Source organism: Perca fluviatilis, chromosome 11 (genome assembly GCF_010015445.1).
Source record: "Perca fluviatilis chromosome 11, GENO_Pfluv_1.0, whole genome shotgun sequence".
Taxonomy (NCBI): Eukaryota; Metazoa; Chordata; class Actinopteri; order Perciformes; family Percidae; genus Perca; species Perca fluviatilis.
The window spans coordinates 3,648,146-3,792,324 of record NC_053122.1 but is presented as its reverse complement, the minus strand read 5'-3'; the positions used below and the strand labels follow the sequence as shown (position 1 = coordinate 3,792,324).

The following is a 144,179-nucleotide window of genomic DNA, read 5'->3' as shown; positions in this document are numbered from 1 at the left end:
ACTCTTGAAAGAAAAAGCTGAGGAAATTGAGACGCTAAAGCGAGGCCTGCAGCAACAGCTCTTAGCTAAATTGGAGGCCGCAAAATTCTACAGGGCACAGATTGTGACCACACACTGTCCCCACACAACATGACACCATTCAGTTTCACCACTTTTACAGTACAAAAAAAATATTTTTTTAATTGATATTTTCTTTCTGCTTGTTACTTATTGATTGCTCTACAGTTTAATGTGCATACTTGGTTGGTTTATCTGTTTGGTGTTAGATGAGTAGTTTGGACTAAGTGATTCATGCTGATAGCGATTTTAATTTAATAAACCTTGAAAACCTTACGCTGACTCCTCGTCTTAACTCTCTGCATTTTGGGGTCCAAGCCTCCACAAATCCTGACACTCCACATGTTCCCCTAACAGTACAATATTGTTTTTTAAGAGGCCAGGGGTCTCATTTATAAACGTGGCGTACGCACAAAACGGGGCTGAAAATGTGCGTACGCCACTTCCCACGCAAAGGTCTTGATTTATAAAAAACAAACTTGACGGGAGAATGTGCGGTCCTCCACGCAAACTCTGATCCATGCATACGTATTTTGGAGACAAAATAGGAATTGGCGACGCAGATGTTGAGGTGGTGAACTGAAGTCAGACTGCAGAAAGTAAATTTTTAAGTATTTTTAAGATTACTCGTAATATTTTCTAGTATTGATGCCTCACGCTCATTCTTTCACTCCACATCATCCACGTTACCATGAAGATGAAATCCAGCAGTGTTATTTGCGCTTGTACTGAGTGATAACTGTTCCATAAACACCTTCAACTCAAATCTTAAATAAAAATGTGTTCTTAATATTTAATCGGTGCTGTCTCGCCGTCACATTGTCCACTACGGAGCGCAGGAGGAGGAGATGGCCCGACTGCATAGAATACAGGATAGCATCAAATACCTTACCATTAGATAATGGCAGAACACAGTGTAAATAACTAAGTATCTGTCTTTAATACTGTGCATATATCATCAAATGTCAAAGTCTGAAAATACAGCCGTTAAGCTCTCGATCAATCGTTACACTTAATGTCCTCATTATCTGTCTGAACTTTAATACTGTTTTTTGACAAAACCTGCATGAAGAAAAGTGTGTTTGCCTAAAACACTTTATTTTGTCTTCAAATTGTATCTCGGGGTGGGGAATACTTTCTTTTTAGCTGTGATGGCAAGGTGTTAACAATCACAAATTGCTGTAAACATATAAATACTGCGGTGAGCCCGTGCATAATGCTGCATGATGGCCCTGCTGGCCCTGCAGGAGGACTACGCTAATGGAACAATCAGGAGAAAAAGAGACTTCAGAGACTATGATTTAGATTTTCTAAAGCTGAGCTCTTGGATCTATGCACTGAATTGGGTCCAGTAGAGAGGGCAACGCACCGGAACCGTGCAATCCGGTCCATCCCGGTCCAAATACAGGTCCTCGCCACTCTGGGGGCAACCGGCTGTTTCCTGACGGAAATGTCAGACAGATAAGTGTTTGTTTTTTAAAATAAATATTATATATAATCTTCAACTTTATCACTAAGGCTTGTTTGGATATAATATATAGTTCTCTTAAATCTTATCATATACGTCTGATATATCGAAGCTGTCCCCGAGTGCCGTAATGCCTGCCATTTTGGACATATTAATATATGTAGTCTATAGATCAGGGTTCCATACACTGTGCAAGAACAGGCCGAAATAATAATTCAATTTGCAGAAATTCCTGAACGTCTGAGAAGTTTTTTGCTTTTTTCTCTGCGAGTCATCATGATTCGGTGTAACAACTGCCAGTGTCATTCATACACTGATCAGCATTCACAAGGTGCTTTGCATTGAGTATTTATGGTTAAAAATGGGTGTACACAGGGCGGGATAAGAGGCTGATCCACGTACGCATGCTTGTAGGTAATCTCTGATTTATAAAGGGAACATTGCTTACAGGTGTGCGTACACACGGTTTTATAAATCTGACTTTTTTTTGGGGGCTTTTGAGGCGTACGTAGACTTATAGTAAGGATCCTACGCACAGTTTTATAAATGAGACCCCAGAACTGTACCCTTTCACAAATTTAAGGGTACAGCATGAAAGAACACATTTGTACCATTTGAACACCAAAGGTAAAAATATGAAAAATGCACTCAAACATTTATTTCATATTCTTGATGTCTTGTCAGTCTTTGTCAGCACAAGTTAGACATCTCGTCGCACTAGTTGAACAACACCTCTCACTATTTACTCTTTATCATCATCTAGTTAACTAGCGGGGCTCAAAATGTCCAATAGTGTGTGTGTGTGTGTGTGTCTGCCTGTCTGTCTGTCAGGTATACAAGAAACAACAAAAAAGAGACGAGAAAAACACAAATAAAGAAACACAAGATGTGTAGTTTGAAGCAGTGAGTCTCTGCAGCCACCAGAGGGCAGCAGTGTCAAAGTAACAACAGGAGGAGCACAGAGGTGATCATCATTTTTTATTTTTTTATTTCATCTTAATTTTTTTAGGCAAGTCATTAAGAACAGGTTCTTATTTACAAAGGTGGCCTGACAAGTGGCTAAACCCAGACAGCAGTAAACACGTACACAGAGAGGAACACACAGGTACATGGGTGAGTATATCAAGGAAAGAACCCCCAAAAATAATCTGAAAAACTAAATTACATTACACAACATAACACAGGGGTTAAGAGTTAACATAGGTAGCTCACAAAGATGAACAAATATTTATTACAACAAAATAAAATAAGAAAAGAAAAATATGGCAAATGTATTCAAAATTACATGAGGAAAATCTAAAATGTGTTAACATGTCTTCTTTCAGATTAGTGGAAAGATAACATTTATTTTACTACACTTTGTTTATATGTGTCTGTAGATTTCTCCTAAATCTACCAAAAGATATTTCTGAAATTTCAGAAAACGTGTAATACAAAATCAAATTCAAGTTCATGGTGATATCTATTAGTTACATTTTCTCCCCTTAAGGCCATTTTCCAACAAACGGCAACATTCTAACAGCTGGAAATGCTGTCTCTAAATTGGGTGTTTTTTCCGGCAATTAGTGGAGTAACCATAGTGAGTAATTCCTCAAAACCTTGAGGAGCAAAACAGGCAAAATTCGCAAAAACTGGAGTATCTTCTGAGTGAAGTTCTTGACACAAGTTAGGATAGACACCCTGTTTTGTATGTCACAATATCCAATGGGAAAACTCGACCCCCTACCTGGTGGGGGCCTAAATATATTTTCATCTTTCTAAAACTGCTTTTCCATGTCTCCCCTCCATAAATTATTGTATAAACACAGACATTTGGGCAATTACTTAAAATACATGGAGTTACAGCCAGGTCGGGGACAGTTGAAACAGCTGTTTCAACCGTCCCAACATCGACATATGCCATTATCACCTGTTTTGCTTTCCATGTAAACAAGCATGCAATATGAAAGTCTGGGATTGTGGAGAACACTAAATGGTCTACTGAATAAGCACGTAGTCAAACCTTTAAATGAAAAACACTCATTAATAATCGAAAAAATTACTTTCGACCATCAAAACTCGTTTATCGCCTGTAACTCCGTGATAAAAGGAAATAACAGGAAGATATTTGGCTGATAGTAGGACGTTAACATGCTCTATGTTTTGACCTAAGGAAGTCTGTCTGTCATCATTGCACTCGGAGAAAACTGGAATGTTTCATCCGTCCCGCGTTTCAATCGTCCCGGCTCTCCCCTATTAAGTATTTTAAACTTCATCATCTGTTAAAAACATCATAGAAAGTCTTTCACGTTGAGTTAGGAACTCACATACATGGGACTATTGAAGAGTGGGCACAAACAACCAATGCTGGTGTATCTCTGGTTAGGACAGTGTCATTGAATCATTAAAATATCTGTATTTAACCCTAATTTAAATGCTGATTTATTATATGGAGATCACCTGATACAAACTGTTCAGGAAAACATATGAAAAAGGTCAGTCCTATGGTTGTATATCTATGGGTCAGTCAATGTAAGTTGAATGTAAACATTTAAAGAACAGCGGAAGTCTGGAACATGAGTTAGAGAGAATGGAACTGTTTCCAGAATGTCCTTTAAGTTATGACATCACTTTTATGATGTTATCATAAAGGTTCCAATTGGCCTTTGTATCTTTAGTCAGTGCAAAGCAACCTTTCAATAGAGAGAGAGAGAGATTGTGAGAAACAACTGTTCATCATTGACAGCATCTACAAGAAACTTTGAAAATCTACCAGCTAAAAATGGATCAGGAGTGGAACAGCAGGAGGCCAAGGGACTCCGTCAGCCTGCATGACCAAGTAGAGCAGCTGACTGCTCTTTTGAAGCATGAGCGTACCAGAAACCGCTGGCAGTATAATGCGAGGCTGGAACTCAGTAAAGACCTGAACGAGACTAAACAACAGCTGGCTCGTCAGAAGAGCCTAAAAGAAATGTTCATTAAGAGAGGAAAGGACACACGCAATGAACTGGAGAGGCTGAAGAGGCTCAGTGACCCAGAGACCATGGACACCATGAGGATTGCCACTGAGGTTCGAAATACCATCAAACTAAAGAGGAAGAAGGTGCTTCAGCAAGCATTTGAGGACCTCAAAGTGGCTTACATTATCAGCCAAGAAAAGTTCTCAGCAGAGCTCCAGGTTGAAAAAACTAAAAATGGAGCTCTTCAGCAAGAACTTGAGCAGCTGAGAGCTTCACATCAGATCAACCCGAGCTTTAAAACTGAGCTGAAAGGTGAGAAGGAAAAGGGCGACAGCCATCAGAAACACCTGGAGAAAGAGATTCACTCCCAAGCTGAAAATGTGTCAGAGTACCTGGAGGCCTTAAAGCAGCAGATGGTTGAAAAGGATGCTCTGGTTCATCAGATGGAGGAGGAGATCCAGACCCTGAAAAAGGACGCATCTGAGCAAGAGATGTTTTTCAAAAAGCAGGAGGACGTGATGTCTGTAAAGGATGCTTTGGTCCATCAGATGGAGGAAGAAATTCAGAACTTGAAGAAAGACGTCTCTGAGAGAGAGAAGTCCTTTGTCAAAGAGTTGGAGGACCTGAAGTCTGTGAAGGACACTCTGGTTCATCAGATGGAGGAGGAGATCCTGACCCTAAAGGAAAATGCATCTGAGAAAGATAAGTCCTTTGTCAAAGAGTTGAAGGACCTGAAGTCTGTGAAGGACACTCTGGTTCACCAGGTGGAGGAGCTGATCCAGACCCTGAAAAAGGACGCATCTGAGCAAGAGATGTTTTTCAAAAAGCAGGAGGACGTGGTGTCTGTAAAGGATGCTTTGGTCCATCAGATGGAGGAAGAAATTCAGAACTTGAAGAAAGACGCCTCTGAGAGAGAGAAGTCCTTTGTCAAAGAGTTGGAGGACCTAAAAGAAGAACAGTCCTCAACCAAACAGGATCTGATCAATAAGCTCCAGACTGAGCGGGAGATCAATCAGACCCTCCGAACTGAACTTTCCAAGCTGGAAGAAGAAAAGGACAAGACCAGGCAGCGGAGCAAGGACTCCCCCCATCATGTACTAGATGTTGAGCTACTGGAAGAGATCGGCCACTCTGAGGAACAGCTTGAGGAGAAAAAAAAGAAACCTTCAGCCTGGAAAAGATTTAGACACCACATTGGTCTGAGGAAAATGAAGAAGAAGGAGGAGAAGCGGTCCTCCATCTGACGGACCGAAGCAGGAAGACCTGATGTCTGTGAAGGACACTGTGGTTCGTCAGATGGAGAAGATTCAGACCCTGAAGGAAAACGCCTCTGTGAGTGAGACGTTTTTGTCAAAGAGTTGGAGGAGCTGGAGTCTGTGACAGACACTCTGGTCCATCAGATGGAGGAAAAGATTCAGTGCCTGAAAAAAGACGTCTCTGAGCAAGAGAGGTTTTTCAAAGAGCAGCAAGACCTGATGTAGTTGAAGGACACTTTGGTTCGTCAGATGAAGGAGGAGATTCAGACCCTCAAGGAAAACGCCTCTGTGAGAGAGACGTTTTTTTGTCAAAGAGTTGGAGGAGCTGAAGTCTGTGACAGACACTCTGGTCCATCAGATGGAGGAAAAGATTCAGAGCCTTTCTGGTTGTAATCGGAGTGACGCTGTGGTAAAGAAAACCTTATAGTCGCTGCAAGGCTTCCTGCCAAACGTGAACACATTAACTCTGGTGAGAGATGTATGCGTTTTACACAAGACGGCTCCTTTATAAAAGAGCATAAAGATGGAGGAGGACCCAGAGGAACATTTGTGCAAGGCTTCTCACTAAATTGTCTGACTCACTGAATAAAAACATCTTTAACAATTTCATATGTGCTAGTGATTATTTAAAGATAAGGTAGATTTTGTGATTTGAAATTAACACTAAATCAACATGTTAAATTCAGTTTTACACAGAGTATGTCATCTAGGAATCTCAGTGGTGTACTGAGAATCATTTCCTCTTAATGTTACTTATTCTTACACAGTTATTAGCTGTTGGCAAATAGGCTACTATCTGCCTTAGTCTGTATGTTATACTAACTGTGTAGAATGTGCCGATACATGTTTCATGGTGTTGTAAAGACACATAGTGGTGGAAAAAGTAGTCAGCTCCTTTACTTAAGTTAAAGTTGTCAGGGATCTGAGACAAGGGAACCCAAAAGCACAACTCATGAGGCAAAAAGGTGGAAACAAAATGTCTTTTCCTTGATGCAAAACTCCAGGCAGGCAAAAGTAGAGAAAGGGTAAGGCTGAGACAAAACTGAAAATTATAAACTATGTACAGATCAACAAACAGGATGCTGAAAGCTAGGGCAAAAGCACTCAGACAATCTGGCAGAGGGCTAGAGGAAATGTCTTGTTGATATACTAGGGAGCTAATGAGTGCATGGGGAACAGAGTGGAGAGGATGAGCAGGTGAAGTGAATTAAGTGATGGGAGGGCAGGCAGGTGGAAGTGATAAAGTCTGAAATGACAGCAGAGTTAAGCCCCGTTTACACGAAAGGAAGACGCAGATATTTTCCTGCGGTTTGGCCTCTCATTTACACGAAAATCCTGTTTTTATCACAGAAAACGATTATTTTTAAAAACTCCGGCCAAAGTGGAGATTTTTGAAATCTCTGTTTGCACGTTTGCATGTAAACTGAGACAAACGGAGGTTTAGGCAGCCGAGAGAGAGAAAGAGGACGTGAAAAGATTCAGTGCCTGAAAAAAGACGTCTCTGAGCAAGAGAGGTTTTTCAAAGAGCAGCAAGACCTGATGTCTGTGAAGGACACTGTGGTTCGTCAGATGAAGGAGGAGATCCAGACCGTGGTTGCTGTTGTTGCTATTGTCGGGATTCTGATTGGCTAACGTGGGCTTGAGCTTCTCGTTACACTGCCACCTACAGGTCTGGCGTGCTCTTGGCTGCATTGACGGCATATATACACGGGTACATATAAACAAACACTTTCCTGAAAACCGAGAGGTTGAAATGTCTGTTTATGAAAATAGCCGGCCACGTGTAAACGTAGCATTAGACACAGGTATAATAAAGCAAACAGGAGGACTACAAAATCAAAACCATGATCAAAAGTACTAAATACTACACTGTAAAATACTCTGTTTCAAGTAAAAGTCCTGCATTGAAAATGTTCCATAAGTAAAGGTATGTGAGTATCAACAGGAAAATGTACTTAAAGGTCCAATATGTAATATTTGTATTCGTAATAAATCCAAAAATGACACCAATGCCCCACAACCTTGGCTGTCTGGCCTCCTGTTTGTCAGTTTTGGACATTTTGGATGTTCTCTCATGCTTGACCAATTTGCATTTGAAATCATGAAATTAGCATCAGAGGGTTTTTATCTTAAGGATAGACAGAAGGAACAGAGTGGAAATGAAGAAAGAGGAATATGTCTGTCCTTTTGCAAAGCTCATGCAGGTGATACCCCCACCCCCTTGACTCAATCTAGTGACGTCCTGGAATCGGCTAGCATTGAAACCCGCTTCAGAGCAGCAGATGTTATTGCGGCATAGGGGCTGGAGCTGACTCTCAGGCCTGGACGCTGGACTTGGTGTCGTTTCACCCTGGGACAGAATGGACAATCCATGGTTCTGTGTGTCTCCCCTGGTTTTTAGGAGTTGCATGATTTGTCAGTTTTAAGCTTTAACTGCAAAATATTAAATGGCTGGAGTCTAAATCTTAATTTATTTAAAATTAGCTTAGACTTCAATCCGTTACTCTAGCGTTGTGGATGCGTTGGTTCAGGCGTTCATGTTTATCGAGGTGTGAATACTGGCTTTGATAAGTTTTATCCAGTAACATCATCAGCTCACATTTTTATATTTAGTCCATTACTATAATTTTACATGTGTTTTGTGTGTGTTGCAGTGTAGTTACGCACTGACAACACATAACCTTCAGGAGGCCTCTCATCACCTGCTTCCCACAACCAAAGGTATTCACCAAATCAGAACCACTCTAGAGATCCTACACACCCATTATTGACCGTTTCCAGCCGAGCCCAAACAAAACGAGCTTTTACGGCTTGATAATGAAGTCAACATGTCGAATAACACCAAACCTGCAGTTGTTGAGGTGAATTGCGTATTCACACATTAACTATTATTGAATTAAACCAATACTAGGGAGTCTGGAGGGGCCTGGCCAAATAGAACAAGAGGGAAGAGCCTAAGGCAACCCACCAAGGGCTGTCGGACCAGAGCCCCACCCAAACTAAAAAAGTAGTAGCTAGCTAACAGAAGCAAAGCCATGAAAACTAGACCTACCAGGAGGGGTCCAGGAAGGAGGTTTAACAAACTCTGAAGGTGTAACCCTGATCTCTGAGTTGATTTACCCTAGAGATGGAAGCTACTGAGGTTTTAGGTTCCAGAACAACTGATTTGAGGTTGGTTCAATCAACTTCGGGTAGAGGTTGACTCAGGGTTAGGCGGTGCACATAAGGCAGCATGAATGGAGCCGTGATTCTACGATTCACCATGGTAACAACCACAAACAAACAGGGTGGGTTGAAGATACTCATGGGAACATACAGCAAGTTTGAAACCATAGACAATATATTATTAATATTAAGGAGTCTATGGTTTGAACATGCATTCGTTAAAACAGCAAGACAGCGCTGCTGCTGCAAAGAGAGATGGTGAAGTATTGGGAGAGAAATTGCTACTCGAGGTCCTACGTGCAGCATTAACAGTTAGTATTAATTTCATATTTAATCAGTTAACTTATAATATTAGGCTACTGGTAGAAAGCTGGGAATTTTAGGCTACACCTATAATTTTTATTCAGGTTACCGCAATCCCTGCGGTGAAAAAGTAAACTATACTATATTCCCATTCTAGGGGCTTGCAGCACCATTACCATTAACAGAGATTATAAGTATAATCATGTATTTCTTTATATGGCTCTCACTTTGGTTTGTGTACAGGAAGGGCGGTTACGTTTGAAGGCGTTACCTTTCTGACAGCTCTACATACAGTGGCTTTACTATTACAGTATGATCCGCTGCTGTTAGAAAGAAAGCGTGTCGACACAAAGAATCTGCTTGGATGTTAAAAGCTGTCCACGATGTTGAACTATTGGAAGGATAAGGTATCTACATATCCTAATAGACTGATAAAAATACCTCTCAAATCCGGTTATGTGGTGTAAAGAAGAAACATCTAGTGGGACTCAATATCATCTCGAGGGAGGTAAACTCTCTTAATTAGCTGAACAGCTTTTTTCATCCAAGCGATGCATCGACAAAAGGACAATGACATGTTTGAGAAAAACATTTTATAGTCTGCCTAACCATAACGCCAATACGTTTTTCTTATTCATGCAGATAACAAACTGCATTAAAATCGCCTAATACAGACTGAATGAATAGAGACCTTCATTCTCAAAGCAAAGAAACCAAAGAAAGAAGAGAAACCAACGGTGATCAGCTGCTTCAGTCTCAGAGACAGATTTCTGTCCCCCAGCCTCTCTTATATCCACGAGGGGCCCCCTCAATCAGAAATCAGGAACACCTAGGATGAACAGAGGAAAAGAGAGCAGGGAGGGACTAACATCCATTACTATACATTTATAATGTCTGTGTGTGTTGTAATGTAGTCTTGTTGTTTATCTGAAAGTAGAAGAGTTGTGATCCTCCTACTTTTTATATAATAGCTGAACTTAAGGTCAGAAATATTCAAAGCTAGAAATTAATGTTATTGGATGAAAAGGTTTGTTTAGAATTTAATCATTAATTCAAAGTGATTTCAGTGTTTGGATGGATAGATAGATATATATTTTATATATATATTATATATATATATATATATATATATATATATATATATATATATATAGGGTTTGACATTAATATAATTATTGTTTTAAAAACCTTAAAATATCTTCAATCCATATTCTATCACATGTCAGACATTTCTCTGTTGATTAACGGTTTATAAAGAGATCTTAAAATGTGTATAAATATTAGGATTTATTACAGACTTTATTATTATTCCTACAGCAGGTAAATCAGAGAGTTTAATCTTTAAATGTGTTGAAGAGCTGGTTTTGTTTCATATTTTGCTAATTTTTCTCTCAAATGATTGTTAATCAGGAACTGCACTTTTTATTTTTATTTTTTAAATCACATGTGTTACGACCACAGTGTCAAGGGGTTAAAAGCGGATGCAACATAACAGGTTACCCCACTCCCAAACAGGACCAAGAATTCAAAGTAGCAGTTTCCTATTATTTATTTTGGAGATGAGGCCCCAACACACAAACAAAACAATTCTAAAGGCAAACTAAACCCAAAACAAGTAAAGAAAAGCTCTAACCTAAGCTTCTGTCCTGCAAAACAGGAGAAGAAAAAAAAGGACTTTCTCACTCCTACCAGACTGCTACTAGCAACATAAGACATTGAAAAATGTCTTCACAGCTAAAACTAACCTAAAAGTGGCTGAAGGATAACAAATCCAAGAACTCAAGGAAACAGAGGGCTGTTAACACAACTCACAACCACTTGGACCACAAGACTCAGGTTACACAGGCACATGTTGGGAATGTGAGGCCGAAGAGAGGGGACAGGTCCTGTCTGATGAGGGCTTAAGATGGCTGCTGTCCTCCCGTGACCAATCAGGAGACAGCTATGCAGCTCTGCTGGACCAATCCAGTGGTCACACCTGTTCTTCGTTACCTGTCTACCCTCAGGAGAACAACTGATAGTGCAGGGCCAAACAAATTACAAAATATGACCTCAGGGTCATAACACATGTACATACATTTGTATGTTTTGTATGTTCATTGTATTATTAATGTAATTATTTGAATAGTTTTCAGTTTCAGATCTTTTATTATTGTTTCTCTGTGTTGTTAAGAAAAGAAACTTCAGCTCCAGTTCAGTGTGTTTTGCGTGACCAGTGTTAGACAACTTACTCAGGAAGTGGAATCAGTTACTTATTTGAGTTGTTACTGCTTAAAAAAATATTACCTTACATATTACATATCAAAACTAATTAGTTATTGTACTTGTTATATTACTATATTACTTTATACTGGATTAATAACTAATATAATTACTGTTTTGGAAGTGTAATCCCTTACACTACTCCTTACTGGGGGAAAGTATCCTAATAATATAACAGTAATAGATTACTTAGTAATGTGTTACTGCCCAACACTATTAGTGACTCTGGCTGAGATGGAGGTGAAATATGTGAACCTGGAGCTGTGGTTTTACTGATCTCTTCCTGTCACAAACACTGTTTGACATCTGTTCATCTAAGGAGGTTTTTGTTCAGGCTGCAGGGAGGCATTTCTCATTGTGGGGATCATCTTTACCAGCAGAAGCAGTAGTAGGTGGCTGAATGATTCGAGGTTTAACCTTCTGGATCTGCAACTCACGGCCGTCCTCTTCATTTCACAGCTGAGAAATCATCTTTCCCAGGGATGGTTGTATCTCTCCTTCTCTATGACACCATTATCCCTCTATATACAGAATCCTTGTGAATGTTTCTGTGTCTTTCTTCTGGTACCAAGAATACATAAGGGTAGGTCACACTGCTCAGTGCCTCGACAGTTGAAGGGAGGCATTATCCACCAACTCTCCTGGTCAATGTTAAATCATCCTGAATCAGCTGTGTTGCCATGGCAGCCAAGCTGTAGGAGGAACAGACAGGTAGATGAAAGATGAGTGTGAGCCAGTGTTTGTTAAAGGTGGAGTTTGTTGGCTCCTGATTGGCTGGAAACACTCACCTGAACACAGACAGCACAGAGCAGCAGCTGGGAGGGAAAAGCATTTAGTTCAGTGGGTGTTTCCTCCTGGGTGAACCTGGGAGAAGTGGCGCTCTGATGCAGCTGAGGCCAAACAAGGACGAACTGTGAGATCAGACGAGGGCCACGTGGTTTCTAACAGCTCCTCACACATCTCCCATCAGCCCCTGCAGCAGACAGATAAGGCTGCTGTCTGACAACAGAGCCTTTTTTCACTGCGAGATGTTTTGACTTCATTTTGCCACTGAGAGGGAAAAAGCACAAGTGTAAGATGAACGATGGCTCTGTTCTGTTCAAGTGTTCCCGTAAACCATGATGGTGAGACAGCCAACAGGAACAATACAGGACCCTCTCAAACTGAAGCAGCTAAATGGAATTCCAGCAATTTATTATTCACAGTTGTAACATGTCAAAATGTGTTATGTATAATAATAACAATAATAAGAAGGTTGGACAAAGACAAAAAAATGCACAAAAGGTTAAAACAATAAAATAAATTATTAAAATAAAAGAGCAATATAAAATAAATATATATATAACATGAGAGAATGTGAGATTAAAGTTAGTCTCACATTTTGTGTTTTTAAGAAGGGATTTAAAAAAGTTTACTGATTCTTGAGAGCTTTGTCTCCTTAAGGCTGATTTATGCTTTTATCGGCCGAACCTCCACGAACCCCTCTACGGTAGGCAGACTAAGGGACTGTGTTGACCAACTGGTCCTGTGTGTTGATGGTCAATTATTTCAAGCAGCCTACTGTGGGGGAGTAGCAACATGCTAGTTCCCTGGCGTAGTACTACAAATGAACTAGATATATTTTCTGGTTTACAGTAACTAGGTCAATGAGATTTTGTACTGTGTCTATTTCACGATTACTTTTACAAATTCTAAGCAAGAAAGGCCAAACAAATAAGATTAATATTTTAGCTACAACAGTCCATGGGGTTTACCATTCTGAGTCCGTTTCATTGGTGAAGCGACACAGACACAGGCGACATGCCACACACCTCACCTAAACGTTATGGCGGTAAAATGCACCGTGATGCAAAGCAACCCCGAGCGAGAACTCTAGAAAGGTCACAAGCGCCCTACGAGGAGACCCTAGGAAGGCGGCAGTAGCTTCTGGTAGTATTAGGTTGATGCAGAAGCATAATACAGCCTTTAGGCGGGTGGATTTGAAAGTAGGGGAGCGACCTGAAGGTCCAAAGGTCAACGTTTAGATTCAAGCCACCGAATTTGGAGGCGACTGCAAGAGGGGCGACCCTGAGGATCTCAGACTGCAAACTGGCTCTTATAGGGTCCAACATCTCCCGCTGTATAGCTTGGAGCCAGACCGACGAGCTTTAAAATGATCAGTTAAATGCTTCAAATCAATTCCCTAAATCAAAGGGGGAGCAGGATTTTAGTGATGTGTTGTCTGTAAAGGTGCGTTTTGTCACATTCCGCATTGAGTGAAATTCATTCTCAGCATTTAACACCACATCCCTCAAGGGGGCAGTGGGCTGCCAATCACAGTGCCCGGGGACCAACTGCAGATCCTGAGCCAGTTGCCTTAATCAAGGGGCACTGAATGGAGGGAAACCTAATTATATGTTTTGATGGTGGGGAAACCCGGGCACCAGGAGGAAACCACTACAAACATGGGGGAGAACATGCAAACTCCACACAGAAGGGTTTGTGGATTCAAACCTAGAACCTTCTTGCTGTGAGGGGGCCACAGTGCTAACCATGTGGGCTACCACTGCCCTTATTTATAACCAGTAGCTTTGATTGTGTAATAAAAATGTCTTTCTATAGTCCTGACCTATAATATTAGTATATTCTTGGTATAATTAATGGCTTTAAAACAGTTTAAAGCTGGTTTACAATTTCAAATTTTAACTGAAGTTGTTTTTAACTTCCCTTTGATACATCCACAGCTTTTACACAATTAATAAAATATATTATGAAAATTACCATCTCCCCAACAAACCTCAACTTCTTTGCTTATTTAAGTACTTTCAGAAATGTTTACTCCTTTAAATTCCCTTTAAATAGAATAACTGGTCAGGCAAAGCAGAAGATATTAGATTTACTATAGAAGCTTAAAAGTGGACTTGGTTATAACGTTGACAATGGTTTTTGTGGGATGTTTGTGCTGTTTATCTGTTATAACTCTGAACAGTTTGATCGGTATTGTCCATGAAGGAGACTGTTTTGGAAGGAATGACATCATATTGCTTCTTATCCAGCAGACAAACAGTCCATGCAGCATGCTCTTCTGCTCTTAGACCGCTGTCACAACAACCATCAGCTCTTTAACCCCTTTGTGGGGTTACATTTCAAACTAAACTTTATCTCACGTGGGTTTCTGTGTTTGCTGTCGGTGGCTGACAGTAACCACCAAAGAGAAAGAGTGTGTCACCCTACGGTTAGTCAAGAAGTGCAGGGGGTATCCAAGGAGATGCTGATGATGATGGTCGCATAGTGACGGCATTGGTATGCTCTTACCTCTTGTTTTACTTTTTGCTTTTAGGCAGAGAAAATCAGTGACACTCGTGGATAAAGAAACACACAACAGTCAATGACAAAGTATTACTGGTATAATTGTTGTTCTATTAGTTAGATTCAAAGTACTTTATTTCTACTGCAGCGATGATACAATACGGAATTTTTTATTACAAGTATTACCCGAGACATTGTACTGGCTCTGATAGAGTAAGGTGGTAGAGTTTCTCAGAGAGACTGAACTCTTTGTCTGCACTTATCAATCTAGGGGAGAGACCAGAGACTGGAATGATTAATGAAAGGTTTTATTGTGACGTTAGCTAAGGACAGGTTTGAAACGAGTGTGTTGTTGTAGAGACACTAGAGGCAGCAGTGTGAAGGGTTTATTCTTCAGAGCAGCAGCACAGGAATGGACCTTTTTCACAGCAGACATGTTGACTTGTCATAGTGGGAAAAACACAGCTGAAATTGATAACCTTAACAATGGTTCAATTCCATCCAAGTGTCCCAGTAAAGATATTTTCAGTGGAGTCAGCATGACACAATACCAGGACCTCTCCTAAGGGTGGAATGCAAGCCATCATTAATAGTTTGAATACACCTGTGCTTTTCCTACTATGACACGTCAACATGTATGCTGTGAAAGTTTATGTCTATTGTTGTACTTTTGCATAGGTTATGTGAAAGATATATATCTACACAAGCACTGAAATATATACTGTAGTATGGGGTGATATCTACAGATTCAAAGGGTCACGGGCTTCAGGGTAAAAGACACAGGAACAACACTTAAGAAGAGATGGTGTAGAAATTAATTAATTCTTCCAAAGAAGTGTCAAATATTTCTCAACCATGACAATAAATTCCCATTAACCTAACCAAAGAACTTGTTTGAACCCAAAGCCGGGATCTTACCTGAGAACTAGCAAGTCTTGTTGGTGCCCAACCAAAGCCTGAACCATAGTGGTCTCATCGCACAACGAGATTCATTCTTCACAGACAAATGATGTTTAACATCCAGATCATAAAAAACACTTCTGTGTCATTTTAAAGGTCAGTTACAGAACACATATTCTACCATTTCCAATTTGCTTGAAGGACTTGTTGGCCCCCCTCCTCTGTCTGAATACCACCAGTTTCCAGATACAAGGAGGGTTTTACGAGCAAGCACACAGCTGTGTTGGTTTGTCAGTGTCTCATTTTGTGGCCGACCTCAACATGGAGGAAGTTAAAGGTAAAGTCAGGAGTCAGAAACCATGTGGCCCTCGTCTGATCTCACAGCTCTCGTCCTTGTTGGCCTCAGCTGCATCAGGCGCCACTTCTCCCCAGGTTCACCAGAGGAAACACCACTGAACTAAATGCTTTTCCTCCCAGCTGCTGCTCTGTGCTGTCTGTGATCAGGTGAGTGTTTCCAGCCAATCAAGGGAACCAACAAACTCCACCTTTAACAAACACTGGCTCACACTCACCTTCATCTACCTGTCTGTTGTTCCTCTACAGCTGGCTGGTAGCACCACAGCTGATTCAGGATGATTGTAACATTGTCAGGAGGGAGTTGGTGGATGACGTCTCCTTCAACTGTCGAGGGCACTGAGCAGTGTGACCTACCTTATGTATTCTGGTACCAGAAGAGAGACACAGAAACATTCACACTGATTCTGTATATTTAGGAGAGGATACTGGTGTCATAGAAGGGGAAGATACAATCTATCCTCAGAAAGATGATTTCTCAGCTGTGAATATACAGAGCGGCTGTAAGTTGCAGATCCAGAAGGTTAAGCTTCGATCATTCCAGCCACCTCCACTACTGCTCTGTTATAAGGATGTTTCCCCACAGTGAGAAATGCTCCCTGCAGCCTGAACAAAAACCTCCAGATGAACAGATGTCAAACAGTGTTTGTGACAGGGAAGAGATCAGTAGAGCACAGCCCAGGTTTCACATATTTCACCTCCCTTCTCAGCCAGAGTCACTAACAGTGTTGGGCAGTAGCAGCATTACTAAGTAATCTATTACTGTTATATTATTAGGATACTTTCCACAGTAATGAGTAGTGTAAGGGATTACAATTTCCAAACAGTAATTTTATATACTTATTAATCCAGGAAGAAGTAATATATTAATATACACAAGTACAATAACTAATTGGTTTTGATACTAATTAAAATGTTAGGTAATATTACTTTTTAAATATTAATAACTAACAAGTAACTTCTTCCACTTCCTGAGTAAGTTGTCTAAGACTGGTCACAAACACACTGAACTGGAGCTGAAGTTTCTTTTCTGAACAACACAGAGAAACAATAATAAAAGATCTGAAACAAGAAAACTATACAAATAATTAAATCAAGGCAGAAAATGCATTTCCTGCAGAAAATGCGTGTGAATGCTGAATAGCTAAATTGCTAAAGAAGCTAAGCTGGATTAATGTCTTAAATCCAAGAAGAAAGTGAAGTAGTAGTGAGGATAGTTGGAAAGTATGAATGGTTTTTAATTACATCATTAAAAGGTTGAATAACAGCACCTAATGTTTAAAGACGTGGAATATTTAAAGGTGTTTTGAAAAGCTGAAGCTAAACTGAATTGTTGGCTTTAAAAGTTCAAACGATGCCAAGCTCGATGTAGAACATTGTGAGGTCTGAATTTATTTTATAACTGAAATTATGAATTAGTATGGAAGAAAAAACATTGAACTGCATTACCTTAATAAGCTAACAGCTGAAATACATAGATAGATAGATAGATGAAAAGCTGGAAGCTAATCTACAATACTGATCAAAGTGGAAGTTCAAATAAATTGACTAAAAAGGCTGAAAGTATAAATACTTTGTATTATTTTTCAGATATATCCATGTTGCATAGAACAAAAAGCATGACCCTAACAGGCTGAGAGGTGAATATATTACTTAGAAGCGGGCTATATGCATGGATGAAATCACAAAATTAACCTATATGTGTGTTTGTGTGTGTGTGGTGTTTGTGTGTGTGTGTGTGAGACAAAAGTGTCTATGACAACATTATCGATCTCTGAGTTTGACTTTTGTCCAAGAGACAGCGGTGTAGAGACAGGAACGCACACTTCGAGAAAAATGGGTTCAGGATGTCTGTTGTTGGAGTGGCTACAGAAACCATAGGCTCCTGTTATATAAAGGGTTTTGTCAGTGCCATGGCTCAATATTCAAAAGATTTCCACAATGTGGATGAGGTTGTTATAATTGGATGGCCCCTGTATTAATTTTGAACCAGAGTAGGTTCTCTATGGATGAAGAATATGCTACAGATGAAGAGCAGACGAGGGAGAGAGGGGGCTGCGCTGCTCAGTGTTTCGTGCGGTCATTAGGCTATAATACATCCATGGTTTTGTGTTGTGTAAAAATATTTTCAATAAAACAATCGTTCTTATTTGCTCATGTCTCACAGCCCTGTGATAAGAGGAGGGAAATCCTCTGACGTGGTAACACAGCATTGTGTTCGAGGTATATCACTGGACACATCCAGACCACAGATATCTGGCAGCACAGTCGACGTCCCCTGAAAACATATTCTTTGGGCATATAGGGGCACAGCACTTACGGGCCCTCCAGCCGCTTGCTTCACCCTTCTCTCCTCTCTCTCTCTCTTTGTCCATAACGTTGTCCTCTGGCTCAAGTGAATACAGGCGGCCATCAATTATAACGACCTCATCCTTAATTGTGGTTAGATAACAGGAGCCTATGATTTCTGTAGCCTACTCTGAAACAACAGACATCCTGAACACCTTTTTCTCGAGTTGCGTTCCACTCTCCACACCGCTGTTTTCAGACAAAAAGTAACGTCCTGAGATCGAGTATATTGTCAGATACTTTCATTAACAATCTGAGTCTGTCATTAGCAAAAAAATCACTTTTAGTGCATAAAAAGCAAGACAGCACAATTGCCCCATTAGGTTACATTGAAGCTTGGTTCTCGCCGGCCCGTCATTGGGATCTCGATCAATACCGGACCAAATTCAAAGATGTTTGGTCACGTCAGTCTATTAGCAATGCATGGGGAAATGGGGTCCAGATGGGAGAAAAAAGGTAGTTACCTTTAAATATGTAAGAAGAATTGCAATATATATTAAGCAATTTAAGAAGTTAAAATGGGAGTTTTACAGCAAGGACTTAAATGAGCTTGAGTGTACTCAAAAGATGTCAAGGTTTCCTTAAAGTGTCTTTGTTGGAATAAGGATAAAAGATGATGTCTAAAGCCTGAGGAGTTGATCTATAATAACTTTTATTTAGGGTTAGCCCTTTGTGTGTGTCTGTGTGTGTGTGTGTGTGTGTGTGTGTGTGTGTGTGTGTGTGTGTGTGTGTGTGTGTGTGTGTGTGTGTGATGTTCTGTTAATGTTCATATTACTGTCTGTAGTTGCAATTCTACTGTCTGGCAAAAATGCTGCGTCATGCTTACTAATCAGTGGCCATGATTGTAAAGACCGCAGAGACCCCTTTGATCTCTGTAATCAGCTAACGACCGTATTACCTGCTGTTAGACTGCTCCCATTAACGGACACTGAGAGCGACCTGTGAAAAGAAGGCTCAGACAGCCTAAACTATAGGTGGCATCAGTGAAATGATCTCATCGTGAACACCACAAGGCCTTTGCAAACGTATTGGTATATAATTTGTGTAGATAAAAATTAAACATGAGTCGGAAATCACAGTTTCAAAATACTCTTCGTTTGCGTTTTGGCTCAAGAGAGAATGAGGATGAATAACATTATGGTCAATGAGAGAATTACCGACCGTCTGGCTGGGGGCTGACTGTGGATGTGTCTGTTGTCAGCTCCTATCCCAACTGAAGCCTTGCAGCGCCCGGAGAGTGAAGCAGACCAACCTGGTCTCCCCGGGCAGTTGCTGTAAATGTCCACGTTTTTCTTAATCTATTGATACGTGTTCCACGGAGATGTTTTTCGTTTTTTACGTGTAACTGTCACGTTATTTTTACGTGTAACTGTCACGTTATTTTTTCCGCTGTAAATGTCACATTATTTTCCGGGGAAAGGACGGAGGCGCCAAAAAGCGACGCTCCATAAGCCGGAGGCCCGAGACGCAAGGCCCCCGCTGGGGACGCCCCACAATAACGGGGATGGCGGAGGTTGGGTTTAGGAAAAAACTTACGGGGAAAGGGCCTTAAACACCGGAGAGAAAAGCGCCTTAAAGCGCCGGAGAAAGGGCGCTTTAAACGCCCGGGAAAGGGCTACTTTAAACGCCGGAGACGCCGCCACAGTAACACGCGGACAAAAACGCCACACGCAGGGACGCCATCCCGGAAACAAAGCGCCATAACGGTACGGCCCATCCGCTCGCCCGGTGAAAGTCCTGTGTTGTTTGACCCATCCACCACCCGACCAACCTCCCTACGCCGGATTTTCGGCTTTTTATATTACTCCCTACAATTTTGTTCTGTAGCCACCGAAATATGCTTCCCATTGAAATACGCTACTTACGCGTTATACGTGTTGTCCACCACGTAAAAACAACAAAACGGTCTCCGGGAACACGTATCAATAGATTCAAATAACGTCACATTTACACGAACTTCCATGAGACCGGGCTGAGCAGACAGAGACAGGTGTGCGCTAGCTGGCTAAATTGCCATTAGATTAGTTGTCTATCTATACAGTTAACATTACTGATGAATTTGTGGGTTAGCCCAGAGTTAACCGTGGTCAAAACAATCATACTAAAAATAACTGAGTGTGTTGAACGATGTTGTAATCTTGTGTTACCCACCAAGAATTAGCTAATGTTATAGACCAAGCATTAGCATTAGCTACTTGTCAACAGCACCTTTACTGTAGGCACCAAAGCACTTTTCCTCTTCGGTCCCCCTACAGGTTGGATACCATTATTCTTATGTCTCATTCGAACGAGTTAATGAACCACTGAAAACTGTTTTGGAAACATTATTTTAAGGTAGAAAAGAATCTTTAGTGTTGGATCAATCGATATTAAAATCAATCAATATCAATAAATAAGGTCTCTCTTGTATTACTGTGTTGGAAAGTGGCATGTAATCAATGACCAAAACGGTCAAAAAAAAAAAGTTGTATTATGTTTATAACTCTCCTCAACACAACAGTCATGTTAACATGAACATTAAAGAAACACATCATGGAGCTGGAATATGATACTGGTTAATAATTTGGACTGGTTCACCTCAGCAGACACATTCAACAGCAGTAAGGGTTTTTGTATCACTCAGTTTCACTGTGAGGGTACGGATGGTACTACATCTTTGGCTCTGGAACTACAGTGATTGTCACAGGTAAGAATAAACAGAGTTGAAAATGTGTTTTAATGAGGTTCTGCTGCTTCAGGCTTCACATGTTAGTTTTTTCATCATTAGAAGAGAATTCTTGCAGCCATGTAGATTGTTACATAAAAAGGTTCATAGTTCCTGAAAACATGTTTAAATCTCACTGCACAACCCCAGTTATTCTTTATTTCTGCAGGAGATTAATCTGATTTAAAAAAGTTTGAAGAAAGAAATGTTACCGTATTTAATCCCTTTCAGTTAATCAGCAATAAGATAATATATGATGTTAAACATAATCTGATGTGATTTACTGATGTGTCAGTAAATGTATTTTGTAAAGAGTATAGCTTCAGTTATATTGTTTAGGACAATTAATAAATCATTTTTAAATGCAATTGTATTTTAGATGATGGTACATTTGTCTTTCAGAGGAAGATATATTCATACATGAAGACACACAGATACTGAATATATTACAGTAAACATAACTTATGCATAATAATTTATAATTAACTGCACAAACATATTTTATGTATCTCAGCGTACATTTAATATAAATAGTATTTGATAAAAATCTGAACATTTTATTATTAAGGTGAAACTGTTGTGAAAAAAAACTGAAATTACTGATATATTGATTTATCATAAAAATCATTCACAGTTTAATGGTAAGATTTATTTGACGTTAAAATGATTTTGACAATCTTTATTGGCTCCTACACGAATAGTTTTTCATTAGTGGTTATCAAATAAGGACTAAGACTCAAATAAATTGTTATTTTTGTTATTTATAAAAAATGTATGAACACATCATTAACAGAGTCATAGATGAGTTAAAGTTCATACTGAAAATGGAGGCTGTTATAATTACAATTACATTGATTTCTATCTGTTTTTGACCGCATACATTTAAAAAATAAATTATTAAAAACTTTTTTGTTGTTATATTTACTTGCCCAACGTGGCGTTTTGCTTGCCCTGGGCCTTCAATATATATTAAAATATGTTATATTCATTGTAATATTTCAAAATTGCAAAAGTATTAAATGTGAAAGTAATTGTTATGTATTGTAATATAGAAAGAAATTGTCCATTCTATGAAGGAAAATGTCATCACTTTATTATGTTAGTAATAATAGTTATAGTGAATAGACTTTGTGCATTAGTCCATAATTGTCTTTAGTCCCCATTTAACCCGTGCTGACATGAGATGATGTGTGTGTTCCATATGAAGGTGAATCCAGTATATGTAGTGAACTTTGTGCTGTATTGATGAGTAGTTTAGTGATCAGAGTCCATGTAGTTTCCAGGATCAGACTGAATGCAGTGCTGGAAGCTGCTGGTGACTGTGTGAATGTGTGTCTGTGCTGCTTGTTGCTGCTGTCAAACTTCAGATGAGCCGGTAGTGAAGCCCGTGGTGAGCGTGTACCCAGCAGCATCCAGAGCCCACCTGGAGGGGAAGAGCCCTGCTGTGTCTGGCCTCAGCCATGTTTCCTCCTCTGGTCCAGTTCTCCTGGAAAAGACAAAAGGAGAATGGCCCTTTCGGAGGAGGCGCCGCCCCTGTTGAGGGACAGCAGCTGGAGATCAGAAAGTCGGGATGCACCGCCTCCATCTTGTTGATCCACCAGCAAGAGAAGAGCAAATATAAATACCGCTGCAACGTCCGCACGAGGGGGGACAGTGGAGGCCGAAACAGAACAAGGTAATGAAGGCTCGGTGATTGTGTTCAGCACTGACTACGTTTAAGTGCACTTAATATTCCGGTATAATCTCTTAAGCTAAATAATGAAACAGAATATTCCAGTAATATTATGGTTACATGGAGCCGGCAAAATAGGATATTTTCAATGTTTTTCGCGGTGGACTTGTTGGACAGTGCGAACACAGCCTCTAACTTTCCTTCCTTCCTCCATCTCTACCGCTGCCTTGCAAACTATTGCTTTTGTACACCAATCATAGCAATAGTAGAATTTTTGTCATGAGTGAAGCAGGCATCTCGCCGGGCAGCATTTTTCATGACACATGGGGGCGGCAAAAAGCACTCTGCTGCGTGAAGCAGTTTTCTATTATCTATAATTTCAACTCAACACTACTCACTGCTTTTCTGTTTCAGAGGTTTCTATTCTTCCACCATCACCAACATCTCTTCCACCAGCAACTTCTGTCCCGTCTCAGTACCTTAGTACAGTGGAGGCCCAAACAGTGGAGGCCCAAACAGAACAAGGTAATGAAGGCTTGGTGACGTGTTCAGCAGTGATTTAGTTTCATGTAGAGATGGTGTCAAAGAGACCAGAGGACTAACATTTCTGACTGCAACTCCAAACTTTTCACTTCTTTTCTGTTTCAGAGGTTTCTACTCTTCCACCATCACCACCATCACTTCCACCAGCAGCTTCTGTCCCGTCTCAGTACCAAGTGAAGTTGTTCTGTCTGCTGTACACCCAGCTGATAGTGAAGAGTCTGGTGTACTGCTGTGGACTCTCTCTGCTGATGAGCCTCAGAAACAAGGGACCGGCCCAACTCGAACACATGCTGACTGACTGTTTTCTGCTCGACTTTTCTCACCAACAAATCTCATAAATTCATCTAATTTATTACTTTGATCAGTAATAACAATAACATCAATTATGACGTGTTGTAGTTGTCATCCTAAACATACTTATATATATATATATATATATATATATATATATATATATATTTTATATTTTCTTTAAATTGTGACTTGTATATTGATAGAAAATGTATGTGAATTATCAGCTGTCTGGTAGATATTTTATAGTGTACAGTATTTTCTTTTGTTCTTGTTTCTTTTTAATACATTATGCACATCTTTGTCAAATTCTTTCATTGTTACTTTCTCAATAAACTGAAAAATCTAAAGTTTCTATCTTTTATAAGAACCCTCAATTTTATGAATTTGATTTCAATGATCAGAAACAGAAACAACGTCATTGGCCGTATATGTTGACACCTACAAGTGATTTGGAAGATATGAATATAAGCAAACAGCTAAACAAAGATAAAACATATATACACACAGCTGTTATATATAAGTCAGTAGTCAATATTATCCTTTCCCACACATTCCCAATATGTGGTATAGTGTTGATGAAGTATTTTCGGCTTGACATGGGGCAAAAGGAATAGAACCCAGGACTCTTGAAACAGCCGCACTTTACAACTGAGCTATCCAGGCGCCCAAGATGTCCTGAACACACGCTGACTGTTTTCTGCTCACCTTTTCTCACCTTCAAATCTTATAAATTAATCTAATTTATCACTTTGATCAGTATTAACAGATATCAATTATGACTTGTTGTAGTTGTCAACCTAAACATAAATATATCAGCTGTCTGGTAGATATTTTATATTTTTATGAATTTGATTTAAATGATCAGAAAAAGAAACAACGTCATTGGCCGTGTATGTTGACACCTACAAGTGATTTGGAAGATATGAATATAATCAAACAGCTAAACAAAGATAAAACATATATACACATATATGAATCAGTAGTAATATTATCCTTTCCCACACATTCCCAATATGTGGTATTGTGTTGTTGAAGTATTTTCTGCTTCATTAGATATCAATAGAGAGAAACAGGAAATGCAGGGTAGAGAGGGGATGACATGCAGCAAAAGGAATGGAACCCAGGACTCTTGATACATGGTGCCGCACTTCACAAGGAGAGCTACCGGGACCCCCCCATTAGTTGTATCATGTTAACATGATAACATGGACGCTCTGGTTGGGCTTGAAGATGAGATGCAGATGTTTTTTGAGGTGGTGAAACAACAAGATGACTTCTTTGTCTTTGTGGTTTTTGTTTTGTCACTCTGATCAATGATAACGGATGTACCGCTTATTGTTGTAAATACTGCTCTCAAGTTAAATACTGTAGAATCATAAAGTATTATAATAAACAATAATGATACATTACTACACATTCTTATACATAATTTCAACTGTTTTGTGAATTTGGCTTTAGTAGTAAATTAATAATGATTCATGATTTAAGTCGAAAATATGAGAAAACACTGGCAAATACATACGTCCTTTTCATTTTTGCTGAAAAATAAACATGAATTTGCTTTAATCTTAAAAATAAGCAGAACTATATTTTTTAAACATTGGATTTTTATTCTGTTTGTCAATAGGCCTGCAGCACATGGTCGTTTATATATATTTTTTATTTACTAAATATTTTTGAATATGAGTTATTATATGAGACATTTTTCTGAATACTGAGCGCTGAAATCAAACTCCAGTTCCTGGAATGATCCTTTAACCAGAGTGGATGGTTGTAACTGTCATTGTGTTGTTAATGTGAGAAAGGCTGCAGAGCAGAAACCCACACAGCCCGTCTGCTGCAGGAAAGGAAGTGGTGATTCACTGTCAACAGTTTTTTATGATTTCTAATAACCACTGAGAACAGATTCATATCTGCTGCTGCTGTAAACACTCAGGAACTCCTCTTCCTCTTTGCAGCTGTGTGTCTTTTCTCTTGTGGTCTGGAAGCCTTTTTTTCCACTGAGCCCTCTACCCACACACAGTTTAACTGAGCCCAGAGAGCAACAATGATGACCCACCTGGAGGTCACGTCCATGGACTTTATTTATGGGGATTTTAGCCATCAAAGGTGAACTTTACAGTTTACACTTGGATTTGATGAAAGTCCTCATACAAACATGACAAACAACTCCAAAACAACACATTGATTGTTTTCAGATCTGATGTCTCAGTGGTTAATGTCTGCACTGCAAATAAGGCATCTTCTTATTAATTATGTGCTTTTTTGCATACATACAATGTTGTAAAAGTCAGACTCTGAATGATATCTGAACAAAGATACTCTGAACAAAAACTTCAGGATATAGATAGGAATGAAAGTGTAAAGATTGGTTTATGTAAGTGCTACAGAAGTGGAGATTTCTGGCTCAAAGTATTAGAAAAAAAACCTTTAAAGATAAGGATTCAAAAATGTTGACATTTTGATTACAGGGTTATTATATTTTTTTAAGAATTTTTTTTAGGCACTTTTAGGCCTTTACTTCCACAGGACAGATGAAGACATGAAAAGGGAGAGAGAGGGCGAATGACATGCAACAAAGGTCAGAGCCGAACCCGCGGCCGCTGCGACGAGGAGCAAACCCCTACATATATGTGCACCTCCACCAACCGAGCCAACCCGGCCACACAGGGTTAATATTTTAACTAATAGATATCACCATGAAACTCCCCAATTGATTACCCACATTAAGACAATTAGTTTTTGTATTACGAGTTTTCTGAAATTTAGTGTTTAATAATGTTAATGTATGAGTAATAATTGTGAGGTCTGGACTGTTGGTTAGACAGAACAAACATTGTGAAGAAGTCACTTTGGGCTCTGGGTAATTTGTGGTGAACTTTTCTCACTATTTTTACAAACCAATTAATCAATTAATGAAGATAATAATCAGCAGATGAATCCAGAATGAAAATAATCATCAGTTAAAAGTTCAGAATGAGCTCCAGCTCAACCAACTCCAACAGTAAAATCCTGCTGTTACATTAATGCTGAGTATTAATAATCTAATATATAATATTAAAACAGTCACAGGGGACATTTTATCTTTCAAAACTACATTTCACTGATGATACTTACAGACTTTCACTGAAGGAACATTTTCAATGCAGGACTTTTACTATAACAGAGTATTTGTGCTGTGTGGTATCAGTACTTTTACTGCAGTAAAGTATCTGAATGAAACTACTGTTGTTACTAAGTAGAACATTTCCTTCACACTGCTGCCCCCTAGTGTCTGCAACAACAAACTGATTCACACACACAGCCTTTACTGTAAGGGTGAATCCCAAGTCTCTTATTTGATATCTCCTCGGTCCTCGCTGGAACCAGAAGTTGTTCTGGCTCTCCTTCATGAAGGCCGTCTCAAAGCTCTTATTCCTGCCCAGAGGAGCGAGGATGGAGGAGGGATCATCGTGGAGCTATGAGCGAGGATACAGAGAGCAGCCTTCCTGGAAGCCGTGCAGCTGAAAGCCGCTGCTAACTCCGCCCAAACAGCTGACAAATTCACGTTACGCTTTAGAGGAAAGGACGTCTCATCCTTCTAAAACACATTTCCTTGTTTCCTCTCTCCTCACATCTCTCCCATGCTTCCTCTGTGGGATGGGAAGGAAGGAAACAAGTGAAGGAAACGTGGATACAATTTAACAACCTGAGACCTATCCCAAATACTACTATTACCAGGCAATACTACTACTACTGTGGCTGCTGCTGCTCCTAATACTGATAGTTATTTCTACTTATGGGCTGACACTCACTGACTTAATGTTATATATAGCTATATGTACGTTTTATTTGTTTCTGTATTTATAGTTTGTTTATTTCATCCTAGCAGAACACTTATTGAAGTATGAATAAACGTAGTTGTAACATTTATACAGATAATGGGGTAGTAGAACCTGTGACTTATGTTCTGGGCTACACACATCACTTCAACAAGTCCGAAAAGTAGAAAGAAAAGAGAAAGAAAAGTCCGTTTCACAGCCGCTGTGGTCTGTGCCCCTCTCCTGCCTGAGCGCGAGTGATTGGCAGGAGATCAAAGCGATGACTCTCGTCACCGATTGGTTGATCATCTCAAGGGGGAGAGCGAGTGTTGCTATGGTCTTTTTTACAATTTGAATATGTTTTACTGTACGCACCATCAACCAAAACAAATTCCTAGTAAGTGCTACTTACCTGGCAATAAATCTCCTTCTGATTCTGATTCTTATCTTCATCTCTTCCCATTCAATTATTTTATAGGATGCAAGAATGCAGCAAAATAAATCTAAACTAGATTCAGTTTACCATCAGCAGACCCAAACACAATCTGGGGATTTTTGAGTTTTGTTTTTACTGTTTGTTCTGCTTGCGTTGGAGATGTGATAACATTCTGAGATTTATTTTATTAAATGTGTTTAAAATCTGTGAAAAAGCAGCTGAACTCTGCGTCTGCAGATTCAGCGTGGCCCTGACGATCACTTGTGACAAAGCAAAGATTACTTTTCTTTATCAAGTCATCTGCTGATTTGGTCTATAAACCATCAGTAAAAAGAGAAAGATAGTAGCAGATTGATTTTCTATCGATTGACGAGTCAATTAATGGACCAAATATTGCTGCTGCTGCTGCTATCAGGAATCAAACTTTGACTCTGACTTTGTAAAACACACAACTGCTTCAAACTAGTGAAGTCATAGTTGTGTTTCTTCCTGTTTTATTTTGTCAGTTCATTCCCTGTGTTCCTGTTTCCTTGTTATTTCTTCATGGTTATGTTTTCCCCGTGTTCTTTCTGTGTTCTCTGTTTTGTTTTCCTACTTCCATCCTTGTGTAGGTTTTCATGCTTCAGTTGTGCGGAGGCTCCACGAAGAGCTCTCTCCGTAGCCTACATAAGTGGCCTGATGTTTATACTTGTGCGCTGGTGTGTGCGTCGAACCCCATGTGTGTGTGGGGGGGGAGTGTGTGGTAGAGGGAGAAGTGAGAGAGTGCCGGCGATTAGCTTCGGAGCGAGTAGCAACTCTAGAGTCATAGTGAGAGAAACAAAGTGTCTCCTCTTTGTTTTCTGACCACGTTGGGAAATCTGTAGCAGGAGAAGTTAACCCTCACGTTGTTTATGGAGAAGGAGAACCAGGAAATGAGTCGGGGGAAATGCAACGCTACCAAGCCACGTGTAGTCACATTTTTCGAGAGGTGCACGTCAGGCTACGGACCCTGCGCCGTCAATTCGACGCACAACTATATAAAGGCCTTTACTTCCTGCCTTGTGTGTTTTACCTCCTTTGTGATTGTCTGTTCATGAGCCCTCATGTCACCTGTACCTCGTTACTACCCTCGTTATCTTGTGTATTTAGTCTCTGTGCTTTTGTTATATTAATACGACTCCAAACACATTTTTCTCAAGTGTCCAACCCTTCTTTGGATCTGTGGCCCAGTCGGAGGTCAGCGGGCCGAAACCAAACCGGACTCCACAGGAGCACAAACCTGGCGACAGCAGAGTGTCCTCACATGATACACAGGCCTAGATTTATCAAGCCGTTTGCGCCTGTTTCCAGGCGCTAATTGGTCGCAAAGACGGACGTAACCGATGCGGGCTATTTACAAACAGGGCGCACTTGGGTAAAATCGCAGATTGTCTGCCACATGAGCGAGAAGAGACAAGTTGCGCTTTCAATATGCGTTCGTGGGAGGGTCGTGGGGAAAGTGGGAGTTCCACCCAAAAAGGTGGGAGGATAAGCGCAAAGTGCCCCTAATTATATATTCCGTGGTATTTACAAAGACTGTCAGTAAGAGCGCGCCTCTATTCTGCGAGGGAAATTCTCCGCCTCTTAAAAGCAGGTCTAAACCAGCCGCAGTCGAGTTTCCTCGTAGACCTTTATATGCTGCTGGTGAAATGGCAACAGCAATTTGAGCAAGACGAAGACATAGGCGAGGCTGAAAATAATTTTAACACAAGAATCACACTTTGTCAGTGAACACAACATCATTTAGCGTTACAGATCAAGCAGCCGTGCAATATTAGAGTTACTGGAAGAAATCAAAGATGACATTGAATCTCCCACTCAGCGTTCACATCCCATTCCAGCAGTTGTTAAACTCCTCGCTACATTACAAATATTGGCATCAGGATCATTTCAAACAGTCCTAGTATCAGCAGTGTGAATATCGCAGTCTGCACTCAGCCATATCATAGCACAAGTACCGCTTCGCTACAGTGCAATTTACCGTCTAGTGGGTGGAGAAAGACGCTGATTGGCTGATGGGTGTCAGCGTTGATAAATACTATGCAAACTGTGGAAGCATAGCGTGCGCTATTACCGAACTCGCATAAACAGACGCAGCGCAAACTGCGCTAGTGTTAGTAAATCAGGCGCACGGTGTGCTAAACAGCCTGTTAGTGAAGCTGGTTCCAGCCTCCAGAGTGTTCAAGTGGCCACAGACGCCTCTGGGTTCTGGCCTTGTGTTGTGGTACAGATGGAAAGAACTCCTGCTGTTGTTGATGGCGCTGACACAGAAAGAAGATCTGCTCATTTTTGTCAAACGATACAGTAAACATGACGAAATGACACATCAGAGTCCTGACTGCCCGCTCTCTGTTCACCATACATCGCACTGTAGCACAAACAATGTCATACATGTTTAAGATCTTTGGCCTGTAGAGGAAATAAAGTTGTCACTGACCTTTACCTGGTTGACGTAATACAGGGGTGTCAAACTCAACTTCACAAAGGGCCACACTGGAAAATGAGAATCACATTAAGGGCCAAACATGTTTGACATGCTTTTTTTCAACCGAAAAGTTGAATAACACCTTTGACTGTATTATTTGTGTCTCATATAGCTTTCTCACTAACAGTTTGGTCGACATAAACCCCTAAAAAGTCAGCAAAAAAGATCCTTAGCCATCATAGAGTTTAGCAACAACAACCTGTTTCACAGCCTGAATATATAAACTCTCTTCTATGGGAATTCCTGAGCCTCAAAGTCAGCAAATCTGCCATATTCTGCTTTAAGTGTCACACAACTGCAGTCTGTAAAATAGTTTCCCATCTTTTTGGTTTGGCTCACATCTAGGCGGGCCAAAATCTATTGTGAACATAAATTGATATGCGGGCCGGATCAAAATTTAAAGCGCCGGATTTGGCCCGCGGGCCTTGAGTTTGACACATGTGACGTAATGTTTTAGTGTTTGAGCATCATTAAGTTCTGGTAGGATTCACATATTTCCATGAAGTTATTTTCTTACCGTAGTGACACAGAAGTCACATCGGCCATGAACTCTGCACTTATTTTCATCTAAAGATACAGGACAATGACAACATGTGTGTTATATCAAGTACAATGGCTTCCGATCGGCTCTTGCATCGGATACAAAATGTATGTCTTGATGTACGACAAATAGGCAAATGGAAATAGTTTTCATGTCAAGTTGAATGTGAGATAATATCAGAAGAAAAAAGAAAAAATCGTAGCCCTAGCACCATTTAAACATGACAGGATAAGCTTCTGTTTTTAAGCCATTTTAGGCCTATCTTTGACAGGACAGCTGAAGTCATAAAAGGGGAGATAGATGGGGAATGAAATGCAGCAAAGGGCCGCAGATCGGAGTCAGACCTGAACCTGAACCTGAAACAGATTCACAACAGCAACCTTGTTAAGAAAGAAGTAGCAGCACGGTGGTTCAGTGGTTAGCACTTCTGCCTCACAGCAAGAAGGTTCTGGGTTCGATCCCAGGTCGTCCCAGGCCTTTCTGTGTGGAGTTTGCATGTTCTCCCCGTGCTTGCGTGGGTTTCCTCCGGGTGCTCCGGTTTCTTCCCACCATAAAGACATGCATGCAACTAGGACTACAGTTGAAAATTAGCCGACTGGCTAACACTGGAGCATTTACAGAAATGTTGATTAATGTGCATTGTCCTAATATAAATAAACATATCTTCTTCTATCCAAATAAAGGCCTAAAAATTCCCAAAAAAGAATCATAAAAAAGAGCTCCCAGATACAGACAGGCATGTCACAAACTTTCAGTTAGATTACACCATTTCCCTTTTCCCCTACTTCATGCTCTGTGTGTGTGTGTCAGCAGCTTTTTACTTTAACTTCCTCCCGTGTTGTGATGCAGATATGTTTCCTCCAGGTTAAAATTTTGGTGAGTAACACTTTTTAGATCAGTTCCATTACACTGTAGAAAATGTGTTTATGTTGAAGAGTTAAGCTCTGTGCTAACAGTTAGCTGTTCGTGACTGTGTTCAGGATCACCAGCTGCTTTAACAATGGGAGCTAACCATGCTAACCATTATGGAGCTTATTCAAAATTAATATTTAACTCAAATGTAGCTTTGCTGACAAAGTGAGACATGACTGAAGGTAATCTGTTAGTGTGAGGACAATAAATGACTTATCACTTATTATTTATATTCCAAACAAACAACTCATGAATGAATCTGGGGTCTCCAATGATTATTCTGTACTGCAGTAAAAGTACCAAAACACACTGTCAAAGTACTGTATTAGTACAAGTAAGTGTGTTAGTGCTATTAACCTCCTTCAATTTATAATACCATTCAAAACAGATGCAAGTCTTTGTTCAGTTTGTTACAGAATGTAACAGATTCACAACAGCAACCTTGTTAAGAAAAATGTTATAAAATAAAGTTTATTATTATTCTAACAGGTGCACCTTTTAACAGCAGACACATGGAACTAGTTTTTATCACATTTTAAAAGAAGAGTTCCCAGATACAGACAGATATGTCACAAACTTACAGTTAGATTACACCCTTCCCCTTTCCCCTACTTCCTGCTCTGTGTGTGTGTGTGTGTGTGTGTGTGTGTGTATGTGTGTGTTCATGGGTGTGTGTGTGTGGGTTTGTGTTTGTGTGTGTGTGTGTGTGTGTGCGTGTGTGTTCATCTGTGTGTGTGTGTGGTTTGTGTTTTGTGTGTGTGTGTGTGTGTGTGTTTGTGCGTGTGTGTGTTCATGGGTGTGTGTGTGGGTTTGTGTGTGTGTGTATGTTAATGTGTGTATATCTGTGTGTGTATGTGTGTGTGTGTGTCTGTGTGTGTGTGTTTGTGTTTGTGTGTGTGTGTCTGTGTCTGTGTGTGTGTTAATGTGTGTATATGTGTGTGTATGTTTGTGTGTGTGTGTGTGTGTGTGTCCATGTGTCTGTGTGTGTATGTGTGTGTGTCTGTGTGTGTGTGTGTGTGTGTGTGTGTGTGTGTGTCAGCAGCTTTTTACTTTAACTTCCTCCCGTGTTGTGATGCAGATATGTTTCCTCCAGGTTAAACTTTTGGTAAGTGACACTTTTCAGGTGATTTCTGATCAGTTCCAGCACACTGTGAAAATGGGTTTGTGTTGAAGAGTTTAGCTCTGTGCTAACAGTTAGCTGTTAGCCACCATGTTCAGGTGATCTGTTAGTGTAAGGAACATTACCGACACTCACTTATTATTATTCATATCCCAAACACACAACTCATGAAATAATCTGAAGCCTCTAATTTTCATCCTGTACTGCAGTAAAAGTACCAAAACATACTGTCAAAGTACTGTTAGTACAAATTAAAGTTCTGTTTTGAAAATGTTACTGAGGTAAAAGTACACAATTATTATCAGCTAAATGCAATGGTGGCAAGTAACTAAGTACATTTACTCCAGTACTGTACTTCAGTCCAAATGTTGAGGTACTTGTACTTTACTTGAGTCTTTTCTTTTCATGCCACTTTCTACTTCTACTCCGCTACATTTCAGAGAGAAATATTTTACTTTACTAGCTTTAGTTACTAGTTAGTTTACACATTAAGATTTCTGCACAAAAAACACATGTAGTTTATAAAATCTGATGTTTTATTATAAATTAAACTAGCTAACAATAACGGCCTACAAGTCCAACTGAAATGATTAGTTGATTACACCCGTGATTGTTCCTAAAATGTAAGGATTTTTCTGCATTGAGTACTTTTACTTTCAACAAAGTATTTTCATATTGTTGTATTAGTACTTTTACTTAATTAATGGATCTAAATATTTCTTCCACCACTGGCTAAATGTACTTAAAGTTTCAAAGTAAAAGTACTTGAGTATTATCAGTTCTCCTGTGCTGGTTTCTGAAATGAAATATAATAAAATATGTCTCCAGTTTGTACTCTACTATTGTTGGAGTCTTGTCAAGTTACTGCTGATGACACCCCAACATTTCCTGATTTTGCAGCTTCACAATAAAAGCTTTTAAATAGCAAAATAACGAGGGCTTTTTATTTTGAAGGATTCATTGGAAACCAAATGTGTATATCATAGGAGCGGCTGGTGTTCAATAAAAACAAGAGCCAAAGGCGCATATGAAGAGGGGTGATGCTGGGGTGATTGTTTCGACTTGAGGGGGCATTCACACATTTTCCCAGTTGACATCACATGAATAGAGGTCTGACTTTATGATGCGTTCAGATGGCGTTTCTTTGGTGATGGTTGTGGCTAGAAGTGGTAGCGTGGAAAGAGCCTAAAAAACAAAAAGGCTGGTAAACGAAACTAGCTAGTTAGCTGATAAGTGGGGATAATTTTAAAGGCCTTCTATTTTGGTCTTTTCCCACCAACTCTCTCTCCCCTTTTCTGCCCCTTTTCTGAAACTGATGTCTCAGATGAACTAGGAGCAACATCTTCCCCCATGAACTCCCCAAGAGTCTCTCCCATATTAGTCCTGCAGAGTTGCTACACCCCCTTCTTTCCTCGTCCCTGAGGAAGAGTAAAGTCTTGAACGTGACCCAGCAGTTGCTGTTACCTGTGTTCTAACTCCATGATCCACCAGAGAAGCTCTCTGAGTGGTAGAGGAATTCCTCTGCACTTTAGCACCTAGCAGTGCCACCACTTCTCCTTGAAGAATATCCTGCTGCTACACTGGTGAGCCTTTTCGGCAGCAACGTGACCTCTCGAGCTGTAGGCCGTCTACAGTCTGTCATGCTAATGTCTGACATATTCAGGCGTAGCCATGACAATGGGTGCAATTGGGATGTCGTCCATAGGCAAGGTCCAGTGCTAGTTAATGCAGATTAGCACATATTGGTTCCCTGTGCTGGTACTGGACCCATCACATTAATTGCCACCTGGTCCATGGGTGACCCTACACTGTACTGAAATAACACAGGACTAACTTTTGGGGGGCCTTTGCAGGCCATACAGGACTGTCTTTCTCTCAACTCTGGGGGTTCTTTGATGCACCTCAAGATCTTCCCTGTTGAGTTCTGTGGGTACAACCACTTGCCATCTTTGCTCTCCGGTGGCTGGCTCACGCCAGCTCACCTCAGTTCCCAACCCTCCCTAGTAATCCAATTGGGGTCAAGTGCTTCGCACCACCACAGCATGGCAAATTTTCCCATGGTGACTGCGATGACTAAGCCTGAGTCGAGCGGTGCGAGTAAAATGAGACCTTTTAAAGGGCTTGGTCAAAAGTTTGGTGTCAGCATTTGGACCACTTTCAAGTAATTCCGGGAAGTCTTACTAAGGCAGAGCAAAAGAGAATTGCAGTAGTTAAAACAGGAGGAAATAAACACATCAATTATTATTTTCAGGTTTTTATGTTGCACCATAGAGTAGCACACAATTTTGTTCTATCTACTTACAATGACACTAAAGTCAATTCTGATTCTGTGGAGATAACTTTTAAATTACTTATTATTTAACCAAGAGAAACCAGAGCTGAATGTATAAAGCAAACCGCAAACAGCACAATCCTGTATGAAAGGTAAGAAGAAAACCACTCCAGAGGTGATCCAAACATTTCCATCCACTGCTTGAGCCTCTCAAGTTCGAGAGTGATCCAATGTATCAGATAAAACACTGAAGTCTAATAGAATTACTGCAGAATCTTTACTTTTTGTTTATTAATTACCATTATATAATGATCCATGAATAAATCTTAAATTATTTGTTTACACAAATGTCATCATAACATAATCTACAAAACTGGTCTGTTTTGATGATACGTAATAATTTTTAAACTCCCACAAAAATGTCTGTTAAGTGACAATGTTCTTTTCGGTATCTTTTGGATTTTTGCAGGGATTAAAGATGGAGACGCCTCAAGAAGTCGTCTTGGGAATTTTAGATAATTTGGGAACCGACGACTTTGAAAAATTTAAGTGGTACCTGCAGGGAGTCCTAAAAGACTTCCCAGCAATCCCAAAGAGTAAACTGGAGAATGTAAACAGGGTGAACACAGTGGATACGATGTTCCAGACCTACAGTATAAACACTATTAAAGTGACCAGAATAGTTTTAGTTAAGATTAATCAAAATGATCTAGTGGAGAATTTATCAAACATCATCTCAGAACCTGCAGGTAAGTCATAATCATTATAAAAAAAAAAAAATGATGTAACAAAGATCATACTTATATATCACAGTCTTAGACAAACATTAGCTTTGTTACCACTGTCTCCCTCTTATCTACAAAGATACATATATTGTGTTGACAACAACAGAACAAGCTACCAAACATCCACAAGAGAAACAAAATTTTAAATGTCTCCAAGAACAAAAAATTATTAAACAAAGTCAGACTGTTTTTGTTTCCTCTGCTGGTTAAAATTTGCACACACTGATGTCAATGTAAGATACTGCTTGGGCAATATTAATTACCTCTGTAATTAAGTCATATACCTTCTGGTTTATTTGGACAATGAAGAGTTCATAGATGTATGATTGAAACCCCCATCATATCAGTTGTTTTTGAGGAATACTAAGTAATTTTACAATAGTTAACATGTTCAGGACCTCGTCGTCAAATGGGCTGAACAGATTTCATGAATACAGAAATGTGCACACTCACATTCACCAGAACAAACCTTCATTGATTTCATTGTTTTATTCATTCAGAGATTCTTACTGCATGCCAGCGAAAAGTCAAATCCAACTTACATAAGACTTTCCAGTGTGTGTTTGAGGGAATTGCTAAAGCAGGAAACCCAACCCTTCTGAATCGGATGTTCACAGAGATCTACATCACAAAGGGAGGGACTGCAGGGGTCAATAATGAACATGAGGTCAGACAGATTGAAACAGCATCCTGGAAACAAGACAGACCAGAAACAACAATAACATGTGAAGACATCTTTAAAACCCCACCTGGAAGAGAAGAACCAATCAGAACAGTGATGACAAAGGGAGTGGCTGGCATCGGGAAAACAGTCTTAACACAGAAGTTCACTCTGGACTGGGCTGAAGACAAAGCCAACCAAGACATCCAGTTCACATTTCCATTCACCTTTAGAGAGCTGAATGTGCTGAAAGAGAAAAAGTGCAGCTTGGTGGAACTTGTTCATCACTTCTTTAGTGAAATCAAAAAAGCAGGAATCTGCAGGTTTGAAGACTTCCCGGTTGTGTTCATCTTTGACGGTCTGGATGAGTGTCGACTTCCTCTGGACTTCCTCAACACTGAGATCCTGACTGATGTTACAGAGTCCACCTCAGTGGGTGTGCTGCTGACAAATCTCATTAGGGGGAAACTGCTTCCCTCTGCTCGCCTCTGGATAACCACACGACCTACAGCAGCCGATCAGATCCCTCCTGAGTGTGTTGACATGGTGACAGAGGTAAGAGGGTTCACTGACTCACAGAAGGAGGAGTACTTCAGGAAGAGATTCACAGATGAGGAGCAGGCCTACATAATCATCTCCCATATCAAGACATCACGAAGCCTCTACATCATGTGCCACATCCCAATCTTTTGCTGGATCACTGCTGCAGTTCTAAAGAAGGTGTTAAAGACCATAGAGGGAGGGGAACTGCCCAAAACTCTGACTGAGGTGTATATCCACTTCCTGGTGGTTCAGTCCAAACGGAAGAACGTCAAGTTTCATGACAAACCTGAAACAGATCCACCCTGGAGTCCAGACACCAGGAAGATGATTGAGTCTCTGGCAAAACTGGCTTTTGAGCAGCTGCAGAAAGGCAACCTGATCTTCTATGAATCAGACCTGAGAGAGTGTGGCATCGATATCAGAGCAGCCTCAGTGTACTCAGGAGTGTTCACACAGATCTTTAAAGAGGAGAGTGGAATGTACCAGGACAAGGTGTTCAGCTTCATCCATCTGAGTGTTCAGGAGTTTCTGGCTGCTCTTCATGTCCATCTGACATTCACCAACTCTGGAGTCAACCTGCTGTCAGAAGAACAAACACCATCATGGCTGCCTAAAGTCTTCAGAGAAAAACCTAAACTAACACAGTTCTACCAGAGTGCTGTGGACAAGGCCTTACAGAGTCGGAATGGACACCTTGACTTGTTCCTCCGCTTCCTCCTGGGTCTTTCTCTAGAATCCAATCAGAATCTTCTACGAGGCCTGTTGACACAGACAGGAAGTAGCTCACAGACAAACGAGAAAACAGTCAAGTACATCAAGAAGAAGATGAACAGGGATATGTCTGCTGAGAGAAGCATCAATCTGTTCCACTGTCTGAATGAACTGAATGATAGTTCTTTAGTGGTGGAGATCCAACAGTACCTGAGATCAAGACGTCTCTCCACAGATAAACTGTCTCCTGCTCAGTGGTCAGCTCTGGTCTTCATCTTACTGTCATCAGAAGAAGATCTGGACGTGTTTGACCTGAAAGAATACCGTGCTTCAGAGGAAGCTCTTCTGAGGCTGCTGCCAGTGGTCAAAGCCTCCAAAAAAGCTCTGTAAGTACAGTGATATTTGGACTCATATATCATAAGTTAAATACTCTGCTGTCTTTTCAACTTCTTGATTCTTTGTTCTTCATCGTTGTCTCTCCAGACTGATTGGCTGTAACCTGTCAGAGAGAAGCTGTGAAGCTCTGTCCTCAGTTCTCAGCTCTGAGTCCTCTAGTCTGAGAGAGCTGGACCTGAGTAACAACAACCTGAAGGATTCAGGAGGGAAGCTGCTGTCAGCTGGACTTCAGAGTCCACACTGTAAACTGGAGAATCTCAGGTCAGGATTCAACAACCTGTTTAACTAATGGTCACCTAAATCTTGATTTACATTAATGGATCAACTCGTAATGTGCCTAAGATTGTCTCTGCTTGAATGATTTCAAACAGTTGTGTTAATTTAGTTTAAATCTCTTCCCATGAACATGTTTTAAGTTTTTTTCATCTCACTCTGTGGTTGGTACTTGAAATATCAGACAGGAATCAAAGAGCTACCAGTAATGTTAATTTGTTGATTGACAGTATGTGTTGGATTGTGTGTTGTTCTGTGTGTTTGCAGTCTGTCAGGCTGTCTGATCTCAGAGGAAGGCTGTTCTTCTCTGGTCTCAGCTCTGACCGCCAACCCCTCCCATCTGAGAGTGCTGGACCTGAGATACAATCACCCAGGAGACTCAGGAGTGAAGCTGCTTTCGGATGGACTTAAGGATCCACTTTGGAGACTGGACACTCTCAGGTATACACACTGGATGAACATAAAAGAAGAACAAAAAATAAGATATTTGTGTAGGAGGTGTCCAAAGAGAACATCTCAAACAACTAAAATGATAATTCCCTGTTGTTAGAGATCGCCAGGTTGGACAGATATCTGCCATTTAAAGAAACTGCCTTTCATTTTGAGAAATATAGAAATATTTATAATATTTCATGACCAGTGTTGGTAGAAACGCATTACAAAAGTAACCCAATTACCATAATGTATTCCTTTTGGCTGTAACGCAGTAATATAACACATTACTAATAAAATGTTGGTAATATTATACCCGTTACAATCTCCGTAATATGAGTTACAATGCATTTCAACCCAACATTTAGTGGTGTTTTGTTTTTTGAAGAACCACAAAACATTTGGTCACAGAAAGAAGGTCTGTGAGTGTTATTTCCTGTTGCTGGAGTCGATGGTTGAGATGACTGCAGAGACGGATATTAGTTTCAGGAGTTTTTTACACTGCGTTGAAGTGAGTCACTGTTGCCGTGCTCAGAGCCAGAACCAGAGACGGTACGGTCAACATTTGTGTCCCAACAGGTAATGGTATGGACAGGGGCGTCGGACTGGGGGGGGGGAAGGGGACTGAGTAGCCAGGGCCCTCATGTGAGTAGGGTCCAAAAAGATGCTAGAATGAATAGCTGTTGATGCGGGGAGGGGCCCATAGAAAATGTCTGTCTACAGGGCCCAGAATTTTGTGCTACGCCCCTGGGTACGGACAACATCTGTATCCCAACAGGTAACAGTACATCAGCGCGGACAGCTGTGAGTCTGAGCAGCTGAAAGATTAAAACAAATATGTCTGTAATGTTTAGGCTTGTTACACGTTATATTAGCATTACATTTTATCAGCTGTGGAAAGTAACTATAACATACTTCATGACAATTGTAAGGTACTTTTAATTGAGTATTTTCATTTTCTCCATTATACTTCTACTCCACCACAATTCAAAGTTAAGTAGGCCTATTGTGCATAAGTGAATGTCATGAGGACAAAAGCGTCTGGACTATTTAGAAAATAATTATATATTTTGTCAACTGTATAGGTTATAATGTTTATTTCTTCACAGTTTGACTTTGACAAGACATATGACATTGGCTTAGCTTGTATTGCTCTGTGTGTCATATCAGTACATATCTGTGAGATCTATGTTCATTTTTATTTATTTATTTGTCTTTAAGGTCCTACAAACTTTTTTTACATTCAAGTGACCTCAGTGCAGCACAAATATTCTAATAGCCCAGTTTTTCCTGAAAAAAATAATGTTTATAGATAAACTGTGGACAACAGGCCTGATGTTTAACAAGCTTTTTTAATCTCTACAGAGAAAGGTCCATGTACATTAAAACTAAACCTTGAACCTACTGACCCCAGGACAGGTCTTTTGAGATGTATTTCTCCAGCTTTCAGACTGTTCCTTTATCAGTGTATAATAATGTGTGAGAGTGATGTAATGTCCCCCACTCCTCCTTTCAGGGTGGAGCCTGCTGGAGTCAGATGGTTGACACCAGGTCTGAGGAAGTGTAAGTGTGTTTTTCATTTCATTCATGGGACTGTGACATCACTCATTCAACCCTCTGATGCCTCTAGCTGTCCACTGGGGGCGCTTCATAGTGTGCGACCCAGTAGTCTCCCAGTCGTTTTGTTTGTTTTTATCGTGTCTTAAATTGTTTTAAACCTTGTTTTTAACTGTGGCGTGGGTGCGTATGAAAGAAATTACTTGTCAGTGTTTCAGCAATGCAGATTATGGGATTACTCGTGGAGCTTTTTGCAATTTTTTGCGTGTCAATGCTTCTTCTGGGATTTGCCAGTCACGCCGTAGGACATGGTGTATACGGGAAAGTAAGCCGTGAGCTTCTCCTGTCCTTACGGACTTCTACAGTGGGAACTGTATCACCGGGCATACCGATGGAACTTTGTAGGCCGTCTAAGTCGTCAGGCCATCGGAAACGAGGAAAAAGAGGTGGTTTGCGTCGGAGACTTAAGACTCTTCGGCTTGAAAACCTCCGCAAATTACAACCACTTCCTTCGGTCCTGTTGTCAAATGTACAGTTTATCAGAAACAAGATAAATGAGCTGGAAACATATGCCAAGTTTAAACGGGAAGTTCAAAACACTTGTCTCCTTGCCTTTACTGAAACATGGCTCGGTGATGCAAACCCGGACTCGGATCTTATCTTAACTGGGTTTGGAAGCCCAATTCGTATGGATCGGTCATCGAAGATCACCGGCAAGAATCGAGGAGGAGGCGTGTGCTTCTATGTGAACGAAAGGTACTGTAACACTGTCGTGATCAGAGAGAAGATATGTACCCCATATGTGGAATTGTTGACTATTTCTCTCCGTCCCTTTTATTTGCCGCGTGAGTTTCAACAGCTCTTTTACACAGTAGTGTACATTCATCCACGGGCCAATGCCTCAGTTGCTGCCCAGCTGATTGCTGACGTCACGCATAAACTGGACTCTATCTGCCCCGAGGCACCCAAGTTTATCCTTGGAGATTTTAATCATTGCAATTTAAAAAATACGTTGAGGACGTATGAACAGTATGTGACTTGTTCTACCACACAGAAGAACACTATGCTAGATTTATGCTATGGCTCAGTAAGCGGGGCTTATAAATCTCTGCCTATGCCTTCTTTTGGTGATTCTTACCATGGCAGTGTCTATCTTATGCCGGTATACAAACCATTTTTCAGGCGCCTAGAGCGGGAACAAAGGACAGTGAAAATCTGGTCAGAGGCCAGTAACTCCTCCATCCAGGCTTGCTTTGAGTGTACAGACTGGCAATGTTTTTATGAGGGTTGTGATGATAATAATGAACTTACAGACACTGTTTCATCATATATTACATTCTGTGTGGATTCAGTAATTCCTTCTAAAAAAGTGGTTATTTTCCCAAATAATAAACCTTGGGTGACCAAAGAACTTAAATCAGCCATTAACAAAAAGAAAAGAATATTTTATTCAGGAAACCCCCAGGAGAAAAAAGCGGCTTCCAGAGAAGTTAAGGTCGAAATAAGGAAGGCCAAATGGAATTATAGAAATAAAATTGAAAGTCTGTATTGTAGAGGGGACCTCAGGGCAGCCTGGACAGGTATAAAATCCATGGCATCAATTAATCAATCTTCCTGTAGGATCAAGCAGGTCATTCATGTAAATGGTGTGGAAAATGCAGACTTGGCAAATGGTTTTAATTCTTTCTTTTCTCGTTTTGAAAGGTCTGATTTTGTGAATGATATCCCTAAAATGCGGGAATCTTTGGTTCCAGAGAATGGTCTAGTGATAACACAAAGTAATGTCACAAATCTTTTCAAGAAAGTAAACATACGTAAAGCTGCTGGCCCTGACTCCATCTGTGGACGCGTTTTGCGTTATTGTGCGGACCAGCTCTGTGAGGTGTTTACAACTCTTTTTCAGATGTGTATCGAGTGTGGTCAGATTCCTGCCATATGGAAAACATCAATTATAATACCTGTCCCTAAATCTAATAATCCAAGAGAAATGAATGAATTCAGACCTGTGGCACTAACATCACTAGTGATGAAAACTTTTGAGAAAATACTGAAAGATGAAATTGTCTCCTTAATCGATGGAAAATTAGATCCACTACAATTTGCCTATCAAGCTGGGAAAGGTGTGGATGACGCTAAGATTTTCATTTTAGATAGATTATATAAGCACCTCGAAAAACCTAAGTCACATGCAAGACTTTTATTTGCTGATTTCTCTTCAGCTTTTAATAAGATGCAGCCTCATATTCTAATAGAGCGACTGGCCTCTTATTTTAATCTACCTGATCAGATTTTATTGCTGCTCTTAAATTTCTTAACAGACAGACTCTTTATGGATTGTCTGTGCGGGACAAGAATAGACTAAGCAGTATTGTCAAAATCTGCTCCAAGATCATTGGTGTTCAGTTGACAGACCTGAGCTCCCTTTGGAAAAAAAGGGTGCTCCAGAAGGCTAGACAGGTCATGAGTTATCCTGGCCATGTTCTTAGTCAGGAATTCTGCCTAATGCCCTCAGGACAACGCTACCTTGCCCCCCCAAGGAAAACTAACAGATATGCAAATTATTTTATTCCCTCTGCCATTAGATTCTTAAATATTGTTGACAGCGGCAACTAAATAAGCGCCAGGCATTCCAAACCTTTGTATCATTAGTTATTTAGTATTTACTTAGTATTACTATTATTTATTTAATATGCTACTATCTTGAGAGTTGGTTGCTGCTTAGTCAGTATCATGGCCTGTGTATGTGTATTTCTTGATTGGTTTTGATGCCCATTTATGCAATATGATGTCACTGACAGTGTTTCTCTGCTTGTCTGTATGCCTGGTTAAGTGTTGTCTTGTCTTGTTGATACGACTGGTAGGCTAAAAACAGAATTGCCCTACGGGGATAAATAAAGTTGTTTGAATTGAATTGAATTGATGTCATCATCAAAGTGCTGATAGGTTAATAACTGCAGCTGTGTCGTGTCTCGTTCTCTCCGTCAGATTCCTGTGAACTCACACTCGACACAAACACGGCGAACAGAAAACTCAAACTGTCTGAAAACAACAGGAAGGTGACATTTGTGGAAGAGGATCAGCCATATCCTGATCATCCAGAGAGGTTTGACTCCTGGTATCCTCAGCTGCTGTGTAGAGATGGTCTGACTGGTCGCTGTTACTGGGAGGTTGAGAGGAAACGAGGGGTTTCTATATCAGTGAGTTACGGAGGAATCAGGAGGAGAGGAGGCAATAACGAATGTGTGTTTGGATATAATGATCAGTCCTGGAGTCTGATCTGCTCTGAAGTTGGTTACTCTGTCAGGCACAGTAACAGAGGACCATCCATCTCCTCCTCCTCTGTCTCTGGTAGAGTAGCAGTGTATGTGGACTGTCCTGCTGGCTTTCTGTCCTTCTACACAGTCTCCTCTGACTCACTGATCCACCTCCATACCTTCAACACCACATTCACTCAGCCTCTCTATCCTGGGTTTGGGTTACTATCATATGGTTCCTCAGTGTCTCTGTATCCTGTGTAGGATGGAGAATCTCCTCCTGTCAGGGAACCAGACAGTTGAGTCTGATCAGGATCATCAGCTGATGTTAGTGAGGAGAATGTGGGTATCACCAATGATTTCCTGAATGGATTAGTCTGCTCCAAACAGCTAAATGAAATGTAATGCTCTTCATCATCGTCTCTAAAAGCTGCATTCAGCAACGACCTTGCTGGTTATCTGACAGCTTTAGTTCCTTTACACATTCAGATTATTAAAAGTAAATACAATCAGATAATAAATGATGATATATTATTACAGATTACTAGCTGCAACATTAAAGTTATCAGTCGTTAGAAACCAGTAATATCATACTGATTATTCTGCAGAATGACCACTTTTACTTTTGATTCTTTTGTACTTTTACTTATATCTACACCGTGGTATCAGTACTTTAACTTGAGTACTTTCTGGTATATTTTACATTCTTATTTTTTATTATGATATAATATTTTTATCTTATTATAATTCTAAGAGTCAGTCAGTTGTTGTTGTTAGTAAACCTCCATACAGATCTGTTCCAGTAATCTCCAGGTTTATTTTCTCCCCTGAGTGAATCTGATTGGCTGGAGACGTTTGAACTAAATATATTGAATATAAAGTTATAAACAATGTTTGAGGGGAACGTTAATCTCTAAAAGACAGACAGAGAGACAGACAGGCAGGGAGACAGACAGACAGACAGACACACACACACACGCACACACACAGAGACAGACAGGCAGACAGACATGCAGACAGAAAGGCAGACAGACAGACAAAAAGAAAGACAGACAGACAGACAGACAGATGGACAGACAGTTTTATTTATGGTAAACTAAAACTCAATAACATGAAATTAAACCTAATTTAAGTGTAAAATATGTAGACATTATGAATAATGTAGACTATAGTTTAGAGGATGGAATAGTTGTAAGTTTCTGAATGATATATTTAAATATGTGAAATAAATGTTCTTTTGTTTTCTTTATTGGAAGCTTTTTATTAATTTAATAAACCTTTGAAACGTTATGCTGACTCCTCGTCTTAACTCTCTGAATTTTTGGGGTCCAAGGCTGCACAAATCCTGACACTAGGTCTCTTAAATACACTAGAAATTGGAGATACAAGACGAGAACATTTCTGTACTTACAGGTTCACTCTTTAAAATGTTCTCCTAACAGAACAATATTGTTTTTTAAGCACTCTAGCATCTATTTCATATTCTTGATATCAGACGTCAGTTTCCTCAGCGATGTCAGTCTTTGTCAGCACTAGTTAGACATCTCGTCACACTAGCTGAACAACACCTCTCACTATTTACTCTTTATCATCATCTAGTTAACAAGTGAGACTCAAAATGTCCATTAGCTAGCTAACTAAATAACTTTACTATTATACTTACAGACTTTCACTGAAGGAACATTTTCAATGCAGGACTTTTACTGTAACAGTGTATTACTTTTACGGCAGTAAAGGATCAGAATACTTTCTGCAACACTGCATACAAGAAACAACAAAAAGAGAGACAAGAGAAACACGAATAAAGAAACATAAGATGTGTAGTTTGAAGCAGTGAGTCTCTGCAGCCACCAGAGGGCAGCAGTGTCAAAGTAACAACAGGAGGAGCACACAGGTGATCATCATTTTATTGGTTATTATAAGGATCCCCATTAGCTGTTGCCTAGACAACCGGCTAGTCCTTCTTGGAGCCAAAAAAACAATAGTTCAGACAGTATCAAAACATTTTATGACACAAACAGGAAACAAAAAGAAACATAACAAACTCTAACAAGTATAAAACAAAATACTTTTTTAATTTTTTTATTTCATCCATATTTCTTTAGGCAAGTCATTAAGAACAGGTTCTTATTTACAATGGTGGCCTGACAAGTGGTTACGCCACTTAGGGAAAGGGAAAGAGGGCTAGAACATGAATACATTAGACATACATACAGTTTAAATGACATAAAATTACAATTTGAAATACAACCCAGACAGCAGTAAACACGTATACAGAGAGGAACACACAGGTACATGGGTGAGTATATCAAGGAAAGAACCCCCAAAAAAATAATCTGAAAAACTAAATTACATTACACAACATAACACAGGGGTTAGGAGTAGGGTTGGGTATCGTTTGGTTTTTTTTCGATTCCGGTGCTAAATCGATACTTTTAAAACGGTGCCGGTGCCTAAACGGTGCCTGAACCGGTACTTTTCAATAAAGGAAAAAAAAAAATGAGGGTAGTAAACAACAGTCAGTGACTTGTTTATTGCTAAGGCCATGGTCAAAATTAAAGATTTAATAATAATGTAATAACTATAACAATAACAATAACTTATTTCACCAGTAAATTGCTGTTGAACCCCAGATGGGAAAAGGGTATTTTACAATTACTGTGAATGCACCACGAGGCTACCTGTTTTAAGTGAATGCACCGTCTGTGTTGTTTAATTCCGACAACGGCAGCTGCAAGTGAACGCACCGTCTGTGTTGTTTAATTCCGACCATATAAACATACTGTATATCTATGAATTTCGACAACGGCAGCTGCTGCTGCGCTGCAGTGCAGACTGTTGAAGTCCTCCACAGTGAAATACAGTCACACTTTACACTGTTTAACGTTAGCTGTCAACATTTTACCGGTGTTTAATCCAGCTGCTAGCTAAAGGTAGGCTAACGTTACATGCTGTCAGGTGTAGTGTAAAGTCAAGCACCGAAATGAGGCACCGAAACTTTCGTTCTTATTCGGTCTCGTTACTACCGTTTACGTCGGCACCGGTTCCCTATTGGCACCAAGTTTCGGTACCCAACCCTAGTTAAGAGTTAACATAGGTAGCTCACAAAGACAAATGAATATTTATTACAACAAAATAAAATAATAAAAGAAAAATATGGAAAATGTATTCAAAATGACATGAGAAAGATCTAAAATGTCTTAACATGTCTTCTTTCAGATTAGTGGAAAGAAAACATTTATTTTACTACACTTTGTTTATTTGTGTCTGTAGATTTCTTCTAAATTTACCAAAAGATATTTCTGATATTTCAGAAAACGTTTAATACAAATATACATTTTCTAAATAATGTAATCAAATGGGGAAAGTTCATGGTGATATCTATTAGTTACATTTTCTCCCCTTAAAGTGATGGTTTGGAGTAATTTCACCCTAGGGTCCTTGCACAATGACCTCGAGCCAAACACCCCCCCAGAAGCTTTTTTTACCTGGGTCTAACATTGGGAGAGTTAGCGTAGAGTAGCGTTAGCCGCTGAATAGCTTAGCGCAGAGGCTAATGGATCCGAAGTGTCTCTTAACATTACCCCACTAATAATGCCCGAAATGATACCAAACGTCTACACTAGTATATATAGGTTATGCACTCATAAAACGATGGATTGGAAAGTTTGTAAGTACACCAGAAGTTTATGTAAATAACACTTGCCTGCTGGCTTCTGCTCTCTGCTGTTGTTGTTGCTGCTGTAAGACGAGTGTTTAGGGACATCTACAAATTACAACACCGAAAAGAGATGCAACAAAAATATTTTTTAATTTAACTTATTTTTTAAAGTAAGTGCTGTAGTATAACTAGCAGGAGACAAGTAATAATTGAGGTAAGTTTGGAGACATTACCTTATTTAATCATTAAATTAATAAATATTTTGTTGCATCTCTTTTCGGTGTTGTAATTTGTAGATGTCCCTAAGCTCCGCGTAATGCGGGGGTAAACGCAGCAGAGAGCAAGCCAGCAGAGAGCAGTAGAATTCTTACATAAACTTCTGTGTACTTCACAGACTTTACAATACATCGTTTTACGTGCTTCAAAACCTAAGTACTACCTGTAGATGTTTGGTATCATTTTCGGGCTGTAATGGGGTAATGTTAAGAGACACTTCGATCCATTAGCCTTCCGCGCGACTCAGCGATAACGCTAACTTCATGCTAACGCTCCCCCCCCCAATGTTCGACCCAGGTGAAAAAGCTTCTGGGGGTGTTTGGCCTCGGATCATGGTGCAAAGGACCCGTGAAATTACTCCAACCATCAATTTAAGGAGCTTCACACTGCTCCAACAAACTCCAACAAACACCAACAGTTGGGTCAGTGTGGGCGGCCGTCTGTGGTTGTCGCGTTTGTGCGGTGATTGAGGTTGCAGAGTTTATGTCCAGTCTGGTCTGGTGGAGTTGGAGAATGTCGGGACCAATGGAGCCCATTTTTCCAACAAATGGCAACAGTATAACACAGCTCAAAATGCTGTCTCCAAAATGGGTGTTTTTCTGGCAATTAGTGGAGTAACCATAGTGAGTAATTCCTCAAAACCTTGAGGAGCAAAACAGGCAACAATACGTAGCGCGGGAGGTACTTTTCACACACACCCATTGACTGCTTGAAGGAATTGAATTCAAATAGTGCAACACAGGGTCGTATTTGTGGAGGTTGTTATTTACAGTAAGTCCAGCGAGTTAGTGAATATAGAGATTATTATAAGCGAGTACAGTGTTCATAGAAAGTTTATGCAGTAGAAGTTTATTACGGAGTAAGAAATAAGAGCAGCCCTGGAACAGTGGAAAAAAATTCTATTTCAGAATATAAATGACATTTGATGTCTATTCCCACAAACATTTGTCTCCCAAAGCTGTGTATCCCTGACCTGTCGAGCACTGTTATTGTCCATAGCACCATCACTGTCAATGTAATCGCCAATGTCCGCAGCACTGCCTCATCAATTGACTGAAAACATTTCTATAAACACCACACTTCGTTGCTCATATAGCCCCTCGCCTTCTGCACTGCCTATCTCACCTATTTGGCTGAGACAGCGTTGCTCTAGGCTCGTGCTCAATATAATCACAAGTATTGTGGAATGTGTTCTACATTAATTTCCCTCCAAAATTGATGTATTTGTTTACAAACACAAGAAACGTTCACAACCAAAATCCTAACTTTATAGTTTTATTTTGTGGAGAAGGCAGTGACATTTTCATTGATGCAAGGTCACAAATAGGCTTAGTTATTTATGTCATTTATTTATTTATTTATCTATGAATTCATACACAACATGTACTCATCTTCGACTCAAAGACATTCATGCCTAATATCTGTGTTATATTTTTGTCGTGATCTAATATTTTTATTTATACAATTAACAAACAATACACTGGGACATAACGCGTCCCAGGAGCATCTGTGAAACAGTTTGTGACACAATGCTATTCTTCCTTTCACCCCTAGATGTCCTCATAGAGTCCTGAAGCTTGAAAAACTGAAAAACCACCTAAGCTGTATTGTGAAGGTGGCTGGTAAGGTAAGGTATCTCACAGTCCCCCTTGATGGCTATCTTTTGGCGCTTTTCTATTACATGGTACCTGCTCGACTCGCCTCGACTCTACTCGCCTTTTTTGGTTTTCCATTACGAAAAAAAGTACCTGGTACCTGCTAACAGATACTTTTTTTAGTACCACCTCAGTCGAGGTTCCAAGCGAGCTGAGGCGAGCCAAAAAGGTGACGTGAAACCCTGAAGGCTACTGATTGTTTGAAAGAATCGTCACTGATCACTGCATTGCTAGCGAGGGACGGCATTTTTAAATAGTTTAGCAAGCGGTGATTTTTTGCTGCCGGAGGCTCCACGCAGACCTTTCTCTGTAGCATACAAGTGGCCTGATGTTTGTACTTGTGCGCTGGTGTGTGCATGTGTGATGTGTGTGTGGGGAGCTGGTGAGCGAGGGAGACGTGAGAGAGTGACGGCGATTATCTCCGCAGCGAGTAGCGACTCTAGAGTCATATATATGTGAGAGAAACAAAGTGTCTCCCCTGTTCTTTCTGACCACGGTGGGAAATCTGGAGCAGTAAAAGTTAACTATCTCTTTGATATCATGTTGTTTATGGAGAAGGAGAACCAGGAAATGAGTCGGAAAAGCAACTCCACTAAGCCACGCCCACGGCAGTCGCTATGACGACCAGCCACGCTGAGGTGGTACTAAAATCTGCAATGGAAAATGGACGCACAGCGAGGCGAGTAGAGTCGAGTAGAGTCAAAGTGAGTCGAGGCGAGTCGAGCATGTACCATGTAATGGAAAAACGCCATTTGACCAGCAAGCACTCTGCAAGGTCTGGTCTACATTAGACTGCACAAACCTTCACTTTGAGATTGAAACTCTCCCCTCATGCCGAAGACTTAGAGACCCTATTCAAGAGCAAAAACTCACTTCACTCCCTGTGCGATAACTCGGCTTAATTTGCACAAGAAATGCAGATCTTTTAGAAATTGCTGCTGCATTATTGTGTTAACTTGTGTTCTCTGCATTACATTAGTGCACTGGTTCTCAAACTTTTTTCTATGTTTCACCTTTGAACAGTTTTTTAAAGCCATGTACCAGCGCAAATAATTTTTGGTAGAAAAAAAGAAAATTCTCTATAAAGAGGAAGAATACAGCAATGTCAGCGATAGATTTACTGAACAACAGCCTTGGACCTGGAAATAGGTCAAAAATAGTAATAAAAACTTTGAAAAAAACACAGTAAAAAGAAAGAAGGCAACACTAGGACGACAAAAGTGTCAAAAAATTCAAAAAAAATTCTAAGAAGTGACAAAAACTTTGAAGGAAAAAAAGACAGTAGAAAAAAGTAAGGACAGTAAGGATAGTAATAGGTCAAAACCTTAAAAAAAAGGTGACAAACATCAAAAATTGTGACAAAAACTTTGAAAAAAGCAACAAACTTGGAGAAAAAAAGCCAGTAGAAATTAAACGTACCCCCTGCAGTCCTCCAAAGTACCTCTAGGGGGACACGTACCCCCTGCAGTCCTCCAGAGTACCACTAGGGGAACACGTACCCCCTGCAGTCCTCCAGAGTACCACTAGGGGAACACGTACCTACAGTTCCCAGAGTACCACTAGGGGGAACACGCATTCCCCCTGCAGTCCTCCAGAGTACCACTAGGGGGACACGCACCCCCTGCAATCCTCCAGAGTACCACTAGGGGGACACATTGCCCCCCAGTCCTCCAGAGTACCTCTAGGGGGACACGTACCCCCTGCAGTCCTCCAGAGTACCACTAGGGGGACACGTACCCCCTGCAGTCCTCCAGAGTACCACTAGGGGAACACGTACCCCCTGCAGTCCTCCAGAGTACCACTAGGGGAACACGTACCCCCTGCAGTCCTCCAGAGTAACACTAGGGGAACCAGTGCCCCCTGCAATCCTCCAGAAGTACCCTAGGGGACACGTACCCCGTGCAGTCCTCCAGAGTACCACTAGGGGACACGTACCCCCTGCAGTCCTCCAGAGTACCACTAGGGGAACACGTACCCCCTGCAGTCCTCCAGAGTACCACTAGGGGGACACGTACCCCCTGCAGTCCTCCAGAGTACCACTAGGGGGACACGTACCCCCTGCAGTCCTCCAGAGTACCACTAGGGGAACACGTACCCCCTGCAGTCCTCCAGAGTACCACTAGGGGAACACGTACCCCCTGCAGTCCTCCAGAGTACCACTAGGGGGACACGTACCCCCTGCAGTCCTCCAGAGTACCTCTAGGGGGACACGTTCCCCCTGCAGTCTTCCAGAGTACCACTAGGGGAACACGTACCCCCATTTCAGAAACACTGCATTAGTGTATGTTCAGGAAACATTTTTGTACATTATGTTTTAGTATTGTTCTCTTTTCATTTATTTGTACTTATTGTCTTGTACTCCTGACTGCAGATCAAGTTCCCCATCTGGGATAATAAAGTGAACTGAACTGTTGTACTGTGTGGTGTTAGTACTTTAACTGTAGTAAAGGATCAGAATACTTTCTGCAACACTGCATACAAGAAACAACCAATAAGAGAGAAGAAATATATCACAAATAAAGAAACACAAGATGTGTAGTTTGAAGCGGTGAGTCTCTGCAGCCACCAGAGGGCAGCAGTGTCAAAGTAACAACAGGAGGAGCACAGAGGTGATCATCATTTTATTGTTTATTATAAGGATCCACATTAGGTGTTGCCTAGACGACCTCCTGGGGTCCGAAACAACAACAAATCAGACAATATTAAAACATTTCATGGCACGTACAGGAAAAGGAAAGTAACATAACAAACTCTAACAAGTATAAAATGAAATAACAAGGAAGAGAACTAGAAACCTCCTTAAAACATCTCTAAGACACATCACAATATATATTACACAACATGACAGAGGGGTTTGGAGTTAACATCTATAGGTCACACACACAACAGACGGATATGTATTACAAGAAAAGAAATTAAGATATAAAACCTCAAGATAAAAAATATGTAGGTGAAGGTGAGATTTAAGTTTCTTTTAAAACGTGCAACGTATCGTATGTTACTTGGGCTATTATATTCCATGAACAAAAAGCTCTGTATGAGGCTGGAGTCATATTGCATCTTTGTCCGTTCACATAGGGTTACTATACAACCTATATATATTTATCTTAAAACACTCCCAGTCCTCCTCAGCTGTAAAGCCACATACTTGTTGTTCCAAGCCGTGTGTTCTCGCTAGATAACTGTGTGCAGCATTCACTGTCCCGTGGGAAATAATGCAAAGTCGAGCTTCATGCTGTTCACCCTGATAGCTAACCAGAATTGTGAGTCTTAATGTAAACTGGGCCAAAAATGGTAAGTACAATTAAATTAACCTGAAACTAACTTAGTTGCAATACCATGGCCCATACTGTTTTTTGATTTTTGGAATACAGATATTAAGAGAATAAATCTTTATGCACATACTTTTGCTTTTGATACTTTGAGTCCATTTAAAATGAGGTACGTTTTACTTTTCTTAAGTAGGGTTGTCATTTTGGTACTTCTAAAAAAAGCTGACGCTGTTTTACTTAAATCACAATGCTTAACCTATCAATATCCCTTCCAGTGGTGTAGTCTACGTAATAGAAAGCTCCAGGATTTCTATATAGGCTAACCACTTAAAAATGCCCAATGACACGTAACAACATAGGCTACTTTCCATTATATTTTTGATACATTTTGAATTGTCATCCGTGCTTTTTTCTTAACATCTATAGGCTGAATAAAGGTATTTTTTAACGTAAATTGGTGCATTAAAGTGTATCGGAATGCAGGCAATGAAGTCGTTGAACTTCCCTGGGGGAGGACACCCAGGCCCCCCCACTATGATATGCCCCCCTTCTCCCCCAAAGGCAGATTCTGGCCAATATACAGTACAGTACACCCACTATAATAGCCTACATTAGACTACATTGGTCACTTCCCCATTAGTCAGGCACAAGATCTGACCATAATTACACTTTTGCTTTCCATGAACTGTCGTTGCTTTAGCTATTTATTTCAGTTGTAATCCTGGCAGTGGTAGCGATGCGTAGAGAAAATTAAAAAATATCAAAACATAATTCTAGCGTAACATTAGAGCAGACAATATCTAATGTGTTGCTGTTGTGTTTTTGGTTTTGGAAAGCTAAAATAAGACTCTAAACTCCTCAAAGTCTTTGTGTAAAATGGTGTTCTGTATAGTGTATGTACAGGAAACATTTTGGTACTTTATGTTTTTGTATTGCTTGTCTTTTCATTTATTTGTACATGTGTGTGTTTTTTTAATCATGCACTCCTGACCACAGATAAAGTTCCCCATCTGGGATAATAAAGTGACTGAACTGAACTGTTTTACTGTGTGGTGGTAGTACTTTTACTGCAGTAAAGGATCTGAATACTTTCTGCAGCACTGCATACTAGTGATGTTACCTGTGAACCTCCTGCTTCGAGGCACGTATCGAAGAAATTAACCAATTTGGAATGAAGCTTTGTATCGGAGCTTGATTTGTTTAGAGATAATCACGTGACCAATGACGTCCGAAGCTTCGTTTCACACACACACCGTGACTGCTTCGAAGGTGAATTCAAATAGTGCAACACAGGGTGCGTATTTGTGGGTTGTTGCAGTAGGAGACTCAACGGAGTTAGTGAATATAGAGAGATTAATATAGCGAGTACAGTGTTCATAGAAAGTTTATAGCGAGTAGACAGTTTATTGCAGGTAAGAAAAGAAATAGGCTCAGGCCTGGAACAGTGGAAAAAATTCTGTTTCTGAATATAAATGACATTTGATGTCTATTCCCACAAACATTTGTCACCAAGCACAACAATATCCCCCTGACATGTCCACGAGCACTGTTATTGTCCATTAGCACCATCACTGTCCCAAAGTATGTCCTTGCCAATGTCACAGCACTGCCTCCATCAATTGACTCAAAACATTTCTATAAACACCACACTAGATTGCTCATATAGCGTACGCCTTCTGCACTGCCTATCTCACCTATTTGGCTGAGGAGACAACGTTGCTCTAGGCTACGTACTCAATATAATCACAGAAACGTGTGTGCAATGTGTTCTACATTAATTTCCCTCCAAAATTGATGTATTTCTTTACAAACACAAGAAACGTTCACAACCAAAATCCTAACTTTATAGTTTTATTTTGTGGAGAAGGCAGTGACATTTTCATTGATGCAAGGTCACAAATAGGCTTAGTTATTTATGTCATTTATTTATTTATCTATGAATTCATACACAACATGTACTCATCTTCGACTCAAAGACATTCATGCCTAATATCTGTGTTATATTTTTGTCGTGATCTAATATTTTTATTTATGCAATCAACAAACAATACACTGGGACATAACGCGTCCCAGGAGCATCTGTGAAACAGTTTGTGTCACAATGCTATTCTTCCTTTCACCCCTAGATGTCCTCATAGAGTCCTGAAGCTTGAAAAACTGAAAAACCACCTAAGCTGTATTGTGAAGGTGGCTGGTAAGGTAAGGTATCTCACAGTCCCCCTTGATGGCTATCTTTTGGCGCTTTTCTATTACATGGTACCTGCTCGACTCGCCTCGACTCTACTCGCCTTTTTTGGTTTTCCATTACGAAAAAAAGTACCTGGTAACTGCTAACAGATACTTTTTTTAGTACCACCTCAGTCGAGGTTCCAAGCGAGCCGAGGCGAGCCGAAAAGGTGACGTGAAACCCTGCAGACTGCTGATTGGTCGGAAAGAATCGTCACTGATCACTGCATTGCTAGCGAGAGACGGCATTTTTAAATAGTTTAGCAAGCGGTGATTTTTTGCTGCCGGACGCTCCACGCAGAGCTTTCTCTGTAGCATACAAGTGGCCTGATGTTTGTACTTGTGCGCTGGTGTGTGCATGTGTGATGTGTGTGTGTGGGGAGCTGGTGGAGCGAAGGGAAAGAGAGTGGCGATTATCTCGCAGCGAGTAGCGACTCTAGAGTCATATATATGTGAGAGAAACAAAGTGTCTCCCCTGTTCTTTCTGACCACGGTGGGAAATCTGGAGCAGTAAAAGTTAACTATATCTTTGATATCATGTTGTTTATGGAGAAGGAGAACCAGGAAATGAGTCGGAAAAGCAACGCCACTAAGCCACGCCCACGGCAGTCGCTATGACGACCAGCCACGCTGAGGTGATACTAAAATCTGCAATGGAAAATGAACGCACAGCGAGGCGAGTAGAGTCGAGGCGAGTCGAGGCGAGTCGAGGCGAGTCGAGCAGGTACCATGTAATGGAAAAACGCCATTTGACCAGCAAGCACTCTGCAAGGTCTGGTCTACATTAGACTGCACAAACCATCACTTTGAGATTGAAACTCTCCCCTCATGCCGAAGACTTAGAGACCCTGTTCAAGAGCAAAAACTCACTTCACTCCCTGTGCGATAACTCGGCTTAATTTGCACAAGAAATGCAGATCTTTTAGAAATTGCTGCTGCATTACTGTGTTAACTTGTGTTCTCTGCATTACATTAGTGCACTGGTTCTCAAACTTTTTTCTATGTTTCACCTTTGAACAGTTTTTTAAAGCCATGTACCAGCGCAAATAATTTTTGGTAGAAAAAAAGAAAATTCTCTATAAAGAGGAAGAATACAGCGATGTCAGCGATAGATTTACTGAACAACAGCCTTGGACCTGGAAATAGGTCAAAAATAGTAATAAAAACTTTGAAAAAAAACCACAGTAAAAAGAAAGAAGGCAACACTAGACGACAAAAGTGTCAAAAAATTCAAAAAAATTCTAAGAAGTGACAAAAACTTTGGAAGGGAAAAAGACAGTAAAAAGTAAGGACAGTAAGGATAGTAATAGGTCAAAACCTTAAAAAAAGGTGACAAACATCAAAAATTGTAACAAAAACTTTGAAAAAAGCAACAAACTTGGAGAAAAAAAGCCAGTAGAAATAACACGTACTACCTGCAGTCCTCCAAAGTACCTCTAGAGGGACACGTACCCCCTGCAGTCCTCCAAAGTACCACTAGGGGACACGTACCCCCTGCAGTCCTCCAGAGTACCACTAGGGGAACACGTACCCCCTGCAGTCCTCCAGAGTACCACTAGGGGAACACGTACCCCTGCAGTCCTCCAGAGTACCACTAGGGGACACGTACCCCCTCATCCAGCAGTACCACTAGGGGAACATACCCTGAATCTCAGAGTACACTAGGGGAACACATTACCCCTGCAGTCCTCCAGAGTACCACTAGGGGACGCATTGCCCCCTGCAATCCTCCAGAGTACCACTAGGGGAACACGTACCCCCTGCAATCCTCCAGAGTACCACTAGGGGAACACGTACCCCCTGCAGTCCTCCAGAGTACCACTAGGGGAACACGTACACCCTGCAGTCCTCCAGAGTACCACTAGGGGAACACGTACCCCCTGCAGTCCTCCAGAGTACCACTAGGGGAACACGTAGCCCTTGCAGTCCTCCAGAGTACCACTAGGGGGACACGTACCCCCTGCAGTCCTCCAGAGTACCTCTAGGGGGACACGTTCCCCCTGCAGTCTTCCAGAGTACCACTAGGGGAACACGTACCCCCTGCAGTCCTCCAGAGTACCTCTAGGGGGACACGTACCCCCTGCAGTCCTCCAGAGTACCACTAGGGGAACACGTACCCCCATTTGAGAAACACTGCATTAGTGTATGTTCAGGAAACATTTTTGTACATTATGTTTTAGTATTGTTCTCTTTTCATTTATTTGTACTTTTTGTCTTGTACTCCTGACTGCAGATCAAGTTTCCCATGTGGGATAATAAAGTGACTGAACTGAATCTTTCTAACTGCAGGGAGAGTGTGTATTAGGAAGTGCTGCTTTGTTTCCACTGTATTTGTTGTATCAGTTAGCCGGGCATGCTAACATGTGTAGCTAACATTAGAGCAGACAATATCTAACGAGTTGCTGTTGTGTTTTTGGTTTTGGAAAGCTAAAATAAGACACTAAACTCCTTTATACAAAGTCTTTGTATAAAATAGTATTCTGTATAGTGTATGTACAGGAAACATTTTGGTACTTCATGTTTTTGTATTGCTGTCTTTTCATTTATTTGTACACGTGTGTGTTTTTTTAATGCCATGCACTCGTGATCGCAGATCAAGTTCCCCATCTGGGATAATAAAGTGAACTGAACTGTTGTACTGTGTGGTGTTAGTACTTTAACTGTAGTAAAGGATCAGAATACTTTCTGCAACACTGCATACAAGAAACAACCAATAAGAGAGAAGAAATATATCACAAATAAAGAAACACAAGATGTGTAGTTTGAAGCGGTGAGTCTCTGCAGCCACCAGAGGGCAGCAGTGTCAAAGTAACAACAGGAGGAGCACAGAGGTGATCATCATTTTATTGTTTATTATAAGGATCCACATTAGCTGTTGCCTAGACGACCTCCTGGGGTCCAAAACAACAACAAATCAGACAATATTAAAACATTTCATGGCACGTACAGGAAAAGGAAAGTAACATAACAAACTCTAACAAGTATAAAATGAAATAACAAGGAAAAGAACTAGAAACCTCCTTAAAACATCTCTAAGACACATCACAATATATATTACACAACATGACAGAGGGGTTTGGAGTTAACATCTATAGGTCACACACACAACAGACGGATATGTATTACAAGAAAAGAAATTAAGATATAAAACCTCAAGATAAAAAATATGTAGGTGAAGGTGAGATTTAAGTTTCTTTTAAAACGTGCAACGTATCGTATGTTACTTGGGCTATTATATTCCATGAACAAAAAGCTCTGTATGAGGCTGGAGTCATATTGCATCTTTGTCCGTTCACATAGGGTTACTATACAACCTATATATATTTATCTTAAAACACTCCCAGTCCTCCTCAGCTGTGAAGCCACATACTTGTTGTTCCAAGCCGTGTGTTCTCGCTAGATAACTGTGTGCAGCATTCACTGTCCCGTGGGAAATAATGCAAAGTCGAGCTTCATGCTGTTCACCCTGATAGCTAACCAGAATTGTGAGTCTTAATGTAAACTGGGCCAAAAATGGTAAGTACAATTAAATTAACCTGAAACTAACTTAGTTGCAATACCATGGCCCATACTGTTTTTTGATTTTTGGAATACAGATATTAAGAGAATAAATCTTTATGCACATACTTTTGCTTTTGATACTTTGAGTCCATTTAAAATGAGGTACGTTTTACTTTTCTTAAGTAGGGTTGTCATTTTGGTACTTCTAAAAAAAGCTGACGCTGTTTTACTTAAATCACAATGCTTAACCTATCAATATCCCTTCCAGTGGTGTAGTCTACGTAATAGTAAGCTCCAGGATTTCTATATAGGCTAACCACTTAAAAATGCCCAATGACACGTAACAACATAGGCTACTTTCCATTATATTTTTGATACATTTTGAATTGTCATCCGTGCTTTTTTCTTAACATCTATAGGCTGAATAAAGGTATTTTTTTACCGTAAATTGGTGCATTAAAGTGTATCGGAATGCAGGCAATGAAGTCGTTGAACTTCCCTGGGGGAGGACACCCAGGCCCCCCCACTATGATATGCCCCCCTTCTCCCCCAAAGGCGGATTCTGGCCAATATACAGTACAGTACACCCACTATAATAGCCTACATTAGACTACATTGGTCACTTCCCCATTAGTCAGGCACAAGATCTGACCATAATTACACTTTTGCTTTCCATGAACTGTCGTTGCTTTAGCTATTTATTTCAGTTGTAATCCTGGCAGTGGTAAGCGATCGTGAGAGAAAATTAAAAAAATATCAAAACATAATTCTAACCGTAACATTAGAGCAGACAATATCTAATGTGTTGCTGTTGTGTTTTTGGTTTTGGAAAGCTAAAATAAGACTCTAAACTCCTCAAAGTCTTTGTGTAAAATGGTGTTCTGTATAGTGTATGTACAGGAAACATTTTGGTACTTTATGTTTTTGTATTGCTTGTCTTTTCATTTATTTGTACATGTGTGTGTTTTTTTAATCATGCACTCCTGACCACAGATAAAGTTCCCCATCTGGGATAATAAAGTGACTGAACTGAACTTTTTTACTGTGTGGTGGTAGTACTTTTACTGCAGTAAAGGATCTGAATACTTTCTGCAGCACTGCATACTAGTGATGTTACCTGTGAACCTCCTGCTTCGAGGCACGTATCGAAGAAATTAACCAATTTGGAATGAAGCTTTGTATCGGAGCTTGATTTGTTTAGAGATAATCACGTGACCAATGACGTCCGAAGCTTCGTTTCACACACACCCACGTGACTGCTTCGAAGATGAATTCAAATAGTGCAACACAAGGTGCGTGTTTGTGGGTTGTTGCAATAGGAGACTCAACGGAGTTAGTGAATATAGAGAGATTAATATAGCGAGTACAGTGTTCATAGAAAGTTTATAGCGAGTAGACAGTTTATTGCAGGTAAGAAAAGAAATAGGCTCAGCCCTGGAACAGTGGAAAAAATTCTGTTTCTGAATATAAATGACATTTGATGTCTATTCCCACAAAAATTTGTCACCAAGCACAACAATATCCCCCTGACCTGTCCACGAGCACTGTTATTGTCCATAAGCACCATCACTGTCCCAAAGTATGTCCTTGCCAATGTCACAGCACTGCCTCCATCAATTGACTCAAAACATTTCTATAAACACCACACTAGATTGCTCATATAGCGTACGCCTTCTGCACTGCCTATCTCACCTATTTGGCTGAGGAGACAACGTTGCTCTAGGCTACGTACTCAATATAATCACAGAAACGTGTGTGCAATGTGTTCTACATTAATTTCCCTCCAAAATTGATGTATTTCTTTACAAACACAAGAAACGTTCACAACCAAAATCCTAACTTTATAGTTTTATTTTGTGGAGAAGGCAGTGACATTTTCATTGATGCAAGGTCACAAATAGGCTTAGTTATTTATGTCATTTATTTATTTATCTATGAATTCATACACCACATGTACTCATCTTCAACTCAAAGACATTCATGCCTAATATCTGTGTTATATTTTTGTCGTGATCTAATATTTTTATTTATACAATTAACAAACAATACACTGGGACATAACAACGCGTCCCAGGAGCATCTGTGAAACAGTTTGTGACACAGTGCTATTCTTCCTTTCACCCCTAGATGTCCTCATAGAGTCCTGAAGCTTGAAAAACTGAAAAACCACCTAAGCTGTATTGTGAAGGTGGCTGGTAAGGTAAGGTATCTCACAGTCCCCCTTGATGGCTATCTTTTGGCGCTTTTCTATTACATGGTACTCTCACCTGCTCGGACTACCATCGACTCTCTTTTTGGTTTTCCATTACGAAAAAGATACCTGGTACCTGCTAACAGATACTTTTTAGTACCACCTCAGTCGAGGTTCCAAGCGAGCCGGGCGCGAGCCGAAAAGGTGACGTGAAACCCTGAAGACTACTGATTGGTTGGAAAGAATCGTCACTGATCACTGCATTGCTAGCGAGACCGGCATTTTTAAATAGTTTAGCAAGCGGTGTTTTTTGCTGCTGGAGGCTCCACGCAGAGCTTTCTCTGTAGCATACAAGTGGCCTGATGTTTATACTTGTCGCTGGTGTGTGCATGTGTGATGTGTGTGTGGGGGTGAGCGAGGGGAGAAGTAAGAGAGTGACGGATATATCTCCGCGAGCAGTAGCGACTCTAGAGTCATATATATGTGAGAGAAACAAAGTGTCTCCCCTGTTCTTTCTGACCACGGTGGGAAATCTGGAGCAGTAAAAGTTAACTATCTCTTTGATATCATGTTGTTTATGGAGAAGGAGAACCAGGAAATGAGTCGGAAAAGCAACGCCACTAAGCCACGCCCACGGCAGTCGCTATGACAACCAGCCACGCTGAGGTGATACTAAAATCTGCAATGGAAAATGGACGCACAGCGAGGCGAGTAGAGTCGAGGCGAGTCGAGGCGAGTCGAGGCGAGTCGAGGCGAGTCGAGCAGGTACCATGTAATGGAAAAACGCCATTTGACCAGCAAGCACTCTGCAAGGTCTGGTCTACATTAGACTGCACAAACCATCACTTTGAGATTGAAACTCTCCCCTCATGCCGAAGACTTAGAGACCCTGTTCAAGAGCAAAAACTCACTTCACTCCCTGTGCGATAACTCGGCTTAATTTGCACAAGAAATGCAGATCTTTTAGAAATTGCTGCTGCATTACTGTGTTAACTTGTGTTCTCTGCATTACGCACGACTTTTTTCCATGGTTCACCTTTGAACAGTTTTTTAAAGCCATGTACCAGCGAAATAATTTTTGGTAGAAAAAAAGAAAATTCTCTATAAAGAGGAAGAATACAGCGATGTCAGCGATAGATTTACTGAACAACAGCCTTGGACCTGGAAATAGGTCAAAAATAGTAATAAAAACTTTGAAAAAAAACCACAGTAAAAAGAAAGAAGGCAACACTAGGACGACAAAAGTGTCAAAAAATTCAAAAAAAATTCTAAGAAGTGACAAAAACTTTGAAGGAAAAAAAGACAGTAGAAAAAAGTAAGGACAGTAAGGATAGTAATAGGTCAAAACCTTAAAAAAAAGGTGACAAACATCAAAAATTGTGACAAAAACTTTGAAAAAAGCAACAAACTTGGAGAAAAAAAGCCAGTAGAAATTAAACGCACTCTGCAGTCCTCAAAAGAAGTACCACTAGGGGAACACGCACCCTGCAGTCCTCCAGAGTACCACTAGGGGAACACGCACCCTGCAGTCCTCCAGAGTACCACTAGGGGAACACGCACCCTGCAGTCCCTCCAGAGTACCACTAGGGGGAACACGTACTCCCCTGCAGTCCTCCAGAGTACCACTAGGGGGACACGCACTCCTGCAGTCCTCCAGAGTACCACTAGGGGAACACGTACCCCTCTGCAGTCCTCCAGAGTACCACTAGGGGAACACTGACCCTGCAGTCCTCCAGAGTACCACTAGGGGAACATCGCACCTGCAGTCCTCAGAGTACCACTAGGGGAACACGTAACCCTGCAGTCCTCCAGAGTACCACTAGGGGAACACGCACCCTGCAGTCCTCCAAGTACCACTAGGGGACACGATACCCCTGCAGTCCTCCAGAGTACCTCTAGGGGGGAACACGTACCCCTGCAGTCCTCCAGAGTACCACTAGGGGAACACGCACCCCATTTGAGAAACACTGCATTAGTGTATGTTCAGGAAACATTTTTGTACATTATGTTTTAGTATTGTTCTCTTTTCATTTATTTGTACTTATTGTCTTGTACTCCTGACTGCAGATCAAGTTTCCCATGTGGGATAATAAAGTGACTGAACTGAATCTTTCTAACTGCAGGGAGAGTGTGTATTAGGAAGTGCTGCGTTGTTTCCACTGTATTTGTTGTATCAGTTAGCCGGGCATGCTAACATGTAGCCAACATTAGAGCAGACAATATCTAACGAGTTGCTGTTGTGTTTTTGGTTTTGGAAAGCTAAAATAAGACACTAAACTCCTTTATACAAAGTCTTTGTATAAAATAGTATTCTGTATAGTGTATGTACAGGAAACATTTTGGTACTTCATGTTTTTGTATTGCTGTCTTTTCATTTATTTGTACACGTGTGTGTTTTTTTAATGCCATGCACTCGTGATCGCAGATCAAGTTCCCCATCTGGGATAATAAAGTGAACTGAACTGTTGTACTGTGTGGTGTTAGTACTTTAACTGTAGTAAAGGATCAGAATACTTTCTGCAACACTGCATACAAGAAACAACCAATAAGAGAGAAGAAATAAATCACAAATAAAGAAACACAAGATGTGTAGTTTGAAGCGGTGAGTCTCTGCAGCCACCAGAGGGCAGCAGTGTCAAAGTAACAACAGGAGGAGCACAGAGGTGATCATCATTTTATTGTTTATTATAAGGATCCACATTAGCTGTTGCCTAGACGACCTCCTGGGGTCCAAAACAACAACAAATCAGACAATATTAAAACATTTCATGGCACGTACAGGAAAAGGAAAGTAACATAACAAACTCTAACAAGTATAAAATGAAATAACAAGGAAAAGAACTAGAAACCTCCTTAAAACATCTCTAAGACACATCACAATATATATTACACAACATGACAGAGGGGTTTGGAGTTAACATCTATAGGTCACACACACAACAGACGGATATGTATTACAAGAAAAGAAATTAAGATATAAAACCTCAAGATAAAAAATATGTAGGTGAAGGTGAGATTTAAGTTTCTTTTAAAACGTGCAACGTATCGTATGTTACTTGGGCTATTATATTCCATGAACAAAAAGCTCTGTATGAGGCTGGAGTCATATTGCATCTTTGTCCGTTCACATAGGGTTACTATACAACCTATACAGTGCCTTGCGAAAGTATTCGGCCCCCTTGAACTTTTCGACCTTTTGCCACATTTCAGGCCTCAAACATAAAGATATAAAACTGTAATTTTTTGTGAAGAATCAACAACAAGTGGGACACAATCATGAAGTGGAACGAAATTTATTGGATATTTCAAACCTTTTAAACAAATAAAAAACTGAAATATTGGGCGTGCAAAATTATTCAGCCCCCTTAAGTTAATACTTTGTAGCGCCACCTTTTGCTGCGATTACAGCTGTAAGTCGCTTGGGGTATGTCTCTATCAGTTTTGCACATCGAGAGACTGACATTTTTGCCCATTCCTCCTTGCAAAACAGCTCAAGCTCAGTGAGGTTGGATGGAGAGCGTTTGTGAACAGCAGTTTTCAGTTCTTTCCACAGATTCTCGATTGGATTCACGTCTGGACTTTGACTTGGCCATTCTAACACCTGGATATGTTTATTTGTGAACCATTCCATTGTAGATTTTGCTTTAGGTTTTGGATCATTGTCTTGTTGGAAGACAAATCTCCGTCCCAGTCTCAGGTCTTTTGCAGACTCCATCAGGTTTTCTTCCAGAATGGTCCTGTATTTGGCTCCATCCATCTTCCCATCAATTTTAACCATCTTCCCTGTCCCTGCTGAAGAAAAGCAGGCCCAAACCATGATGCTGCCACCACCATGTTTGACAGTGGGGATGGTGTGTTCAGGGTGATGAGCTGTGTTGCTTTTACGCCAAACATAACGTTTTGCATTGTTGCCAAAAAGTTCGATTTTGGTTTCATCTGACCACAGCACCTTCTTCCACATGTTTGGTGTGTCTCCCAGGTGGCTTTTGGCAAACTTTAAACAACACTTTTTATGGATATCTTTAAGAAATGGCTTTCTTCGCGCCACTCTTCCATAAAGGCCAGATTTGTGCAGTATACGACTGATTGTTGTCCTATGGACAGAGTCTCCCACCTCAGCTGTAGATCTCTGCAGTTCATCCAGAGTGATCATGGGCCTCTTGGCTGCATCTCTGATCAGTCTTCTCATTGTATGAGCTGAAAGTTTAGAGGGACCGCCGGGTCTTCTTAGATTTGTAGTGGTCTGATACTCCTTCCATTTCAATATTATCGCTTGCACAGTGCTCCTTGGGATGTTTAAAGCTTGGGAAATCTTTTTGTATCCAACCGGCTTTAAACTTCTCCACAACAGTATCTCGGACCTGCCTGGTGTGTTCCTTGTTCTTCATGATGCTCTCTGCGCTTTAAACGGACCTCTGAGACTATCACAGAGCAGGTGCATTTATACGGAGACTTGATTACACACAGCTGGATTCTATTTATCATCATTAGTCATTTAGGTCAACATTGGATTATTCAGAGATCCTCACTGAACTTCTGGAGAGAGTTTGCTGCACTGAAAGTAAAGGGGCTGAATAATTTTGCACGCCCAATTTTTCAGTTTTTTATTTCTTAAAAAAGTTTGAAATATCCAATAAATTTCGTTCCACTTCATTATTGTGTCCCACTTGTTGTTGATTCGTCACAAAAAATTACAGTTTTATATCTTTATGTTTGAAGCCTGAAATGTGGCAAAAGGTCGAAAAGTTCAAGGGGGCCGAATACTTTCGCAAGGCACTGTATGTAGGGGTTTGCTCCTCGGGTTCGGCTCTGACCTTTGCTGCATGTCATTCCCCCTCTCTCTCCCCTTTCATGTCTTCATCTGTCCTGTGGAAGTAAAGGCCTAAAAGTGCCCAAAAAATAATCTTAAAAAAAAAATATTAACCCTGTAATCAAAATGTCAATATTTTTTAATCCTTATTTTAAAGTTTTTTTTCTAATACTCTGAGCCAGAAATCTCCACTTCAGTAGCACTTACATAAACCAAACTTTACACTTTCATTCCTATCTATATCCTTAAGTTTTTATTTTACACAGGGCTTTGTTCAGATATCATTCAGAGTCTGACTTGTACAACATTGTAAGTACAGTATGCAAATTAACACATATTTAATAAGATTATTCCTTATTTGCAGTGCAGACATTAACCACTGGGACATCAGATCTGAAAACACTCAATGTGTTGTTTTTGAGTTGTTTGTCGTGTTTGTATGAGGACTTTCATCAAATCCAAGTGTAAACTGTAAAGTTCAGCTTCGGTGGCTAAAATCCCCATAAATAAAGTCCATGGACGTGACCTCCAGGTGGGTCATCATTGTTGCTCTCTGGGCTCAGTTAAACTGTGTGTGGGTAGAGGGCTCAGTGGAAAAAAGGCTTCCAGACCACAAGAGAAAAGACACACAGCTGCAGAGAGGAAGAGGAGTTCCTGCAGCAGCAGATATGAGTCTGTTCTCAGTGGTTATTAGAAATCATAAAAAACTGTTGACAGAGAATCACCACTTCCTTTCCTGCAGCAGACGGGCTGTGTGGGTTTCTGCTCTGCAGCCTTTCTCACATTAACAACACAATGACAGTTACAACCATCCACTCTGGTTAAAGGATCATTCCAGGAACTGGAGTTTGATTTCAGCGCTCAGTACTCAGAAAAATGTCTCATATATAATAACTTATATTCAAAAATATTTAGTGAATAAAAACAAAAACATGAACAGCCATGTGCTGCAGACCTATAGACAAACAGAATAAAAATCCAATGTTATTGTTAAAAATATATTTCTGCTTATTTTTAAGAAGAAAGCAAATTGATATTTCTTTTTCAGCAAAAATGAAAAGGTTGTATGTATTTGCCAGCGTTTTCTGATATTTTCAACTTAAATCATGAATAATTATTAATTTACTACTTAAGGCAAATTCACGAAACAGTTGAAATTATGTATAAGAATGTGTAGAAATGTATCATTATTGTTTATTATAATACATTATGATTCTACGGTATTTAACTCGACCGCAGTATTTACAACAATAAGCGGTACATCCGTTATCATTGATCAGAGCGACAAAACAAAAACCACAAAGACAAAGAAGTCATCTTGTTGTTTCACCCCCTCAAAAAACATCTACATCTCATCTTCAAGCCCAACCAGAGCGTCCATGTTATCATGTTAACATGATACAACAAATGGGGGGGTCCCGGTAGCTCTCCTTGTAAAATGCGGAACCATGTATCAAGAGTCCTGGGTTCCATTCCTTTTGCTGCATGTCATCCCCTGTCTACCCTGCCTTTCCTGTTTCTCTCTGTCGATGTCCAATGAAGCAGAAAATACTTCAACAACACAATACCACATATTGGGAATGTGTGGGAGAGGATAATATTGACTACTGATTTATATATAACAGCTATGTGTATATACAGTATGTTTTATCTTTCTCTAGCTGTTTGCTTATGTTCATATCTTCCAAATCACTTGTATGTTGACACCTACAAGACACACACATATATATATATATATATATATATATATATATATATATATATATATATATATATATATATATATATATAGTATATACACAGCCAATTACATTGTTTCTGTTTCTGATAATTTAATTCCAATTCATAAAAATGAGGGTTCTCATAAAAAATAGAAACTTTATATTTTTCAGTTTATTGAGAACGTAACAATAAAAGAATTTGATGGAGCTTTGCATAATGTAATAAAAAGAAACAAGAACTAAACAAAATATTTTACACTATAAAATATCTACCAGACAGCTGATGATTCACATCAATTTTCTATCAATATACAAGTCACAATTTAAAGGAGAAATAATCAGTATCAAATAGTATTAAAATAACACTATACAGAATACACCCTTAGTAACTTCAAAAATATATTTATATATGATTATGTTTAGGATGACAACTACAACACATCATCATTTATATTTGTCAATACTGATCAAAGTGATGAATTAGAAGAATTTATGAGATTTGATGGCGAGAAAAGGTGAGCAGAAAAGAGTCAGTCAGCATGTGTTCAGCTGGTGGACGGTCCCTTGTTTCTGAGGATCATCAGCAGAGAGAGTCCACAGCAGTACACCAGACTCTTCACTATCAGCTGTGTGTACAGCAGACAGAGCAACTTCACTTGGTACTGAGACAGTGGTGGAAGAGTAGAAACCTCTGAAACAGAAAAGCAGTGAATAGTGTGGACTTCAAGGTTTATTATAAGGTTATAAGGTGCTGCATTCAAGGCATTTGAGAGCTTAAAAACTGACTCAAAGACTTCACAAATCTAATGATTGTAGTTGGTTTAGCAAGTTTTGTCTTTAAGCTTTTTGAGTTTTTGTTTTAACTGCTCTAGCTTTTCCAATGTTTTAGATACAAATATGGTCATAGTCCAAAATTTTGTGAAATTGCAACACTGGAGTTGCAGTGAGAAATGTCAGTCCTCTGCTCTCTTTGACACTGTCTCTACATTAAGATAAATCACTGCTGAAAACAGTCACCAAGCCTTCATTACCTTGTTCAGTGTGGCCCTTCACATTTCCCCCCTCATGTTGGACATAGCAGCAGTATTTATATTCGCTGTTCTCTTTCTGATGGATCAGCAAAATGGAGGCGGTGCGTCCCAACTCTCTGATCTCCAGCTGCTCTCCCTCAGCAGAGGGCAGCTCCGCCAGAGGACCATTCTCCTTTCGTCTTTTCCAGGAGAACTGGACCAGAGGAGGAAACATGGCTGAGGCCAGACACAGCAGGGCGCTCTTCCCCTCCAGGTGGGCTCTGGATGCTGCTGGGTACACGCTCACCACGGGCTTCACTACCGGCTCATCTGGAGTTTGACAGCAGCAACAAGCAGCACAGACACACATTCACACAGTCACCAGCAGCTTCCAGCACTGCATTCAGTCTGATCCTGGAAACTACATGGACTCTGATCACTAAACTACTCATCAATACAGCACAAAGTTCACTACATATACTGGATTCACCTTCATATGAAACACACACATCATCTCATGTCAGCACGGGTTATATGGGGACTAAAGACAGTTATTTATATGGCAATTCTTGACGTCAATATGCAAAGTCTATTTACCAAAATTATTATTACTAACATAATATAGTGATGACATTTTCCTTCATAGAATGGACAATTTCATTCTATATTATAATACATAACATTTACTTTCACATATGATACTTGAGCAATTTAAATTATTACAATCTTTATAACTACAACTATATATTGAAACGTAATGTATGCAGTCAAAAACCGATGGAAATCACTGTCTCTCCGGTAAGTTAAGTAATTGTAATTAGATGTTTTTTATTTTAATTAACAGCCTCCACTTTCAGTATGAACTTTAATTAATCTATGACTCTGTTCATGATGTGTTTATACATTTTATATAAAGATCATATATAACAATTTATTTGAGTCTTAGTCCTTATTTTATAACCACTAATGAAAAACAATTTGTATAGGAGCCAATAAAGATTGACTTTGAATGAGTAGATATAATATTTACATCAAAAATATCTTAGCATTAAACCGTGAATGATTTTTATTCAACAGATTCTCACTCCCATCTCATAAAATACAGACGCTTGGTCAGGTGACTTTGGCGTTGTTATTGACGATAAAAGACTTCTTTAGTGTCATATCTAAACGTTCTTTATCTAAACGTGCTGGGTCGGGACTACGCGGCCCATTTTTGACGCAGTTAGGTTTAGGAAAAGATGGTGGGGGGGGGCTTACGTTTCCATGACACGCGGGACAAGAACGGGACGGTTGGGTTTAGGAAACGTGACACACGGGACCCGATCCCCGGTCTCCTGGGTGAAGGTCCTGTGTTGTTTGACCCATCCACCCCCCCAACCAACCTCCCTATGCAGATTTTGGGGCTTTCATACTACTCTCTACCGTAGTCTCTCTTAATGCTAAGTCATATTCAAGCTCCATGTAGCTGCTGCTCTCCCTGGAGCGCTCTACAAACACGCTGAAGGTGGTTTTAGCGTCTCTTCAGACGCTGACAGACACTGTCCAAACCTCCTTATTTTACCAGTTCAGAGGGACAACGGGTTGTTTTTATGATATATCAAATTTAAATAAAAACTGCAATATAATAAAGAGACTATCTTGATCCCTGATTGTAAATTAACATATAATAATTATGAAATGTACCTTCACACAAAGGAACAGTGTTGTAGAGTTAACTTATATATTAAAATAAATTACATATTTATCTTTTCATAAATTACTATTAGCATTTTAATTACAATAGGCTACATATAACATAGATATTTACTACCTTATATTTTACTCTAATTGCTTAAGAAACAAATCAGTATATCATTAATTTCATGTTTCTTTCATAACAAATTTACCTTTTATACACAATTACCATAAAATGTGTTTATTATTAAAATTATGTTAATCATCAAATACTATTTATATCAAAAGTATGCTGAGATACATATCAATATATATGTGTGTTTGTGCTGTTTATATCATCATTTATAATCTATATGTAAGTATATAAATTATTATGCATGTCATATTTATTGTAATATCATATTCAGTATCTCTGTCTCTTCATTTATATATATATATATATATATATATATATATATATATATATCTTCCACTAAAAGATAAATGTACCATCATATAAAATACAATAACTTGGAAAAATGATTTATTAATTATCCTAAACAACATAATTAAAACTATACGCTTCACAAAATACATTTACTGACATATATTAGATTATGTTTAACATCATATATTATCTTACTGCTGATTAACAGAGGATCAAATACTGTATGTTTCTAACATTTCATCAAACTTTTTCTATATAAATCAGTTTAATCTCCTGCAGAAATAAAGAATAACTGGAGTTGTGCGGTGAGATTTAAACATGTTTTCAGGAACTATGAACCTTTTTTATGTAACAATAGCAGCATGGCTGCAAGAATTCTCTTCTAATGATGAAAAAACTAACATGTGAAGCCTGAAGCAGCAGAAACTCATTAAAACACATTTAAAACTTGATCAATAATAAAACTGAAGGAAAATAAATGTTTATTCTTACCTGATACAATCAGTTTAGTTCCAGAGCCAAACATCCAGTACCATCTGCCTCCCACAGTGAAACTGAGTGATACAAAAACCCTTACTGCTGCTGAATGTGTCTGCTGAGGTGAACCAGTCCAAATTATTAACCAGTATCATATTCCAGCTCCATGATGTGTTTCTTTAATGTTCATATTAACATGACTGTCTCTTCTTTTATGTCTGTATGTATGCTGTACTAGTGTCATATAATATAAAACAAGTGGAGCAGTATGATTGATGACCTTAGTTTATTTTGTATAATTGTTATTGATAGATTTTTGCCTTAAAACTCTGATATTGTTTGCTGTGGGTTTAAGTTATTATATTTTGCTGTGGACAATTTATTTTTTCCCTCTTTCACGTACTGCAACAACAAACACTAATTGACCCACCTGTAGAACACCGTTCACATCAGCGATCTGATTGGCCAGCTGATCAGACCACTCCCTATAAAAGGAGGCTAGATCTCTTACTGAGGGGGACAATGCTCTGGATGGATGGACCGGCTGTGTGCTGCAGCGGCCTGGCTTGCTCATCTTCTCCCTTGGTGTTGCTGCTGACTGGATCTCCTGTACCCTGGTGGAGCTGAATCCCAGACTCTGCAGTGAAGTGGTCCTTTTCTCCCACACTGATGCGTGGGTGTGTTTTAGCATTTGAGCTAAAGGAGTCGTTTTTACTAGTTGTTCATTCCTGTGAAGGTGCCAGATCCTGGGGCCGACGGCAGAGCAGCAGACACGGCAGTACTGTTGATGAGCCCACTTGAAGTAGAGGAAAGGAAATTTGTCATTCTAGTCACCCGAGACTGGTTTAAAGTTGCCGGGCTACGAGCAGGCTACCCATTGATTTTACATTTCTCCGCTGACAGAAGCAGAGCGGCACCACAGAATTCCTGGTTCTGGATCTCTGGATTGGAATCGGCCATGGACGTCGTTTAGGGGGGCTAAAGCTACCCCAAAATGTTCCTAAGCCCCCCTAAATAATAACAATTTGATTTTTCCTCATTGCTATTGAGATGCAACAAATGATATATATCCAGCTACAAAAAAATAGCCGAAAATTCTGAAGTTAGACAGAAGTACAGAGAGTCAGGGAAACGTTAGGACAATTCCAAGGGCCCATGACTGACAGGGGCCCCAAAAAATAGATACAAACTAATATAAAATTATTAAACCATCATCATTCAGTGTGTATATATATTTCAAGTATAATATTATTATTGATCTGTTTTTACTTGTTTTTGGCAGTAAAAGTTAAATATCCCCATTGACCAAAAAGTAAATATCCATATTGACCAACGACCCCCCTGTATCTGCATGAAATGGTTGGGTCCTGCCTTAGCACACTCAGTCTACTGCAGTCAGTAGATGCGCCACAACTGTAACCGTGACCACAATGTTGCCAAGTAACATTAAATCAAAATCTGGTTTTCAGAAAAGGAAAGAGAGGAAAGACAAAGGAAAGGGTGTCAAACTGTAACCCAGTTTTTCACCAAGAGAGGTGGGTAGCCTGTAGTCTGTGAGTGGTATTAACCTGATGGCTTAATGTCCATAGTGGAATAAGCTAGCTAGCTACAGGCTAGTGCTAGCCTACATTTAATCACCATTTAATCAGTGCAGGGAAACGTTTAGCAAGATATGCATATTAAATCATTGTCCCTGCCCCTTTTAGCAGACTTAACAACAGATGAGTCAGATTTTACAATAATGATACATTGAGACTGTAAAAGATGGCCTTCAGCACATTATGGTTGCTTTTAATCTTGCATCAAATAGTGAACTACATACAAGACTTGCATGCATGCACAAATCACCAGCAGTAAATATTGTGCTATACTAGTTTTGAACTACAAGAAGCAAGACAGTTTCAAGCCTTTAATGAGAGTTATGTAAAGCTTTTGATGGGACAGTTAGGTCCTAGAGATGTGGTGACAACAGCTGTGCTGAGGGAGCCCAATTTGATTATTTCTTTTTTTTTTGTCATGGAGCCCAAAATTTCTGGCGGCGCCCCTGCACCGCACCGTCTCGTTGCATTGGTGTGAACTAGCAGCTTTCAGAGCGTGACAGAGCGGAGCGTTGGGAGTAACTGGGGGATTCATCTCCTCGCTACTCTTTGGTCTGATCTCGCTATGCTTCTTTTTAGCTACGTTTTCTTGAGGTAAAGGAAAGGGGATATTTTGGTTTGCTATGGAAAACTAAAGTCTAGCTAGAGTGAACGAGGGAAATACAAGAAATGGTTAACTTAGCAAGCTAATCACAACTCTCAATTCACTGCCAATAATATAGCCTTCAATTCATGGAGCAGATGAGATGGATATTGGAAGATATTTCAGCAGAGAGAGAGAAGCAGGAGATTGGCAGAGCAGTTGATCCTGATTGAGGTCAGTAGTGGTCTATAGGTCTAAGGATTGTTTTGTAACCATAAACATTTGTTGGCAGGCCTAGGCACTATGCATAGTCTAAACTAAATTATTTAATTATATTTATTATATATGCTAGCCATATTCTAACCAATTTAACTTTCTTCATTCATTGGCTTTGATAAATTAAATACATATGTAGATGTTGCCTAAGGCTAGGCTAAAGATGAGGACATGCCCACAGATACACATGTGAAAACAAAATGAAAGCAATCCTACATACAGTACATACAGTATATACAGTAATCATTACTCCAAATCTTTTATTCCTTCCGCCATCAGATTATTGTATTTAGACAGTAGCCACTTTAAATAGGATCCGTATCAGTAGCTTACATGATAAAGTATGCAGTGATGCCTATTATGCCTATTTTTTTTCTTTTCTATTTGTCATATTTGTTTAACTTACCAGCTTATTAGCTGTCTGGCCTCTGTTTGTCAGTTTTTGGACATTTTGGTTTTTGTCTCATGTGACCAATTTGCATTTCGAAGTCATGAAATTAGCATCAGAGTTTTTTATCTTAAAGGATAAGACAGAAGGAACAGAGTAGAAATGGAAGAAAAGGATATGTCTGTCACTTTTTACTTGTTAACATCTTGGTTTCTTGACATAAGTGGAGCTCTAATACAGTAACAAAAGATGTGAGTGCAATGATGTTGCAAATGCAAGTTACAAATACCCTGGGGGCTAACCCCCCCCCTGTCTTTCAATCCTAGTGACGTCCCTGGACTCGGCTATTCAAAGCCCCGCTGAAGCAGATATTCTGTGCCGGCGCCAGGAGAAACACGGAGCTGACTCCAGGCTGGACTGGACTTGGTTGTTGTTTCACCCTGGGACAGAATATTGGACAATCCATGGTTCTATTGTCTCCCCTGGTTTTTGAGGAGATTGTGATTTTAATGTCAGTTTAAACTTAACTTTTAAACTATTAAAATGGCTGGGAGTCTAAATCTTAATTTATTTAAAATTAACAGACTTCCAATCTGTTACACTAGCTGTTGTGGATCGTTGGTTCAGACGTTCATGTTCCTCAGAGGATGAATCCTACTGACTTTGATAAGTTTTTATCCAGTAACATCATCCGCTCACATTTTTATATTTAGTCCATTACTATAAATGTATAATGTCTGTGTGTTGCAGTGTAGTTAATGACAACACACCCTTCAGGAAGGCCTCATCACACAACGCCACAACCAAGGTATTCACCAAATCAGAACCACACTCTAGAGATCTACACACCTGACCGTTTGACGAGCCCCCAAATATGTTACGGCCACAGCAAACAAACGCAACTTAAATGTGACCGTCAACATATCGAATAACACCAAACCTAAGGATTAGTTAAAGTAAATTAAGATGTATTCACAAATTAACTATTATTGATTAAACCAAAACTACGGGAGTCTGGAGGTCTGGCCAAAAAGAACAAAAGAAGAGAAGAAGCCTGAGCCAACCCACCCCCAAACTAAAAAGTAGTAACTAACTAACAGAAACAAAGCCACAAAAACTAGACTACCAGAGGTCCGTTCCAGGTAGGAGGTTTATCAAACTGAGTCTAACCTTGATCTCTGAGTTGATTTACCCTGAGATGGAAACTCTGAGTTTTCGGTTCCAGAACAGCTGATTTGAGTTGGTTCAATCAACTCGGAGTAGGTTGACTCAGGGTTAGGCGCGTGCACATAAGGCAGCATGAATGGAGCCGTGATTCTACGATTCACCATGGTAACAACCACAAACAAACGGGTCGGCGGAAATACTCATGGGAACATACAGCGAGTTTGAACCATAGACAGTATATTATTAATATTAAGAGTCTATGGTTTGAACATACATTTCGTTAAAAAAGCAAGACAGCGGCTGCTGCTCCAAAGAGAGAGAATTGGTGAGGAATGAAAATTGTTGCTCGAGTCACTGCGTACGCATTGTGTATTAATTTCATATTTAATCACAGTTAACTTATAATATTAGGCTACTGGTGAAAACTGGAATTGTAGGCTACACCTATAATTTTATTCAGGTGCAATCCTGCGGGCGAAAAAGTAAACTATACTATTCCCATTCTGAGGCTGCAGTATGGGCTGAAATATGTGCCACCAGAAACTGAATTTGAATCATTTATATTTGAATTTGAATTGCTAAACTTGAATAATTGCATTGAAAAACAGAATTTGAATCACATAATTTGAAATTGTTTAATTTGAATCATTGCATTGAAAAACTGAATCTGAATAGTATAATTTGAAATTGAATTTATTCGTTTGTAACTGAATTCCAATAAAATTTGATCATCATTGAAAATTCAACTCTCTATATATCCTCACATTCAGTTCTCAGTATTCAGATTCAGATCAGCAAATTCAATTTCAAGTTACTGAGACAGACATCCGGGTACTTGGAGGATGAAGGAGGAGCAATCGAGCGCAGATCGATAGGTAGAGTTCAGTGGCGCAGATACACAGGACTCCTCTTCGGCCAGCACATACGTTTTGGAGCACAGCCTCGCCTTGACCCAGAGACTCATAGAGAATATAATCTACCTGTTCACAATGTTCAAAATGTAATGCCTGGTGTTAGTACGCCTAGGTTTATTAGTCACATTCTTCCACTTAAGTAAACTTAAAATGAACTATCTCTACTTACCTTAGCCTAGCCTACTGCATGCAAAGTAGTGTGACTATCCATATTTGAAAATACATTTTAATTAATTTAAACATTTGAATTGCATTGGTTTACTTTGTACATCAGCAAGCCTGCAATACAATGTGATGTAAGAGCCAGTCCCCTGAGTTTATACAAGATGTTTCCACATTAAAACGCAAAATAGTAAATTATTATTTGAGTCTATTTTTAATCAACTCTAATATCTGATCGTATGTCTCCTTCATTAGAGCGTTTATATACATATTAAAGTTAGTTTTGTTTGTTATTTAAAAGTGTAGCTTTATCATCATGTGCAGTAACAAACAAAGAGACTAATTCATGTGTTTATAAAAAGAATATTTATTATAATCAGTTCACAGATCTGAGTCCAAACAGAAACTTCACCCAAGAGGTTCTGCTTCAAAGTGAGGTTTAAACAGACTGAAATGTCCAGGCTCACTCCTCCACTATTCGTTCATTTATTTCTGCATATAGTTATTTATTTAACGAGACTTAAAATCATGTTTCGTCATCCACAGTCCGAATCCCGCCAGACTCCCTTTAGGAAACTTCTGATTTAAACTTCAGCAGGCTGTGACAGTCCGCTCCGCTGAGTCCTGGTTCTGGTTCTCCCGGGCTTCCCTTCCCTCCAGCCGTCCCAGCAGTACGGCCCGGGCCTCCAGCAGCGTGGTGTCGGTTTTGGCTTCCAGGAAGCGGGCAGTGAGCTCCAGATCCTGCAGCCGCAAACGGACTCTGCTGCCCCGCTGTAGCTTCTCTCCGTCTGCCGGCCGCCGGCAAACGCAGTGGAACTTCCATCCGAAATCTACATACAGGTCGTCCTGGACTATGTGGAAGATCCTGCCGATAACCACTCTGTCTTTGGCCCGTCCGATCTGGATCAGCGGGGACCGGCGCAGTAGCGAGGCGAAGTGGTGTTCCTGCTCGGGGAAAGAGACGCTGCCGCCGGCTATGGAACTCTCCACCTCCCGCTGCCGCCGGAGCTCAGATTGCAGGTCCAAGTCGGCATATATATCATAAAACACATTCTCACCTGTGAACTGTTATCCCTTGCTGTTTGTTTTTTGTCATTTATTTCGTTCCAACATCCAAAAACAGTTTGGCATCTTTAGTGCTAATCCTGCGCCACTGGACTCTACCTATCGATCTGCGCTCGATTGCTCTTCCTTCATCCTCCAAGTACCCGGATGTCTGTCTCGGTAACTTGAAATTGAATTTGCTGATCTGAATCTGAATACTGAGAACTGAATGGTCCGTGTACTTTTTCGTTCATTCGATTTTCATTTCATAAACAGGTATTAAAAAACAAAAAACGAATGGTTATTTGATTTTCGTTTTAAAATACGACATTTGAAATTGAAATACAATGCGTTTTTTCTTTTTCATGGTCGAAATGGGATGGGAGAAATTTAAAATATGCTGTGATTTTCATTTTCTATTTTATATAACAAAAATAAAATCACTCGAAAACAGAAACGAAAAAAAGGCTTGTTTTTTTATATTCAGAGACCGGATGTTGTCATTTCCAAGGCAACAGCGCCAGCCTAGCCTACCAGTGTTCAGCCCAGGCCAAAATTACTTTGGAAACCTAGCTAGCTATACTCTTGATAATCCTTGGGGGGAATTTTATTTCATAATGTCACATGTATTTATTACCCTCTCTCCCTGCCTCCCTGTCTCTACCCGCCGCAGACAACTTCGCCCGAAGAGAGTCGAACCAGCGGAGCAAATAGACTTTCGGTTCACGGCTGTAACGTAACCGTTACGCCACCGTTAACAATCCCAGCAAACGTTCTGTTGCTGCCGTTAAGCTTGCTGATCTGGCAGAGAGTCACCAGGGGTTCGGGATCAGATCATGGGGATCAGACCTCCGGTGCTGGGTCTATTCTAATATTAGCTGCTGCTGCAGCTAGCTAGCAGGTAGCCACCAGCCCTGTGACCTCGGTCCTTCGGTTCGCCCGGACTGACTCTGCAGAGCTGGCGATTCGCTCTATGATCAATGAGCAATGATCAAGGATTACCAAATTTCTCTCTCATATTGCTCCTCATAACCACTGAAAACTGTCAAAAATCTAACCCAAAGTACAATTATTATGGACGTTAGCTGACATTAAGGGTTTCTGCTTCATTAAAGGAATTGTAAGGAAAAGCTTAACGTGGTTAACCATTAAGCTTTTTCATAGTTAAGGATTTTTGATCACTGTTTATAAACAGTGATCAAAAAATCTAAACCAAAGTCGTAAGAACGTTATCTGACTGATAACTGACTGATATCTGATTGATCATTGTTTAGGTACATTAAAGTTAAGCTTTTCACGTTAAGCCGTTTTAGAATGTCCCGCGCTGCTGAGGGAATCTGTAGCCTATAACTTCCGTTTTTGCCCCTTTACATAAATATACATATGGCTATGAAATAGATCATGAAATACAGGCTTTAGTCATAATAGTTCAATAGCCTAAATACATGTATGTTTTACTATGTATTTCAAGGGACTTTTATTTATTCCATCTATTTATATGCACGTTATATTTAAAGGAAGTTTGGTTATCTCACAGACTCAGACTAAAAGCAGCAGCAAGCCTATCATAGCATCATAGCATATCACTATCTGCAAATAAAATAAAATATGAATAAATCACAAGCGCGGCAGATTCCCAGCTCAGCTAGAGCGGGTAACGCAGCTCTGCAGACGGACCAGATCGAGTCAGTCAGTCCCGGGGAGCGAACCGTGGGGACCGAGGTCACAGGGCTGGTGGCTATCTGCTAGCTAGCTGCAGCAGCAGCTAATATTAGAATAGACCCAGCACCGGAGGTCTGATCCCCATGATCTGATCCCGAACCGCCGGTGACTCTCTGCCAGATCAGCAACAGAACGTTTGGGATTGTTAACGGTGGCGTAACGGTAACGTTACAGCCGTGAACTTAAAGTCTGTTTCCTCAGCTGGTTCGACTCTCTTGGGGCGAAGTTGTCTGCGGCGGGTAGAGACAGAGAGTCAGAGGGAGGCAGGGAGAGAGGGGAATAAATACATGTGGCATTATGAAATAAAATTCCCCCCAAGCATTATCAAGAGTATAGGTTTCCAAAGTAATTTTAGCCTGGGCTAAAAGCAACACTGGTAGGCTAGGCTGGCGCTGTTGCCTTGGAAATGACAACATCCGGTCTCTGAATATGAAAAAACAAACCTTTTTTCATTTCTATATCCGAGTGATTTTATTTTTGTTATATGAAATAGAAAATGAAAATCACAGCATATTTTTAATTTCTCCCATCCCCTTTTGACCATGAAAAGGAAAAAAATGCCTTGTATTTCAATTTCAATTGTTGTATTTTAAGACGAAAATCAAATAACCATTCATTTTTTGTTTTTTAAGTCTGTTTATGAAATGAAAATCGAATGAACGAAAAAGTACACGGACCCTGAATGTGAGGATATATAGAGAGTTGAATTTTCAGTGAAGATTAAATTTTATTGGACTTCAGTTACAAACGAATAAATTCAATTTCAAATTATGTGATTCAAATTCAGTTTTTCAATGCAATTATTCAAGTTTAGCAATTCAAATTCAAATATAAATGATTCAAATTCAGTTTCTGGTGGCACATATTTCAGCCCATACTGCAGCACCATGGTCATTAACAGAACTATAAGTATAATCATTTATTTCTTTTTAATGGCTCTCACTGGTTTGTGTCCAGGGAACACGTTTAAAAAACGTTTCAGAGCGATCACACTTTTCTGACAGCTCTACATACAGTGGCTTTACTATTACAGTATGATCCGCTGCTGTTAGAAAGAAAACGTAATGCGACACAAAGAATCTGCTGGGATGTTAAAGCCTGTCCACGATGTTGAACTAGTGGAAGGATAAGGTATCTACATATCTAATAGACTGTGATAAAAAATACCTCTCAAATCGGTTATGTGGAAATGAAGAAACATCTAGTCGGGACTCAATATCATCTCCCGAGGTAAACTCTATGAATTAATACAGCTTTTTCATCAACGCGATCGTCGACAAAAGGACATGACATGTTTGAGAAAAAAAACATTTTATAGTCTGCCTAACATAAACCAATATGTTTTCTTATTCATGCAGATAACAAACTGCATTAAAATGCGCCTGATACAGACTGAATGAATGAGGGAATTAGTTTCCCCTCCCTCTGAGAGGGAGGAGACTGAGAGAAACTCAAGTTTTTTTCCCCGTTTCTTGAAGAAAAACCTGCTCCCGACCAGGTTAGGTTCACAGACTCAGTTACCATAGTAACTGACTCTGAGGTGAAGTTACCATAGTAACTGACTCTGAGGTTAAGTTACCTCTCTTTCTGGAACGGAAAACCCAGAGTTTCCCTCATCTCAGGGTTAACCAACTCAGAGTTTTCACTAAACCTGCTTTCTGGAACGGGCCTCAGACCTCCATCCTCAAAGCAAAGAAACCCAAAAGAAGAGAAGAGAAACCAACGGTGATCAGCTGCTTCAGTCTCAGAGACAGATTTCTGTCTCCCAGCCTCTCTTATATCCAGGGGAGGGGCCCCCCTCAATCAGAAATCAGGAACACCTGAGATGAACAGAGGAAAAAGAGAGCAGGGCGGGGAGCGCCTAACATCCATTACTATACATTTATAATGTCTGTGTGTTGGAATGTAGTCTTGTTGTTATCTGAAGTAGAAAGAGTTGTGATCCTCCTACTTTTTATATAATTGCTGAACTTAAGGTCAGAAATATTAAAGCTGAAATTAACGTTATTGGATGAAAAGGTTTGTTGCAATTTAATCATTCATTCAAAGTGATTTCAGTGTTTGGATATATATATATATATATATATATATATATATATATATATATATATATGGTTTGACATTAATATAATTATACATTGTTTTAAAAACCTTAAAATATCTTCAATCCATATTCTGTCACATGTCATTAGACATTTCTCTGTTGATTAACAGTTTATAAGTCATCTTAAAATGTGTATAAATATTAGGATTTATTACAGACTTTATTCCTGCAGCAGGTCAAATCAGAGGATTTTAATCTTTAAATGTTGAAGCTGGTTTTTGGTTTCATCATTTTGCTAATTTTCTCTAAATGATTGTAATCAGGAACTGCCTTTTTTATTTTTATTTTTTTAAATCACATGTGTTACGACCTGATGTCTAGGGGTTAAACGGATGCAACATAACAGGTGCCCCACTCCCAAACAGGACAAAGAATTCAAAGTAGCAGTTTCTATTTATTTTGGAGATGAGGCCCCAACACAACAAACAAAACAATTCTAAACGCAAACTAAACCCAAAACAAGTAAAGAAAAGACAAAGCTCTAACCTAAGCTTCTGATCACAAAACAGGAGAAGAAAGGGAACAAAAAAAAAAGGACTTCTCACTCCTACCAGACTGCTACTAGCAACATAAGACATTGAAAAATGTATTCACAACTAACACAAAGTGGCTGAAGGATAACAAATCAAAGAACTCAAAACTGAAGGCTGTTAACACAACTCACAACCACTTGGACCACAAGACTCAGGTTACACAGGCACATGTTGGGAATGGCAGAGCAAAGAGAGGGGCACAGGTCCTGTCTGATGAGGCTTAAGATGGCTGCTGTCCTCCCGGCGACCAATCAGGAGACAGCTATCAGCTCTGCTGGACCAATCTGGTGGTCACACCTGTTCTTCGTTACCTGTGTACCTTCAGGAGAACAACTGATAGTGCAGGGCCAAACAAATTACAAAATATGACCTCAGGGTCATAACACATGTACATACATTTGTATGTTTTGTATGTTACATTGTATTATGAATGTAATTATTTGAATAGTTTTCTGTTTCAGATCTTTTATTATTGTTTCTCTGTGTTAAGAAAAGAAACTTCAGCTCAGTTCAGTGTGTTTGTGACCAGTGTTAGACAACTTACTCAGGAAGTGGAATCAGTTACTTGTTAGTTATTACTGCTTAAAAAAAATATTACCTTACATATTACATATCAAAACTAATTAGTTATTGTACTTGTTATATTACTATATTACTTTCTAACTGGATTAATAACTAATATAATTACTGTTTTGGAAATTGTAATCCCTTACACTACTCATTACTGGGGAAAGTATCCTAATAATATAACAGTAATAGATTACTTAGTAATGCGTTACTGCCCAACACTGTTAGTGACTCTGGCTGAGATGGAGGTGAAATATGTGAACCTGGGCTGTGGTTTACTGATCTCTTCCTGTCACAAACACTGTTTGACATCTGTTCATCTGGAGGTTTTTGTTCAGGCTGCAGGGAGCATTTCTCACTGTGGGAATCATACTTCCTACAGGAGCAGTAGTAGGTGGCTGAATGATCGAGTTTAACTTTCTGGATCTGCAACTCACAGACGTTCTGATTATTCACAGCTGAGAAATCATCTTTCTGAGGATGATTGTATCTCTCCTCTATGACACCATCACTTGTATCAATACGAAGAATCCTTGTGAATGTTTCTGTGTCTCTCTTCTGGTACCAGTATCTGTAATTACTGTCACACTGCTCAGTGCCTCGACAGCTGAAGGAGACGTCTCCACCAACTCTCCTGGTCAATGTTAAATCATCCTGAATCAGCTGTGTTGCCATGGCAGCCAGCGCTGTAGAGGAACAGACAGGTAGATGAAGGTGAGTGTGAGCCAGTGTTTGTTAAAGGTGGAGTTTGTTGGCTCCTGATTGGCTGGAAACACTCACCTGAACACACACAGCACAGAGCAGCAGCTGGGAGGAAAAGCATTTAGTTCAGTGGTGTTTCCTCTGGTGAACCTGGGGAGAAGTGGCGCTCTGATGCAGCTGAGGCCAAACAAGGACGAACTGTGAGATCAGACGAGGGCCACGTGGTTTCTAACAGCTCCTCACATCTCCCATCAGCCCTTCCGCAGACAGACTAAGGCGCTGCTGTCTGACAACAGGCGCTTTTTCACTGCAGATATTTTGACTTCATTTGCCATAGAAGGAAAAGCACAAGTGTAAGATGAACGATGGCTCTGTTCTGTTCAAGTGTTCCCGTAAACCATGATGGTGAGACAGCCAACAGGAACAATACAGGACCCTCAAACTGAAGCAGCTAAATGGAATTCAGCAATTTATTATTCACAGTTGTAACATGTCAAAATGTGTTATGTATAATAATAACAATAATAAGAAGGATTGGACAAAGACAAAAAAAATGCACACAAAAAGGTTAAAGCAATAAAATAAATTATTAAAATAAAGAGCAATATAAAATAAATATATAACATGGAGAGAATGTCGAATTAAAGTTAGTCTACACATTTTGAGTTTTAAGAAGGGATTTAAAAGAGTTTACTGATTCTGCGAGCTTTGTCTCCTTAAGGCTGATTTATGCTTTTATCGCGGCGTACTCCGCAGACCTCTCGCGTAGAGCAACCAGGGACTGTGATTGGCCAACTGGTCCTGTGTGTTGATGGTCAGTATTTCAAGCAGCCTACTGTGGGGAGTAGCAACATGCTAGTTCCCTGACGTAAGCTTTGCAAATGAACTAGATATATTTTCTGGTTACAGTAACTAGGTCAATGGATTTTACTGTGTCTATTTCTCGATACTTTTTACAAATTCTAAGCAAGAAAAGGCCAAACAAATAAGATTAATATTTTAGCACAACAGTCCATGGGGTTTACCATTCTGAGTACCGTTTCATTGGTGAGCGACACAGACACAGGCGACATGCCACACACCTCACCTAGCGTTATGGCAGTAAAATGCACCGTGATGCAAAGCAACCCCGACGCAGAACTCTGAAAGGGTCACAGCGCCCTAGGAGCGCCCTAGGAGCGACGGCGTAGCTACGGTGTGGAGTTGATGCAGAAGCATAATACAGCCTTTAGGCAGGTCGTTCCAAAGTCGAGGGGTCCTGAAGGTCAAAGGTCACGTTTAGATTCAAGCCTCGAATTTGGAGCGACTGCAAGGGCGACCTGAGGATCTCAGACTGCAAACTGGCTCTTATAGGGTCAACATCTCCGCTGTATAGCTTGGAGCCAGACCCAGACGAGCTTTAAAAATGATCAGTTAAATCTTAAAATCAATTCTAAATCAAAGAGGAAGCAAGATTTTAGTGATGTGTTGTCTGTAAAGGTACGTTTTTGTCACATTCACGTAGTGAAATTCATTCTCAGCATTTAACACATCCCTCAAGGGAGCAGTGGGCTGCCAATCACAGTGCCCGAGGACCAACTGCAGATCTGAGCCAGTGCCTTAATCAAGGGCACTGAATGGAGAACCTAGTATATGTTTTTGATGGTGGGGGAAACCGGAGCACCCGGAGGAAACCCATGCAAACATGGGGAGAACATGCAAACTCCACACAGAAAGGTTTGTGGATTCAAACCTAGAACCTTCTTGCTGTGAGGCCACAGTGCTAACCATTGGGCTACCATGCTGCCCTTGTTATAACCAGTAAGCTTTGATGTGTAATAAAAAATGTCTTTCTATAGTCTGACCTATAATATTAGTATATTCTTGGTATAATTAAATATTTAAAACAGTTTAAAGCTGGTTTACAATTTCAGAATTTTAACTGAAGTTGTTTTTAACTTCCCTTTGATACATCACAGCTTTTACACAATTAATAAAATATATTATGAAGTACCATCTCCCCCAACAAACAGCAACTTCTTTGCTTATTTAATGCTTTCAGAAAATGTTTTCTCCTTTAAATTCCTTTAAATAGAATAACAAGTCAAACCAAAGCAGACAAATGTCAGTCTCTTTCTTTAAGAAACTTAAGAAACAGTTATGACACATTTAATATTATTTTACGGGATGTTTGTGCTGTTTAAATGCTATAACTCTGAACAGTTTGATCATTGTCACCATGAAGAACTGTTGGAAGAATGACATCATATTGCAGCTGTATCAGCAGACAAACATGTCTGACATCACATGTCTCTTTCTGCTCTTAGATCGCTGTCACAACAATAAATCAGCTCTTCCAACATGGCCGTGGGACACATTTCAAACTAAACTTTATCTCACGGTGGGTTTCTGTGTTTGCTGTCGGTGCTGACAGTAACCACCAAAGAGAAAGAGTGTCACCCTGTGGTTAGTCAGAGAAGTGCGAGGGTATCCAGGTGATGCTGATGATGATGGTCGCCGTGACGACATGATGATGCTCTTACCTCTTGTTTTTACTTTTTTACTGGCAAAGAAAAATCAGTGACATCTCGTGGATAAAGAAACACACAACAGTCAATGACAAGTATTACTGGTATAATTGTTGTTCTATTAGTTAAATTCAAATACTATTTCTACTGCAGCTGATACAATACAGTACATTCTACTCTCACAAATATTACCCGGAACTTGTACTAGCTCTGATAAAAGTAGTTGAAGTTCTCAGAGACTGAACCTTTTGTCTGTTCCTCAATCTGGGGGAAGACCAGAGACTGGAATGATTAATGAAGGTTTTATTGTGACGTTAGCAGGACAGGTTGAAACAGTGTGTTGTTGTAGACACTAGAGCGCAGCAGTGTGAAGGTTTTATTCTTCAGAGCAGCAGCACAGAATGGACCTTTTTCACAGCAGACATGTTGACTTGTCATAGTAGGAAAAGCACAGCTGAAATTGATAACCTTAACAATGGTTCAATTCCATCAAGTGTCCCAGTAAGATATTTCAGTGAGTCAGCATGCACAATACCAGGACCTCTCCTAAGTGGAATGCAGCCATCATTAATAGTTTTGAATACACCTGTGCTTTTCCTACTATGACATGTCAACATGTATGCTGTGAAAATGTCTATATGTCATTGTGTACTGCATAGGTTATGTGGAAAAGGTATATATCTACACAAGCACTGAAATATATACTGTAGTATGAGGTGATATCTACAGATTCAAAGTGCGGGCTTCAGAGTAAAAGAACTCTGGGAACAACATGAAGATTATGTATAATTAATTAATTCTTCCACAAAAGTGTCAAATATTTCTCAACCATGACAATAAATTCCCCGTAACCTAACCAAAGAACTTATTTGAACCCAAACGGGATCTTTCCCTGAAACTAACCAAGTCTTGTTGGTGCCCAACCAAACCTGAACCATAGTGGTCTCACATCATACAACAGATTCATTCTTCACAGACAAATGATGTTTCATCAGATCATAAAACACTTCTGTGTCATTTTAAAGGTCAGTTACAGAACACATATTCTGCCATTTCATTTGGAGGACTTGTTGGCCCCCTCCTCTGTCTGAATACCACCAGTTTCAGATACAGGGAGGGTTTTTACAGGCAGAAGCACAGCTGTGTTGGTTTGTCAGTGTCTCATTTTGTGGCTGACCTCAACATGGAGGAAGTTAAAAGGTAAAGTCAGAGTCAGAAACCATGTGGCCCTCGTCTGATCTCACAGCTCGTCCTTGTTTGGCCTCAGCTGCATCAGAGCGCCACTTCTCCCCAGGTTCACCAGAGGAAACACCACTGAACTAAATGCTTTTCCTCCCAGCTGCTGCTCTGTGCTGTCTGTGTTCAGGTGAGTGTTTCCAGCCAATCAGGAGCCAACAAACTCCACCTTTAACAAACACTGGCTCACACTCACCTTCATCTACCTGTCTGTTTCCTACGCGCGCTGGCTGCCATGGCAACACAGCTGATTCAGGATGATTTAACATTGTCCAGGAGAGTTGGTGGATACGTCTCCTTCAACTGTCGAGGCACTGAGCAGTGTGACCTACCTTATGTATTCTGGTACCAGAAGAGAGACACAGAAACATTCACACTGATTCTGTATATTAGGAGGGATACTGGTGTCATAGAGAAGGAGAGATACAATCATCCTCAGAAAGATGATTTCTCAGCTGTGAATATACAGAACGGCTGTAAGTTGCAGATCCAGAAGGTTAAACTCGATCATTCAGCCACCTACTACTGCTCCTGTTATAAGGATGTTCCCCACAGTGAGAAATGCTCCCTGCAGCCTGAACAAAAACCTCCAGATGAACAGATGTCAAACAGTGTTTGTGACAGGAAGAGATCAGTAAACCACAGCCCAGGTTCACATATTTCACCTCCTTCTCAGCCAGAGTCACTAACAGTGTTGGGCAGTAACGCATTACTAAGTAATCTATTACTGTTATATTATTAGGATACTTTCCACAGTAATGAGTAGTGTAAGGGATTACAATTTCCAAAACAGTAATTATATTACTTATTAATCCAGGAAGAAAGTAATATATTAATATAACAAGTACAATAACTAATTAGTTTTGATACTAATTAAAATGTTAGGTAATATTACTTTTTTAAATATTAATAACTAACAAGTAACTTCTTCCACTTCCTGAGTAAGTTGTCTAAGACTGGTCACAAACACACTGAACTGAGCTGAAGTTTCTTTTCTGAACAACACAGAGAAACAATAATAAAAGATCTGAAACAGAAAACTATACAAATAATTAAATCAAGCAGAAAATGCATTTCCTGCAGAAAATGCGTGTGAATGCTGAATAGCTAAATTGCTAAAGCTAAACTGGATTAATGTCTTAAATCCATAAGAAGAAAGTGAAGTAGTGAGGATAGTTGGAAAAGTATGAATGGTTTTAATTAACATCATTAAAAAGTTGAATAACAGCACTAATGTTTAAAGACGTGGAATATTTAAAGGTGTTTTGAAAAGCTGAAGCTAAACTGAATTGTTGGCTTTAAAAGTTCAACGATGCCAAACGATGTAGAACATTGTGAGGTCTGAATTTATTTTATAACTGAAATTATGAATTAGTATGGAAGAAAAAAACATTGAACTGCATTACCTTAATAAGCTAACAGCTGAAATACATAGATAGATAGATAGATAGATAGAAAAGCTGGAAGCTAATCTACAATACAGTCAAAAGTGGAAGTTCAAATAAATTGACTAAAAAGGCTGAAAGTATAAATACTTTGTATTATTTTCAGATATATCCATGTTGCATAGAACAAAAAAGCATGACCCTAACGAGCTGAGAGGTGAATATATTGCCCGAAAAGAAGCGGGCTATATGCATGGATGAAATCACAAATTAACCTATGTGTGTGTTTGTGTGTGTGTGTGTGTGTGTGTGTGTGTGTGAGACAAAAGTGTCTGACAACATTATCGATCTCAGGATTTGACTTTTTGTCCAAAGACAGCGGTGTAGAGACAGGAACGCCACTCGAGAAAAATGCGTTCAGGATGTCTGTTGTTTCGGAGTAGGCTACAGAAACCATAGGCTCCTGTTATATAAAGGTTTGTCAGTGCCATGGCTCAATATTCAAAAGATTTCCACAATGTGGATGAGGTTGTTATAATTGGATGGCCCCCTGTATTAATTTGAACCAGAGTAGGTTCTCTATGGATGAAGAATATGCTACAGATGAAGAGCAGACGAGGGGAGAGAGAGGGGCTGCAGCTGCTCAGTGTTTCGTGCGGTCATTAGTCTATAATACATCCATGGTTTTGTGTTGTGTAAAATATTTTCAATAAAACAATCGTTCTTATTTGCTCATGTCTCACAGCCCTGTTGATAAGAGGAGGGAAATCCTCTGACGTGGTAACACAGCATTGTGTTCGAGGTATATCACTGGACACATCCAGACCACAGATATCTGGCAGCAACAGGTCGCACTCCTGAAAACATATTCTTTGGGCATATAGGGGCACAGCACCCACGGGTGCCCTCCAGCCGCTGCTTCACCCTTCTCCTCTCTCTCTCTCTTTGTCCGTAACGTTGTCCTCTGGCTCAAGTGAATACAGGCGGCCATCCAATTATAACGACCTCATCTTAATTGTCGTTAGATAACAGGAGCCTATGATTTCTGTAGCCTACTCTGAAACAACAGACATCCTGAACACCTTTTTCTCGAGTTGCGTTCCACTCTCCACACCGCTGTTTTCAGACAAAAAGTAACGTCCTGAGATCGAGTATATTGTCAGATACTTTCATTAACAATCTGAGTCTGTCATTAGCAAAAAAATCACTTTTAGTGCATAAAAAGCAAGACAGCACAATTGCCCCATTAGGTTACATTGAAGCTTGGTTCTCGCCGGCCCGTCATTGGGATCTCGATCAATACCGGACCAAATTCAAAGATGTTTGGTCACGTCAGTCTATTAGCAATGCATGGGGAAATGGGGTCCAGATGGGAGAAAAAAGGTAGTTACCTTTAAATATGTAAGAAGAATTGCAATATATATTAAGCAATTTAAGAAGTTAAAATGGGAGTTTTACAGCAAGGACTTAAATGAGCTTGAGTGTACTCAAAAGATGTCAAGGTTTCCTTAAAGTGTCTTTGTTGGAATAAGGATAAAAGATGATGTCTAAAGCCTGAGGAGTTGATCTATAATAACTTTTATTTAGGGGCTTTTTTGTGTGGGGGGGTTAGCTTTAGCCTGTGTGTTTTTTTTTGTGTGTGTGTGTGTGTGTGTGTGTGTGTGTGTGTGTGTGTGTGTGTGTGTGTGTGTGATGTTCTGTTAATGTTCATATTACTGTCTGTAGTTGCAATTCTACTGTCTGGCAAAAATGCTGCGTCATGCTTACTAATCAGTGGCCATGATTGTAAAGACCGCAGAGACCCCTTTGATCTCTGTAATCAGCTAACGACCGTATTACCTGCTGTTAGACTGCTCCCATTAACGGACACTGAGAGCGACCTGTGAAAAGAAGGCTCAGACAGCCTAAACTATAGGTGGCATCAGTGAAATGATCTCATCGTGAACACCACAAGGCCTTTGCAAACGTATTGGTATATAATTTGTGTAGATAAAAATTAAACATGAGTCGGAAATCACAGTTTCAAAATACTCTTCGTTTGCGTTTTGGCTCAAGAGAGAATGAGGATGAATAACATTATGGTCAATGAGAGAATTACCGACCGTCTGGCTGGGGGCTGACTGTGGATGTGTCTGTTGTCAGCTCCTATCCCAACTGAAGCCTTGCAGCGCCGGGAGAGTGAAGCAGACCAACCTGGTCTCACGGCAGTTCGTGTAAATGTCCACGTTTTTCTTAATCTATTGATACGTGTTCACGGAGATGTTTTTCTCGTTTTTTACGTGTAACTGTCACGTTATTTTTTACGTGTAACTGTCACGTTATTTTTTACGTGTAAATGTCACATTATTTTCTCGGGGAAAGGACGCCGGGAGGCGGCCAAAAAGGACGCTCCATAAGCCGGGAGGCGCCCGCGAGACGGCCCGCTGGGGACGCCCCACAATAACGGGATGGCGGAGGTTGGGTTTAGGAAAAAACTTACGGGGAAAGGGCGCCTTAAACACCGGAGAAAAGGCGCCTTAAACGCCGGAGAAAGGGCGCCTTAAACGCCGGGGAAAGGGCGCCTTAAACGCCGGGAGACGCGCCACAGTAACACGCGGGACAAAACGCCACACGCAGGGACGCCATCCCCGGGAAACAAAGCGCCGCAAACGGTACGCGATCCCCGCTCGCCCGGGTGAAAGTCCTGTGTTGTTTGACCCATCCACCACCCCGACCAACCTCCCTACGCGGATTTTCGGCTTTTTATATTACTCCCTACAATTTTGTTCTGTAGCCACGAAATATGCTTCCCATTGAAATACATTACTTCACGTTTTCGTGTTGTCCACCACGTAAAAAACAACAAAAACGTCTCCGTGAACACGTATCAATAGATTCAAATAACGTCACATTTACACGAACTTCCATGAGACCGGGCTGAGCAGACAGACAGGGGTGTGCTAGCTGGCTAAATTGCCATTAGATTAGTTGTCTATCTATACAGTTAACATTACTGATGAATTTGTGGGTTAGCCCAGAGTTAACCGTGGTCAAAACAATCATACTAAAAATAACTGAGTGTGTTGAACGATGTTGTAATCTTGTGTTACCCACCAAGAATTAGCTAATGTTATAGACCAAGCATTAGCATTAGCTACTTGTCAACAGCACCTTTACTGTAGGCACCAAAGCACTTTTCCTCTTCGGTCCCCCTACAGGTTGGATACCATTATTCTTATGTCTCATTCGAACGAGTTAATGAACCACTGAAAACTGTTTTGGAAACATTATTTTAAGGTAGAAAAGAATCTTTAGTGTTGGATCAATCGATATTAAAATCAATCAATATCAATAAATAAGGTCTCTCTTGTATTACTGTGTTGGAAAGTGGCATGTAATCAATGACCAAAACGGTCAAAAAAAAAAAGTTGTATTATGTTTATAACTCTCCTCAACACAACAGTCATGTTAACATGAACATTAAAGAAACACATCATGGAGCTGGAATATGATACTGGTTAATAATTTGGACTGGTTCACCTCAGCAGACACATTCAACAGCAGTAAGGGTTTTTGTATCACTCAGTTTCACTGTGAGGGTACGGATGGTACTACATCTTTGGCTCTGGAACTACAGTGATTGTCACAGGTAAGAATAAACAGAGTTGAAAATGTGTTTTAATGAGGTTCTGCTGCTTCAGGCTTCACATGTTAGTTTTTTCATCATTAGAAGAGAATTCTTGCAGCCATGCAGCTATTGTTACATAAAAAAGGTTCATAGTTCCTGAAAACATGTTTAAATCTCACTGCACAACTCCAGTTATTCTTTATTTCTGCAGGAGATTAATCTGATTTATAGAAAAAGTTTGAAGAAAGAAATGTTACCGTATTTAATCCTTTCAGTTAATCAGCAATAAGATAATATATGATGTTAAACATAATCTGATGTGATTTACTGATGTGTCAGTAAATGTATTTTGTAAAGAGTATAGCTTCAGTTATATTGTTTAGGACAATTAATAAATCATTTTTAAATGCAATTGTATTTTAGATGATGGTACATTTGTCTTTCAGAGGAAGATATATTCATACATGAAGACACACAGATACTGAATATATTACAGTAAACATAACTTATGCATAATAATTTATAATTAACTGCACAAACATATTTTATGTATCTCAGCGTACATTTAATATAAATAGTATTTGATAAAAATCTGAACATTTTATTATTAAGGTGAAACTGTTGTGAAAAAAACTGAAATTACTGATATATTGATTTATCATAAAAATCATTCACAGTTTAATGGTAAGATTTATTTGACGTTAAAATGATTTTGACAATCTTTATTGGCTCCTACACGAATAGTTTTTCATTAGTGGTTATCAAATAAGGACTAAGACTCAAATAAATTGTTATTTTTGATCTTTATATAAAATGTATGAACACATCATTAACAGAGTCATAGATGAGTTAAAGTTCATACTGAAAATGGAGGCTGTTATAATTACAATTACATTGATTTCTATCTGTTTTTGACCGCATACATTTAAAAAATTAATTATTAAAAACTTTTTTGTTGTTATATTTACTTGCCCAACGTGGCGTTTTGCTTGCCCTGGGCCTTCAATATATATTAAAATATGTTATATTCATTGTAATATTTCAAAATTGCAAAAGTATTAAATGTGAAAGTAATTGTTATGTATTGTAATATAGAAAGAAATTGTCCATTCTATGAAGGAAAATGTCATCACTTTATTATGTTAGTAATAATAGTTATAGTGAATAGACTTTGTGCATTAGTCCATAATTGTCTTTAGTCCCCATTTAACCCGTGCTGACATGAGATGATGTGTGTGTTCCATATGAAGGTGAATCCAGTATATGTAGTGAACTTTGTGCTGTATTGATGAGTAGTTTAGTGATCAGAGTCCATGTAGTTTCCAGGATCAGACTGAATGCAGTGCTGGAAGCTGCTGGTGACTGTGTGAATGTGTGTCTGTGCTGCTTGTTGCTGCTGTCAAACTTCAGATGAGCCGGTAGTGAAGCCCGTGGTGAGCGTGTACCCAGCAGCATCCAGAGCCCACCTGGAGGGGAAGAGCGCCCTGCTGTGTCTGGCCTCAGCCATGTTTCCTCCTCTGGTCCAGTTCTCCTGGAAAAGACAAAAGGAGAATGGCCCTCTGGAGGAGCTGCCCCCTGTTGAGGGACAGCAGCTGGAGATCAGAAAGTCGGGATGCACCGCCTCCATCTTGTTGATCCACCAGCAAGAGAAGAGCAAATATAAATACCGCTGCAACGTCCGGCACGAGGGGGGAACAGTGGAGGCCGAAACAGAACAAGGTAATGAAGGCTCGGTGATTGTGTTCAGCACTGACTACGTTTAAGTGCACTTAATATTCCGGTATAATCTCTTAAGCTAAATAATGAAACAGAATATTCCAGTAATATTATGGTTACATGGAGCCGTGCAAAATAGGATATTTTCAATGTTTTCGTCCGGCGGTGGACTTGTTGGACCGCGCAAACACAGCCTCTCACTTTCCTTCCTTCCTCCATCTCTACCGCTGCCTTGCAAACTATTGCTTTTTGTACACCAATCATAGCAATAGTAGAATTTTTTGTCATGAGTGAAGCAGGCAATCGTCCGGGGCAGCATTTTTTCATGACACATGGGGGGCGGCAAAAGTACTCTGCGCCGTGAAGCAGTTTTCTATTATCTATAATTTCAACTCAACACTACTCACTGCTTTTCTGTTTCAGAGGTTTCTATTCTTCCACCATCACCAACATCTCTTCCACCAGCAACTTCTGTCCCGTCTCAGTACCTTAGTACAGTGGAGGCCCAAACAGTGGAGGCCCAAACAGAACAAGGTAATGAAGGCTTGGTGACTGTGTTCAGCAGTGATTTAGTTTCATGTAGAGATGGTGTCAAAGAGACCAGAGGACTAACATTTCTGACTGCAACTCCAAACTTTTCACTTCTTTTCTGTTTCAGAGGTTTCTACTCTTCCACCATCACCACCATCACTTCCACCAGCAGCTTCTGTCCCGTCTCAGTACCAAGTGAAGTTGTTCTGTCTGCTGTACACCCAGCTGATAGTGAAGAGTCTGGTGTACTGCTGTGGACTCTCTCTGCTGATGAGCCTCAGAAACAAGGGACCGTCCACCAGCTGAACACATGCTGACTGACTGTTTTCTGCTCGACTTTTCTCACCAACAAATCTCATAAATTCATCTAATTTATTACTTTGATCAGTAATAACAATAACATCAATTATGACGTGTTGTAGTTGTCATCCTAAACATACTTATATATATATATATATATATATATATATATTTTATATTTTCTTTAAATTGTGACTTGTATATTGATAGAAAATGTATGTGAATTATCAGCTGTCTGGTAGATATTTTATAGTGTACAGTATTTTCTTTTGTTCTTGTTTCTTTTTAATACATTATGCACATCTTTGTCAAATTCTTTCATTGTTACGTTCTCAATAAACTGAAAAATCTAAAGTTTCTATCTTTTATAAGAACCCTCAATTTTATGAATTTGATTTCAATGATCAGAAACAGAAACAACGTCATTGGCCGTATATGTTGACACCTACAAGTGATTTGGAAGATATGAATATAAGCAAACAGCTAAACAAAGATAAAACATATATACACACAGCTGTTATATATAAGTCAGTAGTCAATATTATCCTTTCCCACACATTCCCAATATGTGGTATAGTGTTGATGAAGTATTTTCGGCTTGACATGGGGCAAAAGGAATAGAACCCAGGACTCTTGAAACAGCCGCACTTTACAACTGAGCTATCCAGGCGCCCAAGATGTCCTGAACACACGCTGACTGTTTTCTGCTCACCTTTTCTCACCTTCAAATCTTATAAATTAATCTAATTTATCACTTTGATCAGTATTAACAGATATCAATTATGACTTGTTGTAGTTGTCAACCTAAACATAAATATATCAGCTGTCTGGTAGATATTTTATATTTTTATGAATTTGATTTAAATGATCAGAAAAAGAAACAACGTCATTGGCCGTGTATGTTGACACCTACAAGTGATTTGGAAGATATGAATATAATCAAACAGCTAAACAAAGATAAAACATATATACACATATATGAATCAGTAGTAATATTATCCTTTCCCACACATTCCCAATATGTGGTATTGTGTTGTTGAAGTATTTTCTGCTTCATTAGATATCAATAGAGAGAAACAGGAAAGGCAGGGTAGAGAGGGGATGACATGCAGCAAAAGGAATGGAACCCAGGACTCTTGATACATGGTGCCGCACTTCACAAGGAGAGCTACCGGGACCCCCCCATTTGTTGTATCATGTTAACATGATAACATGGACGCTCTAGTTGGGCTTGAAGATGAGATGCAGATATTTTTTTGAGGGGGTGAAACAACAAGGTGACATCTTTGTCTTTGTGGTTTTTGTTTTGTCACTCTGATCAATGATAACGGATGGACCGCTTATTGTTGTAAATACTGCTCTCAAGTTAAATACCATAGAATCATAATGTATTATAATAAACAATAATGATACATTACTACACATTCTTATACATAATTTCAACTGCTTTGTGAATTTGGCTTTAGTAGTAAATTAATAATGATTCATGATTTAAGTCGAAAATATGAGAAAACACTGGCAAATACATACGTCCTTTTCATTTTTGCTGAAAAATAAACATGAATTTGCTTTAATCTTAAAAATAAGCAGAACTATATTTTTTAAACATTGGATTTTTATTCTGTTTGTCAATAGGCCTGCAGCACATGGTCGTTTATATATATTTTTTATTTACTAAATATTTTTGAATATGAGTTATTATATGAGACATTTTTCTGAATACTGAGCGCTGAAATCAAACTCCAGTTCCTGGAATGATCCTTTAACCAGAGTGGATGGTTGTAACTGTCATTGTGTTGTTAATGTGAGAAAGGCTGCAGAGCAGAAACCCACACAGCCCGTCTGCTGCAGGAAAGGAAGTGGTGATTCGCTGTCAACAGTTTTTTATGATTTCTAATAACCACTGAGAACAGACTCATATCTGCTGCTGCTGTAAACACTCAGGAACTCCTCTTCCTCTCTGCAGCTGTGTGTCTTTTCTCTTGTGGTCTGGAAGCCTTTATTTCCACTGAGCCCTCTACCCACACACAGTTTAACTGAGCCCAGAGAGCAACAATGATGACCTACCTGGAGGTCACGTCCATGGACTTTATTTATGGGGATTTTAGCCATCAAAGGTGAACTTTACAGTTTACACTTGGATTTGATGAAAGTCCTCATACAAACATGACAAACAACTCCAAAACAACACATTGATTGTTTTCAGATCTGATGTCTCAGTGGTTAATGTCTGCACTGCAAATAAGGCATCTTCTTATTAATTATGTGCTTTTTTGCATACATACAATGTTGTAAAAGTCAGACTCTGAATGATATCTGAACAAAGATACTCTGAACAAAAACTTCAGGATATAGATAGGAATGAAAGTGTAAAGATTGGTTTATGTAAGTGCGTACAGAAGTGAAGATTTCTGGCTCAAAGTATTAGAAAAAAACCTTTCAAGATAAGGATTCAAAAATGTTGACATTTTGATTACAGGGTTATATATATTTTTTAAGATTTTTTTAGGCACTTTTAGGCCTTTATCTACAGAACAGATGAAGACATGAAAGGGGAGAGAGGGGGAATGACATGCAGCAAAGGTCCAGAGCAAACCGCGCCGTGGCGAGGAGCAAACCCCTACATATATGTGCACCTCCACCAACCGAGCCAACCCGCCACACAGGGTTAATATTTTTAACTAATAGATATCACCATGAAAACTCCCCAATTGATTACCCACATTAAGACAATTAGTTTTTGTATTACGAGTTTTCTGAAATTTAGTGTTTAATAATGTTAACGTATGAGTAATAATTGTGAGATCTGTACTGTTGGTGTGACAGAACAAACATTGTGAAGAAGTCACTTTGGGCTCTGGGTAATTTGTGATGAACTTTTCTCACTATTTTTACAAACCAATTAATCAATTAATGAAGAAAATTATCAGCAGATGAATCCAGAATGAAAATAATCATCAGTTAAAAGTTCAGAATGAGCTCCAGCTCAACCAATTCCAACAGTAAAATCCTGCTTTTACATTAATGCTGAGTATTAATAATCTAATATATCATATTAAAACAGTCACAGGGGACATTTTAACTTTCAAAACTACATTTCACTGATGATACTTACAGACTTTCACTGAAGGAACATTTTCAATGCAGGACTTTTACTGTATTTGTACTGTGTGGTATCAGTACTTTTTCTGAAGTAAAGTATCTAAATGAAACTACTGCTGTTACTGAGTAGAACATTTCCTTCACACTGCTGCCCCCTAGTGTCTGCAACAACAAACTGATTCACACACACAGCCTTTACTGTAAGGGTGAATCCCAAGTCTCTTATTTGATATCTCCTCGGTCCTCGCTGGAACCAGAAGTTGTTCTGGCTCTCCTTCATGAAGGCCGTCTCAAAGCTCTTATTCCTGCCCAGAGGAGGCGAGCATCGAGGAAGGGATCATCATTTTGTGCTTGGGTTGGAGATGTGATAACATTCTGAGTTTTTTATTTTCTGAATGTCTTTAAAATCTGTGAAAAATCAGCAGAACTCTGCGTCTGCAGATTCAGCGTCGCCCTGATGATCACATGTCTGCTGCTGTCAGGAATTTTTGTGTATTTAATCTCTTTGCTTTCTTTGTCAAATATCTGCTCATTGTCATTACGTGTGTCTTTTTATTACATTACATGTCATTTAGCTGACGCCACAGCAACTTCCAATTAAGTGCTTTCAACCCTGAAGGTGCAAACTCCAGACAACAAGTAGTAAGTGTAAGTACATTAGCTTTAAATAAGCAAAACTACAAAGAGACATGTGAAAGTGCAGCTTCAAGAAATAGGGTTATATATATATACACATAATTTTTTTTCCCTCTTCTCTTCTTTTCCTTCTTCATGTTTATCCGAAGTGTAGTCAGAAGAGATGTGTTTTTAGCTTTCGGCAGAAGATGCGTAGGCTTTGGGCCATCCTGATGCCAATAGGGAGCTCATCCCACCATTTGGGAGCCAGGACAGCAAACAGTCGGGATTTGGTTGAGTGATTAGTTCTCCGTCGCTGTGAGGGGGCAGCGAGCAGGTTGGCTGATGCAGAGCGAAGTGGGGGGGTTGGGGTATATGGTTTGACCATGTCCTGGATGATGTAAGCTGGGGCTGATCCCTTCGTGGCCCTGTATGTGAGTACTAGTGTCTTGAAGCGGTTCCGGATGCAGCTGGTCCAGTGAAGAGAGCGGAGGAGCAGTGTAGTGTGAGAGAACTTGTAATGTGGGTCTTTTCCTGCGACTGTAGTGTTGTTCCTAGTGTTTCTGGGTTTTCTTTTAGTCAGTTTTAGACCTGCTTGCTTCAGAAAACTCTTTGTTGCAGCCGTTTTAATTTAATAAACCTTGGAAACCTTACGCTGCCTCCTTGTCTTGAGGCCGGCGCTTCCAGCTGCCTGTGTGGCGTGGCGGGCGTTTCTGCTGCGTGTCAGCTGTGTGGCGTTAACTATGTCTGTTCACACCAGAAAGGTGTCTGACGCGCTGCTGCTCCTGCTGCTAGCCTTGTCTGGACACATTGTTTTCCATTCATTTACTGCACTCAAGCAGTAGTATACTTCATGGTAAACATAAATATATACTGATCTGATTACAGCAAAGACAACGTCAGCAGTATTGACGGCAAAATAGGCTACAAAATATTTTGTTCTGTATGGACAGGTGCAATATTTGAAAATGGATACTTATTTATTATATTTTTTTTATATTACATTTATATTTGCATTTATGTCAAAACCTCGAGACTTTCAAACATCAACATGTCATTTATTAATATGTATTAGTGTCACAATGACATATAAACATCTTTTTGTATTCTATTTTGCCTGGAAACGCTTCCAACACGCAAATAGGTGTCCTACTTCTAGCATGCATGCGTTTTTGGTGCTCTGGCCTGTTACCATGGGAACCCAAATAAAAACACGCACATGCGCCGGCAACTGACACGCTCACGCCACGCAGCCAGTGTGAAGCCAGCCTAACTCTCTGCATTTTGGGGTCCAAGCCTGCACAAATCCTGACACTAGGCCTCTTAAACACACTCCAAAATGGAGATACAAGACAAGAACATTTCTGTAGTTACAGGTTCACTCTTTGAAATGTTACCCTAACAGTACAATATTGTTTTTTAAGAGGCCAGAACTGTACATTTCAACTAATTTAAGGGTACAACATGAAAGAGAGAAAACATTTGTATCATTTCAACACCAAGGGTAAAAATATGAAAAATGCACTCAAGCATTTATTTCATATTCTTGATATCAGACGTCAGTTTCCTCAACGATTTCAGTCTTTGTCAGCACTAGTTAGACATCTCGTCTCACTAGTTGAACAACACCTCTCACTATTTACTCTTTATCATCATCTAGTTAACTAGTGAGGATCAAAATGTCCATTAGCCAACTAACTAACTTTACTATGATACTTACAGACTTTCACTGAAGGAACATTTTCAATGCAGGACTTTTACTGTAACAGTGTATTTACATTACTTTTACTGCAATAACGGATCAGAAAACTTTCTGCAACACTGCATACAAGAAACAACAAAAAAGAGACAAGAAAAACACAATAAAAAGAAACACAAGACGTGTAGTTTGAAGCAGTGAGTCTCTGCAGCCACCAGAGGGGAGCAGTGTCAAAGTGTCATATATATTATATATATATAAATATATATATATATATATATATATATATATATATATTATATAATATATATATATATATTATATATATTATATAATATATATATATATATATATTATATATATATATATATATATATATATATATATTATATATATTATATAATATATATAATATATATATATATATAATCTCAAATATAATATAATTATTGATCTCTTTGTTTTTTACTTGTTTTTGGCAGTAAAAGTTCAATATCCCCATTGACCAAAAAGTAAATATCCATATTGACCGACCACCCCCTGTATCTGCATGAAATGGTTTGGTCCTGCCTTAGCGCACTCAGACTACTGCAGTCAGTAGATGCGCCAACAACTGTAACCGTGACCACAATGTTGCCAAGTAACGTTAAATCAAAATCTGGTTTTCAGAAAAAAAAAAAAAAAAAAAAAAAGGAAAGACAAAAAAAGGTGTCAAACTGTAACCCAGTTTTTCACCAAGAGAGGTGGGTAGCCTGTAGTCTGTGAGTGGTATTAACCTGTTGGCTTAATGTCCATAGTGGAATAAGCTAGCTAGCTACAGGCTAGTGCTAGCCTACATTTAATCACCATTTAATCAGTGCAGGGAAACGTTTAGCAAGATGTTCATATTAAATCATTGTCCCTGCCCCTTTTAGCAGCCTTAACAACAGATGAGTCAGCAGCAGCCCAGTCTCCCCCTAACTGAGCCCCTCCCTGTCCCAGTGAAGAAGGTCAGCAACATTGGGTTCAATGACATGCCTGTTAGCATCATTGCAGGGAGTCTGTGGGGATTTCTGTCTTTCCTGCTCTTTTTAACATTACAAAAAAGAAAATGAAATATTTATTAATGACAGAAAATCAAACATTAATAACAATTAATTAATTAATCTGTTTTGTAGCACTATAATAACCCTGGTGTGGAAATTCCATTTTACATGTCCACTTTATTTTCTTGTTGGCATATATGTGCAACTAATTTAAAAAATCTGCTGTTTTCATTGTTTTGAGAGGTTGATGTTAATTTATTTTGATTAAAAAGTTAATACATAATTAAATTTGCCCTTTTTTAAATCTTTCATTAATTATTAATAATAATTTAGAGAATTTTCCATTTTGTCAAATTTTACAATAACAATACATTCAGACTGTAAAAGATGGCCTTCAGCACATTATGGTTGCTTTTAATCTTGCATCAAATAGTGAACTACATACTAGACTTGCATGCATATACAAATCACCAGCAGTAAATATTGTGCTAGTACTAGTATTGAACTACAAGAAGCAAGACAGTTTCAAGCCTTTAATTAGAGTTATGTAAAGCTTTTGATGGGACAGTTAGGTCCTAGAGATGTGGGGACAACAGCTGTGCAGAGGGAGCCCAATTTGATTTATTTTTTTTGTTTTTTTGTCATGGAGCCCAAAATTCCTGGCGGCGCCCCTGCACCGCACCGTCTCGTTGCATTGGTGTGAACTAGCAGCTTTCAGAGCGTTGCAGAGCGGAGCGTTGGGAGTAACTGGGGGATTCATCTCCTCGCTACTCTTTGGTCTGAACTCGCTATGCTTACCTTTTTAGCTACGTTTTCTTGAGGTAAAGGAAAGGGGATATTTTGGTTTGCTATGGAAAACTAAAGTCTAGCTAGAGTGAACGAGGGAAATACAAGAAATGGTTAACTTAGCAAGCTAATCACAACTCTTTATTCATTGCCAATAATATAGCCTTCAATTCATGGAGCAGATGAGATGGATATTGGAAGATATTTCAGCAGAGAGAGAGAAGCAGGAGATTGGCAGAGCAGTTGATCCTGATTGAGGTCAGTAGTGGTCTATAGGTCTAAGGATTGTTTTGTAACAAACATTTGTTGGCAGGCCTAGGCACTATGCATAGCCTAAACTAAATTATTTCATTATATTTATTATATATAGCCATATTCTAACCAATTTAACTTTCTTCATTCATTGGCTTTGATAAATTGAATACATATGTAGATGTTGCCTAAGGCTAGGCTTAAGATGAGGACATGCCCACAGATACACATGTGAAAATAAAATGAAAGCAATCCTACATACAGTACATACAGTATATACAGTAATCATTACTCCAAATCTTTTATTCCTTCCACCATCAGGTTATTGTATTTAGACAGTAGCCACTTTAAATAGGATCCGTATCAATAGCTTACATGATAAAGTATGCAGTGATGCCTATTATGCCTATTTTTTTTCTTTTCTATTTGTCATATTTGTTTAACTTACCAACTTATTAGCTGTCTGGCCTCTGTCAGTTTTTGGACATTTTGGATGTTGTCTCATGTGACCAATTTGCATTTCGAAATCATGAAATTAGCATCAGAGGTTTTTTTTTATCTTAAAGGATAAGACAGAAGGAACAGAGTGGAAATGGAAGAAAAGGATATGTCTGTCACTTTTTAGCTCTAATACGGTACCCCCCCCACCCCCCCTTGTCTTTCAATCCTAGTGACGTCCCTGGAATCGGCTATTCAAAGCCCCGCTGAAGCAGATTTTATCCAGTAACATCATCAGCTCACATTTTTATATTTAGTCCATTACTATAAATGTATAATGTTTGTGTGTTGCAGTGTAGTTACTGACAACACACCCTTCAGGAAGGCCTCATCACACAACGCCACAACCAAGGTATTCACCAAATCAGAACCACACTCTAGAGATCTACACACCTGACCGTTTGACGAGCCCCCAAATATGTTACGGCCACAGCAAACAAACACAACTTAAATGTGACCGTCAACATATCGAATAACACCAAACCTGAGGATTAGTTAAAGTAAATTAAGATGTATTCACAAATTAACTATTATTGATTAAACCAAAACTACGGGAGTCTGGAGGTCTGGCCAAATAGAACAAAAGAAGGGAAGAAGCCTGAGCCAACCCACAAAGGGCTGTCAGACCCAGAACTCCCCCCAAATAAAAAGTAGTAACTAAACTAACAGAAACAAAGCCACGAAATCTAGACTACCAGAGGTCCGTTCCAGGAAGGAGGTTTAACAAACTCTGAGTGTAACCCTGATCTCTGAGTTGATTTACCCTGAGATGGAAACTCTGAGTTTTCGGTTCCAGAACAGCTGATTTGAGTTGGTTCAATCAACTCGGAGTAGGTTGACTCAGGGTTAGGCGCGTGCACATAAGGCAGCATGAATGGAGCCATGATTCTACGATTCACCATGGTAACAACCACAAACAAACGGGTCGGCGGAAATACTCATGGGAACATACAGCGAGTTTGAACCATAGACAGTATATTATTAATATTAAGAGTCTATGGTTTGAACATGCATTTCATTAAAAAAGCAAGACAGCGGCTGCTGCTGCAAAGAGAGAGAATTTGTGTCGGGAGAAAATTGTTGCCCGAGTCACTGCGTGCGCATTAACAGTGTATTAATTTTCATATTTAATCACAGTTAACTTATAATATTAGGCTACTGGTGAAAACTGGAATTTTTAGGCTACACCTATAATTTTATTCAGGTGCAATCCTGCGGGGCCGAAAAGTAAACTATACTATTCCCATTCTGAGGCTGCAGCACCATGATCATTAACAGAACTATAAGTATGATCATTTATTTCTTTTTAATGGCTCTCACTGGTTTGTGTCCAGGGAACACGTTTAAAAACGTTTCAGAGCGATCACACTTTTCTGACGGCTCTACATACAGTGGCTTTACTATTACAGTATGATCCGCTGCTGTTAGAAGAAAACGTGTCGACACAAAGAATCTGCTGGGATGTTAAAGCCTGTCCACGATGTTGAACTAGTGGAAGGATAAGGGGTATCTACATATCTAATAGACTGTGATAAAAAATACCTCTCAAATCGGTTATGTGGAAATGAAGAAACATCTAGTCGGGACTCAATATCATCTCCCCGACGTAAACTCTCTGAATTAATACAGCTTTTTCATCAACGCGATTGTCGACAAAAGGACATGACATGTTTGAGAAAAAAAACATTTTATAGTCTGCCTAACATAAACCAATACGTTTTTTATTCATGCAGTTAACAAACTGCATTAAAATGCGCCTGATACAGACTGAATGAATGAGGAAATGAGTTTCCCCTCCCTCTGAGAGGGAGGAGAATGAGAGAAACTCAAGTTTTTTTCCCCGTTTCTTGAAGAAAACCTGCTCCCGACCAGGTTAGGTTCACAGACTCAGTTACCATAGTAACTGACTCTGAGGTTAAGTTACCTCTCTTTCTGGAACGGAAAACCCAGAGTTTCCCTCATCTCAGGGTTAACCAACTCAGAGTTTTCACTAAACCTGCTTTCTGGAACGGGCCTCAGACCTCCATCCTCAAAGCAAAGAAACCCAAAAGAAGAGAAGAGAAACCAACGGTGATCAGCTGCTTCAGTCTCAGAGACAGATTTCTGTCTCCCAGCCTCTCTTATATCCCGGGGAGGGGCGGCCCCCTCAATCAGAAATCAGGAACACCTGAGATGAACAGAGGAGAAAAGAGAGCAGGGCGGGGGCGCTAACATCCATTACTATACATTTATAATGTCTGTGTGTTGGAATGTAGTCTTGTTGTTATCTGAAGTAAAAAAAGTATCGGGTGTGATCCTCCTACTTTTTAAATAATTGCTGAACTTAAGGTCAGAAATATTAAAGCTAAAATTAACGTTATTGGATGAAAAGGTTTGTTGCAATTTAATCATTCATTCAAAGTGATTTCAGTGTTTGGATAGATATGGTTTGACATTAATATAATTATACATTGTTTTAAAAACCTTAAAATATCTTCAATCCATATTCTGTCACATGTCATTAGACATTTCTCTGTTGATTAACGGTTTATAAGACATCTTAAAATGTGTATAAATATTAGGATTTATTACAGACTTTATTCCTGCAGCAGGTCAAATCAGAGGATTTTAATCTTTAAATATGGAAGCTGGTTTTTGGGTTCATCATTTTGCTAATTTTCTCTACATGATTGTAATCAGGAACTGCCTTTTTATTTTTATTTTTTTAAATCACATGTGTTATGACCTGATGTCTAGGGGTTAAACGGATGCAACATAACAGGTGCCCCACTCCCAAACAGGACAAAGAATTCAAAGTAGTAGTTTCTATTTATTTTGGAGATGAGGCCCCAACACAACAAACAAAACAATTCTAAACGCAAACTAAACCCAAAACAAGTAAAGAACAGAAAAAGCTCTAACCTAAACTTCTAATCACAAAACAGGAGAAGAATAAAAAGGGACTTCTCACTCCTACCAGACTGCTACTAGCAACATAAGACATTGAAAAATTTATTCACAACTAACACAAAGTGGCTGAAGGATAACAAATCAAAGAACTCAAAACTGAAGGCTGTTAACACAACTCACAACCACTTGGACCACAAGACTCAGGTTACACAGGCACATGTTGGGAATGGCAGAGCGAAGAGAGGGGCACAGGTCCTGTCTGATGAGGCTTAAGATGGCGCTGCTGTCTCCTCCGGCGACCAATCAGGAGACAGCTATCAGCTCTGCTGGACCAATCCGGTGGTCACACCTGTTCTTCGTTACCTGTGTACCCTCAGGAGAACAACTGATAGTGCAGGGCCAAACAAATTACAAAATATGACCTCAGGGTCATAACACATGTACATACATTTATTTGTATTATGAATGTAATTATTTGAATAGTTTTCTGTTTCAGATCTTTTATTATTGTTTCTCTGTGTTGTTAAGAAAAGAAACTTCAGCTCAGTTCAGTGTGTTTGTGACCAGTGTTAGACAACTTACTCAGGAAGTGGAATCAGTTACTTGTTAGTTATTACTACTTAAAAAAATATTACCTTACATATTACTTAGTATCAAAACTAATTAGTTATTGTACTTGTTATATTACTATATTACTTCCTAACTGGATTAATAACTGTAATATAATTACTGTTTTGGAAATTGTAATCCCTTACACTACTCACTACTGGGGAAAGTATCCTAATAATATAACAGTAATAGATTACTTAGTAATGCGTTACTGCCCAACACTGTTAGTGACTCTGGCTGAGATGGAGGTGAAATATGTGAACCTGGGCTGTGGTTTACTGATCTCTTCCTGTCACAAACACTGTTTGACATCTGTTCATCTGGAGGTTTTTGTTCAGGCTGCAGGGAGCATTTCTCACTGTGGGGATCATTCTTCCAACAGGAGCAGTAGTAGGTGGCTGAATGATCGAGTTTAACCTTCTGGATCTGCAACTCCCAGCTGTTCTGTTTATTCACAGCTGAGAAATCATCTTTCTGAGGATGATTATATCCCTTATATATGCCACCATCACTCGGATCAATACGAAGAATCCTTCTGAATGTTTCTGTGTCTCTCTTCTGGTACCAGTATACATAATCAAGGTCACACTGCTCAGTGCCTCGACAGCTGAAGGAGACGTCTCCACCAACTCTCCTGGTCAATGTTAAATCATCCTGAATCAGCTGTGTTGCCATGGCAGCCAGCGCTGTAGAGAAACAGACAGGTAGATGAAGGTGAGTGTGAGCCAGTGTTTGTTAAAGGTGGAGTTTGTTGGCTCCTGATTGGCTGGAAACACTCACCTGAACACAGACAGCACAGAGCAGCAGCTGGGAGGAAAAGCATTTAGTTCAGTGGTGTTTCCTCTGGTGAACCTGGGGAGAAGTGGCGCTCTGATGCAGCTGAGGCCAAACAAGGACGAGCTGTGAGATCAGACGAGGGCCACGTGGTTTCTAACAGCTCCTCACATCTCCCATCAGCCCCTGCAGCAGACAGATAAGGCTGCTGTCTGACAACAGGCCTTTTTCACTGCAGACATTTTGACTTAATTTGTCATAGAAGGAAAAGCACAAGTGTAAGATGAACGATGGCTCTGTTTTGTTCAAGTGTTCCCGTAAAACCCGATGGTGAGACAGCTAACAGGAACGATACAGGAACCTCAAACAGAAGCAGCTAAATGGAATTCAGCAGTTTAGTATTCACACAAATAACATGTCAAAATGTGTTATGTATAATAATAACAATAATAAGAAGAATTGGACAAAGACAAAAAAATGCACACAAAAAGGTTAAAGCAATAAAATCAATTATTAAAATAAATAGCAATAACAAATAAATATATAAAATGGAGAGAGCATCACATTAAAGTTAGTCTATAAACTTTGTGTTTTAAAAAATAGGATTTTAAAGAGTTTACTGATTCTGTGAGCTTTGTCTCCTTAGGAAGGTCGTTCCAAAGTTGAGGGGTCCTGATGGTCAAAGGTCACCTTTAGATTCAAGCCTCGATTTTGGAATGACGACAAGGGAGACCTGAGGATCTCAGGCTGCAAACTGTCTCTCATGGGGTCAAGATCTCTGCTGTATAGCTTGGAGCCAGACCCAGACAAGCTTTAAAAGTGATCAGTTAAATCTTAAAATCAATTCTAAATCAAACAGGAAGCAAACAGACAGAAGCCATATTGTAGTGATGTGTTGTCTGTTATAACCAGTGAGAAGCTTTTATGTGTAATAAAAATGTCTTTCTTTAGTCCGACCTGAATTATTAGCATTTTCTTGGTATAATTAAATATTTAAACCAGTTTAAAGCTGGTTTAAAATTTGAATATTTAAACTGAAGTTGATTTTAACTTCCCTTTGATACATCACAGCTTTTACACAATTAATAAAACATGTTTTAAAGTACCATCCCCCCCCAGCAAACAGCAGCTTCTTTGCTTATTTAATGCTTTCAGAAAATCATTTCTCCTTTAAACTCCTTTAAATAGAATAACAAGTCAAACCAAAGCAGACAAATGTTAGTCTGTTCCTTTAAGAAGCCCGAACAGTTATGACACATTTAATATTATTTTAAGGGATGTTTGTGCTATTTAAATGCTATAACTCTGAACAGTTTGATCATTGTCACCATGAAGAACTGTTGGAAGAATGACAACATATTGCAGCTGTATCAGCAGACAAACATGTCAGACATCACGTCTCTTTATGCTCTTAGATCGCTGTCTACAACAATAAATAAGCTCTTCCAACATGGCCGTGGGACACATTTCAAACTAAACTTGATCTCACGGTGGGTTTCTGTGTTTGCTGCCGGTGCTGACAGTAACCACCAAAGAGAAAGAGTGTCACCCTGTGGTTAGTCAGAGAAGTGCAAGGGTATCCAGGTGATGCTGATGAGGATGGTCGCCATGACGACATGATGATGCTGTTGCCTCTTGTTTTTACTGGCAAAGAAAAATCAGTGACATCTCGTGGATAAAGAAACACACAACAGTCAATGACAAGTATTACTGCTACTATTGTTGTTCTATTAGTTCAATTAAAATATGATTTATACTGCAGCTGATACAATACGGTACATTTTACTCTCACAAATATTACCGGTACTTCTACTAGCTCTGATAGAAACCTGAAGTTCTCAGCGACTCAACCTTTTGTCTGTTCCTCAATCTGGGGAAGACCAGAGACTGGAATTATTAATGAAGGTTTTATTGTGACGTTAGCAGGACAGGTTGAAACAGTGTGTTGTTGTAGACACTAGAGGGCAGCAGTGTGAAGGTTTTATTCTTCACAGCAGCAGCACAGAATGGACCTTTTCACAGCAGACATGTTGACTTGTCATAGTAGGAAAAGCACAGCTGAAATTGATAACCTTAACGATGACTCAATTCTATCAAGTGTCCCAGTAAACTATTTCAGTGAATCAGCATGCACAATACCACCAGCGTTTCCTAAGTGGAAGCAGCCATCATCAATAGTTTTGAATACACCTGTGCTTTTCCTACTATGACATGTCAACATGTCTGCCGTGAAAAAGGTACATTAACACAACTAACGAAATAAATATTGTAGTATGAGGTGATAACTACAGGTTCAAAGTGAGGGCTTCAGAGTAAAAACATCTTGGAACAACATGAAGACTATGTATCATGTATTCATTCTTCCCCGTAACCTAAACAAAGAGCTTATTTGAACCCAAACAGGATCTTATCCTGAAACTAACCAAGTCTTGTTGGTGCCCAACCAAACCTGAACCTTAGTGGTCTCACATCATAAAACAGATAAATTCTTCAGACAAATTATGTTTAATCAGATTATAAAACACTTCTGTGTCATTTTAAAGGTCAGTTACAAAATACATATTCTGTCATTTTATTTGGAGGACTTGTTGGCCCCCACCTCTGTCTGAATACCACCAGTTTCAGATACAGCAAGTGTTTTTACAGGCAGAAGCACAGCTGTGTTGGTTAATCAGTGTCTCATTTTGTGGCTGACCTCAACATGGAGGAAGTTTAAAGGTAAAGTCAGAAACCACGTGGCCCTCGTCTGATCTCACAGCTCGTCCTTGTTTGGCCTCAGCTGCATCAGAGCGCCACTTCTCCCCAGGTTCACCAGAGGAAACACCACTGAACTAAATGCTTTTCCTCCCAGCTGCTGCTCTGTGCTGTCTGTGTTCAGGTGAGTGTTTCCAGCCAATCAGGAGCCAACAAACTCCACCTTTAACAAACACTGGCTCACACTCACCTTCATCTACCTGTCTGTTTCTCTACAGCGCTGGCTGCCATGGCAACACAGCTGATTCAGGATGATTTAACATTGACCAGGAGAGTTGGTGGAGACGTCTCCTTCAGCTGTCGAGGCACTGAGCAGTGTGACCCTAATAATAATGTATACTGGTACCAGAAGAGAGACACAGAAACATTCACAAGGATTCTTGGTATTGACAAGAGTAATGGTGACATAGATAAGGGATTCAATCATCCTCAGAAAGATGATTTCTCAGCTGTGAATAATCAGAACGGCTGGGAGTTGCAGATCCAGAAAGTTAAACTCGATCATTCAGCCACCTACTACTGCTCCTGTTGGAAGTATGATCCCCACAGTGAGAAATGCTCCCTGCAGCCTGAACAAAAACCTCCAGATGAACAGATGTCAAACAGTGTTTGTGACAGGAAGAGATCAGTAAACCACAGCCCAGGTTCACATATTTCACCTCCATCTCAGCCAGAGTCACTAACAGTGTTGGGCAGTAACGCATTACTAAGTAATCTATTACTGTTATATTATTAGGATACTTTCCCCAGTAATGAGTAGTGTAAGGGATTACAATTTCCAAAACAGTAATTATATTAGTTATTAATCCAGTTAGAAAGTAATATAGTAATATAACAAGTACAACAACTAATTAGTTTTGATACTAAGTAATTTGTAAGGTAATATTACTTTTTAAGTAGTAATAACTAACAAGTAATATTATTCCACTTCCTGAGTAAGTTGTCTAACACTGGTCACAAACACACTGAACTGAGCTGAAGTTTCTTTTCTTAACACAGAGAAACAATAAGAAAAGATCTGAAACAGAAAACAATACAAATAATTGTATTGTGAAACGATATAATTGTGTGAACGATGAAGAGCTAAATTGCTAAAGCTAAACTGGATTAATAGCTTTAAATGTGTAATAAATAAGGTGAGGTAGGTAGATAGTTGGAAAAAGTATTAATGGTTTTAATTAACATCATTAAAAAGTTGAATAACAGCACTAATGTATACAAGTGTGGTGGAATATTTAAAAGTTTTTGGAAAAAGCTTTCTAAACTGAATTGTTGACTTGAAAGTCCAACGATGCCAAACGATGTAGAACATTGTGAGGTCTGAAATTATGAATAAGTATGAAAGACTTACAAATGTTGTGAGAAACATTGATGAAAATGCAGAAATATGAAACTAATTGCTTGAAAAATCTCAAATGCATTGCACTGCACTGCTGAAAAACTTGGAAGTTGAAATGTAAAATTGTCAGTTGGAAGCTGAACTGCATTACCTTAATAGGGTAAGAACTGAAATACATTGATCGAAAGCTGGAAGCTAATCTGTTATACTGTCAAAAGTGGAAGTTCAAATAAATTGACTAAAAAGGCTGAAAGTATTAATACTTTGTATTATTATCAGACATATCCATTGCATAGAACAAACAAGCATGACCATGGATGAAATCACAAATGACACTGTGGGCCCTATTTTAACGATCTGAAACGCAAGTGTGAAACGCCAAACGCAGTAGCTTTGTGGGCGGATCTCTGGCGCTGTTGCTATGATACCGGGCGGGATAAATGACTCTTGCGGCCTGACGCAAATCTTAAATGGGTTGGTCTGAAGTAGCTAGGTGTGGTTTGGGGCGTAACGAAAATAACCAATCAGAGCGTCACCTCACATTCCCTTTAAGAGCAGGCGTATTGTTCCGGCGGCGGATTGCTACTATGACGGCGGATTTGCCTGGCGCACGCCAAAGTAACAAATGCCCGTCTTGTCCGGGTGACGATGTTGCTGGCGGCCTCGCGGTGCATCTCCTCAAGTCTGGAGAGGATTGCTGCAGCCATGGAGCGTGCGGGCTCCAAACGCACCACCTGCTCCTGTTGTGCCCCTTCCTCCTCCCCCACTCCATCTCTGTCCACCCGCTCCACCAGGAGCGCATCGCGCATTACTCCCGGACCAGATCCCGCCGTAGTTCAACATCACGTCTCCTTAAGTCCTCTAATATTTCCTCATTTATGTCATCAACACATCCATAATTCATGGAAATCTTGTGTAAAACACAACAAGCCACAAAGAATGCTGGGACTTTTTGAGGACTGTACTGTAGAGTGCCTCCTGATCTATCCAAACACCTGCGCGCATTTTCAGTAATATTTTCCTTTGTAATTATGTATGGTTTGCAAAAATGGGAACTGCTGCATCCATTTAGATGAGAGAAGTGTATGCGGTGCGGTGCACACGCTACATTATGGCCAAGCATGCCCTAAAATAGCATCTGAATAACGCGCTACTGACTTTAGACTAGCGCCACTGACTTTAGACTAGCGCCACTGACTTTAGACTAGCGCCACTGACTTTAGACCAGGTTTTTCCTGGTCAATGGCGGAATTGTTTTCTGAAACTGCAGAATAGGACAAAGTAACGTTTTTAGCCGGAACACACCTCCTCTTTTCGCTGAACCGCCCCCAGCAGCGCACATTCCCTAATTTACCGACGCCGTCTGTGGAGGGAAAAGTCCGCGTGAGTCGGGTGCAAAATAGGAATGATACATGCGTCGGTGTACAAAGGCAATTGCGCTGAGTGCAAGATAGGGCCCGTGTGTGTGTGTGTGTGTGTGTGTGTGTGACAAAAGTGTTTGACAACATTATCGATCTCAGGAGGTGTATTTTTTTTCCGAAGACAGCGGATGGAGAGAGGAACGCCACTCAAGAAAAAGCGGCGCTTCAGGATGTCTGTTGTTTCGGAGTAGACTACAGAAATCATAGGCTCCTGTTATCTAAAGGTTTGTCAGTGCCATGGCTCAATATTTAAAAAGATGAGGTCGTTATAATTGGAATGCCCCCTGTATTAATTTTAGCCAGAGTAGGCTATAGTCTTTGGATGAAGAATAGGTTACAGAGAGAGGGCTGCAGCTGCTCAGTGTTTTGTGCAGTCATTAGGCTATAATACATCCATGGTTTTGATATCTAAAAGATTTTCAATAAAAACAATGGTTCGAATTTGTTCATGTCTCACAGCCCTGTTGATTAGAGGGGAAATCCTCTGAAGTGGTAAACACAGCGGTGTCCGAGGTATATCACTGGACATATTCAGACCACAGATATCTGGCAGCAACAGGTCCCACTCCTGAAAACATGTTATTTAGGCACATAGGGCAGAGCACCCACCGGGGCACTACCAATATCCCGGCCCCCACAGTCCTCCAGCCACTGCTTCACACTTCTTCTCTCTCTCTCTCTCTCTCTCTTTTTTTTTTTTTTTTTCTTCTCTCTCTCTCTCTTTGTCCGTAACGTTGTACTCTGGCTCAAGTGAATACAGGCAGTCATCCAATTATAACGACCTCATCCATATTGTTGAAACCATTTAAATATTGAGCCGTGGCACTGACAAACATTTAGATAACAGGAGCTTATGATTTCTGTGCAAAAAAGCAAGACTGCACAATTGCCCCATTAGGTGACATTGAAGCTTGGTTCGCGCTCGTTCGTTATTGCGATCCCGCTCAATACTGGACCAAATTCAGAGATGTTTGGTCACATCAGTCTATTAGCAATGCATGGAGAAATTGCGTCCAGGTGGAAAAAAAAGGTAGTTACCCTTTAAATATATAAGAATAATTGCAATATATATTAAGCAATTAAAGAAGTTCAAATGGGAGTTTTACAGCAAGGACTTAAATGAGCTTGAGTGTTCTCAAAAAGGTCAAGATTTCCTTAAAGCTCCATTGTGTACATTTTTAGTTGATTTTTGGCAACAAAACCTTTATTCTTTCACAAATATGTGATCATTCATGTGTAATTACATCCACCAACTAATCAAAGTATTCTGCGTAGTCTGAATCTGCCATTCGAATCATTCAGAATACATGAGAGCGACTCGCACCGAATTACAGCCGCCATGTAGTGCCTCCATGTTTACAATACAGTAGCCATAATACATACCTCCGCACCACCTTTCACTTAGCAACAGGCACAGACTTGCAGATCAGCTGCTGTCCCTCTCCCGGGTGGAGCTCACCATCGGCGCCAGATCGTTTCACCTACCAGAGTGGTAACTCCCAGTGAAAATTTTGTTTGTTCCATTTTGGTCCTAATCTTGCATCCCTCATGTTGATGTTAACTTCTGCCTTTTGTTCAGACCTACGCCTCAGAACTGCTGCCGTGTTCGTCTGCTCTGCCCTCTCTACACCACTCAGACCTTCACGGACCAAGTTGTCGCTAATTTTGGGTTCAGCCACCGTAGGAGTTTAAAGCGCACTCGAATGGGGGTTATTCAGATGGTTGTCACATACAATTTCACCGCTAGATGAGAGAAATTCTTGCACAATGCAGCTTTAAAGTGTCTTTTTGGAATAAGGATAAAACATCAGATAAGGTCTAATGCCAGAAGAGTTGATCTATAGTAACTTTTATTTAAGGTTAGCCCTGTGTGTGTTTGTGTATGTATGTGTTGTTCTGTTAATGTTCATATTACGGCCTGTAGTTGAATTTCACTGTCTGGCAAAAATGCTGCGTCATGCTTACTAATCTAAAAATGTCTGTAAACACAGCTGAGATCCCTTTGATCTCTGTAATCAGCTAACGACCGTATCACCTGCTGTTAGACTGCTCCCATTAACGGACACTGATAGCGACCTGTAAAAAGAAGGCTCAGACAGCCTAAACTATAGGTGGTAATCAGTGAAATGATCTCATCGTGAGCACCACAAGGCCTTTGAGAACATATTGGTATATAATTTGTGTAGATAAAATAAAAACATGAGTCTGAAATCGCAGATTCAAAATACTCATCGTTTGCGTTTCGGCTCAACAGAGAATGAGGATAAATAACATTATGATTAATGAGAAATTTACCAACCGTCTTGTCACTCTGAGGCAGTTAATTCAAAAACTATACATCCTATAGCTTATCTGAGCACATTAGCTGAAAGACGACAATAATTCTTAGGTTTTAAGTGTATAAATTGTTTATGACAAGTAAAATTGCGGGGTGAGAGCAAGTTATAGAGAAGAGACTAAGGCTGAATCTCATTTCTCATCTTACCCCTTCCCCTTACCCCTACCCCTTCGTCCTACCCCTAGCCCTTGTCCCTCGAAACAAGGGGTAAGGGGTAGGGGTGAAAACATACCCCTATGAAATGAGACGGCACTTGGTTACATCATCATACATACTTAGGTCTGTTTGCAATAAATATTTCTATACACAATTCATGGTGTGTTGTATATCTGTTTCAGTTATCACTGTTTTGAATGTCATTGATGTTCCGAAACACTTTCTTTGTTAACAAAAAGCTGTCTTTATTTCCCAAAAAAGTAAACATAACATAGAAAGCTATATATAATAATATAAATATATGTAATATAATAAAAATATTATATTACAGAACCATTATCAAATATTAAAACCATAACTTACTTGTCACACACATAAATAAGGCACTCAAATGTATCACACTAAAAAGACACAAGACCACAAACAAAAACTACAGCTATCCTGTTGGCCAGTAACCCTTCCATCCAATCCCATTGCTTTCATTAGTGTCCTGTATCAAAACCAACAACAATGTACAGGTACATGAACAGGAATGAATTACAAATGATTACAGCTCGTTTTCAACCCAAAAGTGGATCAGCTGCTGGGTTTCCTCCGCGGTCCTGTGTGATACAGGACGGTATATGTAAAGCATGTATCGATGGCTCCAAAGCAAGTAGTGTTATGCACTGATATCAAACGGAATTCGCGGCTAATGGAGTTTAGTTAACACTGTAGACATGCATGTCCATTCAAGGCAGAGAAATGCAGGACTGTTGTGCAAATAGCAATGTAGCTAACGTTAACGTCAACGTTGTTGCTAATGTTAGCGTTAGCTAGCGATTTTTAAAAAACTTTTCAATTAATAACATGGTTGCAAGTAGAGGACTGTGTAGAGCACAAAATCAATTCTTGAAGCCGAAAATACATTTATGGGTCTCTCGGTGCGACCTGGCAGCCATTGTTCCTTGTCGGGCAACGTATCTGGATACCCATTGCTGGCCAAATAAGCTTGCGTTCTTGCTTGGCTCTAAGGGCGGGACACATCAAGCCGATTATCGGCCGTGGGACAGTCTGGCGCGAGGTCAGTGACTCAAATCTGTTCCGTTGTGTCCCGTGCGTTCGTTCGTCTAGAGGCGCTGTCGCGTTCATTTTGGCCGACATGTTCGGTTCGGCGGCAGGGCTGTCGGGGCTCAAACCGAAATGACGAAGCGGAATGAAGTGACTAGAGTCTCTCAAAATCTGATGGAAATTTTTTAAACTGACCTTTGTTGAGCTGAAATGAAGACAGATTCAGCAAATGCATGGCCTATTTCTCTCTTAAAATGTTCTCAGAAACATGTTTCAGTGAACTATTTTAGTACAATATGAGATCGTATTCTGAACGGTCGCCATGACAGTTTGGCTTTGAATTTCCGGAGAAGAAAAATCCACATGACTCGTTCCTCCTATCAGCTGCTGGTTTTATTTCTTGGGTAACAACACAGCGTAGCGCCCATTGGTTACTAGCCATCATATTTTCTTCCGTTCGCGAGTAATTACAACACAATCCTTCTTGACTACTATCAACACTCTCTGGTGAAAACAATGAATGACAACAGCTTGCTCTGTGTTTTTAAAGGTTGGAGGGATGTTCCGTCACCGGCTGCCGTAAATTCCCAAAAAAGAAGAAGATGTTGCGTAATTTCCGATTTTCATTTCTTGGGCAACAGTACAGAGTAGCGCGCCTGCTGTTATCAAGACGTATTACGTTTCTTAAGTCGGTGTCGGTGAGTGTGTCCCGCGGCAATTTTTGGCTTCGGGGGCGCGACTGATCATATCAGGGGTTTTCTGTCAACGCGTCGGCTCTTCGGATATTTTCCCGGCCCTAAGGGGTATCTAGCCCTTCCCCTTAGCCCTACCCCTTGATCAAAATGAGTATTGGGACAGCCCTAACTTTCACATGAACGCCAAAATAAAAGGGAAGGGGTAAGACAGAGAAATGAGACGCGCCGCCTAATATTACTTTCTCAAGGCTCCACGCACTAGCAATGACATCACCCACTGTAAATCACGCAATACACACCCATTATAATCAAAATACATATAACCACAACAATATAACCTGAAATTAACACTAAACTTTCAATAGCTGAATATTTTATGAAGGAGCTGAAAACTTTTGAAGTGGAAGAGGATTTGTTATCTTGAAGCCTGCTCTCATTGACTTTAATGTTAAAATAAAACATTTAAAAGCTTATTATTTAAAAGAGTGTAAATAGCAGAACAAAAGTTGAAGAAGTCACAACATATGAGAAAGAACATCTTGATATTTGAATTGTTTTTATAGCTGAAAGTATGCTGAAGTAGTTGAAGACAAAAAAAACGCGTGCGGGAGAAGAAAATAATAATGAAGAAAAGAATTACAACACTAACGGAGGTGTAACGTTACAAATGGCCGCTGTTCTGACTTCGGGTGCCTGGGTCTGTTTTCCCGACGGTTCAGTAAACTGCTGTTAGCATCCTTAGCACTGGAGATAAGTGCTAACCGGTTTGGATCGTTGCTGGCTGGCTGGTAGCTGGCTGGGGGTTGACTGTGGATGTGTCCTCTGGGCTGTTGTCAGCTCTCATCCCGACTGAAGCCTTGCAGCGCTGGGGAGAATGAGGCAGACAGACAGGGTTACTGATGAATTCGTGGGTTAGCCCAGAGTTAACCATGGTCAAAACAATCATACTAACAATAACTGAGTGTGTTGAACGATGTTGTAATCTTATGTTACCGACCAAGAATTAGCTAATGTTATAGACCAAGCATTAGCTTTTCCCCTTCAACCCCCCCTACAGGTTGGAAGAGGTATTGTCCATTACTGTTACCATTACCATTATTCTTATATCTCATTCAAACGAGTTAATGAACCACTGAAACAATTTTGGAAACATGATTATGTTGCTTCGATCAATATAGAAATCAGTCAATATCAATAAAGAAGGTCTCTGTTCTATTACTATGTTGCAAAGGGACATGTAATCAATGACAAAACGATGCCATGTGGCAGAAAAAAGTTCTATTATTTTTATAACTCTCCTCAACACAACAGTCATGTTAACATGAACATTAAAGAAATACATCATGGAGCTGGAATATGATACTGGTTAATAATTTGGACTGGTTCACCTCAGCAGACACATTCAACAGCACAGGTTTTTGTATCACTCAGTTTCACTGTGGGGGTACAGATGGATCTTTGGCTCTGGAACTAAACTGATTGTAACAGGTAAGAATAAACATTAATTTCCTTCAGTTGTTTTATTGAATGAGTTGAAAATGTGTTTTAATGAGTATCTGCTGCTTCAGGTTTCACATGTTAGTTTTTTCATCATTAGAAGAGAATTCGTTATAATAATTTGGACTGGTTCACCTTAGCAGACACATTCAACCCCAGACAGGTTTTTGTATCACTCAGTTTCACTGTGAGAGTTAGGGTTGGAGTGTACACAGAGTACTGGATTTTTGGCTCTGGAACTAAACTGTTTGTAACAGGTAAGAATAAACATTAATTTCCTTCAGTTGTTGTAACGAACCAGTTAAAAAGTGTTTTAATACATTTCTGCTCGCTTCGGCTTCCCATGTTAGTTTTTTCATCTTAGAAGAGAATTCTTGCAGCCAAGCAGTTATTGTTACATAAAAAAGGTTCATAGTTCCTGAAAACATGTTTGAATCTCACTGCACAACTCCAGTTATTCTTTATTTCTGCAGGAGATTACGCTGATTTATATAGAAAAGTTTGATGAAATGTTAGAAACATACAGTATTTGATCCTCTCAGTAATTCAGCAATAAAATTATATATGATGTTAAACATAATCTAAAATAAGTCAGTAAATGTATTTTGTAAAATGTATAAATGTAATTATGTTGTTTAGGATAATTAATTAATCCTTTTAAAAAGTTATAGTATTTTATATGATGGTACATTTGTCTTTTAGTGGAAGATATATTTATACATGAAGACACAGAGATACTGAATATGATATTACAATAAATATAACTTATGCATAATCATTTCTATATTTCTATATATTATACACGATGATACAGCATGATACAGATGTATTTAAATCTATTTTGGCGCATTTATTATATAAATAGTATTTGATGATTAACACAATCTTAACATTTTATTGTAATTGTGTATTAAAGGTGAAATTGTTAAAACTATGAAATTACTGACATATTGATTTGTTTCTTCAGCAATTAGAGTAAAATATAAGATGGTAAATATATTAAATGTTATATATATAGTATTGTGGAAATGAATGAATTACATTTCTAACATCATAAAAATCCTTTAGGGTTTGACATTAACATTTTTTGCTGTAAGGACAAATTCTACTTGTCTGAAGTCGATCTTTACTGGCTCCTATGAAATTTTTTATTAATGGTTATCAGATAACGATAATGACTCAAGTCAACTGTCATATTTTTTTCTTTATTTAAAATTTAATAACCCATGTGTTGTCCTCCGGCTAAAGACATGTTGACACTTTTTCAAAAGTTTAAATGTTTTTGTTGCTTTTTGACATTGTGTTGCTTTTTTCAACGTTTTTGTTTTTCAAAATTTTTGACCCTTTTTGTGACATTATGTCACTTTTGCTTGGCGCTATTTTTCCCCACTACTACCACCTCATACAACGAGTTTTTACACTTATTCTTGGAATTCATGGACACTACACCTAATTTTGGGGTTTAAAAGCAAAAATATGCCATAAAAATTGAATCAACCTAAAATAATTGAAAGTAGTGCACTGATCCTTCATTTTCCTTGAGAAGAGTGTTAAATCAAACCATGCATGTTCATTTTTGGCAATTTGGTTGAAAGAAACCCAAATTTCGGATACAGATATTTTTTGAAAATGGGTCAAATTTGACCTGAAGACAACAGGATGGTTAACACATCATGGACAGTGTCATAGATGAGTTAAGATGATTTTTTTTAAACAATTAAATCTTAATGCAATAATAAACTTACCGGAGAGACAGTTGTTTCTATCTGTAATTAGTTTGAGTGCATACATTTAAAAAATATAAAAGATTGACTTTATGCTGTGGTTGTTATATTAACTTACCCAAAGTGGGGTTTTACTTGCCACGCCATGGAGCAACCCTCAATATTGGATATTTTATTGTAGCTGTGTATAAACGTTAACATTGCTGTTAAAAAATATATTACATTTATTATAAATTGTGTAGTTTAATATATATTAACATATATATATAATATGGATTGTAATAATTAAAACTTGCTAAAGTATTGAATGTGAAGGTAAATGTTATTTATTAAAATATAGAAAGAAATTGTCCATTATATGAAGGAAAATGTCATCACTATATAAAATAAGTAATAATAATTTTGGTAAATTGACTTTGTACATTGCCAATCCATAATTGTCTTTAGTCCCCATATAACACGTGCTGACATGAGATGATGTGTGTGTTTCATATGAAGGTGAATCCAGTATATGTAGTGAACTTTGTGCTGTATTGATGAGTAGTTTAGTGATCAGAGTCCATGTAGTTTCCAGGATCAGACTGAATGCAGTGCTGGAAGCTGCTGGTGACTGTGTGAATGTGTGTCTGTGCTGCTTGTTGCTGCTGTCAAACTTCAGATGAGCCGGTAGTGAAGCCCGTGGTGAGCGTGTACCCAGCAGCATCCAGAGCCCACCTGGAGGGGAAGAGCGCCCTGGTATGTCTGGCCTCAGCCATGTTTCCTCCTCTGGTCCAGTTGTCCTGGAAAAGACGAAAGGAGAATGGTCCTCTGGAGGAGCTGCCCCCTGCTGAGAGAGAACAGCTGGAGCTCAGAGAGTCGGAACGCAGCGCCGCCATCTTGCTGATCCATCAGCAAGAGAACAGCAATTATAAATACTGCTGCTACGTCCAGCACGAGTGGTTTACAGTGAAGGCCCAAACAAAACAAGGTGATGAAGGCTCTGTGATTGTGTTCAGCAGAGATTTAGCTTTATGTGGAGATGCCGTCAAAGAGAGCAGAGGACTGACTTTTCTTACTGCAACTCCAGTGTTTTCTCTAGGTTTGTGGAAGACTTATGTGCACGTATTTGGCTGGGGGTTTAGGGAACTTTTTTTTTAAAAATTTCAATAAAACTAACTATACAATTTCACCCCATTTTGGACCATGATTATTACCATATTTGTGTCTAAAACATTGGAAAAGCTAGAGCAGATGATGAATAAATAAATCTAAAACAGCTTAAAGACAAAACTTGCCAACTACAGCAATTAGATTTGAGAAAAGTTTTTGAGTCAGTTTTTAAGCTCACATTCATTCGGTTTAGGTGGTGCCCAAATGCCTTGAATGCAGCACCTTATAGCTTTATAATTAACCCTGAACTCCAAACTATTTACTGTTTTTCTGTTTCAGAGGTTTCTACTCTTCCACCAGCAGCTTCTGTCCCGTCTCAGTACCTCAGTACAGTGGAGGCCCAAACAGTGGAGGCCCAAACAGAACAAGGTAATGAAGGCTTGGTGACTGTGTTCAGCAGTGATTTAGCTTCATGTAGAGACTCTGTCAAAGATAGCAGAGGACTGACATTTCTGACTGCAACTCCAAACTTTTCACTTCTTTTCATTTTCAGAGGTTTCTACTATTCCACCATCAGCTTCTGTCCTGTCTCAGTACCAAGTGAAGCTGCTCTGTCTGATGTATACACAGCTGATAGTGAAGAGTCTGGTGTACTGCTGTGGACTCTCTCTGCTGATGATCCTCAGAAACAAGGGACCGTCCACCAACTGAACACATGCTGACTGACTGTTTTCTGCTCACCTTTTCTCGCAATCAAATCTCATAAATTCATCTAATTAATCACTTTGATCAGTATTGACAAATGTCAATTAGGACGTGTTGTAGTTGTCAACCTAAACATACTTATACATAAATATATTTTTGAAGTTACTAAGTATGAATTCTATGTAGTGTTATTTTAATACTATTTGATACTGATTATTTCTACTTTAAATTGTGACTTGTATATTGATAGAAAATGAATGTGAATTATCAGTTGTCTGGTAGATATTTCAGTGTATAGCATTTGTTTTAGTTCTTGTTTCTTTTTAATACATTATGCAAAGCTTTGTCAAATTCTTTCATTGTTACGTTCTCAATAAACTGAAAAATCTAAAGTTTCTATATTTCATAAGAACCCTCATTTTTATGAATTTGATTTAAATGATCAGAAACAGAAACAACGTCATTGGCCGTGTATGTTGACACCTGCAAGTGATTTGGAAGATATGAATATAAGCAAACAGCTAAACAAAGATGAAACATATATACACAGAGCTGTTATATATAAATCAGTAGTCAATATTATCCTTTCCCACACATTCCCAATATGTGGTCAGGGGCGTAGCACAAAATTCTGGGCCCTGTAGAAAGGCATTTTCTATGGGCCCCTCCCCGCATCCACAGCTATTCATTCTAGCATCTTTTTGGACCCCTTGTTACATGAGGGCCCTGGGTACTTAGTCCCTTTCTCCCTGCCAGTCCAACAACCCTGTAGGCCTATGTGGTATTGTGTTGTTGAAGTATTTTCTGCTTCATTGGACATCGACAGAGAGAAACAGGAAAGGCAGGGTAGAGAGGGGATGTCATACGGCAAAAGGATTGGAACCCAGGACTCTTGATACATGGTGCCGCACTTTACAAGGAGAGCTACCGGGACCCCCCCATTTGTTGTGTCATGTTAACATGATAACATGGACGCTCTAGTTGGGCTTGAAGATGAGATGCAGATGGTTTTTTGAGGGGGTGAAACAACAAGATGACTTCTTTGTCTTTGTGGTTTTTGTTTTGTCGCTCTGATCAATGATAACAGATGTACCGCTTATTTTTGTAAATACTGCGGTCGAGTTAAATACCGTAAAATCATAATGTATTATAATAAACAATAATGATACATTACTACACATTCTTATGAATAATTTCAGCTGTTTTGTGAATTTGCCTTTAGTAGTAAATTAATAATGATTCATGATTTAAGTCGAAAACATGACAAAACACTGGCACATACGTCCTTTTCATTTTTGCTGAAAAAGAAAAATCTATTTGCTTTATTCTTAAAAATAAGCAGAAATATATTTTTTAAACATTGGAATTTTATTCTGTTTGTCTATAGGCCTGCAGCACATGGTTGGTTATGTTTGTTTTTTATTCACTAAATATTTTTGAATATAAGTTATTATACATGAGACATGTTTCTGAATTCTGAGCGCTGCAATCAAACTCAAGTTCCTGAATGATTCTTTAACCAGAGTGGATGGTTGTAACTGTCATTGTGTTGTTAATGTGAGAAAGGCTGCAGAGCAGAAACCCACACAGCCCGTCTGCTGCAGGAAAGGAAGTGGTGATTCACTGTCAACAGTTTTTTATGATTTCTTATAACCACTGAGAACAGACTCATATCTGCTGCTGCTGTAAACACTCAGGAACTCCTTTTCCTCTCTGCAGCTGTGTGTCTTTTCTCTTGTGGTCTGGAAGCCTTTTTTCCCACTGAGCCCTCTACCCACACACAGTTTAACTGAGCCCAGAGAGCAACAATGATGACCCACCTGGAGGTCACGTCCATGGACTTTATTTATGGGGATTTTAGCCATCAAAGGTGAACTTTACAGTTCACACTTGGATTTGATTATATGTCTTCATACAAACATGACAAACAACTCCAAAACAACACATTGAGTGTTTTCAGATCTGATGTCCATCCATCCATCTTCGTCCGCTTATCCGGTATCGGGTCGCGGGGGGAGCAGCTCCAGCAGGGGACCCCAAACTTCCCTTTCCCGAGCAACATTAACCAGCTCCGACTGGGGGATCCCGAGGCGTTCCCAGGCCAGGTTGGAGATACAATCCCTCCACCTAGTCCTGGGTCTTCCCCGAGGCCTCCTCCCAGCTGGACGTGCCTGGAACACCTCCCTAGGGAGGCGCCCAGGGGGCATCCTTATCAGATGCCTGAACCACCTCAACTGGCTCCTTTCGACGCGAAGGAGCAGCGGCTCTACTCTGAGCTCCTCACGGATGACTGAGCTTCTCACCCTATCTCTAAGGGAGATGCCAGCCACTCTCCTGAGGAAACCCATTTTGGCCGCTTGTACCCTGGATCTCGTTCTTTCGGTCATGAACCAGCCTTCATGACCATAGGTGAGGGTAGGAACGAAAACTGACCGGTAGATCTAGAGCTTTGCCTTCTGGCTCAGCTCTCTTTTCGTCACAATGGTGCAATAGATTGAATGTAATACCGCACCCGCTGCACCGATTCTCCGACCAATCTCCCGCTCTATTGTCCCCTCACTCGTGAACAGAACCCCAAGGTACTTGAACTCCTTCACTTGGGGTAAGGACTCATTCCCCCACCTGGAGGAGGCATTCCATCGGTTTCCTGCTGAGAACCATGGCCTCAGATTTAGAGGTGCTGATCCTCATCCCAGCTTCGCACTCGGCTGCGAGCCGATGATGCCATCAGGACCACATCATCTGCAAAGAGCAGCGATGAGATCCCCAGCCCACCGAACTGCAACCCCACCCCGACTACGCCTTGATATCCTGGCCATAAATATTACAAACAGGATTGGTGACAAAGCGCAGCCCTGGCGGAGGCCAACCCTCACCTAAAATGAGTCCGACTTACTGCCAAGAACCCGGACACAGCTCTCGCTTTGGTCGTACAGAGATTGGATGGCCCTGAGAAGAGACCCCGTCACCCCATACTCCCGCAGCACCTCCCACAGTATCTCCCGGGGGACCCGGTCATACGCCTTTTCCAGATCCACAAAACACATGTAATACACATGGCATACTCCCAGGCTTCCTCCAGGATCCTTGCGAGAGTGAAGAGCTGGTCCGTTGTTCCACGACCAGAGCGGAATCCACATTGTTCTTCTTCAACCCGAGGTCCCTTTCCAGCACCAGATCTGATGTCTCAGTGGTTAATGTCTGCACTGCATATAAGGAATATTCTTATTAAATATATGTTTATTTGCATACTGTACATACAATGTTGTACATGTCAGACTCTGAATGATATCTAAACAAAGCCCTGTGTAAAAAAAAAACTTCAGGATATAGATAGGAATCAAAGTGTAAAGTTTGGTTTATGTAAGTGCTACAGAAGTGGAGATTTCTGGCTCAAAGTATTACCTTTAAAGTAAAACCTTTAAAGATAAGGATTATAAAATGTTGACATTTTGATTACAGAGTTAATATAAATTTTTTAAGATTATTTTTTGGGCACTTTTAGGCCTTTACTTCCACAGGACAGATGAAGACATGAAAGGGAAGAGAGGGGGGGGGGAATGACATGCAACAAAGGGCCACAGGTCAGAGCCGAACCCGTGGCTGCTGCGCCGAGGAGCAAACCCCTACATATATGTGCGCCTCCACCAACCGATCCAACCCGGCCACACAGGGTTAATATTTTAACTAATAGATATCACCATGAAACCTCCCCAGTTGATTACCTACATTAAGACAATTAGTTTTTGTATTACGAGTTTTCTGAAATTTTGTGTTTAATACTGTTAATGTATCAGTAATAACTGAGGTCTAGACTGTTGGTTTGACAGAACCAACATTGTGAAGGAGTCACTTTGGGCTCTGGGTAATTTGTGATGAACATTTCTCACTATTTTTACAAACCAATCAATTAATTAATGAAGAAAATAATCAGCAGATGAATCCAGAATGAAAATAATCATCAGTTAAAAGTTCAGAATGAGCTCCAGCTCAACCAACTCCAACAGTAAAATCCTGCTTTTACATTAATGCTGAGTATAAATAATCTAATATATAATATTATAACAGTCACAGGGGACATACAAAACTACATTTCACTGATGATACTTACAGACTTTCACTGAAGGAACATTTTCAATGCAGGACTTTTACTGTAACAGAGGATTTGTACTGTGTGGAATCAGTACTTATACTGCAGTAAAGTTTTCCAAATGAAACTACTACTGAGTAGAACATTTCCTTCACACTGCTTTCCTCTAGTGTCTGCAACAACAAACTGATTCACACACACAGCCTTTACTGTAAGGGTGAATCCCAAGTCTCTTATTTGATATCTCCTCGGTCCTCGCTGGAACCAGAAGTTGTTCTGTCTCTCCTTCATGAAGGCCGTCTCAAAGCTCTTATTCCTGCCCAGAGGAGAGAGGATGGAGGAGGGATCATCGTGGAGCTATGAGCGAGGATACAGAGAGCAGCCTTCCTGGAAGCCATGCAGCTGAAAGTCGCTGTTAACTCCGCCCAAACAGCTGACAAATTCATGTTACACTTTAGAGGAAAGGACGTCTCATCTCTCTAAAACACATTTCCTTGTTTCCTCTCTCCTCACATCTCTCCCATGCTTCCTCTGTGGGATGGGAAGGAAGGAAAGCAAGTGAAGGAAACGTGGAGACAATTTAACAACCTGAGTCTAGATTCAGTTTACCATCAGCAGACCCAAACACAATCTGTGGATTTTTATTGTTTTGTTTTTACTGTCTTTTCTGCTTGGGTTGGAGATGTGATAACATTCTGAGTTTTATTTTATTTTCTTAAATGTGTTTAAAATCTGTGAAAAATCAGCAGAACTCTGCGTCTGCAGATTCAGCGTGGCCCTGACGATCACATGTGACAAAGCAAAGATTACTTTCTTTATCAATTCATCTGCTGATTTGGTCTATAAACCATCAGAAAACAAGAGAAAGATGTCTTTATGACTTAAAATATTCTGTTTATTAATTTTACTGTAAAACAAACAAAGTTGAAACTTTTTTTTGCATTTGTGCTTGAAAATAGTTGAAGATTCATTTTCTAGTTATTGACTAGTCAATTATTGGACCAAATATTGCTGCTGCTGCTGCTGCTGTCAGGAATTTTTGGGTTTTTAATCTCTGTGCTTTCTTTGTCAAATGTCTGCTCATTGTCATTACGTGTGTCTTTTTATTACATTACATGTCATTTAGCTGACGCCACAGCAACTTCCAATTAAGTGCTTTCAACCCTGAAGGTGCAAACTCCAGACAACAAGTAGTAAGTGTAAGTACATTAGCTTTAAATAAGCAAAACTACAAAGAGACATGTGAAAGTGCAGCTTCAAGAAATAGGGTTATATATATATATATATATATATATATATATATATATATATATATATATATATATATATATATATATATTTTTTTCCCTCTTCTCTTCTTTTCCGTCTTCATGTTTATCTGAAGTGTAGTCAGAAGAGATGTGGTTTTAGCTTTCGGCAGAAGATGCGTAGGCTTTGGGCCATCCTGAAGCCAATAGGGAGCTCATCCCACCATTTGGGAGCCAGGACAGCAAACAGTCGGGATTTCGTTGAGTCATTAGTTCTCCGTCGCTGTGAGGGGGCAGCGAGCAGGTTGGCTGATGCAGAGCGAAGTGGGGGGGTTGGGGTATATGGTTTGACCATGTCCTGGATGATGTAAGCTGGGGCTGATCCCTTCGTGGCCCTGTATGTGAGTACTAGTGTCTTGAAGCGGTTCCTGATGCAACTGGTCCAGTGAAGAGAGCGGAGGAGCAGTGTAGTGTGAGAGAACTTGTAATGTGGGTCTTTTCCTGCGACTGTAGTGTTGTTCCTAGTGTTTCTCGATTTTCTTTTAGTCAGTTTTAGACCTGCTTGCTTCAGAACACTTTTTGTTGCAGCAAACATCAACATGTTATTTATTAATATGTATTAGTGTCAAAATGACATATAAACATCTTTTTGTATTCTATTTTGCCTGGAAACGCTTCCAACACGCAAATAGGTGTCCTACTTCTAGCATGCACGCGTTTTTGGTGCGGCTCGAGCCGCGCCTGAGACGTACGTGTCACGCAGGCAGTGTGCACGCTCTGGCCTGTTACCATGGGAACCCAAATAAAAACGGACACGCCGTGCAGCTGACACGCTCACGCCACGCAGCCAGTGTGAAGCCAGCCTAACTCTCTGCATTTTGGGGTCCAAGCCTGCACAAATCCTGACACTAGGCCTCTTAAACACACTCCAAAATGGAGATACAAGACAAGAACATTTCTGTACTTACAGGTTCACTCTTTGAAATGTTACCCTAACAGTACAATATTGTTTTTTATGAGGCCAGAACTGTACATTTCGACTAATTTAAGGGTACAACATGAAAGAGAGAACACATTTGTACCATTTCAACACCAAGGGTAAAAATATGAAAAATGCACTAAAACATTTATTTCATATTCTTGATATCAGTTTCCTCAAAGATTTCAGTCTTTGTCAGCACTAGTTAGACATCTCGTCTCACTAGTTGAACAACACCTCTCACTATTTAGTCTTTATCATCATCTAGTTAACTAGTGAGGCTCAAAATGTCCATTAGCTAACTAACTAACTTTACTATTATACTTACAGACTTTCACTGAAGGAACATTTTCAATCCAGGACTTTTACTGTAAAAGTGTATTTTTACATTACTTTTACTGCAGTAAAGGATCAGAATACTTTCTCCAACACTGCATACAAGAAACAACAAAAAAGAGACAAGAAAAATACAAATAAAGAAACACAAGACGTGTAATTTGAAGCAGTGAGTCTCTGCAGCCACCAGAGGGCTTCAAATGCAGAACATTTTAAAGAATGAACCTGTAAGTACAGAAATGCACTTGTCTTGTATCTTCATTTTTGAGTGTGTTTAAGAGGCCTAGTGTCAGGATTTGTGCAGGCTTGGACACAAATATGTAGAGAGTTAAGACGAGGAGGCAGCGTAAGGTTTCAAAGGTTGATTAAATTAAAATAGCAACAACAAAAAGTGTCCTGAAGCAAGCAGGTCTAAAACTGGCAAAAAGAAAATCCAAAAACACTAGGAACAAAACTACAGACACAGGAAAAGACACACGTAATAAAAATGCTCAGACAACAGACAACGAGGGTAGTAACGAGCTACAGGTGACATGAGGGCTCATGAACAGCTGGACAGAAAATCACAAAGGAGGTAAAACACACAAGGCAGGAAGTAAAACAAGACATGACACAGGAGAAACAGACATGATGAAGTAAAACAGGAAACTGAAGCATGAAAACATACACAAGGATGGAAGTAGGAAAACAGAACAGAGAACACAGAAAGAACACGGGGGAAACATAACCATGAACACATAACAAGGAAACAGGAACACAGGGAATGAACTGACAAAATAAAACAGGAAAAAACATAACTAGGACGCCTAGTTTGAAGCAGTTGTGTGTTTTTACAAAGTCAGAGTCAAAGTTTGATTCCTGACAGCAGCAGCAGCAGCAGCAATATTTGGTCCATTAGTTGACAATAAATAGAAAATCAATCTGCAACAATTTTCATAACCAACTGATTGCTTTAGTAATTTTCAAGCACAAATGCAAAACAAAGTCTCAAATTTGAGTTTGTTTCACAGGAAACTGAATAAACATCTTTCTCTTTTTATCTGATGGTTTATAGACCAAATCAGCAGATTAATTGATAAAGAAAGTAATCTTTGCTTTGTCACATGTGATCGTCAGGGCCACGCTGAATCTGCAGACGCAGAGTTCTGCTGATTTTTCACAGATTTTAAACACATTTAAGAAAATAAAATAAAACTCAGAATGTTATCACATATCCAACCCAAGCAGAAAAAAAACAGTAAAAACTAAAACAAATCCACAGATTGTGTTTGGGTCTGCTGATGGTAAACTGAATCTAGTTTAGATTTATTTACTGCATTCTTGCATCCTATAAAATAATTGAATGGAAACAGATGAAGTTAAGAATCAGAATCAGAAGGAGATTTATTACCAGGTAAGTAGCACTTACTAGGAATTTGTTTTGGTTGATGGTGCGTACATAAAAACATATTCAAATATTAATATGAAATAAACAAACTATGAATACAGAAACAAATAAAACGTACATATAACTATATAACATTAAGTCAGTGAGTGTCAGCCCATGAGTAGAAAGTAGTATCTGTATTAGGATTAGCAGAAGCCACAGTAGTAGTAGTAATGCCTGGTAATAGTAGTATTTGGGATAGGTCTCAGGTTGTTAAATTGTCTTGGTACGTGCCTTGTTTTGCGGAGTTGTTTCTGTGTGTGTGTGTGTGTGTGTGTGTGTGTGTGTGTGTGTGTGTGTGTGTGTGATTCCCTTCAGGTGTGAGCTGCAGCTGCAGCTGATCTGCTAATCAGCAAAAGGTTGTTTCCTTCACTTCCTTTCCTTCCTTACCATCCCACGGAGGAAGCATGGGAGAGATGTGAGGAGAGAGGAAACAAGGAAATGTGTTTTAGAGAGATGAGACGTCCTTTCCTCTAAAGCGTAACGTGAATTTGTCAGCTGTTTGGGCGGAGTTAGCAGCGGCTTTCAGCTGCACGGCTTCCAGGAAGGCTGCTCTCTGTATCCTCACTCATAGCTCCACGATGATCCCTCCTCCATCCTCTCTCCTCTGGGCAGGAATAAGAGCTTTGAGACGGCCTTCATGAAGGAGAGACAGAACAACTTCTGGTTCCAGCGAGGACCGAGGAGATATCAAATAAGAGACCTGGGATTCACCCTTACAGTAAAGGCTGTGTGTGTGAATCAGTTTGTTGTTGCAGACACTAGGGGGCAGCAGTGTGAAGGAAATGTTCTACTCAGTAACAACAGTAGTTTCATTCAGATACTTTACTGCAGTAAAAGTACTGATACCACACAGTACAAATACTCTGTTACAGTAAAGGTCCTGCATTGAAAATGTTCCTTCAGTGAAAGTCTGTAAGTATCATCAGTAAAATGTAGTTTGAAAGTTAAAATGTCCCCTGTGACTGTTTTAATATGATATATTAGATTATTAATACTCAGCATTAATGTAAAAGCAGGATTTTACTGTTGGAGTTGGTTCATCTGGAGCTCATTCTGAACTTTGAACTGATGATTATTTTCATTCTGGATTCATCTGCTGATTATTTTCTTCATTAATTGATTGATTGGTTTGTATAAATAGTGAAAAAAGTTCATCACAAATTACGCAGAGCCCAAAGTGACTCCTTCACAATGTTTGTTCTGTCAAACCAACAGTCCAGACCTTACAATTATTACTGATATATTAACATTAATAAACACTAAATTTCAGAAAACTCGTAATACAAAAACTAATTTTCTTAATGTAGGTAATCAACTGGGGAGGTTTCATGGTGATATCTATTAGTTAAAATATTAACCCTGTGTGGCCGGGTTGGCTCGGTTGGTGGAGGCGCACATATATGTAGGGGTTTGCTCCTCGGCGCAGCGGCCGCGGGTTCGGCTCTGACCTTTGCTGCATGTCATTCCCCCCTCTCTCCTCTTTCATGTCTTCATCTGTCCTGTGGAAGTAAAGGCCTAAAACTGCCCAAAAATAATCTTAAATATTATTGATATTTAATATTTTTGAATCCTTATCTTTAAAGGTTTTGTTCTAATACTCTGAGCCAGAAATCTCCACTTCTGTAGCACTTACATAAACCAAACTTTACACTTTCATTCCTATCTATATCCTTAAGTTTTTATTTTACACAGGGCTTTGTTTGGATATCATTGAGAGTCTGACTTGTACAACATTGTAAGTACAGTATGCAAATTAACACATATTTAATAAGATTATTCCTTATTTGCAGTGCAGACATTAACCACTGGGACATCAGATCTGAAAACACTCAATGTGTTGTTTTTGAGTTGTTTGTCATGTTTGTATGAGGACTTTCATCAAATCCAAGTGTAAACTGTAAAGTTCACCTTTGATGGCTACAATCCCCATAAATAAAGTCCATGGACGTGACCTCCAGGTGGGTCATCATTGTTGCTCTCTGGGCTCAGTTAAACTGTGTGTGGGTAGAGGGCTCAGTGGAAAAAAAGGCTTCCAGACCACAAGAGAAAAGACACACAGCTGCAGAGAGGAAGAGGAGTTCCTGAGTGTTTACAGCAGCAGCAGATATGAATCTGTTCTCAGTGGTTATTAGAAATCATAAAAAACTGTTGACAGCGAATCACCACTTCCTTTCCTGCAGCAGACGGGCTGTGTGGGTTTCTGCTCTGCAGCCTTTCTCACATTAACAACACAATGACAGTTACAACCATCCACTCTGGTTAAAGGATCATTCCAGGAACTGGAGTTTGATTTCAGTGCTCAGTACTCAAAAATATTTAGTGAATAAAAAAACAAACATAAACAGCCATTTGCTGCAGGCCTATAGACAAACAGAATAAAAATCCAATGTTTAAAAAATAAATTTGTGCTTCATTTAGTAATAAAGCAAATTGATTTTTCTTTTTCATCAAAAATGAAAAGGACGTATTTATTTGCCAGTGTTTTCTCATATTTTCAACTTAAATCATGAATAATTAATAATTTACTACTAAAGCCAAATTCTCAAAACAGTTGAAATTATGTATAAGAATGTGTAGAAATGTATCATTATTGTTTATTATAATACATTATGATTCTATGGTATTTAACTCGACCGCAGTATTTACAACAATAAGCGGTACATCTGTTATCATTGATCAGAGCGACAAAACAAAAACCACAAAGACAAAGAAGTCATCTTGTTGTTTCACCCCCTCAAACAAACATCTGCATCTCATCTTCAAGCCCAACTAGAGCGTCCATGTTATCATGTTAACATGATACAACTAATGGGGGGGTCCCGGTAGCTCTCCTTGTGAAGTGCAGCACCATGTATCAAGAGTCCTGGGTTCCATTCCTTTTGCTGCATGTCATCCCCTCTCTACCCTGCCTTTCCTGTTTCTCTCTATCGATATCCAATGAAGCAGAAAATACTTCAACAACACAATACCACATATTGGGAATGTGTGGGAGAGGATAATATTGACTACTGATTTATATATAACAGCTATGTGTATATACAGTATGTTTTTCTGCTTATATTCATATCTTCCAAATCACTTGTATGTTGACACCTACAAGACACACACAATATATATATATATATATATAGTATATACACAGCCAATGATGTTGTTTCTGTTTCTGATAATTTAAATCCAATTCATAAAAATGAGGGTTCTCATAAAAAATAGAAACTTTTGATTATTCAGTTTATTGAGAACGTAACAATGAAAGAATTTGATGGAGCTTTGCATAATGTAATAAAAAGAAACAAGAACTAACCAAAATATTTTACACTATAAAATATCTACCAGACAGCTGATGATTCACATTAATTTTCTATCAATATAAAAGACACAATTTAAAAGGAGAAATAATCAGTATCAAATAGTATTAAAATAACACTACACAGATACACCCTTAGTAATCAAAAATATATTTATATATGAGTATGTTTAGGATGACAACTACAACACATCATCATTTATATTTGTCAATACTGATCAAAGTGATGAATTAGATGAATTTATGAGATTTGATGGTGAGAAAAGGTGAGCAGAAAACAGTCAGTCAGCATGTGTTCAGCTGGTGGATGGTCCCTTGTTTCTGAGGATCATCAGCAGAGAGAGTCCACAGCAGTACACCAGACTCTTCACTATCAGCTGGGTGTACAGCAGACAGAGAAGCTTCACTTGGTACTGAGACGGGACAGAAGCTGATGGTGGAATAGTAGAAACCTCTGAAACAGAAAAGAAGTGAAATGTTTGGAATTGCAGTCAGAAATGTCAGTCCTCTGGTCTCTTTGACAGCATCTCTACATGAAGCTAAATCACTGCTGAACACAGTCACCAAGCCTTCATTACCTTGTTCTGTTTGGGCCTCCACTGTACTGAGGTACTGAGACGGGACAGAAGCTGCTGGTGGAAGAGACGTTGGAGATGGTGGAAGAGTAGAAACCTCTGAAACAGAAAAGCAGTAAATAGTTCAGGGTTTATTATAAGGCTATAACATGCTGCATTCAAGGCATTTGGGCACCACCTAAACTGAATGAATGTGAGCTTAAAAACTGACTCAAAGACGTTTCTCAAATCTAATAATTGTAGTTGGTTTAGCAAGTTTTTGTCTTTAAGCTTTTTGAGTTTTATTTATTTATTATCTGCTCTAGCGTTTCCAATGTTTTAGACACAAATATGGTAATAATCATGGTCCAAAATGGTGTGATAGTTTTATTAAAAATCATTAATTTTCAGCAAAATACGTGCACCTAACTCTTCCACAAAACTAGAGAAAACACTGGAGTTGCAGTGAGAAAAGTCAGTCCTCTGCTCTCTTTGACAGCATCTCCACATAAAGCTAAATCACTGCTGAACACAGTCACAGAGCCTTCATCACCTTGTTCTGTTTGGGCCTTCACTGTAAACCACTCGTGCTGGACGAAGCAGCAGTATTTATATTCGCTGTTCTCTTGCTGATGGATCAGCAAGATGGCGGCGCTTGCGTTCGACTCTCTGATCTCCAGCTGTTCTCTCTCAGCGAGGGGCAGCTCCTCCCGAGGACCAGTCTCCTTTCGTCTTTTCCAGGACAACTGGACCAGAGGAGGAAACATGGCTGAGGCCAGACATAGCAGGGGCGCTCTTCCCTCCAGGTGGGCTCTGGATGCTGCTGGGTACACGCTCACCACGGGCTTCACTACCGGCTCATCTGAAGTTTGACAGCAGCAACAAGCAGCACAGACACACATTCACACAGTCACCAGCAGCTTCCAGCACTGCATTCAGTCTGATCCTGGAAACTACATGGACTCTGATCACTAAACTACTCATCAATACAGCACAAAGTTCACTACATATACTGGATTCACCTTCATATGAAACACACACATCATCTCATGTCAGCACGGGTTATATGGGGACTAAAGACAATTATGGACTAATGTACAAAAATGTCTATTCACTATAATTATTGTTAATAACATAACATATTGATGAGATTTTCCTTCATAAAATGGACCATTTCTTTCTATATTATAATAAATAACATTTACTTTCACATTTAATACTTGAGTAATTATGAATTATTACAATCTTTATAACATGTTTTAATATATTGAAACTACACAATTCATAATAAATGTCATAATTTTTAACAACAATGTTCACGTTTATACAAAACTACAATAAAATGTTCAACAATAAGTGTTGCCCCATGGCCCGGGGCAAGTAAAACACCACAGCGGACAAGTAAATATAACAACAAAAAAGATTTAAATTATTTATATTTTAAATGTATGCGGTCAAAACAGATAGAAATCACTGTCTCTCTGGTAAGTAAATAATTGTAATTACAACAGTTCAGTATGAACTTTAACTCATCTATGACTCTGTTCATGATGTGTTTATACATTTTATATAAAGATCAAATATAACAATTTATTTGAGTCTTATTCCTTATTTGAAAACCACTAATGAAAAACTATTTGTATAGGAGCCAATAAAGATTGACTTCAAACGAGTAGAAATCATTTTTACATAAAAAATTCTTAACATTAAACCGTGAATGATTTTTATTCAACAGATTCTCACTCCCATCTCGTAAAACACAGACTCTTGGTCAGGTGTCTTTGGCGTTGTTATTGACGATAAAAGTCTCCTTTAGCGTCAGATCTAAACGTTCTTTATCTAAACGTGCTGGGTCGGGACTATGCGGCCCATTTTTGACTGAGTCAGGTTTAGGAAAAGATGGGGGGGGGGCTTACGTTTCCATGACACGCGGGACAAGAACGGGACGGTTGGGTTTAGGAAACGTGACACGCGGGACCCGATCCCCGGTCTCCTGGGTGAAGGTCCTGTGTTGTTTGACCCATCCACCCCCCCAACCAACCTCCCTATGCAGATTTTGGGGCTTTCATACTACTCTCTACCGTAGTCTCTCTTAATGCTAAGTCATATTCAAGCTCCATGTAGCTGCTGCTCTCCCTGGAGCGCTCTACAAACACGCTGAAGGTGGTTTTAGCGTCTCTTCAGACGCTGACAGCCACTGTCCAAACCTCCTTATTTTACCAGTTCAGAGTGAGAACGGGTTGTTTTTATGATATATCAAATTTAAATAAAAACTACAACATAATAAACAGACTATCTTGATCCCTGATTGTAAATTAACATATAATAATTATAAAATGTACCTTCACACAAAGGAAAAGTGTTGTAGTGTTAACTTACATATTAAAATGAATTACATATTTATCTTTTCTTAAAATACTATAATCATTTTAATTACTACAATAGGCTACATATAACATATATATTTACCACCTTATTTTTACTGTAGTTGCTTAAGAATCAAATCAATATATCAGTCATTTCATACTTTTTGAAAATTTTACCTTTTATACACAATTATAATAAAATGTTCAGATTATGTTAATTATCAAATACTATTTATATTAAAAGTACGCTGAGATACATATAAATATATGTGTGTTTGTGCTGTTATATATCATGTATCATATATAAAAAATATATAAATTATTATGCATAAGTTATATTTATTGTAATATCATATTCAGTATCTCTTGTCAGTAGTATCTCAGTCTTCATGTATAAATATATCTTCCACTAAAAGACAAATTTACCATCATTTAAAATACAATAACTTATAAAAAATGATTTAATTATCCTAAACAATATAATTAAAGTTATACTATTTACAAAATACATTTAGTGACATATATTAGATCATGTTTAACATCATATATTATCTTATTGCTGATTAACTGAGAGGATCAAATACGGTATGTTTCTAACATTTCATTAAACTTTTTCCATAAATCAGTTTAATCTCCTGCAGAAATAAAGAATAACTGGAGTTGTGCAGTGAGATTTAAACATGTTTTCAGGAACTATGAACCTTTTTATGTAACAATATCTGCATGGCTGCAAGAATTCTCTTCTAATGATGAAAAAACTAACATGTGAAGCCTGAAGCAGCAGAAACTCATTAAAACACATTTAAAACTTGATCAATAAAACAAATGAAGGAAATGAATGTTTATTCTTACCTGATACAATCAGTTTAGTTCCAGAGCCAAAAATCAAGTGCCCTCCATCTCTCACAGTGAAACTGAGTGATACAAAAACCCTTACTGCTTTTGAATGTGTCTGCTGAGGTGAACCAGTCCAAATTATTAACCAGTATCATATTCCAGCTCCATGATGTGTTTCTCTAATGTTCATATTAACTTGACTGTCTCTTCTTTTATGTCCTTTTTAGACACCAAATCAAAACCACCATCTAGAGATCTACACTCCTGACCATTTGATGATTTCCCAAATATGTTACGGCCACAGCAAACAAACACAACTTAAATGTGACCGTCAACATATCGGATAACACCAAACCTGAGGATTAGTTAAAGTAAATTAAGAGTCTTTCACAAATTAACTATTATTGATTAAACCAAAACTACGGGAGTCTGGAGGTCTGGCCAAAAAGAACAAAAGAAGGGAAGAAGCCTGAGCCAACCCACCAAGGGCCGTCAGACCCAGAACCCCCACCCCCAAACTAAAAAGTAGTAACTAACTAACAGAAACAAAGCTGTGAAAACTAGACTACCAGACCTCCATCCTCAAAGCAAAGAAACCCAAAAGAAGAGAAGAGAAACCAACGGTGATCAGCTGCTTCAGTCTCAGAGACAGATTTCTGTCTCCCAGCCTCTCTTATATCCAGGGGAGGGGCCCCCCTCAATCAGAAATCAGGAACACCTGAGATGAACAGAGGAAAAAGAGAGCAGGGCGGGGAGCGCCTAACATCCATTACTATACATTTATAATGTCTGTGTGTTGGAATGTAGTCTTGTTGTTATCTGAAGTAGAAAGAGTTGTGATCCTCCTACTTTTTAAATAATTGCTGAACTTAAGGTCAGAAATATTAAAGATGAAATTAACGTTATTTGAGGAAAAGGTTTGTTGCAATTTAATCATTCATTCAAAGTGATTTCAGTGTTTGGATGTATATATATATATATATATATATATATATATATATATATATATATATATATATATATATATATATATATATATATTTATATATATATATATATATATATATATATATAGGGTTTGACATCAATATAATTATACTTTGTTTTAAAACCTTCAAATATCTTCAATCCATATTCTGTCACATGTTGTCATTAGACATTTCTATAGTTATAGTTTGTATAGTTTTCTATTTCAGGGGCCTGTTTCACAAAAGCAGAATTCATAAATCCAGGATAACCGATAAAGTGAGGCTTAACCTAGTCTAATCTGTGCATCCTGGCTTGGTGCGTTTCACAAAGGCCGAGCCAGGCTGAGGAGGAGAGACTAGGTCGAGCCAGGCTGAAGTCATTCAGATAGATGCGCGTCCACGGCTTTCCTCAAAAGACCGCGAGGTCGATCACAGATTTAGTGATGCCAAAATGGAGATTACGCATTGAACATACTTTATACAGAGTGAGCAGCAGCTTATTGTGAAGTATGATGACGTGAAACACATTATTTGTATAAAAAGAAAAGAAACACGGCCGCTGTAATGAAACAGCGAGAGAAAGCGTAGCAGGCGATCACGGACCGAATTAATGCGTAATTGTAGCCTAAATATATACAATAACTGACCACTGCTCTGAATTGAAGACGTCATAATCATTCCATTCAGTGATTAGGCTACTAATCATTTGCACAAATGAACAGTTGTACTCTTTGCCTTAAAAGTAAGCAGAAGATAGTGTTACTCAGGGAATTTACAATGAAGATAAATTTTCTATAACGCTAGAATATGATGCGTAAATATCTCTTTCACTCTGTTCCTCCCTCTCTCTCACGGGCTACAATATAAATTTCCTAAGTCATATTAACTTCCACTGCTCGCTTTTAATGCAAAGTGTACAACTGTTCATTTTTGCAAATGACAGTGACTCATTGAATGCTTTCAGTTAAGAGCAGTAATTCATAAATGTATATTTTTAGACTATCATTCAGTCGGTCCACTATTATCTGCCACACTTTTTGCGTTTGTTTTATTTATTTATTTATTTTTTATAGAGGACGAGTTTCCTTCTCTACATATTATATGCCTTACTCCCTCATATGTATGGACATAGAAAATAAAGACACTGAAGAAATTGGACTCTAAAATCTAGAAACTATAAAGATAATTAAGTGATAAATTCCATGCACACTGTAAACATGAATGGAACTGAGTATATTCATCAGTTATTTCCCCCCAGCAATATATAAGGTCAAAAACCATTGAGGTGTCCTCTCCCTGTTGTTACATGAATGTACAGTTGCCTACATCACTAGATAGTTACTGGTCCAGTGAACTAAGACTATAATTTGGGAGGATTGTACAATTAGGATATGTTCTTAAAATTGTACAATTCTCCCAAATTATATTCCCCGTTTACTGGACAACATCAATTGTGTGCTAAGAATGCCAAAGACAATGTACATGGAAGAGGAACAAACATGATCCTTATTGTTAAAGAATTTAAAACAAAATGAATCAACTAAAATAATTCAAGGGCATTGCTCAACTATAGAAATGTAAAGCATTGTATGTATTGCCCTTAGTAAAAGACTTCATTTAAAACACATTTGAAATGTTATCAGCCTTTTCTAATTATCTCAACAACTGCCATAATATATTCATCAAACTTCTAACAACAATGTGAACAGCAGTCTTCATACAGCAATATAACAGTAACAATGACTGTCACATGAATAATTATTAAAAAAATAATGGTCACAACTTGAAATAATATCAGTACTTAAATAAACAGCAATATGCACCTGTTGTATTTTAATCCAGGCTGATAAGAACAGGGTAAAACCTCTGCTGGGTGATCATAAAAGGCTCCAGGATTAAATAAATGCGGCGTCTGACTTGACAGGGCGGGCGCTAGCTGTACAGAATAAATCTCCATGGTGATTTATGTGCCTCCGCTTTCGTGAAACCGAATCAAGGCTTAATTCATCCAGGATAACTGGGAAATCCCGGCTTAATCCCTTATCTTGGTTTTGTGAAACAGGCCCCAGATCTTTTATTATTGTTTCTCTGTGTTGTTAAGAAAAGAAACTTCAGAGGGGTATTGCACAAAACCAGGATAAGGGATTAAGCCGGGATATTCAGGTTATCCTGGATGAATTTAGCTTTGACTTGGTTGCACAAAAGCAGGTTGAATTAAACCCAGCCAAGTAACCATGGCGATTTATTCTTTGCAGCTAGCCTGGTCCAGAGCAGGCTAACAGGCAGGCTAAGATTAATCCTGGAGTCTGATGTGTTAAATCAGCTGCCGCTCTGATCCGAAATAAACGTGTTTAACAGTTATTCCGTTGTCTTCTGAATGTGTTCTGCTTCATTTTATTAACATGCATTACTTGTCACTATTGCTGTCACGAGTTTGATTTAAATCCTACTACTGCAGTTGTTGAGATGGTAATGGTAAAAAGTGGGACGATACGGAGGAAATGGGCTTTTCCTCCGCTGCTGTCCCCGTGAAATGTGTCCCCGCCCGTGCAACACAGGGAGGCGGGGGGAGGCGGGGGGGATCCTCCCACACCATGCAGCGGACTCTAAAAGCGGACTTTTAGCATCAATAACGAGGATGAAAAAAATAACCTTTTGGCTAATTCTGTCTTATTTAACCCATGGGAAATCATGTGTTTTATTAATTTGCGCTGTCCCCTTTCATAAATAAATAAACTAAACTTATCAACACTAATGAGTTATTGTACTTGTTGTATTACTATATTACTTCCTAACTGGATTAATAACTGTAATATGATTACTGTTTTGGAAATTGTAATCCCTTACACTACTCATTACTGGGGAAAGTATCGTAATAATATAACAGTAACATATTACTTAGTAATGCGTTACTGCCCAACACTGTTAGTGACTCTGGCTGAGATGGAGGTGAAATATGTGAACCTGGGCTGTGGTTTCTGATCTCTTCCTGTCACAAACAATGTTTGACATCTGTTCATCTGGAGGTTTTTGTTCAGGCTGCAGGGAGCATTTCTCACTGTGGATCTCTATTCCAACAGGAGCAGTAGTAGGTGGCTGAGTGATCGAGTTTAACATTCTGGATCTGCAACTCCCAGCTGTTCTGTTCATTCACAACGGAGAAATCATCTATCTGAGGATGATTGTATCCCTTATATATGGTATTACTCTTGTGAATAACAAGAATCACTATGAATGTTTCTGTGTCTCTCTTCTGGTAGAATACAGATCCATAAGTGCCCTTACACTGCTCAGTGCCTCGACAGCTGAAGGAGACGTCTCCACCAACTCTCCTGGTCAATGTTAAATCATCCTGAATCAGCTGTGTTGCCATGGCAGCCAGCGCTGTAGAGGAACAGACAGGTAGATGAATGTGAGTGTGAGCCAGTGTTTGTTAAAGGTGGACTTTGTTGGCTCCTGATTGGCTGGAAACACTCACCTGAACACAGACAGCACAGAGCAGCAGCTGGGAGGAAAAGCATTTAGTTCAGTGGTGTTTCCTCTGGTGAACCTGGGGAGAAGTGGCGCTCTGATGCAGCTGAGGCCAAACAAGGACGAGCTGTGAGATCAGACGAGGGCCACGTGGTTTCTAACAGCTCCTCACATCTCCCATCAGCCCCTGCAGCAGACAGATAAGGCTGCTGTCTGACAAAAGGCCTTTTTCACTGCGGACATTTTGACTTCATTTGTAATAGAAGGAAAAGCAAAAGTGTAAGATGAACGATGACTCTGTTCTGTACAAGTGTTCCCGTAGACCATGATGGTGAGACAGCCAACAGGAACAATACAGGACCCTGAAACTGAAGCAGCTAAATGGAATTCAGCCATTTATTATTCACACTTGTAACATATCAAAATGTCTTGTATATATTAGCAATAATAAGGACTGGACAAAGACAAAAAAATGCAAACAAAAAGGTTAAAGCAACAAAATCAATTATTAATCTAATCAATAAAAAATAAATATATAAAATGGAGAAATTTTCAGATTAAACATTGTGTTTTAAGAGGGGATTTAAAAGAGTTTACTGATTCTGAGAGTTTAGTCTCCTTAGGCAGCTCGTTCCAAGTCGAGGAGTCCTGAAGGTCAAAGGTCACGTTTAGATTCAAGCCTTGACTTTGGAACGACCACAACGGCGACCTGAAGATCTCAGGCTGCAAACTGGCTCTTATGGGGTCAACATCTCCGCTGTATAGCTTGGAGCCAGACCCAGACGAGCTTTAAAAGTGATCAGTTAAATCTTAAAATCAATTCTAAATCAAACAGGAAGCAAACGGACAGAAGCCAGATTGTAGTGATGTGTTGTCTGTTATAACCAGTGAGAAGTTATGTGTAATAAAAATGTCTTTCTTTAGTCTGACCTGAATTATTAGTATATTCTTGGTATAATTAAATATTTAAAACAGTTTAAAGCTGGTTTACAATTTGAATATTTTAACTGAAGTTGTTTTGAACTTCCCTTTGATACATCACAGCTTTTACACAATTAATAAAACATATTATGAAGTACCATCTCCCCCAACAAACAGCAGCTTCTTTGCTTATTTAATGCTTTCAGAAAATGTTTTCTCCTTTAAACTCCTTTAAATAGAATAACAAGTCAAACCAAACCAGACAAATGTCAGTCTGTTGAACACCTTTAAGAAGCTTAAGGAACAGTTATGACACATTTAATATTATTTAAAGGTATGTCTGTGCTATTTAAATGCTATGACTCTGAAGAGTTTGATCATTGTCAGCATGAAGAACTGTTAGAAGAATGACATCATATTGCAGCTGTATCAGCAGACAAACATGTCTGACATCACATGTCTCTTTATGCTCTTAGATCGCTGTCACAACAATAAATAAGCTCTTCCAACATGGCCGTGGGACACATTTCAAACTAAACTTGATCTCACGGTGGGTTTGTTTGCTGCCGGTGCTGACAGTAACCACCAAAGAGAAAGAGTGTCACCCTGTGGTTAGTCAGAGAAGTGCGAGGGTATCCAGGTGATGCTGATGATGATGGTAGCCATGACGACATGATGATGCTCTTACCTCTTGTTTTTACTGGCAAAGAAAAAACAGTGACATCTCGTGGATAAAGAAACACACAACAGTCAATGACAAGTATTACTGCTATAATTGTTGTTCTATTAGTTAAATTAAAATAATATTTCTACTGCAGCTGATACAATACGGTACATTTTTTCTCTCACAAATATTACCAGTACTTCTACTAGCTCTGAAAGAAACCTGAAGTTCTCAGAGACTGACCGTTTGTCTGTTCCTCAATCTGGGGGAAGAACAGAGACTGGAATGATTAATGAAGGTTTTATTGTGATGTTAGCAGGACAGGTTGAAACAGTGTGTTGTTGTAGACACTAGAGGGCAGCAGTGTGAAGGTTTTATTCTTCACAGCAGCAGCACAGAATGGACCTTTTTCACAGCAGACATTTTAACTTGTTATAGTAGGAAAAGCTGAAATTGATAACCTTAACGATGGCTCAATTCCATCAATTGTCCCAGTAAGATATTTCAGTGAGTCAACATGACCAATACCAGGACCTCTCCTAAGTGGAATGCAGCCATCAGTAATGGTTTAATACCAGGGTCACTCCTAAGTGGAATGCAGCCATCATTAATGGTTTTGAATACACCTGTGCTATTCCTACTATGACATGTCAACATGTCTGCCATGAAAAAGGTATATTGATACAATAACTGAAATACAATATATACTGTAGTATGAGGTGATAACGACAGGTTCAAAGTGAGGTCTTCAGAGTAAAAAAAACTCTTGGAACAACATGAAGATTATGTATATCTATCTATAATTGCAGGAACGTCTTTCTGTCTGTGTGTGTGTGTGTGTGTGTGTGTGTGTGTGTGTGTGTGTGTGTTGGTGTTGGTGTTAAGCGCATATCTCTCGAACCGTTAGTCCGATGGATTTCAAACTTGACAGGTGTCTTGCTACTTGCCAAGTTTGACGTTGTTTGGATAAGAAAAGCAAAAGATATTGTTAAACATATCGTTAAATATATAGGTAAAAGAAGCCCACATTGGCTTTTGCCGCTCTAGCCGCTGGCCACTCCCCACACTGCATGCAAACACTGACTGAGCACCTGTTTGTGTCGTGACTCACTCGGATCTTTCATGTACTACACCGTCTCTCTCTCTGCGCACGCGCACGCGCGCACACACACACACACACACATACAGGTTCTGGTGGTTGATGAACGCAGATATGTGCTGTTTAGCGGAGGGCCGGTGGTTAGCGCACTAATGTCTGATTACTCCACATTTTCATTGTGATATTTTGTGATTAAATTGTGAATCTGCAACGTTCTCTGTCAGGTAAATCAGTAAGTTAGGAATACCACCTCGGGTCTCTCTCTCTCTCTGCGCACACACAAACGGTCCGGTTCTGGTGGTGATTAATGCAGATATGTGCTCTCTCTCTCTCTCTCTCTCTCTCTCTCTCTCTCTCTCTCTCTCTGCGCACACACACAAACACACAAACAGTCCGGTTCTGGTGGTGATTAACGCAGGTATGTGCTGTTTAGCTCTCATAACGGGCCGGGTGGGTAGCGCAATGCCATGAGTCCATGACGCTAATGTCTGATTACTCCACATTGTCATCGTGATATTTTGTGATTACATTCAGAATCTGCAGCGTTCTCTGTCAGGCAAATCTGTAAGTTAGTAGTAGGGTATGCAGGGGAGTTGCATTTGAAGTGGTTTGGAGTCCTTCTGTAAGTAATTTTGAGGTAGACTACAATTTGTTTTTGATGAATTCTACAAGCAGCAATACCACAGGCCAAGTAATCGGCAGTTCCAAACAAGCACATTTTCAATGGGCACTGCACTAGTTATGTATTAATTCTTCTACAAAAGTGTCAAATATTATTTAACCATGACAATAAATTCCCCGTAACCTAAACAAAGAGCTTATTTGAACCCAAACAGGATCTTTCCCTGAAACTAACCAAGTCTTGTTGGTGCCCAACCAAACCTGAACCATAGTGGTCTCACATCATAAAACAGATTCATTCTTCACAGACAAATGATGTTTCATCAGATCATAAAACACTTCTGTGTGTAGTTTTAAAGGTCATTTACAAAATACATATTCTGTCATTTCATTTGGAGGACTTGTTGGCCCCCACCTCTGTCTGAATACCACCAGTTTCAGATACAGGGAGGGTTTTTACAGGCAGAAGCACAGCTGTGGTGGTTTATCAGTGTCTCATTTTGTGGCTGACCTCAACATGTAGGAAGTTAAAAGTTAAAGTCAGTGTTAGAAACCATGTGGCCCTCGTCTGATCTCA

The 144,179-nt window shown here is 39.5% G+C and overlaps 4 protein-coding genes, 2 long non-coding RNA genes and 3 pseudogenes across 10 annotated transcripts; 6 read left to right on the top strand and 3 right to left on the bottom strand.

Annotated features, from left to right (window-relative positions):
* The first annotated feature begins 20,873 nt into the window (after window positions 1-20,873).
* Window positions 20,874-23,598, top strand: LOC120568527 (annotated as a pseudogene).
* Window positions 23,599-31,657: 8,059 nt separating this feature from the next.
* LOC120568321 (protein NLRC3-like) lies at window positions 31,658-42,868 on the top strand. Of its 5 annotated transcripts, none has more exons than XM_039815745.1 (6): window positions 31,686-31,710; window positions 35,608-35,887; window positions 36,424-38,224; window positions 38,322-38,495; window positions 38,775-38,948; window positions 40,456-42,868. In XM_039815745.1, the coding sequence occupies exons 2-6, from the start codon at window positions 35,617-35,619 to the stop codon at window positions 40,643-40,645; spliced, it is 2,610 nt and encodes an 869-aa protein (XP_039671679.1). In that variant the 5' UTR covers window positions 31,686-31,710; window positions 35,608-35,616; the 3' UTR covers window positions 40,646-42,868. The 5 variants fall into 5 exon arrangements, with proteins under 5 accessions (XP_039671681.1, XP_039671679.1, XP_039671678.1 ...); XM_039815744.1 differs by lacking the exon at window positions 31,686-31,710 and adding an exon at window positions 32,741-32,851; XM_039815746.1 differs by lacking the exons at window positions 31,686-31,710; window positions 40,456-42,868 and adding exons at window positions 32,742-32,851; window positions 39,519-39,555.
* On the top strand, window positions 41,185-45,028 carry LOC120568526 (stonustoxin subunit alpha-like). The gene is made up of 3 exons (XM_039816097.1): window positions 41,185-41,252; window positions 41,679-41,755; window positions 43,482-45,028. Exons 1-3 carry the CDS (start codon window positions 41,185-41,187, stop codon window positions 44,012-44,014), a joined length of 678 nt encoding a protein of 225 aa, XP_039672031.1. The 3' UTR covers window positions 44,015-45,028.
* Window positions 45,029-67,449: 22,421 nt separating this feature from the next.
* On the bottom strand, window positions 67,450-82,620 carry LOC120568328 (annotated as a pseudogene).
* On the top strand, window positions 71,203-74,059 carry LOC120568342. Its single transcript, XR_005640708.1, has 2 exons — window positions 71,203-71,331; window positions 73,826-74,059. It is a non-coding gene; the product is annotated as an uncharacterized LOC120568342 (long non-coding RNA).
* Window positions 76,370-76,759, bottom strand: LOC120568326 (28S ribosomal protein S28, mitochondrial-like; the record flags this gene model as incomplete). Its single annotated transcript, XM_039815753.1, has 1 exon — window positions 76,370-76,759. A coding segment is annotated over one exon (390 nt), but the record flags the coding sequence as incomplete, so codon positions are not given.
* A 3,534-nt stretch (window positions 82,621-86,154) lies between the features above and the next one.
* LOC120568323 lies at window positions 86,155-120,775 on the top strand. Its single transcript, XM_039815749.1, has 7 exons — window positions 86,155-86,273; window positions 86,368-86,711; window positions 91,120-91,170; window positions 92,560-92,868; window positions 93,289-93,399; window positions 120,348-120,437; window positions 120,562-120,775. Exons 1-7 carry the CDS (start codon window positions 86,245-86,247, stop codon window positions 120,717-120,719), a joined length of 1,092 nt encoding a protein of 363 aa, XP_039671683.1. The 5' UTR covers window positions 86,155-86,244; the 3' UTR covers window positions 120,720-120,775.
* Window positions 99,862-101,181, top strand: LOC120568339. Its single transcript, XR_005640704.1, has 3 exons — window positions 99,862-100,101; window positions 100,787-100,958; window positions 101,087-101,181. It is a non-coding gene; the product is annotated as an uncharacterized LOC120568339 (long non-coding RNA).
* Window positions 120,776-132,382: 11,607 nt separating the features above from the next.
* LOC120568525 lies at window positions 132,383-140,528 on the bottom strand (annotated as a pseudogene).
* Window positions 140,529-144,179: the final 3,651 nt, after the last annotated feature.

Bases quoted from the DNA above. Each gene is read 5' to 3' on its own strand.
- LOC120568321 (XM_039815744.1), top strand. From the start codon at position 32,819: ATGCAGATATGTTTCCTCCAGGTTAAACTTTTG. The intron at 38,225-38,321 runs GTAAGTACAGTG...TTGTCTCTCCAG, and splicing joins AAAGCCTCCAAAAAAGCTCT to ACTGATTGGCTGTAACCTGT. The intron at 38,949-40,455 runs GTATACACACTG...TCCTCCTTTCAG, and splicing joins TGGAGACTGGACACTCTCAG to GGTGGAGCCTGCTGGAGTCA.
- LOC120568526 (XM_039816097.1), top strand. From the start codon at position 41,185: ATGGATCGGTCATCGAAGATCACCGGCAAGAATCGAGGAGGAGGCGTG. The intron at 41,253-41,678 runs GTACTGTAACAC...ACCATTTTTCAG, and splicing joins TGCTTCTATGTGAACGAAAG to GCGCCTAGAGCGGGAACAAA. The intron at 41,756-43,481 runs GTACAGACTGGC...TCTCTCCGTCAG, and splicing joins CATCCAGGCTTGCTTTGAGT to ATTCCTGTGAACTCACACTC.
- LOC120568323 (XM_039815749.1), top strand. From the start codon at position 86,245: ATGCTTTTCCTCCCAGCTGCTGCTCTGTG. The intron at 91,171-92,559 runs GTAAGAATAAAC...GTCAAACTTCAG, and splicing joins AACTACAGTGATTGTCACAG to ATGAGCCGGTAGTGAAGCCC. The intron at 92,869-93,288 runs GTAATGAAGGCT...TTTCTGTTTCAG, and splicing joins GGAGGCCGAAACAGAACAAG to AGGTTTCTATTCTTCCACCA.